We start from the raw sequence: 130,430 nt of genomic DNA on the forward strand, positions 1-130,430 counted from the left end.
CGGAGCCAATGGCGGCTCTGCATCCTGAGGATTGAGCACATTTCTTCAGAATAAGTCAATATTCACCACGTGATAGAGTTTATCTTCCTAAAATCCAGTAAATAGCCGGGGCCGCGGAGGCAGCCCGGCCTGTCGGTCCAGGCGGTCCAAAAGCGGAGGGAGGGTTTTCAAACCAGGCGGAGTCGGCGGTGAGTAGTTGATGTGCGGCAGCGCACGAGCTAATCTGGAAAAGCAATAAGACACACAACACTGGAGGAATCTCCCTCCGAGGCCGCAAGGGGGCCAAGAATTACAACGGCCCGCTGACAACCATGTTGATGGCCCGGTTCGTATTTCGACTGCAAACATTAATTTGAGAGTTCCTGCCTGACACGGTAATAGAAGCCCCGCTCCCCCCCCCCCCCCCCCCCCCTCTCTCTTTATGGGCCCAGTACTAGTAATTTCATTGCGTACTTTTTTGTGTAATCATCTATTTTGATCCATTGCCTCAACCTCACACTCGCCGGCGCGCCCGGTCAAGGAACGTTTTAAAGTACAATGTGTAGTTCATAGCACTTTCCATTTCAGAGGGGAAATGAATGAACTTTCCAAACCCCTTTATTTATTTTACAACCCTAAATTATTTATAGAGGATTTCACTGCGTTCAATGCAATTCCGACTTCATTCATCCATTCATTATACCGTTTATCTTTGCGGTCGGGGTCACAGAAGGGCCGGGTCCTTTACCAGCTATTGTTGGGGGGGTTAACCCGATCACGGGGCCTCATATAGAGACATACAACTATTCACACGTCTGGGCAATTTAAGGTCTCCAAAAAACCTGTGTTTTTGGGTGGAAACCAGGGGATTTGCAGGAAACCAGTGCAGACGCAGGTTAGAACATACGAAGCCCATCCCATCCCAATCAAACCGGGGACCTTTTTGAGAAGGCTAGCGTCCGTGCCACCCCACACTATTGTTTTACTAAACAATATTTCTCATTAATAAACCAAATTATTAGACTACATTAACACTATATATTTTACATCCCACCTGGGGGAGGGAGGGAACATCAAACCACTTCATGAATCTGTTATATTCTGAAAGTTGGAAAGCAAAAGATGTACAGTTGCAATTGTCGGGAAAGGGGGCCGTTTGGCGGCTGCTCAAATCAACGAAAAGAATAAAACAGTTCCCAAAAAGGAGAACGGGCCGCACGGAAACATTCTGGAAAAAAATGTAAACGGTCAGCAACCCTAATTTGAATTTAATAAACCACACAGTATGAAATCACAAAGCACAGTTCGGCGCCGGCGTGCTGCGTGTCAGACACCACCTCAGATGGTTGTGCACATGACGATTCGCTGCCGGGGACTTCAGGTGTTCGACAACACAGAACTCCTTCATGGCAATTTGAGAAACAGAAAAGAGGGGCAGCCACTTGGTGTAACTTTTTTCTTTTTTTTTTTTACTTCTCACACCCGACTTAAACAATTCTGTAAATTTCTCTGTTCCTGTATTGCATGTTTATATGACATTTGAATATACTTTACACGCCCACGCTGTCTTTCGCAAAGGTTAGGAGAACTTCGTCCGCTACTTCTTGAAATTACTCTGCGATCTCGCCACAAGAAATTCGTACCAAATTGTACAACTTTGTCTGTATTGCACCAACACGGACGCTTTTCTGTTCCTTGAGCCTGTTAAATCTTCAAAGTGTTGCTGAACTTCAGTAAAGGAGTTCTTCTACTCTATGAGTGACGTCTCATCTCATTATATGAATGTATATAACATTTCCAGTGTTAAGCGGAGACTCGGGTGCGTAGGATGGAAGTATTTCTGCAGGACTTTCAAGGAAAAATACCTGTCGCTCTGAAAGGCTGGTGATTTCCACCGAGATAAAGAAGAGGCCACAGAGGAGCGAGTACAGCGCAGGTAAGATGATACTTTACTTTAAATTGAAAAGAATTCTGCCATCCGATATGACATGATGAACTCGGAATAAGTATGACTGAGATGAAATAAAGATATTCTCCAGCTCGTGAGATATTATTACGGGTAAAAGGAACCTTCGAGAGGAGCGGGAAGGCGTCGGCCTCGGCCGACCTCAACTTGGATGACGAAGATCTGGACGGAGTCGCGGTCACCGGATCCGTTTGCATGAGCGGCGGTGGTAACCAGGCCCGTGGCCTCGAACCGCAACATTTGGGATCTGACACACACACACACACACACACACACACACGCAGAGGACCCCATCCATGCCTCATAAATCACTGTCTGAGCCGAAGCAGCAACTAAAGACGGCGTCCCGTCAGCATTCCACCGGTGGATTTCGCCGTGTTGCTGCCCGTGGGTTTTATTTATAGCTCGGTAACTCGGGACAAAAGAGGCGTCGGCGGGTGCGTGTTGGTCGTCGGGGCCGATTGCGTAACGCTGACGCTCACAACCTCCAGCTGCCGCAGGTACCAGATTTCCAACTCCGTCACGCCTGCCGCGTTTGCAATCTGCGACCAAAAGCTCAGCAGGGCCGCCATCAGCGCTGATGATAATTTCACAGGCCCCCGTGGTAAAAGTTCTAAACACTCGGCGTGATCTATATTTAAGGCCCGCGGCGCAATCACTTGCACATCAGCGGTCACTTCACACGGCCCGGCTGTGGAGCAAAATAGCCCATCCTTGACACACATAACAATGGAGCCATAAATCATAGAGGATGATCTCTGAGAGATAAGATGGAAAATAGAAACTAGTCAAAAGGAACCAGGCGAGGGCTTGGTCTGCCTTCCTTCTGGAAACTCAGATGTGCGGAGAGTCGCTCCCAAGAGGAGGAGGAGGAGGAGGAAGATCTGGTTCCGATAACAGCAGGTATCTTTTATCTCCTCCTCCTCTTCTTGTCGGCCGCTGGAGACGTGAGCCGGGGGGGATGGAGGGAAAATGACAGGAAGGGTTTAATGCGTCTCTTAATAGAGGCTGCTTTTTAAAACTCCAGAGATGGATGCAGATGAAAACAAAATGTAAAAAAAAATGTAAAAAGGAAAACCTGTTGGGGGGCAGAAAGAAAAAAAATGGTGAAGTAAAGAGAGGGATGAAGATAATAATTAATAATGAAGGGGATAATTTGTCGCTCCTGGTCTCCTCAGAGAGATTATATCCAGCAAGATGGAAATTCTCCCCTCAAAACAGGGTTGTGGCATCCAGACGGATGCAGTCGTGTGTGTGTGTGTGTGTGTGTGTTCAGACCGTTCGCATCGGGTGAAATAAATGTGCTTTAAAGAACGGCGGACACAGATTTGTCCAAACTGGCCGGATGTTCTCACACCTCCCGATGAGCTCTGAGAGCGGGATATGAACGTCCTGCGCCTGAAGGGCAAATAGAGAAAGATAGAAAAGGAAAGAACGCCCGCCATTACCGACGTCATCCCGCCATCGCCAGGGTGACCTCGCTTCAGTGTTTCCTCGCCGCTCATGAAAGAATGACGTGTTTCCGTCCATCAGGTCCAGAACTGAAAAGTGTTTCAACTGTGACAAGTGAGTTGCGATGTGAAAATGCAGGAATGTAATTGTCCTCCCGTCTTTTCTCTTCCCTCTAAAATCAGCCTCTGTTTTTACAAAAAGGAGGTGAACCTCGGTGCCTCCCTCCTCCCTCCCGCTCTGCAGAACCTCCGGGTTGAAGTTCACCTGCTCGCCTCACAGCTAAGACTCAAAGGCCACGGTGACATCACGCACGCTTCAGCCTCCCCATGCTGGTTTTCTGTTTATTTTGGGATTGATATTAATCTCCTGCTGATCAGCCTTAAGGCCCGTCAATGACTGGCATCTGGCATTTCAGACCTCATAATCCCTCACAGCCCCCCGCGTACCTTGAGATCCTCTTTCTGTTGAAATCTGTCTGCTTCACGATCCAGGGGACGGAAAGCGAGTGCCGTCTACTTTGGTGGCCTCTTTTAGCTAAGCATTTATTAACTGTTTATTAAAAGGACGTCTTGCTCATCTTCATTTTTTAGAATCAGTGATCATGTTAAGCTGGAAGCGTAGATGAAAAGTACTTAAAAATGGGGCCAGTTGAACTGCTGTCAGATTTTATCCATATGGTGCCAAATAACAGCACCGTTGTCACATGACACTTCCCACATAGAGCAGGACTGGACCACATGTTTTAAAATGATCAATAGAAACCCAGCATCCCCACACGGGCAAGCGCTTTTGACAGCGGCAGGGAAAAACAAGCATTTGCGGAGCGTGAACATTGAACGTGTCGCAAGTCAATACGCGTGGCATAAAATCATCTCTTACCCTAATTGCTTTAATTTAAAAGAAATAACTGTGGATGCCTGGTGAGATGCTGCAGCAGATCAAGCCATGCACCCCGGGAACCTGGGAAACGAGGGAACGCCAGGTCTCTGGAAAAGATATGAGGTTACTAGCGTGCACTGATGAAGGGACAGGATGCCGACGGGACAGGAAGAGCGGGATAAATAAGATAAATTCATAGGACAGAATAAACCTGCAGCAGCATAATAAGGCACTAGCCTAGCGCTTAACCATAAGCTTCTGCCCAGAAGCTTCTCCTCCTCCTCCTCCGCCTTTGTCAGCATCCAGGGTGTGAAGCCGGCCTAAAAGAAATAAATAAAAAGCATGACATTCCTTTGTGTTGATATCTTTATATTGAAATTTGTATACACAATGCATCCCTACACTATTACAATGTCCACACAATGATTTTTTTTTTTCTTTTTTTCTATTTTTCTCATCCTTGCATGGTAAAGCTACGTTTTGGCATTTAACCAACCAAACAGCAGTCTCGAGAAGCTCGGGGCAAAAAAAAAAACTGAAATTGAAAACAAAACCAAATAAAAACCAAAACATTGTGATGGATTAAACTGCAGCACGCCAGTAGGTGTGTCAGTACAAGTAGGCGACATTAGTTATAGTTACAGAGTAGAAAATCATAAACAAAATCTGAATATTTTTTTTATTTTGAACGTTTTCTATATACAACCCAGTGCCTTTAGAGAAACAGCTCTTTATTTCTCTCTCTGGTCTGACATCACGGGGTGAGGAGGGGGGATCCCGGCCAATCAGACGCCACGGTTGCCGCGGGGTCAGTTTACAGTAACAGTTTGCGGCTGTAAAAGAAATCTTTGTCTCTTCTCTGGGCCAACGTGACCGAGTACGAGGACTTTTGAATATTGCTGACACCCTCTTCTAGTCAGCGAAATATCTGAACACACGCACTCACTCATACACACACTCATACACACACACACATATATATACACACACACACACACACACACACACACACACACACACACCAGGGGACTGATTTAGAGCGCCTTTTTCGCTTTGACCTCTGGTGACCTCCTCAGACCGGCAGTGGAACCCCTGTGACACTGATCCGCACATCAAGTGCAGTCTTACACATCAGCTGGCTGACAAGTGTCTATAGTTTGTGACATTTTCACGTGTGTGTGTGTGTGTGTGTGTGACACACTTCCATGAGTGGATGTGAGTGTGTGTGGTTTGAAACGCGAGTATGCCTGCACTACAGGGTCGTGCATATTCTCCCCGATCCGGGTCAAAGGCCAAAGGTCATGGTTGCAGCTGGTGTCAGAGAGGGGAGGAGGGTCGGACCATGCAGCCATTATTATATTACGTGTGCGCGCCACTTTGGGCTGACTCTCAGCCCAGTGTGTGTATGTGTGTGTGTGTGTGTGTGTGAGCGTAACGTCACCTCAGGTTTGGGCGCACATGCAGATTGGGGGGGGGGGGGGGTTCAGAATTTCTTACATTTTTTTTTTTGTGCTGAGAATCCAAAACCCCAAGAGGCTCTGCAGGTTTTAAGGTCCTGATGTGAGAAAGGAAGAAAAAAAAAAAAAAAACGTGGCTTTCCCGCCTCCGCTTGTCTTCATCCAACTTCATCTTTAAGGTGTCGCAGGAAAACATCCATACACATGTTTGAACATTTAAGGACAATGTAACGTTCGGGAAAGGCTCGTCTTCCTCTCTCGTCCACTTAGTGCTTTCTCTCTCCCTCCGGCGGCAGACACTCGCACTCGCCGTGAACTCAGTCCATTTGTGACGCCGCAGCTTTTTATTTTTTTTTCAGTCTCGCTCGCACGTTAATGCTCCGTCCTCTCAACAGACACGAAAGACAACATCTGCAAACATACAGGCACACACACACACACACACACAGTCACTCACTCACACATATATTCTCTTTACATAAGCACATTCATCTGAAAAAGAAACATCTCGTTTTCAACGTAAATTAGAAAACAAAATCAGTTTTTTTTTTTGTTTTGTTTTTTTTGAAAAGCGTCTATTTTTTAGCTCTCGTACCGAAAACAGAGGGACCGGTAGGTTTTGTGCCAGTAGTTGATGATTTTGGGGGGGTGGGGGGGGGGGGTCGGCGACCGGCGAGGAAGGAGGGGCCCCCCCTTCCGTCTGGGGTCAGTTAAGAATCAGACGTCCCGCCTCCCGTCCGCAGGACTCTACAATCAGCAGTACAAAGACAGAAATCCACCAACTAATTCTTTTTGTGTGTGTGTGACCACGGAAGCACATTGTTTCTCGGGTGGGGGGTGGACGAGTCCCATCAGTGCGGTCGGCTCCGGTCTTCAGAGCCGGAGTGGGGGATTCATATTTTGCGGTACTTGGGGAGGAGATGGGGACACGAGGACATTTTTAGAGTGTCTATAAGTAATACGTCATTCTGGGATTGCACAGCATTTGAAATGATGGCGCACGGGGTTGGGGGGGGGGGGGACCCACAGACGAGCTGTAACGGGTGGGAGTGGTTGCGGGTGGGGGGGGATTAGGTGGTTTCCTTGCCCTGGGTCCCGGTGACAGTCTTGATGGAGCTGAGTGTACGGTTGAACCAGGTCTTCTTGGCAGCCTGCACCTCGTTCAGAGCCAAGCCCAGGTGGTGCTCCAGGTCCTGCATGGGGCGGTGGGGGTGGGGGGGCACAGACACACAGGGAAGGGTCCCGTCAAGCCTCGTATCGGGCATTAGTATCTTTAGCAAACATACCCATCCCACTCTGAACCCTCTGGGAAAGATGAGGAGGAGTCGAGTTTTTTTCACCTATAGAGACAATTTGGTGTTTTTGTTTTGTTTTTTTTTGTAACTATCACTGCTACAAGGCTTCTGACGAGTGATTTTCACATTTTGAACGATTTTAAAAGCCAAAAAGTAAAAAAAGGCTACGTTCATTTTGTTACCGATGGTTAAAAGAAAACAACACATTTTTAACATGTTTATATGCCGCACCGAAGGCTCTGCAGGGAAGCCCCATGATCACATTTTGGACAGAGAGGTGAGAAAATCACCTGGATTTTGCACTCGGCCTCCACCAGCTGCAGTTTGGTCTGGGCCAGCTCCAGCTCCATCTCCCTCAGCTGGTTCTTCAGACCTTCCTTCTCCTCGTCCGTCTCCTCGGCCCCGCCGGCGGGCGTCGCGCTCGCCGCCGCCCGCACGCGACCCTCCTTGTTGAACAGACTGCTGCACTTCTCGCAACCTTCCACTTTGGACTAGAGTCATGGCGAAGGGAGATGATAACCAAGTTAATTCATGGTGATAGCTGTGATTTATGGACGCATAACTGAGTTTAAAAGCCTTTTGTGAGGAAACTCGCTGCGTCTCCTCAACCTCCCCAAATCCAAGGTAAATCAGAGGTGTAGAAACACACTAAAAATAAGATAGCGGTTGGGATGATTGACTGTCGCAAAAAGGAGGCGGCCCTGCGGCTGAGAAAAATCTAGCCTTTCCGTCCAAAAACGGCAGTGAAACTTGGGTGACAGACTCAGGTCTCAGGCAGAGAAGGCCTCCTTTTTTTTTTTTTTTTTTTTTAATTTAGACTGACAAGTTCTTCAACAAGAGCTTGACTCAGGAGCAGGCTCACCAAATGACCCACCTCAGGCTATTTATACCTTTTTGGGAAACGGTGCTCCGTGTTTAGCTAGGACCATTTCCAGTCACTTCCAGCCCGCTGCCGTCACGCCCACCCCAGGTGGTGCTCTTTCATTAAGGACGTGTGCATTAAGGACGTGTGCTGAAGGTGTGAATATTATTTAAATATTTCTAACAGACTTCTCTAAACCCAATCCATATGAATCACATTCCTCTGTGAGATTTGAAGGTTTTCATTATCAAATAAAGAAAAAGAACAGTGATAGTGAATTTAAAGCCATGTGGGCCTGGTTCTTATCACTTCCTTGTCTTCAGGCTTACCCAGGAAAAAAGACAAAAAGAAAACACGAAAATAGATAAATCAACAAACATCATTGTCATTTCAAGCTCGGGAATGAGGAAAGGGGCAGATAAAGAAAGAATCTGTCCGATATCGAGATCGTGGCACCATTGGAGAATTCAAGTTCAATACAAGACGCCCTGATCAAATTTCACTTTTGTGCAATATTCAGAACTGTGCAATATTTCATTTCAAAACAGCTACACAACAATTTTTCCTTTTATCATACTATTGTGCACTCCTTACCTCACTTGTTACTAAGACACTTATAGTTTTATCACTTGTTTACTAAGACACTTTATAGTTTCACTGAGACACTTTATAGTTTATAGTTTATTTTTAATTTCTAATTCTCCCTTTTTCTTTTTATTATTTATTACTGTTATATTTTCTGTAACTCTGGCACAACAATTTCCTTCGGGATTAATAAAGTTGTTCTTATCTTATCTTATCTTATCTTATCTTATCTTATCTTATCTTATCTTATCTTTTACATGTCTCCTCCTCCTTGTGACCTTGAAGACATTGTCCAGGTCAGTGAAAAAAAAGGTTGTGTCTTTTCGTACGAGTTTTACTTTCTCATGTGAAAAATCTGGAGGGTTTTGTCAGTTTGGTAAATATAGATGAGTGGGATGTTACCCCTCATACTCAGGAGGAGGGGCTCACCCTCCACATTTCACCTCTCAATCACGGGGGCTGACATTTGGAGACGGCTATTACTGTCACATTCCCACCTGCGGCCTATTTCTGGAGTGTTTAATTAACATAACTGTTGGGTTTTTATCACCGGCCGTGGAAGGAAGGCGGCGCGCCCGAGGAGGAGGACTCACCCTGATTTTCTCCAGTTCCCCTCGGTTGACCGTCTGCTGTTTCTCCAGCCGCTCGCTGAGCTGGGAGCAGATCTACCAGACACAAGGGGGACAAGAGTACTCAGGCAAAGATCCGGTTCCGGGTGAAGTCCACGGCCGTGAAAGAGGTGTGTGTTCACCGGGGGTCAGGCTTAACTGCTGACCACACACCCTTTGTAGCACGGTGATGGTAAAAGGAAAATGACATGCTTCAAATAAATAACACCTTGAGGGGAGAAAACAACAATGTACAGTATTACAGATTAAGTTTTGATGGGAAATCTTACTCGAAAAAAAAAACTGGCATAAAATGTACAGTTGAGAAACACAATACCTGCATGTTGCTAGGTTACATAACAAAGAGAGTACAATTATCACAAACTGTGCCTGTGAAACATTCAAACAATATGTATACAGGAGGAGACAATATGTGTGATTTACAAAAGTTTTCTGGTGTTTTTTTTCATCTTGGAGCGAACATGATTAAATAACTGGGCAAAAACAAACAAGCTTCAAATAGTGCATAGTGTTTCTGATCAAGTGCGTCCACCTGCAGTGAAAAGCCTTCAGTATTTTGCCGTTCTTTTTGATTTTGCTTGACTGAATGACCTTCATGTCATTCCCCGGCCATGTTTGTCTGGTTGTTGCTGAATGTAGTCCACCGCGTTTCTCCTCCTCCCCGGCAGTACAGTGGGCGGGGGCACAGCTTCCAAACAAGCCCACATACATTCAAAGTCTTTCACTCAAAAAGGGAATGCAAATCTCTCAATTCAAAGATGTTTCTGATCCTGGTCAGCTGACGGCAACGGCCATGGAAACAGCGACGTTTCATAAGTATTAGCATCAAAACACGCTTAAATTCCGAAGTTGCTCCGTGCAAAGATGTCAACGAGAGACGATACAGAGACGCTCTTGAGTTTAACATGCAATACATAACTGAGCAACAATGTTGTCACCTATCTGGTTCCCTTCCCTGCCTTCTATCTAATCCACAGCCTCCGACATGACAACAGCCTGTACTTGTGTGTGAACCCTCCCTACACACACACACACTCCTTCTCCTCCTTGCTGGCAAACACAGCCATCAGGGTGACATGAGTCATCCTGCCGGGTACATCAGGTCATCTCCCTCCTCTGTAGACAGACCATCTATTTGCCCCGGCTCCGTGCACCCCAACCCCCACCCACACCCCATTCATCCCCTCTGGCATTTACAGTATATCTGCCTTCATCCTCCCTCTGGATGGATCAATCTATACATCCATCTGTATATCTTTAGCCACATAGATATCCATCTTCCTCCTCCTACGCGTCTCTAACCTGTCTCTGACGTCCTCTCTGGTGTTTCCTCTCAGCCGCCATCACTTCTCCGATCTCTCTTTCTGCCTCCTTCCTATCACGACACATCTGAAGCTCTGGATCTTGCAGCTGAACCCCCCCCCCCCCCCCCGCCATGTTTTGCCTTTTCCCTCAACTAACAAAGAACTTCCTTTCTTCTTTTGAGTAGCTTTCGCTCCTATAAATAAGTACAATGATCAGTGAAGAGTGCAGTTCAGAAAAATATTCAAACTCTTAATTTCTTCAAATCATTAACAAATCATTAATGCACAACTTTTTCTACTTTAAACCTTCAGCAACTTCCTATGGATGTTTTTGTTGGTAAAATCCTTTGAGTTCATCACTTTGAGTTGAATATGTTTGTGACAGGAATATTATAACCAAATAAAATCACATATAATGATAACCCTGGAAGCAGAAGAAGATAATTAGCTGGACTCGGAGGGTTTTTTGTGGTTCTCATCCAGTTTCATCTTTGTTCGGGTCCAAAGCCCTCTTGGAAAAAAAGTGAGAAAAAGAATGCGACGCCGCCGGCAGGGCCGTGGAGATAAGCACTGGCACATGCCGGCGAACCTGGCAACTTTCTGAGGCCCGGATCCTCACCGGCTTCACGTCAGACAACAATAACGCAGCGCACGCTTCACTGCTAGCAGACGCCACAGTGGCGGGGCGGCTGGCAGGCGTGCTTATTTTTTGGGGGGACTCTAATCGAGCAAAAAGAGACGGAGCACTCCGAGATGCTGACACCGAAAGAGTCTTTTGTAGATTATTTCTTGGTTGGAAAACAACGGGGGCTATTTTGGAGCATTCGCCAACGGTGCTTTTGTCCCCTCCACCCTCCCTCCACCCTTTCTGTCCATCTATCACCTCCTTGTTTTCAGTCACAAAGACAACTATATTTGACGGAGACCCGTTTTCACGCTCAGCTCCGCTCAGCACCGCTCTCAGCTGCACGCCAGCGATCTGGAGGCCGCTTTCAACCGCACGCACACGCACACACACATACACACAATCATTAAATCACTCCTGCAGCCATAATGTATCAGATCTATTGTCACATTGGGTTTGATGCCAATATTTTAGGACTCAGGTGAAGTCAAGGTCTGATTCTAAATAAGTTTTCAGGGCTATTTCTGTCCGCAGCCGCAACCCCGCCCCGTCTCAGTGGGGAGCGTTAGATGCTGGATTGTTGCATAATGTCTCTGTGCTGATGGTAATGGCACTTGATCTGGGGAAGGTTTATATTTAAGCATTAAGTGACAGGATGTGATGTGAAAGGATAGAGAAGAGAAAAAAATAGAAAAAAAAAACCCTTTGAGGGGGACTTTGCGAAAAAGCGGCTCGAGATACACGCTCGCAGTCATCAAAGGCTCCGGGTTGGGCTTGAGGACCGCTTGCTAAATTAGTGGCTTGGCTACACAAACGCAGTCCATGAATGAAAACTGTGGAAAAAAGGCGAGTCTATCGCGCTCATTAAAAGCATGTTATTTTTAGACATTAATGTCTCTTCTATCTTGACGGGAGCTTCAAGGTGGTAGAGAACTCGCTGCTTAAAAATACAATATTTAAAAAAATAAACAACATACAAGCAAGCAAATACAAAATAATCAGGATGCAGTCCTTGATGTGCAGGCAGGGCAAATAGACAAAATTAAGATTCTGTGTTCATGAAAAAGATAGAACCTGTTCATGTGATCCTCTCCACCAGGCCTAAAATCAAAATATAGAATTTATAAATGATTCATTCTGCGCAAGGTAAGACACTGAGGTTGTTTTCGCTCCGTGTTTGCATCCCCTAATGCACCTGTCAAAGGATGTGCAAAAGGCTTCTGGTGATTTGCCAAAGTGCTGGTGGTTAACCAAGCAACGGTAAAATCATTAGACACAAGTTTACGCATGAACGCACCGCAGCGGAATATTAATGTTCACTGGAATATTGTGCTTAAAGATACAATTATGAAAATAAACACAACCCCGGGGAAGCCTCTATGGAGAGATTTCCACCCGCAGTTAAAGAGGTGTGGTTTGGCTTATGCTAGGGAGTAGGATAAATTTTAAGTTATTATTGACTTTGTGGGGTAATTAGGGCGTCAATAGTTTTCGACTATCGGCTCATTTATCATCACCGTGAGCTTTTTGTTACGTCATACTCAGTCGCACTAAAAGTGGACTTTATTCTGTAATTCTGTAATCATTATTCTGTAAATGCAGTTGTTGGTTGATATCATTCTCCATTTAAAAACATTCTTTATCTTCTGTGAGTTTTACCTTTCTAATGTCTGCAGAACAGAAGACAATCACATCGAAACACCTGGCCGAATGTTTGAACCTGGCTGTTTCAATGTTTTTTTTTTTAATTCGGACTGAAGTGTACGAACACTCCGGCTTTTCTTTACATCTAACTTCCGAGTGAAAGAATTAAATAAATAAAGCAATACTAATAACCATTATAGCTCCTTAATGGTTATTACGGCCTTTCTTCTTCCTGGTACTCTTGCCTTAATTACAATATCACAACACTGAATTACGATGTTTCAGTGGTAATTGCAATTGTGACAATATGAATGAATTGATTTAATTACGTTGAGGCATGAAACAGCGTTGAAAAACCAGGGCTGGTTACTCCACATCCCCTTGAGGACTCCTCTGAACAGAGTGTGAGAATGATGAGGAAGTCACTTCATGAGGATGAAGGCACATCATGTATGTAAATCACCCAAGCTTCTTAATTAAAAATGTACTTTTCTTGTGAAGATTCCTTACCTGTTTGTACTCCCCGATAATGGATCCATTCTTCTTGATCTCCGATTCGGACTTATCGAGCTCTCGCCTGCACATCTCCTTCAACTATGGAGACACATACGCACATACGCAGGGTAATACTGACGGGGAGCAGAGAGCAAGGAAAAAGAGCCCCGAGGCTCATGTGATGGCCATGAAGCATAAAGATGAAGTGGGACGGTATTGGCAGATGTAAAGCTCAAGGTGAAATTGAGGGCCTTCTGCATCGCCTCCACACAGATCACTCACATCCACACCTACACAATGCGGAAGGCCGAGGACATTCGTGGGAGAGCTTCGAACGTTGCGTTCGCAGATCCCGATTCCCGCGGGGATTTTCCAACTTCAGAGTCATGCTGACATTCTTTGACATTCAAGGTCTGACGGCAGAGACGCCATGTGTCGCACCGCAAACAAAAGACAAGGACGCGATGGTCTGGAATAGGGTTTTCTTTAACGGTTGTCACACACATGCACACACGCATTCGCACACACGCGCACGCTTTTAAAAACAAAGGGAGGATATGACATAAACCGAGCAAAGGACAAGGTGGAGAGACAGATGAGGGGCTGAGATGTGAATACATGGACAAAAGACACATCATTTGTTTGCCATTCACTTGATGTCTGAAAAAAATCTAATAGCAACACTTGACTAGGGAAGATAGACGTACCTACAGCTGCTTTTTTTAGGCAAAAGACCAATCTGTCAATTCAGCCATAATACAATCAAAAAATGTCGCACAGTAGTACAGCACGCTAGTACAGTGAGTACTGTAGTTTTTCCATCCAATTATTATGAGATCTTCGCTTGAGTTTACATAATTGAGGATGAGCTTTGTCCCACCAGTCGTCCGAATATGTGTGACCCGTTGACCCAGCGCAGTAACGCAGTGATCACCATAAGGCAGTTTTGATTTACACAAATTCTGTTTTCCCCTACGGGCCCTTACCTGTGCAGACTCCTCCTCCAGTCGCCTTTTCTCGTCCTCGGAGTCCACAAGTTTCTGTTTGGTCAGCAGCAATTCTTTATTCAGGGCGTCTGCCTTCTCCTCGGCCTGACACACAAACACACGGGTGAAATAGTCCAACACAGCCAAGGTCACTGAATGTTAGACCAGTTCCTGCTCTCCCCTCCCACCTCTGTTTTCAAAGCTAGTCAAACAGTGACACACAAATCTGCGCTTCCTGCCCTCAAAATCGCTCTCGCCAGCAGTTTTAGGCAGTTTAAATGAAAACCTTGCTCGATGGGTGTGTGTGTGTTTCTGCAGTTCCTACCATTAAAATCTTCGCAGGAGCCCGCACGCTTTGCGTTGTTACCGCATCGATGAGTCACATTTCCTCAAGCGTGTCCACACACCCTAAGGTTTCAGGTAAATATGTTCTTTCTGTGTGACTTACATTGTCGAGGTCTTTGCGCAGCGCGATTTTGCTGCTGACGAGTTCGTGCGCCAGGTCATCGTTCTCCTGCTCTAAGCGCATGTTGGCCTCCTGCAGGCGACGGTTTTCCCTCTGGAGGAAGGGCGGGATAGAGAGACGGGAAGTCAAAGGGACAGGGGAAAGGGAGAGAGAGAGAGAGAGAGACTGTCAACAAAGTAAAATGACCGGTCAAAAAAATGAGGAAACGGCAATTATTGGGACGCAGCAACACGGAAAAGCAAAATGAAAGAAGAAGTGCGGCGACAGCTGATCAGATAGAGCTTTCAGATCGAATTGCAAATAAATCCATAGGTCTTTGATGAGAGTGTAAGTTCTAACTAGGATTAGATGGTAACAGTCGCAGGGTTTAGAATCAAGTGTAATGTTTAACAGTCACGTAACATGTTTGTATATCATTGACACATGATGGCTTTAAAAAAAAGCACATAACAGGGAAATGAGTGACAGTTAAGTCCTTATGTTCTACATTATAAATGATGGCAGAGTCTGTTAGTGCTGCCAGTGAACGCTTCCTCACTTCAGCCCAATGTTCTCATTCCATTTCCTTTCTGCTGACTGAGGTCTGACAAACACAAACATCAAGGCTGGGAGGGTCACTGCTGTTCTTTGACATGAATATAATGTAATCTTGTTCAGCCGCAGTCGTGGCTGAACTGTCTGCAAGGAATCCTTTAAGACGCAATGAAAAACATCTGAAGTGTTTCCTCAGATTTCCAAGTGGTCATGTTAGATTTTTGTTAAAGAATGATGACTTGCTCCATTTACGGACTGTTTGACAGCAGGTGTACATTTACTAGGATGCCAGTAGCCTGTGTCATAATTAGCCAACTATGACTATTTTGAATTAATTTGAATCAATTCACATGCAAACAAAGCACAGTACTGTTTCTTAACACTCCCAAAGCTTTTGTCTGTGCATCCTTGAATTAGGTTTCCTTCACAGAATAGACAAGATCGGCTGGTACACACTTTTCTGTTACTGGATATAAAAAAAATAAAAAAAAATCAGCAGAAAATCCAAGTGTTCTGCTGAGGGGTCAGGGCGGGCCCTGCCAGTTTGTTTTATCTTGAAATCTGAAAAACGGAAGTAGAAAAATTCCACCCTGCCTGTTTGCTTTTGATTATTATTAGACTGAAGAGGTGGTTTGTTATATTGCCTCAGCGCCAGAGGTTTCAATACGTGTTTTCGTCCCGTGAATGGTTTTGTTTTGGGTTTTTTTCCCAACAAACATTTATTCAAGTTTATTATTTTTGGTGAGGCCCTACAGGTCCCTTTCATCTAGTGTGTCTACTCTGCTGACAGCAGCACTGCAGGAGCAGTGGCGTGCTGCCCATAAGGCTGTTGAAAAAAAAACAATAGATGGCAGTTGAATATCGTGTATGATAAGTACACCACAGACATGAAACTTAAAAAGATTGAAATACTTTAATAATGAATAATCAACGGATCTTTCTTTGGTAAAAAGATATCACATTAAAGGACTGGAAAATACTACGCTTGGAAGAACCCAGTCAAAACTGCACATCACATTAGAAAGTAGATATAAATCAATGTCAGTTTATCTAGAGAAGGCTATTTGTTCGCATACAAATGTGGTGCTCTGGTGTTTACCTCGTATCTCTCAATGGGGGCCTCTTGCTGCTCCTGCTGCTCCCTGATGGTGTGGTACTCCTTCTCAAATTTCTTTAGCTTCTTTTGGCTGATCTGTGAACATTTGGACAAATAATTGTATTTAAACACACAGTGAGGGATTCAAATATACACTGGCCCACTGACCTCTGGCCAGGGTTTTCTTCAATCGCAACTTTTAAATGTGATGCAGCAACAGCGCAAAAGTATGCGGACGTCGGCAAATATTTACAGATTTTAAAAATACAGTTAACATTTACAAAAATATTTAATAAATGTAATGACATGTACTTTGCCCTTCGTGTTATTCAGTGAAATCAGAGATACAGTCAGAGGGCTCATTTAAACACACACATATTCATGCCTTCAGCTGTAGTTTGCGCCTCACACAGCTAGTACCCGTCAATGGGTCATTCACTGCTCTGCCGCTGCTCCGCGGTCTGTTTTAAAGCGAACCGGCTTGCCTACAATGAACACTGTATGCCGCGTTCAAAAGAGACACAGATATGCAGTCAGTCCATTCTGCGGGCCCTCAGCGGTGTGACACAGGCACGCGGCTGTGTCTGCAGCAGAGCCTCTACGAGTCTGCGGCAGTCTCAGGTTTCAGATCGCACTGCAGCGCAGCTGATGATCCCAGTGCTCCCAGGACTCATCACCTATGAGGTCGACAGAACTGGGACAACCCAGCTGGGCCGCACGCTGTCCTGATCTGTGTGTGTGTGTGTGTGTTAGTGCGCAGGGAAACCATATGCAAACGCACAAATTGTATATTAGTTATATGTACGTACTCTTTAAGATGGACAGAGAGCACTGTTTTTGCCAGAGTGTATGGAGAGCAGGAGTTGCCTCATCCATCTCTTTTGACAAAGCTGGCTGCACACAACTTACAGCTTAGAAAAGTAATCAGGAGACACACAGCGGCTCGCATTCCAACAACCATAATTTACCAGCATAAAATATCGCTTTGATGAATTATTGATTGGTAAATCACCTGCCAGGCCCCATCATTTCAGTTTTAAGGAGGTGCAATGGCAACTTCAGCTCATACACAGCAAACGCCCATCGCCGTCTCTAAATTCACTGATTATTCTCTGCATTTCTGAGATTGCCGTCTCGAGAAATGACAATTTTTTTTTGACAGGTACAGAAAAATATCGAGGATAAATCACAAACCAGAGCTGTTGTGGAAAAATGCTTAAATGGGCCAGGAAAAAAGGTGGATTACTGTAAAAGAGACATGGATACAAAGGAACAAGTAAGCACTTACTATGAGTCCTTTTTTTCCAGGGCAATTTACATATGCCATATTTGGAGGACATTTGGGGTCAACAGTTTTCAGAGAGAAAAAAAAAACTTAGCGAAACAATATAATGACCTAGATTTGATAGAGGACCATTTTTAATTAATTATGTGAATTAAAAAGAGCTTTAATTTTTTTTTTGTCACATTCACTAAAACAAAATGGAAATTATATTGACCTTTGACAACAACGACCCAGTTAATACTTTTCAAAACTGCTGGGAGTTCTCAGAACTGCTGTCCGACAACTATATTCAACTTACATCCATCCATCCATCCATCCATGCATCTTCCCTCACTTCTGGGTGAGCAGTGAGGCCCAGACCCCCCCCCCCCCCAATGGTCCAGCTCCTCTGGGGGGACCAGCCTGGAGACATAGTCTCTCCAGCGTGTCCTGGGTCTTCCCCGTGGCCTCCTCCCAGATGGATATACCCGGAATACCTCCCCTGAGAGGCGTCCAGGAGGCATCCTGACCAGATACCCAAGCCACCTCATCTGACCCCTGTCTATAAGGAGGAGCAGCGACTCTACTCCGAGCTCCCACCGGATGATCAAACTTCTCACCCTAAATCTAAGGGAGGGTCTGGCCACCCTGCGGAGAAAACTCATTTAGGCCGCTTGTATCCGCAATCTTGTTCTTTAGGTCACTCACTACCCACTGCTTATGACCATAGATGAGAGTGGGAACGTAGATTGACTGTTAAACTTCGCCTTCTGGCTCAGCTCCCTCTTCATTACGACAGACTGGTACAGAGTCTGCATCACAGCAGACACCACACCGATCCACTAATCGATCTCCTGCTCCATCCTCCCCTCACTCATGAACAAGACCCCGAGATACTTGAACTCCTACACTTGGGGCAGGACCTCTTCCCTGACCTGGAGTGGGCACGCCACCTGTTTCCAGTTGAGCGCCACGCTCTTGGATTTGGAGGTACTGATCCTCCCACCACTTCACACTTGGCTGCGACCTGCTCTAGTGAGAGCTGGAGATCATGGCCTGGTGAAGCCAACAGAACCACATCATCTGCCAGAAACACAGGCATGATCCTGCCGCCACCAAACCGGAAACCCCTGAACACCCCAACTGCACCTGGAAATTCTGTCCATAAAAGCTATGAACAGAATCTGTGGCAAAGGGCAGCCCTGCTTCAACAACTTCAGTCATGGAAATTGGTGTGTCCGCTCCCGAGTCCCCCAGCTCTGCTTCCTTACTGAAAGGCATTTCAACGGGGATGAGGAGATCTCGGAAGTATTTCTGCCACTGATCAACAACGTCTCGAAGTGAGGTCAGCAGTGCCATGCTCCCAATGCACACAATGTTGACGGAGCACTGCTTCCCCTTCTCGAGGCAGCAGATGGTGGATCAGTATCTCCTCGACGCTCACCAGAAGTCTTACTCCATGGTCTCTCCGAACTCCTCCCACAACTGAGTTTTTGCCTCGGCAACCACCAAAGCCACATGCCGCTTGGCCTGCTGGTACCTGTCAGCTGCCTCCAGAGCCCCACAGGCAAGGAAGGACTCCTTCCGTTTGATGGTATCCATCACCAATGGGATCCATCAGCAGGTTCGAGGGGTACTGCCCCGACAGGTGCCCACCGCCTTACGGCCGCAGCTCCAGATGCATAGTCCATTCGGACTCAATGTCCCCCACCTCCCCCAGGACGTGGTTGTGGCTCTGCCAGAGGTGGGAGTTGCTCACCACTAGGTAGTGATCATTTGACAGCTCCGCCCCTCTCTTCACCTGAGTTTCTAGGACATGCGGCCGCAAGTCCGACAACACGACCACAAGGTCAATCAAAGAACTGTGGCCTTAAGTGTTTTACATATGGACAACCTTTATGCCTGAACATGGTGTTTGTTTTGGACAATCCATGATGAGGACAAAGGTCCAATGACAAGGCACCACTAAGGTTCAGATCACGCCCTTCCAAGTCGCACTGTCATTGCCCACGTGAGAGCTGAAGTCTCCCACTAGGACAAGGGAGCCCCTGGTAGAAGCGCTCCCCAGCAGCACCTCTTGGCACCCTATGAAGGGTGGGTAAACTGAACAGTTGTTGGGTGCATAGCCACAAACAACAGTCAGAACCTATCCCCCCATCTGAAGGCGGAGGGAACCTACCCTCTCGTCCAGCGGGTTGAACCCAAACGTGCAGGCACAGAGTTGGGGGTCAATCAATATGCCCACACCTGCCTTCGCCTCTCATCAGAAGCAACTCCAGGGTGAAAAGATTTCCAGACCCCACGCTGTGCGTCAAGGTAAGTCCGAGTCTATCTAGTTAGAATCTCTCAGCCTTATGCACCAGCTCAGGCACCTTCCCTGCCAGAGAGGTGACATTCCATGTCCCAAGAGCAAAGCTTCTGCAGCTGAGGATCCAACTGCCAAGGTCCCCCACTCCGACCACTGCCCGGCTCACACTGCATCCCAGGGGAAGAGGGACCCATGTCAGTCCTTCAGGCTGTGCCCAGCCAAGCCCCATGGGTGAAGGCTCGGCCACCAGGTGCTCACCATCAACCCTGGTTATCTTACATTTTCTATGCAATGACATTGACAAACGTCTCTAACCTTAAAGCAGAATTATGATGTTCTTTTAAGGTCTTAATCGGTCATGTGAAGGAGGCACTTCAATGGTTTAATTAAGTTTAATTAAGTAAATGTTTTAAACCAAGGGCTAAAAAAAAATTTGCCTTACACAAAAAAATACACAAACCAGGGGAAGTCAAATAGTTTTATGAGGTAATATGCAGTCCATCTTTCTAGATCACCTGGTGACCTAGTAAAACCTTAGGTCGACCCAGAAAAAACCCTGGGTCCAATCAGATGGCACCATCAACATTCAATGAGGTTACAAGTAATCCGGGCCCATTAATCCCCCCATAGTCACATCCAGGTTTTAGATTAGCCTGCCTCTACTATTTTTAGCTCCAACTTTTAGTTCCCACTGCAGATCAGTACGGGCGATGAGTTCTCGGCATTTCTTTCTCTCTTTTTAAGATTAAAATCTGAAAATTGGTGTTGTGTGCTTTTATTTAACTACATGAGCATATTTTAATCCTGCGGTCGCATAAAATATCCCAAACTTGGCTATGGCTTAAAGCACACACAGAAGAATGAAGCAGAACAAATCTGTGCTCTTAAACAGTACACTGTACTATCTCCTGTCCACAGAACCTTAATAGGCCAGGCAGCTAAGTACAGGTGTGACAGGCTGTTGGGACGCTATGATCCAGCTGCACATGTCTGGAGGCCATATTCATAGACTAGTGTGGATGTGAATATGAGCTGGGCCACATTGCAGGACTACAGATGAAATGATGCTCTCTGTGAAGAATTGAATACTTGATATAAATATTTCAATAAGCCAATTAGGAACTATTTTCTGTCATTTGATTCTGTCAAATGATGTTTGTGAGCCCAGGCCTGTATACATTGTGTTGTTTCGATTTCTTTCCTTTGAATTTCTGGCTAACTGCGTAGGGCTGTGTTGCTGTATTTCAGCAGTGTGTTGCTCTGGGTCTTGTGAAATGTCAATACACCGCTCCCTATTTCTCTGGAATCAACTTAAACAAATAATGGTTGATTAGAATGTCATAATTTGAATAAATGGATTATTGCAACAATGTTTTTAATCGAAGACTGAAGCTTGGTAATAGGGCAATGCACTTATGAGTGTTGGTTATAAATTTACATACACTCTGTAAAAGTCAGAGCTCATACTATGGGTTTAAACGCAACATATTTTGGGACAATGCACACAGTTTGGTTTACTTGCATACTCAGATCCTAAGTATTTATCTTACCCCCCCTTGTTACGGGTATGAATCCGGCCTGGGATTTACTATACTTTGATGAAGAAGACTGTTGTGTATCTTTGTCTTAGTCAGACCCCAAAGCTGAAAAAAGTCACTGTGTGAAAAATAAATAAAGCTCATCCTGTTCCTTGGCAGTGTCGTCCCAATAAATCTCTGCCCAAAGTTACCTTCAAAGTCAGGCCATCTAACTGGGCCACATTGTTCAAAACGGGTCAGTGCAAAGTTTGAGCATGTGTGCATGTGTGTGTGTGTGTGTGAGTGTGTGTGTGTGTGTCTGTGTGTTTGTTTTGTGACTATGTGCCTGTATGTATTTCAAATGCAACGCAGAAAGAGGGCTGTGTGTGTGAAAATTCAACACTGTCCCCTACTGATAGATCTAAAGCACTACAACACGCACTGTTGCGTGTTGTGGATTTATCACGCAACAAACTTCCATATATATTTTCTCTTCGATCCAAAAGGTTATCACAAATAAATTCACCTTCATGCTGCAAGCCAGCTCCATCAGCTTCTTTGCATTTTCTTCCGAGCGATACCTTTTCGGTACAGGGACGCGAAAGAACTTGAGCGCGCCTTCGAAATCTGTTTGGATTAGATCATCTTTTGATGTCTGTGGGGTGAAAAAAAAGTCGGGAAAACAGAAGCAAGTTAAAAACACTTAAATGCATTTGCAGTGTTGAAACAAGGACACAGAGCACAGCAAGCAGGTATTTTGATTTTTGATGAAGATAAACTGATGTATTGACAATCTGGCCTAAATAAGCTAAGTCGCACGATCGAACAAACAACAAATATGTGAATTTGATAGACCTTAGCTTGAAAACTATCATCACCTTCAAGAGGTAAATATGGCTGACGCTTATCATTCTACTGTGATCCTCTAGTACCAAATTAGCTTCTTCATGTGCTACCATACCTTCAAAAGTGCCAAGGCTACATTGAAGATCACACTAATGCCCTGCAGGGAAACAAAAAGTGCAAAAGAGCAAATGTGAGAAATATGAAAAATTAACATATTAAATTTAAGTTAATAATACTTATATGCCTACATGAGGGCTGCATGCAGGGCTGCATGCAAGAAACTGTTCTTTTTTCTGTTAAATTTCTTTTTTTTCTTTTTTTTTTTTTTTCCAGAAACTTGATCTAAAACATTATGAAGATTTTTTTTTTTCCAAAAAACATTTAAGCTGATGTTTAACACCACCTTCATCATCTACAAAGAAATGAGAAAAAATGGCATCAGCGACTTCCCACACCACAAATTTCTTCCTACATGGGCTATAATTATTACAGTTATAGTTGATGCCTCTTGTTATAATCCAAAGGGAATCAGGTAACTATTTTAAAAATGTTCTAAAAGATGGTAGGATGGTAAAACAAATTCGACCAGGATTTTTTCCGAGTTCTGAAAGGTTGATTTTAATCATTTTAATACCAATTAAGGTTGCTTTTAGGATAAATTCATTTCAATCAGTTAAGGACTTGCAGGAGCCCTCTTTATTCAAACCTGCTTACACCATATACTTATAATAGTGCAATGAAAGAAAGAGAAAGACTGCTCTTTTGGAAATAACACTGACTGATCAGATTATTCATGCCTGGTGACAGTGGCGGCCAGAGCAGCATTCTGCGGAAGGGAACTGGCGTGAGAATTTCACCTTCATGAGTAATTTTCAAACATCTTTTGAGTGCCCTGAGAAAACACAGCTTTCGGACATACACACATTTGCCAAAACTGAATCACTTTGGTTACGTCCTGTTTCACACTTACACTGAGTGAATGGTTATGATAAGAGACTACAAAGTCTTTCGTATTTGGGCTTGTATCTATAAACTAACAGAAAAGTATAATTTAAAATCTGCATGAAACTGCAAAATACAATTCGAGCTTCTGCATTGTTGGGTGTAAAATGCCCTGTTTGTATGCTTGAGTGATTCTGTTTACTAACCTCGCACAGTAAAAGGTCAATGATATGGAAGACCATGTAAAGCGGGAACTTGGCGGTGAAGAGGGTGAGGAACCACTGGGAGGCGTACATATGAGCCTCCAGACCAACATTCAGGAAGTGGTTATACAAATCTGGAATATATTCCTGTTTCAAATAAAAAGAGTGGCGAGTTGTTGGACAGACAGGAGAGGAAATTGCAATAATGGTACTGAATTCTTGTCGGGCGTGCAGAAAAAGGTCATACACCTGCATGAGCCTCTCCAGTTGAAAGAACTTGCAATGCAAATCCTCGAAGTTCTGTTTGAAAAGGTCCCTGAGTCCATAATCAAACATGATCTTGACCAGCACGCTGAATGCCTGCTCTTCTGGCATCTAAAGGGAAAAGGCAGGCGCTCTGTAAGCAACATCCTCAGCTAATTCCTATCCTGATGCTATAGACCTTAAATCAGCTTCAAAATGAAAGTGTCCTGTGGAAATGTACTCAAGATCCTTTTACATAAAGGGGGAAAAGTATGTCATTCAAAGTGTTTACAAATATCAGCCCTCAACTGAAAATGTGCTCTCAGTATTGGCACAATGACAAAATGAACTGAAGTAATAAGTAGGACAAGTACCCATTGTGTGCTACAAAGTGATATCATCTCCTCTGTTTTCTCTAAATTGTTCTTTTGATGTGTGGAGCCAATTTTCAGATACAAAGCTCAAATAATATTGTATATTTTCTAGGTGTATATTATTTCACGTTTTCAATTTCATGTCAAATGAAACATCTCCAGATTATAAATCATACAATGAGTGTTGTACAAAATGAAATTTTTCCTTTATATTGAAATAAAGTAGTGACAAAAAGCTCTAATCAAGTACATGACAATTATCTGTCAATGTCACCTAACTACACTAGCGTATTTAGCGGACGGCTCCACTCCATTATAAGGCACAATATCAATGAACGGGTCTATTTTCATACACGAGGTGCACTGTGTTATAAAGTGCATGTTAAACATATGGTGTATAAAGCGAAACAAAACAGTCAGTTTAGTCAAACTTAATTCAACTCTTTCAAAAAAGTCTTGAGTTTGAATTCCACTTTGTAAGTATGTCTCTTAACAGGTACTATTTTTGGGGGTCCTCATACACACAATTGTTCAGTAATATTATGTTGAAGTAGAGTACATACCGGTATTCCAAAAAGTGCTGGAGGTAAGCGTATTACATACTGTTGCCTGATTGGCTATTGTCAGCGATAGCGGACACCTGAAGTTAGTGTGAGGTTGAAGCAAGGTTGTATTCCAGCACTGCATAATTAGTTATCTAACGTTGCAACACATATTGAACAAAGGACCAACTTTAATACAACGTCCCTATGTCAGGTGGGAATGGTTCAACAAACAATCAAGCGGAGCGACTTCGTCAGATTTCTACCTAAGTTGGGCTAAAACATTTTGATGGATTTTTGAGCACAATGTACCATATAAAATTGGTTTGAGGTCAGTTAGCACAACAAGAATTCATATATAAGGTGCATTGGATTATAAGGTGTACAGTCTATTTTTGAGAAAATGTAAGAATTTTAAGTGTGCCTTATCGTGGCGAAAAATATGTTACAGCTTTTCTATTTAAAAAATTAGCATCGATGTAAATAAGTAAAACTTGTTTGATATGGATCTAAGACATCTGCTCACATCAACAGTGAGCCAATTAGCATTTAATTATAATAACTCCTCCAATTCTTGCTGCATTTTCATCAATCACTTGTCAGCTGGGACTGGACACTGCGTTGACAGCCTTTCACCTCTAGATGGCAGTATACCCATGGAAGTAACCCCATATGAGGTGTCCAACGCACAAGATCACTGTATTTTTTATATTTGCGGATATATTTAAAGTGCGAATGGACCACATAACTGCAACTTGATTTGAAATCATTCCAATATTAGTGTTTGATAAGTGCATTATTACTATTGCGTCCTTGAGGAAATCCATAGAAATAAAGCTACACTTGAAGTTGTGCAGGATGTCTAAACAATTGCGAGGATTTTGGCTGAGAACTGACATATCATTGAATGAAATATTTTTTTTTATTTTTCCACAGCTTAAAAATTGTTGAGAGGCTGATCTGAACTTTTGCTTTATTTTTATAGAACTCTGCTGGATGGGGGGGGACACTCACATGCAATAGCAGCACAGCAGCCAGGAAAGACTGTCCCTGGCAGTAGCCGATCTCCTCATCATACACAGAGTACGCCTGAGGGGGGAGACAAAGACACACAGACGGGTGCAGCTAAGTTACTAAACACTAAGAAAAAAGTAGACAATAATGAGTAAAATAAATGAATGGAGAAAATAAACGCTTAATGAATAAGTAAAAAGACACTTATACTAATGTTTCAATCACATTGCAATATCCCAAAAATAAAGGTTTATGGTGTTATTAAACTCCTTTTACAATCATGAACATAATAGAAAATTAGTATGATAATGGATGCGCCGCGAAACAAATGAACAACCTGATGTGAACTGTGGAAAAAAAATGCCCTTCAATTGATGGTAAACCAGGCCAGTGTTATGATAAACGAATGACAAGAGACGAGGAAAACAAAGAAAACAATTTAAGAAAAATGCACACAAAGATTAAAACTGCACATGTCTTTCTCATCATCTTATCAGTCAGATGAATGTGTTTCAGTGTTTTGCTTTTTAATCTTCAGCAGACCCGGTAGGTTGCACAGCACTTAATATTATGTGATGCCAGCTGTTAATGGTGATGACTTGGTCATATTTTCCCTTTTATAGAAATATAGAAAGATTTAACACAACATGCTGCAAAATCAAAGAGGCGACTAAATTATGAATTGCGAATATCAAGAGGAGTGGAGACGGGAGGATCCGCCAGAGCGAGAGATGGAGAACATGCAAGATAAGAGGATGAACAGATGAGAAAACAAAAGGGCCGCACAGAAGGTGTGTGGTAAAAAAAACGAGAGGACAGAATGCAAAACGGAGTTGGAAAGCAGATACACTGGCCTACTGAGCTACAAACACAAATAATGAGCGGAGCCCAATAGACAAAGTGTGGATCAATTCACACACCGAGGAAAGGGAGGGGCCACTGAATTATTCAAACACACCTGAGGAGGTGCTTATCTGGCAACAGATGGATACCCCTCAATTGAGTTATACATAATAAATGATATTAACAAAAAGTCGCCATGCTGCAAAGTGCACTGAGCGTTATACATTCATGTGAACAGTGTGTGTGCATGTGAGTAACACTTGCACGGTCTTACGATGAACAGAATATCCCGGTATCTCAATCTGTGAGTTGTTTGTGTGTGAGTGGATTGGAGCGCTTCATTAGACAGGCAGGGGAGGGATATGAACTCGCTGAACCATCCGGAAAGGTGTGGAGCGGCTGTCCGGTTAATTAAGAACCCCACCACCGCCACTACCTAGTGCTCTGAAACCTCTTGGCACAGATCTATACAGATCATGTAAAGCAAGTCGTGAACAAAGTATTGAAACTGTACGCCCCCGAAACATGTGACTCCATTTCACATGGAAGTCTGTGATTTATCGCAAAAGGAAAGTCGGTTTAATTCCCTGCATTACCAAACAAAACTTTTCTAAATTCACTCTCACGATCTACATAAAGCATTTGAAATCCTAAGCAAAATGAAAGGCTGGAGCCTAGGCCTAAACATTTTGTCTGTTGTTCAGTACAAGAGGGATGTGTGTTCCTTTATTTCTATAGAAATTAATGGCAAAGTTGAATTATATGTATTTTTAAAAATTGTATCAAGTTGTCTGACGTATAAAATGTAAATCCATACTTGTGCATACAGCAGAGTAAAGAATACACGCTGTTGCGGTCTGTACGTCAAGTTGGAAGCCTCTCGTCATACAGTGAGCTCCAGGTGTGATATTTCAGATTGTGATGATCCTTTACTACAAACTCGCAACACTCTGACTGGCTGAGAAACACCCACTTGGACTTTGTGGCCAATTTGATTTGGCCTGCGTGTGTGTGGGCAAATGGGTGCGAGTGTAGGTGAGCTACCTTGCAGATCTTATAAAGGGAATCTTGTCCATCTCCTCCAGTATCTTTGAAGTAGTCATGAGCGGGAAACGTCCTGTTGATGTCCCTGGTGATGGCACTGTCCTGTGGGGACTCCTACAGAAGTAAGACAAGGGAGAGCAGGAACGCCCGAAAGGTCAAGGAGGGTACAAAGAAATGAAGGGAATTTTACAGATTTGGAGCGATTGACTGCAATGTTCTGTCGAGCTACTTAGAGACAGACTGATTGTAACCCTCAGCCACTGCTCAGTTCATCATCACCTAACACTGAAGAGTCACCAATAATTGAAATAAAGAGCACGTGGGGATGGCTAATTTGTCTTGATTACATATTGTGGAAACCACCTTGTCATGTTTCTAACCTTGTGACAAGATTTAAGAATATTTAAGTCTTGTTCAATGAGTGCGGAACAAAGTGCAAAAACAAACCTTATGGATTATGCGCATCTTAAAACCCACTGCAATAATGCAAGAAGTTATTTGGTAAAATTAAACGTAATTGTGCCTTGAATACAATGTCTGACTTTGGTGTCTTTATCCTTCTGGACAATTTTTCTTACCATTTGGCTTTTGTCATCACATCTGCTACAATAATTAAAGTGTGAAAAATCTAGCATTACAACTCCGAGGGAGGAAAACCCTTTCTTTTTTTTCCATAAAATTTCAATTTCATATGGGCTCAATCAAAACAGGGGAAAACCAGGATACATGTGAGGAACAAGCGACAGCAAAGAGTCAGAATTCTGATAGTGTGACTACGAGTGCGAGCATGAGAATACGAAAAAAAAAAAAACACAATGTGTGACCTAATGCCACCCTTACACATGCACAAGCCTTGGGCAACACATTTCTCTGTCTGTGTTGACAGCACACCACACACACACTGATCAGTAAACACTCTAGACTACAGTCTAAACTGGCCCTGGGTTTCAAAGATTAATCACCTCTCATTTCATTATTGATGATTGGTGTATTTGGAACAAACAACTTCTAAATAAGCAATGTTACAAAAAAAAAAAAAAGCTGCGATATTAAGGTATTTCTGAGGTGGCTCTGGAGTTGGGGCACTCGGTTGGCTTACAAAAACCAAAAATGCAGCATGGACTTTTAGCTATTCAAACCTACTTTTTCCTATTTGGATACCCATCCAGTCCTATCTACTCCTTAAATCTCATGCACAATTCAACAGAAGATCAGCAACAATAAACAAACAAAAAATGCAAGGGCCAACGGAAATCCAGGAAAAAAGGGTAACTAAAACAGACTGGGCTAAAAGGGATCACCAACAATCCATCTAACAGCATACACCACACCCTAAAAGTTGTAGTTACTCTAACGTTCCCTGTGTGTGTGTCCGTGTGTGTGTCCGTGTGTGTGTCCGTGTGTGTGTGTGTGTGTGTGTGTGTGTGTGTGTGTGTGTGTGTGTGTGTGTGTGTGTGTGTGTGTGTGTGTGTGTTTATGTGAAAGATTCTTGGGAGATTGGGAAGTGTGTTGATAGTAAGGATTGCCATTAGGGTTCAGTCCAGCAGCTGATATTTGACTCTCAATCTCACATCACCATTCAAGATCTGACAACTCTTATCCACTATCAGACATCGTCCATGTCTACTATGTTTTCAAAATGAGTTGAGTGCGTCTTTGACTTTCTACGACTATTGTTTGGAACAGAGTCACCATAGTCATTTAAAACTTTTTGGAGGAGTAACAAAAAAAGCCCTTGGTCCTGGCACATTTTACAAGGCAGAGGTGCAGTTGCCGTGCCCATCGTTGCGGGCCAATTACACTGGGCTGCAGCGTCAGTGAATGATAAGGATCCATGTTTGCACAAGCACCACTTAGCAATGCTTATCTCAAGTGCTGAGAGCATGTACAAAGACCTCTGACATAATGGCCAATTAGCTTACTCTCGGTCCGTTGGTGTTCGCTTAAAGGGAGGTTTGGAAATGAGCGTAGCGTGAGAGAGAAGGGAAAACATAGCCAGCGCCTTAGTGTGTGAATGAGGTGGAGTAATAAAGAGAATATAAATAGAAAGACCAAGAGCTATAGAAAGAGTTTGCTGAGGTCCTCCTTGGATTGAAATAACAATGGATACTAAATCTACCTGTAAATATATCCCTTCCATGTCCTTTTCTATTTTTAGTATATTAAAGTGCAACAGTTTTAAACATTCAAAAATAAAATGTGAATCTTAGAGTATAGTTTAGAATGAGCAGTACTTGGTACTAGCATTGATATATTGGTATTTGTAAGTGAAGACCACGTGTCAAGTCATTTCTGATGAGATCTGCATCTTTGTGTAAGATTCACCAACCTATTTCCTTTATTTATTTGAGCCACTTCTTGAAAAATGTACATCCAGGGCCTTACTGAGCCGACTCCTCTCTAAACTCGCTAACAGGGTCTTTTCCTCTGATTCTAGTCGTCCTTCGTTTTCTTTTAATCTCAGAACCGTGTTTGTTTCTCAGTGTTCCTTTAGCTCCATATTCCCACAACTTTATTGTTTACACCAACTAATTGATGAAGCTGGCTGGTTGGCCATTATGGCGACGACAGCAAAGGACATGCTTGCACAATTTATGAGGACACGCGGAGGAAACAAATGAGGCACCAAGCACCGTGGGAAGGGACCTGGGTCATTGCAACAGAGACAGTTGGAGATTTGAAAACTATTCAGCTATAAAACGAATAAAAAAAAAGCACTGTTATTTCTATTTCTCTGTCATCTAAGTAGGCTGATCAATACATTCATTCTTATCACAAAGTTATATCAACATTTAATTAGTTTGCCATTATTTTTGAAGTTTTTATTGCAATTTAATCATGACAAAAATTAGCTAGAGGCTGTAGAATTCACCTGCAAGGTTTGGATATATTGAATTTCTGACTTCCGAAAGCAACAATATACTTTGAAAGGGCAACTACCTGTTCCCCAATTTCAAGTCTTAATGCTTAGCTAGGCTAACTATCACCTACTGGGGGAAAAAAATCATGCTGTGGCTATTTGTAGACAGTCCGCAACCAGGCCAGTGACTTCTTATACTCAGCTGACCCACAAATTTGATGCAATCTGGCAATGTTTATTTCATTTTGTTCATTTTCTTTGCCAGCTTTCAGTAAGATTAGCTAATTGTACAAATCATAGAGCTATGTAGACAAGAATATAGATATGCGAGTGGTCTCAAACAAATGTTATTTTCAGCAAGACAGCAAAAAAAGGATAACTCCCAAAATGTTGATGTACAAAATGATGACTGAAACGTTCCCTTTTGACAAGTTCCAAGTTAATTTCAAAGGTTATTAAAGTAGTATTTTTGGAAGTAAGACAAAAAGGAGAATCAGGCCTGGCTATTTTTTTTCCTCTTCTCTCTAACGTGTAAAACAAAAGGATCTGAAAGTGGAACCACGACCTCGAAAAAGTAATACAAACCGAGCCAGGGGCTTTCTGAACCCTCATAAGCTGACTTCAAAGATGTGGTTGCTGAACTTTTATGAGGGCAGTCAGGAAACACAAAGGCAGTGACCAGCCGAGGCAATTTTATTGAGTCTCACGCCAAAATTCCTGCATACAGCAGCATAATCAATGTTGATCAATTCAATGATCATGTTTTGTGGGGTTTTCAGTGTTTGATTTCCAGAACAAGTTATGGCTAAAACTTGCAAATGAAATATAAACACAGAATATGCTGTATGTTTAAGATGAAGATGGTGTAATAATATGAATGTTTTTTTTTTTTTTTCACTTGTTGCTTCAGGTGCCAGTGATATCTGAGTGTAAAAGCACAAGCCGCCACACTCAGCTGTTGCTACATGTTCCCACTATTGTCATGGAAATTCCAAAGGCCGGTGTAATAGCCAAGGCACCGCTCGTGACAAATTCTCAGCGTTCTCACTGGTTTCAAAAATGCTGGTGGAGGCAGTGACAGACAATATAGCTCTATAGGACAATGAATGATGACTATAGACAAAGTCACTATGTACAAAAGAATCAGAAAGTCAAAAGACAATACATGTCCTTCTCCCAGACATACAAGAACTACCGACTGGGGCTAAGCCAAATATGTTACGGCTACAATGTGTGCATTTGTGAACAATGGTTAAAACTGGGAATAAAGTACTAGAGTTGGGCTTCCGTGGGAAGGCTAAGTAACTACCCCCTCTATTGTTTATGTCCCTGATTTTCACCGAGTAAAAACAATAGCGGACATGTAATTTTGTTATTCTTGCTCTGCTCCTAGAGGAACCTGCTGAGATGCCAAGGGAACATGAGGTGACTTTTTCTTTTAAATCTGATACCAATCTTGATACGTAGCACAAAACAACATAGAATGCAACACTGTGATTCATCTGCAATTAGAAAAAAACAAAACAGTATGTTGTGACCATTGCCTGGAGCTGGAATGGAGCATATTCTTAAAGATCTGATCAAGTTGTCTACTCAGTTTATTACACTTTCAACTATTTTCTAGTCAGAGGACTCAACACCCCCGTCCTGTTTCCTCATCTTAATCATACTCAGTATGTCCTAGTTTTGCCTCCTCAACTCGCTGCTCCACTGGCTTGGGCCAGGACCACCGAGCAGCAATGACGGGGACAGACAGACGCATATTGGTAGCAGAACAGACTGTCTTCATTGGAATCTGCATTTCTCATTTACACACACAGGGGCATCGTGTCACAGCAACAAGCAAAACTCATTGCATGTCACAAATGCGGTTCTGGTGCAACCCATTGTGATGGCAGGCAACACTGTGATGCATCTTTCAATCGAATCAAAGGTTCTTTTACCCAGCTTTTAGTGACATGACATCCCTAAAGGGTCTGTTTTCTAGTAAAATGCTGCCATAGAAGTTGTAGAAAGTAAAATACATTATTGTGTGTTATCACATTTTCCTATAAAGTCATGCCTCTCTGCAATGATAAGTGATTTTTAGACCCTTTCAGAGCTTCTTATACAGGGAAAAACTATATATTTCAATGAAAATGATGCTTACATCTGTAAAAGCTTGTCTCGGGAAAACATATTTGGCAGCTCACCATACCAAACAGGGTATGATTAACACAGCAATTGTTTATTGGAATACTTTTCTCACTTTGAACTAACATGACTGAATGATTACTCATGCAACAACAAAAAACAGAGCTATCGGCCAAAATATCTGGATCCTTCAGGATCTCCAGCAGGTTTCCCATAGCCGCTGGAGAATGAATAAGCCTTTAGTGTGCTGTGGCCCGCGTACACCCTAACACATATTAAGAAATGATCGAGCAGAGAGTAAGAGATGGATAAGAATGTCACACTGAGAGGCAGAGGTTGTACCTGTTCTGCGGGCTGTACATCTTATTCCCCAGAACACAAGAGCCAACAATTATTTCAGTGATTTTAAATAGACTGCTATTCATTACAACAAAAAAATGTGTGAGAGGCATAATAAATTACTAGCGACATATCAGGCCTCGCTGAAGCTGTTTGCTTCCTGTCAAGATAACTACAATGTTTGAAAAAAAAAAAAAAAAAATTAAATAAAAAAAAAATCTTATCCTATATTTCCAAATAATAAAGATTAACAGAGATTCTAAGGCTACATACAATATAAAAAAATATGTGTGTCTGATAATGCATACTGGCTTCTAAGCCTCGGTATTAGACTCAGAAGCCATTGCCAGAAGCTCTCAGTATCAGAGTAATCTTAATTCCCATTTTCATCCGCAAACCTATTGTCGTTTTTGTTTGCTTATACACTCAATTTTACCTGTTTCTGGCCATATACCCAAATTTTTCACTGGAAAAAGTTTTGCTCGTATGAGATCGGGTAAAATTTTAGACATCAATAATTATTTTGTTCTGTGGATGTTAAAAGCAGTTTATCTACAAATACTTTGCGAAGCTATTCTGGAGACCATGGTTCCTTTTCAGTCTCTCATCCAACAGTGCATGCCACTGTACCTCCATGGCAACCAAAAGGGTGTGATTTCCTTGAGAACAGGAGAGACAATTGTTTTCCCGTAAGAAACATGTGATGGTTAACATCTTGTGTTCATAACGGTGTGAACGTGTCTTGCTTTAAAAATGTCCAAAACACTTCGCATTGGTTTTATATATTGCTAGAGCTACATAAGAGACTTCGAATGATTAAGACGCAGTATCCCATCTTGAACACAGAACTAGCCAGCTTACCGGCTTGGAAAAGGGTTTACGGGGGGGGCACACGTTTACAAAAAGACATGTTTTCAACACATTTATCTCTTCACAAATGAATAGACAGAAACGGAGAAACTACAAAAAAATCATTTATGTACTTTAACATCGAGACATTCAATACTGCGTTTCTTTACACAGACAATTGTTCAAAGTTGAACAATAGAAGGTACTTATAGGAAAATTATAATATTTGGCACTGCTTCAGGAGAGCTGAAATATTTACACGGGGGGCGACTATTCTCTACCACGGTAGATCTTACTCATACTCAAAAGACAATGCATATTCTAGGGAGGTGATTTCACAATAATAAAGCTATCAATGTTGATAAAATTTGTAGCAACCTTGCTAGAACATTTTAAACAATATCATTCAACCGATGGTCCTGTTCTAACAAATGTGTGCACACCGGTGAGCAGACTCGGGCTGCACTTATAGACCGATGCCTGCCTGCTTTATTGTTGTTATTCATGTCCTTTAAGTGAGTTTTGTTATGAAAACTGTTTTTTCAGCCCTTCATCACACACGCATCACACTCCTGACCTTTACCATTCACATTAGCCAACAAAAAGGACCGGTTCAGGCCAATGCACCCAATATACCATTGAAATGTCAGTGCATCCAGAGGAAAAAAAAGCACATTTTAAAATACACACGGACGAACAAACACATGCAAAAATCCAACAGTGCTGAGTCACGAGTACTGACTACAAACTACAAACTACCAAACAGTAGCTGAATTAACAGTCATTAATTTGATTATGTTAAATACACCACAGGGGGGCTATTTTGCACTGAAAGGGAAAGCTGGTTTTCAAGGCTTGCTCAAGTACATTTTCATCACCTCACCCATAAACTGCAAACAGTCTTTGTCATTTAACGTTCTTAAAAACAGTCATATGTCTATTGACTTAGCCCTCTCTAAAAATAACTGGAAAAGACTTTCCCATTTAAACCTGCATATCAAGGCAAAGGAAAAAAAAAACACTGAAGTGTTTCCAAACATAATAAACATGTACATGAGGCACCACCGAGCCAACAAAGTGCAGAGAACCATCCTGCTTCGGGCAAAACCCAATATATTACAAAATCTTCATATATTAGTTATTAAAAACAAATAATTCTATAATGTTTTTGGAATGTTCTTTGGAAAATTAAATAGGATGCTGCATAAAGCTGGAGTATTTGTACGTACATGAGGTGAGCGCGATTTATCTAAATACTGGAGATCATTTGTCAGCAAAACCTCTCAGTTTAGAACATAGTCTGCATCTGGGATGTGATTGGGTGATTATTGATTTAGTTTAGTTTGTACTGAATTTCAAGTCTGGATGGAAAAGATCACATAAAACTACAGATGTTGAAGGGATGATGCAAACAGACTGCAACGTGTGCATGCACGTGGATACACGCATGCGAATAGGCAACTCCCGGCTGCCTGAGTGGGCCGTCCATCTGTTCTGTTTATATGTGCATCCTCTGAAGCAGGTGTATTTTTTGTGCCTGCAAGGTAATGCATGCCCTGGATGCTGAATGCAAGCACATAAATGCAAGCATGATATCGCGTACACCTCTGTACTGTTAGCTACGAGATAGTTGTTCATCTAGGAAAATTTAAAACGGAACACTTGCTTATATTTCAAAATTTACTGTCAATACCAACTGTGAGTTGAAAGGTTCACACATCAAGCGTTAATCCTCCCATTTGAAATTCAAATCAATCAAATTACGTAACATCCAATGTCATACATGTGATGTCAAATAAATACCCTCTCTTTATTTTGGAATGTTATGAAGTAAATCAAATTAATTATTTGAGAAACCCAAATAATGTAGAAATTACCGTAGCCTTATTTTTCGTCATATAAGCAGTCGTACACCAAAACATCCGAAGCATATCAGAGAAAAAAACAGAAAACCCACACATTTATCTCAAACACCAACTGGATCTCTAAATAATCGAAGTTCCTTGATGAATTTTCCGTTCAAACAAACCAAATAAAAATGCTACATTTCAACCTACATGATTTTGCTATCACTCACTGAATTCAAAAAATCAGTTGAATAAGTCGAATAAAATGAAACGTTGCAACATATAAAAATATCTGGATACTTTTGTATCATCTTTACATACAGTTGTATACGCCTGATCTATTGTATACTTCTGTTCGTATGTAAATGCTGATGGTGTGGCAAGGTAATTGTTTTATTTGATGATTCACCGGAGCAGTCCATTACAACTATTCCACTCATATTCATTTATCTTTATATTAAAATCATATTATGGAAGGACACACATTATTTCACATGCACATCAACAGTTTCTAAATGACAATTTGTTGTCATTCTGATTTGTTACTATGACAAAATAAGTTAAAGGGGAAACATGGTCAAATGTTCAGAAGCTCCTTCAAAAATATTTTCTCTCTGTTAAAACCCTGTCCATCCTTTGCCAGCGTCCAGTATACTGACTTTTTATTTACTTGTAAAGACACCTTGCAGAGCTTTTTGGGCATCTCCATGCTTCATGGGCTTGCTCTCGACTCTGTCTCCTTGTCTTTGCCAGCTGTGCGGTGTGCAGAGAGGGCGCCTGTGTCACCTCCAAATGTGACGGAAGCAGCAGAGGCAGACCAATACCTCTTCAAATCTCTTAATTGCACACCTTTTCGCTCCGAGGCAACATTTTACTGCAATCATATCAGGCTTCTTTGAGCAAATTCATAAGCCATACCTGTACAGGGGTGCGCATGTATGCGTTCACTACACATGACAAGTTGTGCCAATCCCTATTTCCCTGTGTCCGTATCCATACCCCGGTCCTGCACAACCCTTTTGTACGGAACCTACAAAAGCCTTTTTGGTGTTCCTAATCGCAAAGCCGGAGCTGCTGCATTGTAAACAGAAGGAGCAGAGACGTTTTAGGCCCTTCCTGAATGCAGAGTTAGAGAGGCTGTAGATGAGGCAATTACAGAAGCTGTTACTGATGGCCAGCCACGTTGTGAGGAACGATGCTGCGGGATGGTAGTAGATCCCTCCGCTCTCCAAGAGAAAGTAGAGGATGTACGGCAACCATAGGATGTAAAAAACACTGGTGATGCGGAACAGTACCATTGCATATCGCTTGTCTGGGTATGATGATGTGGGCTGTTGATACGGTCTGTGATGGTGTTGGGAGTTTTGAGACTGGGATAAGTGGGGCAAGTGCCCTTGCTCTAACCCACTGTTGTCCTTGACCATAGATCCCACAAGTGTTCCTGGGCCTTGCTGCAGTTGCGGTCTGTAACGTGCATGCCGTTCACTGATCACTCGGGTGTGCTGTCTGCAAATCTTGAAGATGTTGGCATAGGTGAAGCAAACAGTCAATGTGGCCGGGGCATAGAGCAGCGCAACAATTAAGGTTGTGAAAGCCGGACGAGTCCTCCACTTAACAGCGCACCACTCCACCACGTCCCCATGATAACCAGGTTTCCCCCATCCAAGAAACGACGGCAGAAAAACCAGAGCGGAGTACAACCATATTAGAGCAATGCAGCAGCGCACACGGCAGGGTGTTACTAGCGAGGCGTATGTCAGAGGACGCGTGATTGCGATGTAGCGGTCAACGCTAACACACGCTAAAGATGCCATCGACACTGACTTTAAAACAGACACCATATAGCCAAAAACCTGACAGGTGAACCTGGGGTCGAGGCCCTGGAGGTGATGGAGGAGGGACAGGGAAGGGAAAAGGCAACTGACCCCCACAAGGAGATCAGCATATGCCATAGTCTGAATGAAAGCACTGGTGGTGTGTTGGCTGAGCAGAGGGGCACAGTGAAACACAAATATCACCACTAAGTTACCCGAAATAATGAGTACGGTGAGGAGAAGTATGATGGTCACTTCAAGGAGGCAGGTGGACAAAATCTGAGAATAGCCTATCTCGAGCAGGCAAAAAGGAGCAGAGACATTTGAATGGTCAGCAAAGCTCTGATTCAGTGGATCCTGGGAGGAATTCATCATCTCAGGCAGAAATTTTGTGTCGGAGGGGCCCTTCAAGGGTAAAGAGAACCCAAGGACTTTTTCCTACGGTAGCTGTCTGGTGGTGAAATGAGCTGTGTAATCTCAATCCAAATCAAAAACTCCATGTTGCCGTTGTATGGCAAGACTGCTGTGATGTGCCATTTCAGATGCAAGGAGGAAGATGAGGGGGAAAAAGTCCTCTTCTTCCTTAGTGAACTGCTTGTTTTGCACAAATATATTTACATATATATGCATAAAACCAACACAGTAACAAAGTCCTTCAGAAGGATCAACACACACAAAAAAGGTGTCTAATCATTTCCCACGCCATTCTTCTTGTGAGGCAGATGTCCCAGCAGAGTGAAGAAAAGAAGGGGAGGTGGAGCGCGGTGACTTATTGTATGGAATTCCAGACCGATCTGTGCTCGATATGCCTCCTTTCCATAGAAAGTCTGAGATGGTTTCGAGATCTGCTGCAGCTGCAGGAAGGTGAGGCAGAATCGAGAGCTCCGTCTTGTCTGTCTATAGTCCAGTCAGAAACACAGCTTCCAGGGAAAATAGACTAATTGGGAATGGCGCTGCATACGTAAACGCCACATGTCCCGCGCTTCATTCACGTCCGTCCTCTTTTCGCCTCTTCTCGATTCTCCTTGCTCTGTTTTCAAATTTATGATTTGTCCAGCTGGTCTTCTTTCAGCTTCTATCTGGTCCTTCGCAGCAGGATCACAGCAGTCTGTTGTGAGCTGAGTGGATGAGGGCAGTGCATTGGATGGCCGATGTTGAAAACACCCCCGCACATGCAAACGCACCTCAAACGCTAGTAGTTTTATCCAAAAGAGCAGCACCTACGTCTGGAGTGGAAATGAGGTAGACAGGCATACCGATGCAGGAGAAATCCCCCCTACCTCCCTGTATTCATTTATCCTCCTTTACTGTCTTTCTCTTTGAGTCTCTCCCTCTGCCTTTCAAGCTAAAAGCCAGGGCACTGAGGCTCCTCCCATTCCCTGTGTTTCCAACCAATGATCAACTGCAAGGGCACAAGGCTGCCTCCTTTTCTACAATCTCATCCCATCCCATTTTCTCTGTGCCTGTGTTTCTCACACACATATCGGTATCTAAAAATACTCTTAAAATAAATAATACTCAGGCTGATGTGAAATGTTTCTTTGGCTGCTAACTGCCATTTTCAAAACAATAGTACCTTCTGGATTCAGAACTTCACCTCTTCACAGTGCAAAAGCTACAGAACTTTTTATTCTTTGACTGAATGTATGAGTGCAGTATGCAGGAAACATTCCCATTGTTAGTATGTACATAAATAAAGGACACACAGTTTCGAGGAACTAGTGCATTAAATAATTCCTCAAATCATACCGTATGTTCTGCTTCCTGAATCAGGTTTTAAAGTCGCAGTTTAAAATGTAAACACCCTGGTGTTCAATAGGAAATCTTTAATTTATAATTAAACTGGGTTTCAAATGCTCCATTTTCTAAATTTATATCTAAACCACATTTTTATGGTCCCGTCTTTACTCTAATTGTTATTTTTCCTGCCGGTGCTTTACTGTACACTAAATAAAATCTAACGTGATTAAGCTATTTTTTCCAGTTCAGTTATTTTTAGAAATCTTAATGACGAATAAACCTGAAAAAACAGATTTATATACTTGAAAGCACAGAACAAGTAATTTAATTTGCCTCCTCAGCCAGTGTGTAATTAAACTCTGATACGCTAATACAGCAAGGACTATCTTCTGTCAGCTAACTCTCTCTATTTATATTTATATCCACACATATTTTTGACACTATAACTGTTACACTGCTGTGACAAAAGAATTTCCCCCATTGGGATCAATAAAGTTCATCTTATCTTATCTTAAGTAAAATGCAAATAGAAACTGGATCTGCAATTGGAGGCCTTCAAAGGAGCAAGTCAGCAGTAAAAATTTAGTAATTGAAAATAAACACAAAATATTCTGAGATGCGTAGCTGAGTAAAACTGCATCAACACTATTTTTATGAAGGTCTATGTAGAAATAAATAAGACACATGTTAGTGGCAGACTCCTAGAAAAGTTGAAAAAGATATATATCTTTATATATTCGAATAATCCTTTCTGATAATCTTAGCAAGATTTAACCATGTCTTATTGATTATAAGCTTATGTAAGCTAACGGTTCCTTAGATAGTGGCAACTTGATAGCAACTTGTTAGTGCTCAGTACAATCAGCCAATATATCTTTTTCTAAAACCTAGTTGATCATGTTTGAATATTTGTCAGCATATACAATCTGAATGTGTTAGCCTCTCTTAACACCGGCTACAGTCTCTTAACCGTGCAATCACATCTACTAACAACAATTAGCCATGTATTGTCACATAGTTATGTAATTGCCTCTATTTATAGTAAAAACGTGTCAGCAGAGGGTCAGCATCGCTACTTTAACATACCCAAACATAATCAGTGTCTGTTTTAGGGCTTCATTCATATATTTGATTTTTGAGCATGCAGATGCAATGCTAAGCCGCTGCTAGCCTTATTCATATTTCCCTGAGAAATACAAATATGCAGATGTGCATGTCTATACAGGTGATGATAATAATAATAATAATGATAAACTTTTTTATTAAGCACTTTTCATTGAAGCACTGTACAAAAACTATAAGTATTTTTTCCAAATATTACAGTATTTCCTGTGTTAATGTAGAAATCAACAAGTGGAAATTAAAATGAAATTAAAAAATTTACAATTAGCATTTTTTAAACAATCATTATTATGCTGATTGCATTATATAATAGCTATAGATGAATGATCCAGTCTACTATGAGACGGAATTCTTATTAGTCTAACTTTCACTATTCAGTTCAGAATACTGTTTGTTGAATGCTCCGGACCAGAAATGCCAATAGCTATAGACAGCAGCCAGAAAACAAATAAGAAGCTACAACGAAACAAAGAGGTGTTTCAGACACAAATAGCCGAATGTTTGTTTTTGAAACAAACAGCTGGCTGCTAGTATACATTATGGTAGGTTGGTAAACAGGTCAGACTGGGCCTGGAAAGTGAAATGCCATTCCTAGGAAATTTGTAAATGGATGCAGATATTGAAACCCTATCCTTTAAGATAACTCATATGTCCCTTTTTGCCCAGGTGCAAATTCAACATCTTGATTATTCTTCTTTGTCTTTTTAGTACAAGTTATTTGTTGCATCAGAATGTCAGTTTAAAACCTGTTATTGTAGATGAATCCCATTGTGACTCAGAAAGCCTTTACCAGGACAAATAAAAGAATACATGTCTCAAGTTAAAAAACAGACAGGAGTGATCTTTAAATATTAAAATGTTATTTATAGAAGTCTTTCGGTCTATCAAGTTAATAGTGCAGCTACTTTTGCACGAACCCACAAATGCTGCACCTGCATTTTAAAGAGGGCCGCTTCAACACAGTGAGCCATTCTCAGGTAATGTGACCTGACCTCGCAGTATTTCCTCCCAAGCAGACACCTTTGTGATTGCAAGCTCTGAAAAAAACAGTTGGGTTTTGACTAAGATGTTTTCAGCCTATCTCCTCAAACCAGCTATTAACCCCAGCAACTTTGAAATTCAAAAGAGAGCAAATTAAGCTATTTTTGCCTACATGACATGATAAGACCATTAGATTGCGCCGCATCCTTTTCTAAAATTAGAAGCATCACGGACAAGCAATCACTGTCCGATTTAGACGACGTCGTCGAGCTAATGACTTTCTGCAGACTGCAGTTTGCCTCATGCACGGCAATTGGCCGTAACATGTGAGAGACCCCATTCACATACCCCCAAACGCACCAGCGGTGTACTCCCCCCCGCAAACCAGACACACTCTCATGCTTTCACGCATACCCTCTGCCCACTACACGAGGAGCTAAAAATAAATGACAGAACAGAAACAAGGACTGGAAGAAGGGGAAGAGGAGAAAAGATTGAGAGAGGGAGTGAGAGTGCGAAACGAACGGAGCTCAACAAAGATGGGAGGCGGAAAGACTGCCATATACCAGGAAGAAAATAGCAGGAAGAGAGCTTTTAAAATAATGAGGCAGAAAGAATGCAATGTCCTGTCACCTGCTCAACATGCTGAACTCAATCCTTTCAGCCGTCTAACTACCTCTACCTCAGAGCTTGGCGACTTGAAAAAGGGAAAAGGAATCCTACAGCTAACACATACCTGGCAGGAGGCTATTATTCTCTATTTTGATATACAAGTCGTGTTTACCCAAGAGGCGCTTGTTTTTTTTCTCCCTTAATTTGGTTTTCACACCAGCACATAGCGATTACAGCATCATATGACTGACAAGTCCAATTTCTAATTTTGTTTATTTGAGCTGAGTAAAAAGACATACTGACCGAAAATGACAGTTGGTTCTGATGCTGTGATAACTTCCATATGTGCTCTGCTCTTCATCCATGTGTGTGCAGTGCACACTTTGTGTCTTATTCTTTGAGAAAAATGGTAACTTGGATAGCATGGAAAATAAGGTTCAACTGACTTAAAACCTTTTTAATGAACCAAAGAGGGGGAAAAAAACAGGGCTCCAACATCATTTTTAAGATCAAGTAACACCAAGCTCTTAGAAAACAATCTATACAACCTAGTATCTAACATACATGGGTGTCAGACACAGAGAAACACAAAATACAGCTCAATCACTCATTGCGAGCACGACTGCAACAACTCCTGACAGCAATGATCTTCAAAATGTGCAGAGCACACTGTGTCATCCAAAACCAGATGGCAACGGCACACCACATGGACCGAAACAAACACACTCACAGTTTGAGCACCAGTCGCTTGCTCAATTTCACTTCAGGGGACGCATATATGCAACCAGCTACACTGCATTATATCACTCAGCTAACATGCAACTTGGGTACTCATGGCAAAGCTTTTGCAGCTACTCAGTTGCTTCATTGAAACAAACTTTTAGAAGTGTTGAGTAAGCTCAGGACAGCATGATGGTGCAGTAGTTAGAACTCTGGATTCACAGCAAGTAGTTTTCCGGTGGCCGAGTGGGGGCTGTGTTTGGGGAGTTTGCATTTTCTCCTGTGCGAGTTTTCCTCCAGGTTGCCCATTTTCACCCCGCAGACCAATGACATGCGGTGGATTAATCGAAAAGTTAAACATATCCGTAGGTGTGAGAGGATGAATTGTTGGGTAGCTCTATATGTGAATCTGTTATCGAGCGGTTGCCTGCCAAGTTTTAGCCTTGCATCTCAATGACTGATGGACTCTACATCTGACTGACTTAAATAATGCGGCTCAAACTTGTGATCCATTTACAGCTTTAGGTTTCAGTGCAAGGTCAGCATTACTTCTGTTGTTGGTCCAAAGCACCAACCCCCCACCCATCACCACAACCACCGGCCTGGTCACTCTACCACTAAGATAAGGATATGCTGGCCAGCAGTATACAGGCTGTTCTACAGTATATTTCCGTTAAATGAGCCCTAGCTTTAACCGAGAACCTGCAAAAATTCCATGTTTCATCATGTAGCAACAATCTTTCCATAGACCTTCAAGATTTCTACCTGTACATTAATCCTATATTTGTTGTTTCTCTTTTGCAAGACTTTAAAACCACAGCTTCTATTTGTAAATGAGTATCCACTTCAAGTGTCATAGTCATTATATTCATCTTTCTCTTTTGTCTAGATTGGAGTGCAGCAGCTCCTGCCCTTAAGAAAGTGCTGCATCGACTGAAGTGTGAGTTGAGCCATGAAGCATTTCTGAAAGAAATGGATCAGTAACTTTGTAGATATGGATCACTGGTGTCCCACAGATAGAAGGCAGGGCAGACACCCACACTAGTAGATGTTACTGCAGCACGGAGCGGGGCTTTGATAAATGCTCACTGTTCCAATCAAAAAATGCTGGTAGTTCTGAATTTTTCTCACAAAGAACTGGACAGCAATTCCCTATCACTGAAACTTTAATTTAAAAAAACAGGCAGTGGATAGTAAAAGCTATGGCATGGTCATGGACAGATAAAGTACTTCACCGTGAGAAGATGGTACACACCAACCCACAACAGAAATGGCGATGTGACATGAAAACTGCTATGCAAATTCAGAAATACAAAAAAGGGGTACAAATCAAGGACAAGCGAAAAAAATTGAGTTAACCGATTTTGCAATTAATAATAATTAAAAGGTCAAAAAGTGAGGGTAAAGCCAGATTTAATCTTACCTAATGTTACAAAAACAGACATGCAGTCCATCATAGTGTTTATTATTATTAAAATGTTACATATTACTATTACGGAAAATATAGTCCCACCCTTGCCAAATTAGGATTCTGAATTTATGTGTGGGTTTGAGTTTACTGGAATGGAGGGGGAGAAGGAGCATAGGAAGGGCCTCCTGCTTGTGACATCACAAAGGATCTAAAATCTGACAAGGTTTTGAGACAACTGAGTTAGAGCTGACCAGCCCCCATTGAATAACAAATCCAAACGTATATTGTCCAGAGAAGGTTTGTTTAGCATTGATTTAAACATTTTAAAATCTAGAGCCTAGTTAATAAATGAGGCATATAAATCAAAACGTCAATTTTTTTCAGGAGTCGGGCCCCCAACCCTCTTTCTTTAGTATAATTTCAGAATTGAGAAGCCCCTCCTCTAAGTTAAGTCAGCCCTGCCTGACCAAAGGAATTCACAACATATAACATGGGAAAATATCATAGTATTTTTTAGTATTTTCATTAATTATATGTACCATTTGGTGGAATATGAGGAGATTGCAGTCAGATATCACAGCTGTACTGTTGGATACAGCATTCTGTGACTGAAATCAATAGAATTATACGGCCGCACTCTCATTAGAAGATTCTCAAATTCCATATACATACATATATATATAGAAACTAGAACCACTACATTTGGGTAAATGGCATCAAGGAGGACTCCGTCACATGAATACAAAAGGGGACTGGATAACAAGATCCAATCTTCAGGTTTTAAAAAACTTGTCTTTTTAGCATTTTGGGGACACGGGATATGCTTCATTATAAATGACAACTTGCTCAAAAAGACCTTTTTGGAACGTATGTGGTTTTTTGCATTCTCGACTTATCTTGGTGCAGTTACGGTAAAGTAATAGAAAGACTTGTGGGCTAATTACTCTATTCGCTGTAATTACTTTATCCGCTGTCTCAGACAGCCTAACAATAGGGTACAATAAAACCTATACTTCTTTTGATATTTAAATATTCAGTTTCATTAACAACTATTGTGATATTCAAAACACTGATATCACTGTCTGAGCTCTCACCTATGCACATACACTCGGCTCAAGGATAAAGCCCTGATTACTGCAGAGATACTAGGGATTTATTTCGGGTGCGTCCGTAAGGCAAACCTTCCAAATCACCGCCAAGGTTGTACTGTTCATCTTTTCTCACTGACATACAGGAGATATATTTATTGTCACCATACAGCTGTATAGAAGCCATTATTTTTCAGTGTCTCCTACGCTCTCACACCCCCACCCACCCACCCACACACACACACACACACACACACACACACACACACACAGCGTTAAGAACAACCAAAATACTGTCAAAAAAGGTATACTTTCATTCTTTCATCTAACTTGCTTCAGGAATCCAACAGTAAAGTACCTTCACTTTATACAATAAATAAAAGAAGGTTTCCAACCCCAAGCTGTATCATTAACAATAATTAACAACTACTTCTGCACAACTCATATATAATTCAATAGGTATGTTGGGGAGAAATCACAAACTGTGTAAGACTTAAGAAGAGATCTATTTAATATAATATATACTAATTTTGATTCTAATTAAACCGGTAATCTTTTTTTTTTATTTATTTTAATGATGAGACTTTCCTGATGAATACATGGTATTCTGTAAGCTTACATACTGTATGTCCTTTTGTGAAAAGAAAACCAAGAAGTAGTTTTCAGCAAAAAGCTTGGTGATATTAAATACATAAAATACCTTGACTGTTAAATATGTGTGCAGTGTGACTGCTATAACTCTCACACAAAAGAATTGCCTTTCAACCAATTAAACCAGGCCTTCAAATATTCCTGGCTGTCTTTCATCGCAATGGAATCATTAATATAAACTGGCACTGGAACAATGCAAAACCCATACATAGTAACTGTCAGCCACTTTAGTTTGTGTAGTTCCAGTAAAATATGCGCTGTGGCTGCTTGGTCCAATGAGCCAGTTACAGACTTTTAATTACTCAGCATTCAAAGTTAGATTGGAACTTCCAGTACTCTGCAGCCAGAGATTCATCAGTCAACAATAGGTTGAATTTACAGTGCAACAACTCTGTTCCGCTTCCATCAATGCCCCATATTCAGATTTGGGGTTGAGCGCCATGTTCATGGAGGGGGTGAAAGCAGGCAATAAGCTAGGACATCGTGTGCATGCAGCGCAAAGAAGTTGACACAAACTAGCACACAAAAACTAATTGGTAGTTGGCACCTGAGTCTGGTATGCCCAGATTCTTAAAACAAACTCAAAAATGAAAGAATGATTGGTTCATGAGAAGATAAGCATTAATTAGTGCCGGTGACAAATGGAAAGGAAATATGAATGAAAATTCTTCCCTAATTAGCAAATAGCATGTAGAATACCATTGTGCAATGTCTTGTAGAATTGTTTATAAAGACGAATAATATGACATTTAAAAAAAAGGAAAATAATAATTCAACCTTACTTATGCACTCTATGTTCTCTAAATATTCTTTGCTAACTTGCCAATTTGACCTCATGGGAGACTGAAAAAATCCTCTGCAGGAGTTAGATAAAGCCGCACGTGTTTTCCACACTTCTCCGTGTGTTTTTTGGCTGACGTACAAACCTGTAATGCTTAGTAAACCTGCAATAAATTCCTTTCTAAATTTCTGTCCAATGGTTACCATTACAATGACACTGCGATCTGTTGTTATTGTTGGGTGAGTATGTTGGGTAAGGTTCCATTTGTACCATTAATGGTGACAGAAAATCAGCATGGCCCCTGAAGTTATTGGAAAAGGAAGAGGGAAGGCAGAGCAAATTTAGCGGAAAAACAAAAAAGAAAATGCAGGGGAGTGATTGGGGAGGGTAGAGGAGGTAAGGAGAGCAGCAGGGGGAGAGGGCAGGACCAAAATCCTTGCACCACCAGGGGCCCACGCGTGCTTACAGAGGACATTGCCTTTACATAAGAACAGCGGACAGATCCGCAGGCCAGGGAACGACACACTATGCTCAGAACATAGGGGTCAATCACAGGATAAGACAAAAATGGTCCGGTTGAAATAATTGAGATGAATAAAACATTCTTGCATTTTAAGTCAGCCAGAGCACTGGCACAAGCTATGGCAGATCGCAAAAGACAATGTGCTTCTGAACCCCTTCGACCGCCTTGCTATGACATACGCTCGCCTCTTGCTTGACTCTAGTCCTATTCACTCGTAAGAGATAACATTTTGGCTCTGACTTACCTTTGTGATAAGAGTGCGGTACTCCTCTACCTGGTGGTCATTGTTGTGGCAGCCGGCCAGGAGCTGCCACACCTCCCCACGGAGGGCCTCAGGAATGCCGCTGCGCACCAAAGCTGGCAACTGCCTGGGACGCACTGATAGGTTCATGTGCCTGGAGAGGGAACAGGAAAAGGTGAGTCGGTGACTTACTTATTGGAGTTTATTATCTTTCATTCCTTGTCTCATCCGCTTTAAGAGCGTGGTACTGTGACAAATTATAAATCCACAATGTACTGTTCTTTCTGTTCGGAAGCCCCATTTTTGCAATAAATACACGCAATACTTAGTTCCTGATGATGTTTCTTCAAAGTATTTTGTGTAGTTTTTAATGTCACTGGCATTCTGAAATTATTTTTTCTTTATCTGACCTGTTAGAGGATTTAAAAAAACGAACCCAATCGAGGACAATACATGACTAACCCAGAAGTAAATTCTAACAATTGCAGACAGCAAGTGATTTTAAGACATTTCTTGAGTTCTCAATGGCGGCAAAAACTCCTCAAAGCGGGGACTTAAAAGGTGAACCCAGGGTTGTTTGACATGAGCGACTATCTTCACACTGTTCAACAAAAAAATCTCATTTCGAAGGGTAGCCACACTGGTGCGACATCAAAAAAAGAGCTCTAAAGCCTGGTCCAATGTTCTGTCTCCTGGCAACAAAACTGAAAACGGATCGAGTGAGGCAATACCGAGGCATTTTGTGTCCAGGGGGTAAATTCACAAAAAAGTGGAGAGTCTGTGGCAATATGAGTCTTTTAATGTGGAAATTAAATTGCAATTAAAAAACTGTTTATTCAATGGTTTGAGTGTTTATTTTGAAAAAGCTATAATATAAGTGTGGATGAGAGCTTTAAATGTTTGCACTATAGAAGAGACTTTTTCTCAGACACACTCTAAAAGCTGCTCGGACTGGACAGCTAGAGGACCTCAGCTCCTGAGTGTCAGGAGTGAATACAAAGAGATAGAAAGTGGACTTAGAGGGGCATCCATCTCACTTCGCCCCCCCCATCTAATTCCACCCTTTCTCCTTTTCTGAGTTTATTTGTTCTTAGCGTCACGTTATGTAATATATGGCATTTTCTGCTACGACTGAGAGGGGAAACAAGTTAACAGCGTGTGTGAGTGTGGATGGATGCATGTGTGTGTGTGCATGTGATGAAAGCAATGCCAGGCCTGTTCCTCAGGGGCAAAAGATTGAAAAAGGGCTTTCTGTGAGCTTTCCTCTTGAGCTTGACATCCCACAATGCTTGGACAAATACTCTCTCGCGCACAAACAGTCAAAACCACCGATCACTTAAACAGAGCTTTGTATTATGAGACCCCAGTCTTATGATATGTCCTAACTTGAAATTTCGATTTGAAAAAAAAAAGTATTTGAATAGTCATATGAAAAATTTTCTTCATGCATTACGACATTAAGTAAGCTGGCTGAGGTTTTTATTGAGGACAAAGTATGACCGTGTTTGTTAGTTTAAACAATTAATTATTGTTTTGTACAGCTCAAACGATTAACATGTTGTGGGTTACACTGCAAAAAATTAGAAACATGGGGATGACTGCATAACATTAAAGTGCGCCTTTTTGAAGCTGAAACAACAGCTTTTCATCAAAAGCAAAGGCTGGAAATAGGAAACAGGCCATTTTAATAAGTCACTTAATGGGATCCCCAGCCGTATTCTTAATGGAGTTCATCTGCTTAAGTCCACCGTTGGCCGAAAATGCCTTCTGTGTGTGAGAAAGGCAAGTGTGTGTTTTTGTATAGCTTGTTTGCAACATAGATAAAATGGAAGGACAACGCAAGCAGAGCCCTTACCATTTCGACAGCAAATCTCCCCAAGTTTCCAGGATCTTCTCAGCGCACTCCTTGGAAACATCCCCCGACCCACTTAGTAACGGTTCATCATTATCTGGACACATAAGCACGAGACGATTTCACACATATCATTAATAAATCTGCATGTGACATTGTAATTATGCAACTTCTGTTGTGGAAATTTCAAAAATAAGAGCTATATAATGTAAAAAACACATTCAATTTTTATAAAGTCAGCACCAAGATTTACATTTGCATTCCTTATTTAAGCTCCATCATCAATCTCTGATATTCAAGACTTTAATCTCATTGTAACGCATTGTCTACAAATCTGTTCCTTATTTGCAAGCAATGACCGTGATAGCAGTCATGAACAGCTTTCTAAACTTGTGATCGCATCATTTGACAATCCATATGAGCGCAGAAATTATCATTCTTATTGTATTACCCAAAGCAACTTGGCTGAAATGTCTAATTTTGATGTTATTTGTGCTGTGGTAACCTAATACTCTCAGGGTTTATTAACTGCGGAAGACCACAAGCACATTAACAGGTTCAGCAAGTGCCTCGATTATGATTTCTCATTTTCCTTCTCATTGCCAAAGCTCACATTCATACAAAAAAAAAAAAAACACACACACAGACAGACACACCTGCCGGCTAAGTACACTTTACAGTACAAACTGTTCTGCAGCACAATGTCTGATCTCCCGTGATACGCCTCCTGTCAACCACAATGTCTATATCTGGTACAGCCTCAGAGGAGGGACTTTTTATTCTTGAGATAAAACATTAGTGATCGAGTCACAAGGCTATAAACTATGTACCCTTACTGCGACGTGAAGGTCTGTGCTTGCAATGATTTATACTGGCTGTGAACAACACAGCAGTTCAACTCCAAAATAAAAGCATTCCTTAAGACATGTCACCTCGCCGATCATGCGCCTGCTTTCAGGCTAGCTGTGGTTCGGACAAAACCACATGAAGTAGAAGCTAGGTAAGAGCCAATCACCTTCCTCTTCATCATCCTCTGGTGGCGAGGGAACCATGGTGCCGGGCCCGCCACTCAGAATGCCTGGGCTGGCAGTCGTCTTCCGCTTGTCCCTCTCAGTCTCACTTTCCAAACTCACTACCTCATAAAGTGTGTCGGAGGCAGGACTCTTGCGCTCCTTGCACTCCATCTGAAGATGGAGGACATTAAACAAAAACAAAACAGCAAATGAAGTTGAATTCATTTTTTTTTTTTTTAAATAGTCCTTAGCATTGCTGTGAGTCACAGCCGCAGTCTGGAGCAATTTAAAAAGGCTATCACTCAACTTATTGAATAATTGAATTGCTTGAATAATCTAATCGCAAAGGGGGGGAATGGCGCCACGGCTAAACAAACCTGTCGTAGTTTAAGGTAGAAGGTTTCAGTGTGGCTTCGCTTGCTGAAGGGCCAGAACAGCCTGTCGTTTGGGGAACACACTCGGACCCTTGTCTCAAGCAGGAAACGCACAGGCTCCTCAACTTCTGTGATGACCAGGTCCACTGCTGTCGTCATGTACATGAATTTATCTTTAAAAAAAAAACAAAAGACAGTGAAAAAAAAAACACTTTTCAAGTCACAGCAGGCTCGGTTTATGTGCCTGTTTGCTTTGGAAGCTGATTTTCATTCGAGCACAGTTTTACTCCGAATTTAATCCGAGGGCATCCCCGTCCAAAAGAAAAAAGTCAAATATTAATTTGAGTGCGTAAATAACTAATATCTAATCAAATATGAAGCAAGGTGGTATGAGCCGCTGAAGTTCATTCAATTTTATTTGAAAATTTGACAGTTTTTTGGCAGGTACCTTTGGGCGTTTCCTCATTCACGGCGAGGAACTGAGGCGTGTTGGGGTTCCAACTTCCTGTGATGATGTAAGACTTCCCGTCAGAGCTCTTTCCCATTGACTCCTTTGGGCAAAGGGGGGGTATAAGGAAGTTAGCAACTGCTGGCATATAAATACACACAAACATGAATAGAATGTTACCCACCAGGTCTAGTAGGTGCATGTCGCTGTTTTTGACATTCCTCCCAGGGCTGAGCAGGAGACCAAAACACCTGAAGAAAGCACACACACAAGCACATATGAGAGACAGAAAATAAAATTATTAGGATTACATAAGCCTAGGCAAGGGGGGGGGCAGTGGAAACCAGACACAGTGCAATAATAAAACATAACATATGTTGCCACAAAAAGATTCCTGTACTGACCCTCTGACACATAGCAGAGCACAGAGAAAATTAAACACAGAGCTGAGATCTTTGTCTTCTCCGTGTGCATGGTGCAATAACAAATCATAACGAAAAAAAAAAAAAACACGAAAAAAGGCGGGGGAATGTTTAAATTTGAAGGATTTATTCAACAGTGGAAAATGAGAGCCTCAGAAGAGATTCTCATTAATAACTGTCATATAATAAGCCCAGAGAGAGGTGACATACAGAAAGAGGGTTATTCTGTGGTTTGTGCTTAAGGAGTTTCTTATGAAAGTTGGGAAATGTTTTATATCACATATAAAACATAATGTAGTACATTTAGACTGTAATGGATGTGTGCACAATAAAAAAAAATCCCGCCATGACAACTTACATCACATTTTACTATGATCTATTGAATTGGTCTGGACTGAATTCCAGAGCGGTGCAGTTTTTCTAATAAAACTCCTGTTAATGATGGGACGGCAAAACAGCACTGCCCATTGGAGCTGGAAGTATCTAACCATTCCATGTTTGTCAGATTATTTCACTTTTCTCAGTTCGCTGCCAAAGACCCATCCCTTTATCTGACCTGACCAAGAATTTAAAACTGCAATGCTCAGTGATCCCGTGGCATGGTGCAGCAAAGCGAGGCCTCTGGGTGATGCTGATATGAAGGTACTCTTCAGATCTTGCTGGTGTGTTAGCTTGTGGATGCGTCAACACGTAAGAGAATATACGTACGCGCATGACTTTGTGCGGGTGTCTCAGGGTAAATTAATTTACCGTTCAATGGCCAACTCCTTATTCGAGGTCTGCTGAACATAAATGACGATCTTCTTGTCCATCCCAGCACGTAGTTTGAAGCTTTGCTTGTCCTTGTCTTTCGCCACGGCGCTGGCAAAAAAACGAATCACCATGAACATTCACATTCTCCGCAGAATATTAACAGCTAATGAAATCTCAGGTAAGACTTTATGAGTAGTTGAAATAACAGCTGAAAATTATTCTACAATTTGGACATTTTACACAGTGTTTGCAGACAGCTTGATGGGAGACTCCGGTGTTTTCCATTCTTTTGGAAAAAAACAAATAATCGCAGCACTATTTTTATATTCTTTAATAAACTCTAAAGCGAATACACAAATGGACTCGGTGTCAACGCCAGAAGAATTTGTTACGCAAAAGTACGTGGAAATGAACTGACCAAAATAAAGAACGTGGAACATGAAGCGGCCTGGATGTCTCCCCTGTTCACAAACTGGGCTGCGGACAGGAACTGTAATAACCAATTGACTCTCCCAACTCAAACTGACACAAATCCCTGAAGACACCTTGTAGCTTCTCATTTGTTGAAAAATCTTTTGATCAGGACGAAGCACTGAACACGTCCAAGTCTATTTCAAACAGCTGAAAGCTGCCGTGGTTCCAGGTGGTTCTTCAATGAAACAAAGTCATTCAAGTGAGAACAAAAATCCAGTGTCATGTCTTCTTTGTGAGCACACAGCGGTAAATCACTCATTATGCACCTCTTTATTTGATCTGCAGGGATATGTTCACGTTTCTGATCTTAATTCTTACAACTAACTCATCTATTTTGAGTTCAGTAACACCAAATGAGAACATGGGGGGAAAGTGGGGGCTATTTCTGTGGCTGTAAATACAGTAACATACTGTCCATTTACAATTAGATTACATTAGTGCAGGCTTCTCTCATGGGCACATTCCGCCGAGCCGGGAAGTTAACGCGTCATTGTAAAAAAGTGACCCTCAGTTTGTTTTTAGCCTTTTAATTTAATAAAAGGTGTGGGGCCCACACGTGGAACGGTTCAGTGTGAGGATAGAGAGCATCCTGGGTCCACCTGTAGCCATTTTTCATTTGACGGTCTTGGACTCGCCTAATGATGATGATGGTATTAAATGTTTCTGCAGTTTTTTTCCAAGAAAAACAATATTAGTATTAACCCTGAAGCTGGATGGCAGCTAATCTGATTCTCTGAATCACCTCACAGTAAAGGCTTATTCCATCAACACCTTAATGACCCACAGCACAATAGCTGCCAAAAAACAGGATTACTCAGGACACTGGGCCAACTTCATCGGCAAGTATATTTAATAAGTTATCTTAGTTTATTTTTATTGTCTTCATCACTTAAAACAATAAAAATAAAGTTCCAGCACATTTGTGCCGAGTGGTAAATCACTAAAATCATCCAGCAGGCAACACTTTCTCACTTTTTTTATAACTTTTTTTTCTCCATTCCAGGAAAAATATCATCTTTTATTCCCTGATGATCATTGGTATGTATTATTAACAACGATCCAAGCTCTACCACTCAAAATGCACCATGTGACGCACCTGTAGGTGCCCTTGCCGTCATCCTCCTTGATTTCCAAGCTGACGGTAAATGTGAACAAGTCGCTGTCAGGGGTGTGCGGGGCAGCTTGCTGAGACGACAGGACCGCCTTCTTAGCTGACCGCCGAAACGCTGTGGCGAAGCTGTACAGTATCCTGCTGACCTGCGGAGACCAGGCGGAAACACACAAGCGATTGGTTGACAAACACAGACACCTGTGGCATGTGGAAAGTGCACTACTCAAAATACATCTGGATGAGCTTGTTGAAACACACACTGGTGATCGGACCATGCTAAGTATCAATAACCTTCCATTTGTCGAACCAATAAATCACATGTGCTTGTAAAACTGGAATAACAAGCTGGGGCCGAGAGGCTCGTGATTGCCAAGTGTGGAAAATGTCATGGCACTGACTGAGATACATTCACTAAATAAACTTCAAGATCTTTATAATGGTGGGCTTCTCATTAGGCCAGAATATCTTTGTTAGTATGAAGCAGTGTTATGTTGATAATTAACGGTGTCCCTCCTGAAATAAAAGGCCCGAAGCGCAGCGGTTTTTGGATCAGGTCTCCCTCTGGTCAGCGGCAGAGCAACAGGGCGGGAGGCCGAACGATGGTGTGGGGGGGAAACTGCTGTTATCAATAAATACCAAAGTTCTTTTGCTTGTCTTAAGGCCAGGATATAAAGCAGCTTCCAACCTTTCCCACACAATGCCTTTTGTTCTCTGTGCTGGTGAAGGATGGCAAGTCATCGCAGGGGGCTTGTCTATTAATAAACAATCGGGGAATGGGTGCAATAAATGAGGATGAGTACTTGTCGGGGAGGCCCCCCCGCTGTGATTTGTAACACTGTTGAACAAAAGGGTTGTTGTTCCGTGCTGGTCCTATCAACGCTCCGATCAAAACTGATCCCTTTTTAATGTCTCCAATATGCTTTTTTTTAGTTGTTTTTTTTTTTTGTGAAGAACATGGACTCTGGATGAGGACAGTCGTATTGCTAAATAATTGTGGACCAAATCCTTGTTCAGTTTCTCCTTCAAATATCTCATGCAAATTACCGCTTAAAGGAAAACCCCTGATGTAAATTTAAATTAAATTGAGAGTGTTTTGGCCCGAATATTGCCTTTATTTATGAAGCTGGGGTGCCTTGAGGCAAAACTGGGCCGGGTGTTTTGCTTTAAGCAAGGGTTTCAACAAATTTACCTTGCGAGAAATAGAGCTGGGATTTTAAGATGTCTACGCACTCCATGTGCCTGGTTCTTGCACAATGCAATGTGAGAAGAGCTGACAAAAACCCTGGCTAATGTATCTGTTACACGAGATTAAGAGACATCCTGACAGAGGCAAAAAAACAGAAGAGGGTGTTTGTGGGGGGCGCTCAGGAGAATAGCATGTGGAAAGTGTAGGCCTTATTCACTACCTGTCACTCGATCTGTGGCGCATGACTAAAAGTTCAGATCAATGTTCATAATAACACGATTAAGAGTAACCATGAAAGATTTCACATTGGCGGAAAAAAGTGTCCTGCTCACCCCTGTTTAACCAAGTTTCTGTGCCTCTCTCTCATCAAAATTAGTTGCAGTTCATATAATGTTAAGATATAATGGCATTACTACATTTGAAGACCTCAGAGAAGATAAAACAAAAATTCAAATTTGAAATGAGTGTGAAACAGATGCATTTGAAAGAATTGCAAATATAGCTTGGGCACATTCTGAGGCAACACAATAACACATTTTCATGACGGAATTTCATTTATATGCAGAATTAGATCAGTGAGGTCCTCTTCCCCAAATCTTAACTTGGGTTTTAGTTTTTTGTTGTTTTTTTTTGACTGTGTAGTGGGATGATCTGGTGTGAATATGAGCAGTGAAGTTTAGCCTGCAGTGCATGACATAACCTCTTGGCAAACACTGTGGTAGCTCCCCCGCTGACGCTGACCCTGTGAGACAGGCAACCGGGAGATCAACGTTTCAGGACAAGGTCAAGCCGAATGCTGCGAGCAGGACGAGTGCCTGCATGTGCATGCCATACAACGTGGGCGGAACTGAGTGGAGGGTGAAAAACTTCAGTGGAAAGTTCAGGGTGTTTATCAGAGGTGTTTTGCTCTACCCTTTTTCCGGATACCTGCAAGTGTCCTTGTGCCTCTGATTGAAAATAATATGAATACTTGTCATTATATTCTGTGGTACTCATCAATGAATCACTGAATCCTCACCGCCTCTTGAATTTGGCAGCGAAACACATGGATCCTGAAGATCTCAGCGTTGTAGTGGCTCTCAGTGAAGGCAAAGCAGTCGCTCTCTGGCGTGCCATCATGGCCTCGCACACAGAACAAAATCTTGTAGATGGGGTAGTTGGAAATCTCGGTAGTGCTGTGGGGATCCAATAACCTGTAAAGACATAAGGGAGGAATGTTGCAAACATGCTTCAGAATTGGACCACATGCTCATTTTATTGAACCTCCTACCTGACAGTGCCTTCGGACACCCCTGGCACAGAAAGTGTGACGTCCAAGGGGACTTGGCACTGCCCTCTGAGGATACTCATCATACGCAGGGCTTCTGCTTCACTTCGGGGGGCGTTGACCGAGGCGCAGCCCAGATACGTCAGCTGGCTGAAGACGACGCTGTCCTCATCTGGGATGGGACTGCAGGGACTGCCTTCAGATGAGGATTCATCTGCTGTAATGTGGTGACAGTTTAATTATTGTGTGGAGCACTATTTTACTAGTTTAGCATTTATCATCAAAATGGCCCAGTGGTACAATATTGTTTTTGGTTTTTTTTTCCAGGAAGACACAAGGGGGAAATTTTAAAGTTGGAGGGAGGTATCGCTGCAGTAATATGTTAGATTTAAGGTGAAATGACTGTAAGGAGGGAAAAAAATCAATATTTAAAAATGTGGCAATTTAAAATCAAAATGGGAGAACAAAAAAGGACACTGGTGCCTTGTACCTTCATAAAATGAGTAGCTGTGTGAGTTTTCAAACCCACCTCGATATGACCTCTCATTCAGTTCGCTCTCCTGAGCCGTCTGAACTGGAAGAATCATCTCCACCTTTGGTGGGGGCGCACTTAGAGGATCGGAGCCCGGTGGTACGGATGACGCTACACTGGAAAGCAGCTCATGGTTGCCCCCGCAAAGGCTGTTAGTTCCAGGGTCTGCTCCAAGACCGGTGCCGGCTACGGATGGATCCATGAGTACGTCCTCTAACTCCCTCTGGAGTTGCTGCTCACTGCCATTCCCCACAATCTGACACACACAAGACACACGAGGGGAGTAGAAACACACATATCGAAGTAGTCATGCACGCAGCCCATGAAGCGCGGGGCAGAGGGGAGAAGCATAGAAAGCAAAATATTTAGACCTAAAATGGACATTCAGTACTACAACACACATTCAGACTTGACAGAAACCACCACAGTAATCACATATCAAAACTATTTCTTAGATCTTATTGAAATAGATATATTTTTCTTTAAGATTTCTGCATCCAGTAAGTCTTTCTTTTGAAGCATTCTTATATTTGATTTCAAGTGATTAAAGCATGTTTTCAGGAAAAAATGCCACACTTAGATACGGGGAATCAGAGATGTGTCTTTATTATATTTCATTGTTAGTCATGAGGTCAGTCAATGTAAGATGTGTTATAGACGAGACAAGAGCTAGACCTACCTATATGAGCCTGTTTCAGAAAAGACTTGCCATAAAAGGAAGTGAAACCCACCCCCACCCCTTCCTCCCATCCCCCCCGCCTGCAGTGGCAGCAGCTTCATGTTAGGTAAGACGGGGGGGGGGAGAGCAGACTCGAACTGCAGGTGGCATTGCCGGACAGCGCAGCAAGCCATCGGAATATTTCCTATCCAGAGAAAAAGCCTTTTCCACAATTCATGGTTCACATCAAAAAATTTGACACTGATTTATTCGGGTTCAATTTTTGCAGATGGGTAGCACAATGGAGCACCATCAATAATAACTGAGCCGCCTTTATGCTGTGATGTGTTCGAAACTGTTGAGACTCGGGCAATTTTCCAGAGCAGGACGGACACATCTTAAACATCTCTATCATCAGTCCTACTGCTACATGATACCATTCTTCTTTTATTTTCATGTCGCTTTAGAGCTGCTTTCTGAAATACCTGAGTCACTAAGAAATTAAAGGTCACTGAAAAAAGCCAGGAGGAAAACCTTCACAGACAACTACACATGTGAATGTCTATCACTGCCATTACTACTGCCAGTACTATGGTACTGAGGGGACTATGGTCGTCACTCAACAGCCAGCAAAAATACACGGGGCAGAAATCACAGACAATCACGTTACAGAGAGTGAGAGATGGTGTGGAGATTTTGCGAGAGAAGAGACTGACCTTAAAGCAGACCCCTTCCTCAGAAATCACCTGCATAACAAACAACAAGTTTAGACACACCTCTCTGACTGGATGGGCTGAGTGGGAGGGGGATGTGCACAAAGAATGTGTTGCCAATACTTAAAAAAAAAGACAAGGGACAACGCATGATGTCTGAATAAGAAGGTGTCAATGAATGGAGGGATTTCACCGCTGCAGCTTGTGAATAGTAGATGTGAATCTGATATTGCCATCCATCCGTCTGACTCAGTCCAGTGGCCGCAGCAGATCCTCGGAAACCTCTGTCTCCACTTTAAACAACCGGATGTGCGTGATCTCTTGAGCACGGCATGACCAGTCACAACGGGTGCGCAAAATTAGGAGCATGGTACAAGGAGGTCATCCACCTCATTGCTTATCATGTGTCACTAATTTAACATGAACATTCAAACGCTGCAGAAAAGACAGATGATTTTTCTTTTTTCTGTGGGGAAAAAAATCTTCTTTCTGTCTTGCCTGTCAAAAATATATTTCAGAAATCAAGAAGAGTGCTCTTCCTTCTTTGGTGGTGCATTTTGTATTTATAATCACAGTAACATGACGGCATTCGTGATAAAATTGTAAAATGTAAAAAGGAACCTTCCTCGTCTTGAAGTTAATCCTCAAAAAAAGGATAGAATCAGATCCCAATCAGATCCCATCACCACATGGAAAGCATATTTCCTTTATTTCACTATCAGAAGATAAACGCAGCTTCCTTCCACAATTCCATAAATAATGCCATGCTCAGCTGGCGCCATCTTCTGGATACTATCACACATCAAGATAATACAGTATTTTCTTCCTTTGGAAAACAATGGGTTCATTGATATGTATGAGACAATGGCCACAGTTTGAAAGAAAGGAAGAATCTTGAATCAATTCAATAAAATATACATATATATATATATATATATATATATATATATATGTAAAGGTTGTTGAGCTGCGAGACACCTGTCGATGCAGGGGCAGATGAGAAGAGGTAACCCAAAACTGTTAACAGCACAGACAGGGTGTTTCTCTTTTTTATTGTTTTTTGTTTTGTTGTTGTTTTTTTTTGGGGGGGGGGGGGGGAGAGTGGCTTCATTTCAGCCCTCAGAAAGTCCTCAGTCTTTCACCCAGGTCACAAAACACCATTATTTCCCATGAGAATGAGTTCCAAGCACTTACAGCTGCATTGCCACACTGCCGCTGTAAGCTAATACAGCCAAGTGAGAGCTAAATGAAGCCCGGGATTGAATGGCGGAGGCCGCACTACAGGTCCGACCTCTAGCTGAAGAAGCTCTTGATTTAACCGCAGATGGCTGATGATTTGCCAATGAAAGACGTTTTCAACAAACTGATGAGATGTAAGCATCCTTGTCTTAAACATTCAATGAGTGATCTGTTTGTCCCCTATGAGGACAAAAGGAAAAGAAAAACATTGAAAAGGCCAGAGGTGTATGGACCATATTAATCCTTTGGCAAACAGGCAGCATCATTACGCAGTTAGTTTAGTTTATGTTATAAGGCTTTCTTTGCCTGGATCAAAGAAGAGACACACAGCTAATCATGAAAAAGAGATACAGTGAGAATATGGAAGATGAAATGGTTAGTTTGGATGTTAAAATGTCTGTGTGGTTAAAAAAACGTCAAAGAGCTTTTGATGGCTGAGTGATGAACATAATCCATTACAACAGGAATCTGGATGAAGTATGACAACTGAAATGTACTTTTAACATTCTGAAGGAATCAACACATTAAAATTACCTTGGTAAAATGACAAACAACCAAGAGCTCACTCTGGCTTATTCTGTGCATGGTATTTTGACAATAATTATTATTTTGGCATTAAATAAGATCATCCTAAATGCTTATCCTTCTTAAATAATCAATATGATGAAAAATCTAAGTTTGAGAAATATATGCCCATGAAAAATGTACAGAATACTACATTTAGCATCCTGTTTTATTTGAGCCCAGCTCCAAAATCTCCCTTCTCTACCTTCGAAGCCCATCCATATATACACCCAACCATCCTTACCTTCAGTCCTGTCTTTTCGTCATCACTACCATTATTAGTGGAGGAGGGTGTGTCATCCCCCAGGCGGGACACCAGGACAAAGTCCTCACTGTTGAGAGTGGACACCGAGTCCGAAGACACGCTAATCTTCCCCACCGAGCCCTTGTCATCCATGGCTGCTCGCTCTTAAAGTCAGCCACGTTGCTCATGAATGGAACACAGGAGGAGGAGGTGGTGGGGGGTGATGAGCAAAATCACCTAGAAAAAGAAAAAAAAAAAAAGGAAATGAAGAAAAGAAGCAGGAAAACAGTCATGATGGGATGAAATTCATGAGAAGCATATCTTTATGATAACTTAGGATTTGGCAGCTTGGTAACTGACCCTCAAGAAACTATATGGAAATGTACAGTCCAGTCGTAAAGATTCTGAGAAAAAAGTTGAAGGCCAGCAAGACCAAGAAAGAGTGATATAAGGTGAGTGTGCAAAGTGTGCAAAATAAAAATATTGAGCAAAAAACCTTGTCCGGTGAAAATTATAGCGGAGCAGTAGGCTGAAAGGTAGCAAGGATGCAGGATGTGCCAGTCATTTGGAAGTTTTCCTTTTTTTTATTCCATCTCAGCAAAAGACATGACAAGTATTTATATATAGTTTGATGCGATGCAAAGCCTGAGTGATGAGAGCGAAATTCTGAAAGGGAAACATGCATGTAAATGCGAGGGACTAACAGACAAGTAAGCCTGCCACAATAACAGTCTATTCTGTGTCAGTGTTGCCCTACACTGAGATTTCATTTCCAGCCCCTGCTGAGGTTTAACAGCACCAAAAGCATTGAGTCGACATACAGCAAAATAGTGATCCAAATGTGCTAATTGCATTGTGTTTCTCTCTCTGCGTGTGTGTGCTATCTTGGCCCGCCATCGAAACCGCTGGCGGGAAACCCTGCACATCAACATCTGCTCCCCCTCCAGCTCCCACCTATCATCCATAGCATAACAGTTTTCCCGATAAATCTGAAATTTTTTGAGTTTGTCAGATGGACAGGGTTCTCTTCACTTGCTCTCTGTTGATGATGCTTTGCTAATGTAAACCCAAAGAAAGAAAGGGGTCAAATCGTTGAGGCGTCGCACCGAAAATGAGTCCAAACTTTTATGAGAAGGGGAGACGAATTCTCAAAAAGGTTGCGGCATCTAACAAAGGCAGAAACGTCCAATAAAAGGCTCTGACAAGGTGCAACAAAAGACCATAACCATCTATATCTCTTTCCTGCTTCACCCTCTTTTACTACTCTTTATCCTGTCATTCCACCTCCAACCTTGCATTTTTCTCTGCACTGATTGCTACTCACCCAGTCACTCTTCTTCCATCCTCTGACAGTGTCCTCGCACTTTTTTTCCTAAAGCTTTCAGTCACTGTTTTGCCTGCATGCCCCCCTCTTATCTGGCTCAAGTCCCCGCTGTACCTTTTTTTATGAAAGCAGTGCCAACAATGAAAAAGAAATAGGATTGAAGGTCAACAATATAAAGATCGAGGCTTTTAATAAGGGGCATGGCTGATAACACTGTTATTTTGACCTACAATGAGCCTAAAAGGCTTTCGAGCATGAGCTTTTACATCGTTCTTGCTCATACTAATGTTGATATTGCGCTTCCTAGCACATTTTGACTTGAAACTAGGAACATAAATAGCCGGTTCTTTGTAATGTCCTCCTGATTTTTGTTTTTTCATTTGTACTGCAAAAAAGGAAAAAGAACAGCATGAAAATGATTTGCTATGACCTTTCCAGACCTAAGTCTACTGTAGCGTTATACCCAAGCAGGAAAGTCCAAGGTCAAGACCATTTGTGTACTTAGAATCATGTGACGAGTAATTGGGTAACTCACCTACTGACCCATTTTAATAGCTTTCATTTTGCATTATCTGCACCAGGACTTCCTTTAGCTTATCTGCACTTTCAAAAGCTAAAACCAAAGAGCAGTTCCGCTAGTCAAGAGTAGGAACTCTTGAAAGATAACAACACAGCACATTTACAGTTAAGTTACAGTTTCAAAAGAAACTAATAGAACACAAGCGCGAGCCAAGAGCTCTGGCTCGCACCTACTTCAATTTTTCTGTATAAAAAAATAAATAGAATCACATTCTTAAATGCAGTGACACCTGCTTGCAAGGAACTTTTGTTGAGCACAAAGATCCCATTAATCATTTTTAAACACAACTGCAAAGTGTCTTTCCAGAATTCACAGCCATGTTGTTCTAGGTCATCCTGTGTCCTTGTCTTTATCAGCTTGATGAGGATTTATTTTCAAACTGCGAACACGGCAAATGATTGTGAGTAACCAGGCTGGTTGGTGCGTTTCAGACTGGCAGTGTGTCAATTCTTTTTATTATCACTGAAGTAAAACTCCACTTGCAGTTGGGCTTAAAAAAGAAATGTGCAACACAGTATAAAAGAAATGGCACAGCCACAAAAACTGTATTTCCCTCAGTGTCTGATAATTACATAAAATATTAAAAAAAGCAATGCAATGATTGCTAAAATTAAGCTGCTAAATAAAATTGATTGAGTGAATGGGAGGAAATACAGGTAAGGAAAATGGTGTTTCCTTAAAGGTTTTAAAACCTATGCATCTTTTAGGTCTTTTTTTTTCCTCTTCCTTTGATAATAATAATAATAACGATAATAATGATATGAAGAAGAAGAATAAGAAGAAGAAGAATAAGAAGAAGAAGAATTCATCCTTTATTAATCCCTCATGAGGAAATTGGTTCTCTGCAATGAAGCCATAATGGATGGCAGTATGCTGGCGTCCACCAGCACAAGGGGAGCAGTTAGGGGTTCAGCATCTTGCTCAACAACACTTCAACACACTAGGAGCCGGGAATCGAAGCAGGAATGTTTGGCTCCAAACACAATTGCTCTACCTCCTATGCAACGCCACCCCCAAAAAAGTTAAAGTCTCTCTTTCAAGTTTCCACCCAAATGACTGTTGCTAGTCACACACTTTCTAACATTTTAGTTAATTTATTTCAAGGCTTTGCTTTGAAAAATTAAGAATCAGAAATTAGTGTATTCTGGGGAGAAATTTCAAGAACATAAATAAAAAAAAAGGCATGTAGCCATTTTCTTTAATCAGAACATAAAGAGTTGTATTCTGGGCTCAGTTCTACTGGCCATAATAGAATGAAGACTCTTATTGCTAGTTCTGACCTGGCGCTGTGGCCATTTTTCCATCACACGCCATGTTGCAGAGTAAGCAAACCCACCTGGGCCTCTCTGTGTGCCACCAGGCATGTTGGTCTGAAAATGAAAATTCCTCGGGCAGCACTATCTCAAGAGCAGCACATTTTAGACAAAACTCTGTGTACTTCACACGAGGTCAGGGCTGGTCTTAGATGAAAAGTCAGTTAAGCACATATGAAAGATATTTTCATAGAAAATATCACACCACAACACACCAAGACAAACACCCTTCAGTTATCTTAAGCTTCACCACTTAGGCTTTGCAACAACTTTTCTTCCCATTTACATCGCATCAACATAAGAATCCAGCCACATAAATTATGAATGACAATACCACATATGAAAAAAATCCTGATTGAAAATATTAATATAATCTTCTTTGGTTATACACTGACGCTACTTCCATTTGTTTATCAATCTCTGAGAATCCACATACAATTGTAAGATAACCTCAACGGTGAAGTAAGCAATATTGTATTTTGATTAATGCTGTTAAGCGTAAACAACAAAGTGTGTATACGTCTGTGCTTAAGATAAGATAAGATAAGATAAGATAAGATAAGATAAGATAAGATAAGATAAGATAAACCTTATTGATCCCCATTGGGGAAATTCCTTTGTTACAGCAGCATAACAGTTTTAATGTCAAGATTAAATATGAATATAAATATTAATAGACAGACAGTTAGAGAACAGAAGATAGCAAGACATCCACGAATAAATAGACAGCCGGGAGAACAACAACAGCAACAACATCAAGGATAAGAATGGACACCTTAATGGAACAGTAAGGGTGAAATACAGACAACCAGAGCTAAATGACAATATAGTGACAAGAGCAATGACAAGAATAAAATAAACAAAAATATGCAGGATGCACGCAGCCAGGGACCAACAAGGATAAGAAAGACGGCAGGGTTAGAGTATGTCATGTGAATGGGGTGCGGTAGTGAGGCTGGAAGCAGCACAGATTCACCTCAGGCCAGTCAGAGACTGCTGTTATACAGTCTGATGGCTGTGGGCACAAAAGAGCGCCTGAAGCGTTTAGTTCTGCACCGGGGTGGGATGAACCGTTGGCTGAGTTGCCCATCAGCCACATCAGCTACAGCTTGTCGTGAAGGGGGTGGAAAGGATAGTCCAGGATAACTCCTAGTCCCCTCCCCACTGCCACTGACTGAAGACGGTCCAGGCTCAGTCCCACCAACAAGCAGGGTTTCCTCACTATCTTGTTGAGTCTGTTGACGTCACCGGTCCTGGCACCGCCCCACCAGCACACTTTACCGAAGAGGAGTGCGCTGGCTATCATAGACTGGTAGAAGGTGTAGTGGGTCCCGCTAAGGACACCAAATGACTTCAGTCTCCTCAGGTAGTGGCCAGTCCTATTTAATTTTAATGTTAATATTAATTATTAATGTTCAGCTATGGATATGTAACTAGAGTTTTTCATTTGTACACTACTTTAATTTGTATTTTTTTCAATTTTGCTTGTTATAATTGAATCCATGAAGGAAGACGTATGTAGAGTGGGATACTTCATTGCTTCATGTAGTAATAATTCACTCTTCAAACACCAGAAGAAAAGCACAGATCACCTGCTTGGAAACAGTTAGTGGACAAGTGTGTCAGATTCTAACCGTCTTCTTAAAGGGTGCGAGAGATGACCTGCAGACCGGTTTAACACCTGAGGCACACTCGTGACACAAAGAAGGGAGTTTTGAATACCTTTTGAACCATACATCAGGCATAATAGTGATATATTATATCTTCAATATAAGAAAATGTTAACCAGCCACACCTTTAACAAATGAAAATTCACTGTGGTGTTCACTTTGCATATGCTTTATGACAGACAAATAAAGCCCGGGCTCTTACAGTTGCACCCTAAAAGCCCTCCATTAGCTCTTTTCGTGTGATTAGACACCACCTTTCAATTCTTTGATGCCAACAAGACCATTAATGAGTAACTTGTGACGTCAGTAGAAAAATGCAACAAAAGCACCAAGTACTGAAACATCTATCAGCCCCAGGGGTGGAGCATCGACACACACATGCCCACTCCTCCTTGTGCTCTGTAACACATCCTTCCACACAGGCAGCTGTATCGTGATGCCAAATACGCACTAGCCTACAGGCACACATTCTTATAAACACACATCTCTCACACTCCATTAACTGCAGCTCCAGAAGGGTTATAATGGCTGCCTTGTCACCCTGCTTTCCTCCCAAGCCTCAGCAAGAGGCCTCTCCCAAGCTTCACTGGCCCTTATCAACCTTTTCATGCTTTTAATAGCTCTAGCAGGATCCACAACCAGGCAACGGATCCATGCATTGTGAGGATGCCTGACAGGTCTCAAAATGTCCAGTTTGAAAATAATATCTACTTTTAGACATTAAGATCCTTGAATTTAACCTTGAGTTTTCTCTAGGCGCATTCTTTTTTTCTAATAGCTCAACCCACCAGTCTAATTTGATTATGTCTGGGAAAAAAAGAATAATAAAAGAGTCAAAGTATAATATTTGTACTTCCCAGTACCCAAATTCACACCAGTATTATTGTCTGTATTTTCAATGAGAAGTGGCATAAAGTTTTCAACAAACATGATCTCCAAGCAATCCGGCACTGAACAATTAGTAATCACGTGAAGCTAAAAAAATCAATGAACCGATTAATTCAGCACTATTCCATGAGGTAATATACCAAGCCATTGTAGTGACATGACAGCATTATGTCTGGGTTTGTCTACATTAGAATTTAAAATGAAAGGCGTCCAGTCTTATTGGTATTCTGGCTCGTTGTCTAGACAGTGCTGTTCATTTAAATCATTTCAAGCAGGTGTTTTTGTGTGTTTCCTCAACGGTACAAGCAGGCCTATATTTGAAAACAAGGTACTGAAGTAATAAAGCTGAGTTTTCCAATTTCAACGGCAAACAAAATGATGACAACGTGAAAAGATCATGCACATATCAGCTATGGATCCAAATGACTGAGATCTCTCTCTGCCAGTATATCTAAACTAGACACAAAACTACTGCAAGTGAAACTACAATAAGCAGATAAAATGTCGATCCATGCACACAAATGCCGTAGCCTCAGTTGTCTTATTTAATTTTCCCCCCACCCCTCTCTGGCTGAACGAGCTGTTCTGGGCTACCAGCTGGGGCCTGTGAGCACCTCACAAGGGAAAAGAAGACACAGACAGAGAGCATTCAGGCTTGCAACACAGTTCCTTTTCAACTGGCCTCAGAGCAGTGATTTCAGTCAGCCAGATAGAATTGAAACAAGGCAGGGGCCTACACAACAGGGAAGGAGACCGAAAGCAACGGAATATGCTGGACTAAGACAAGGTGAATTACTAGGTGCAATTCGCAGCCAACCAAAACTAAAATAGAATGTATAAACAACAAGCATCAAATTGGTAGGCAATCAATTGTAGAAATCAGACAAGAGACACACTGCCTCACACATTCGAGCCCTCATTTAATTTTCGTTGGAACAGGGGGAGCATCCAGCGCTTATCTCAATGCAGATCCAAGGAATGAGACCTCTGAGTGTCTCACACAACAACAAAACCCTCTCACATGACTGAAAAAAACAGTTCTCCCATGGTGCAGGTCTTCCTTTGACATCTGAAGAGCTGGTTGAGTTGGACAACAGTGTGGTTTACCAATATCCTCAGACGTACAAAAAAACATAACATGTCATTGATGAGACTTCGCGTGTGTGTGCGTGTGTATGCTTTGTGCAAAATTAATGATTACTTATCAGGACCATGTTGTTGATTTTCCTCCAGATAAAGAATGCAAGTATGTGTCTAGAGACAGAATGGCTTAGGGCTTGATCATAAACATAGAGTGTGAGACAAGATTAAATTGTTTCACATTCAAACTTAAACAACCACAGTGGCCCAGATTCTGAGATTCTGCATGACAGTGCAATATTATCAATGCTTTCTTTTTCCCCTTTTTATATTTGTATTTGTATCTTTTTTTGAAGTACATTCATGACAGTCTTGCTGACGTAGTTGAACAGGGGGCACATTTCGGAGCAGAACATTACCAGAGTACCAAATCATATATGATGGAATAGGTTACAATAGCAAGGATTCGTCACACAAATTCAACATCTCTGTACCTGAAAGATTCTAGTTTTCTGAACACATATCAGCGACATCTCATCACCACACTGCTGGATGTTCGCATTGGCATGGTTAACTTAAGAGATTGAAATCTCTGGGCACCTTGCAAATTGATTCTGATAAGTGTTGCATCCTTAGGCATCTTTTTATTTACAATAATTGAATGAACCTCATTTTATTTATGTGAACACGTGTTAATTAAAGCAGCATATGAAAAATGTTCCATCCATACAATTATGTGCCTTGTCTTGATGTAAGCATTACATTTGCCTCAGAACACCTCTTTGGTTTAAGGTGTGTGTTTAATAAATGGTAGGGTTAGTGAAGTCTGAGTTAATGTTACAGGGTTTTAAAAAAGTCTAATTAATTTCTTGTCAAATTGTCACGATTTAAACATGCAATAGATTACGTCCTCATTACATCGATTTCTGTTGTCATTAGTAAAGTGGCTGTTCAACCATTTACACTGTTGTGCAGACTTGCCCCAAGACACAACATTCATTTCTGGCTGACAGGTGCTGTGGAAAACAGAGGACTTTAAATCAGGGTCAAAGAGTTCATTCAAATCTTTCACTGGTCATCACTGAACAGTAAAAAAAGTCTGACAATAACTCTGTAGCACAGTGATCAGACTGTCGGGGATTTTATGAAAACAATCCTCGATCGCTCCTTCCTTATCATGTGACAATAACAGAATCCTCTAACAAAAACTGAAGCACTAAAATGTTGATTGTGTGTGACAGTATACTAAACTTCCATCTTTATTCCACAGGTAAACATTTGTTGTATACCTAACAAAAATCAATGGTAAACTACCAACGACAGTTTTGTGGACTGTATGGCTGGGCATAGTTAGCCAGGCCATATTACTATCATACTGACAGCCTCACCTTTCTTGGTTACATCTCAATAACATGAACATTCTATCTTGTCTGATGACATAATCCATTTGCATGCATATCTTAATGGACACAAACCCTGTTCAAGGATATGTGAAAGAAATGTCCAAAGTGTTGGGTTGTTTGATACTGTGCAATCACAAATTTGTTGCTCAGAGAAAAGAAGCTGACATGAAGTCGAGCTGTGACTTCATGCTAAATTGCTAACTAGTTCTGGAAGAAAGGAAGATATCAAAAACTTGTTGATGATTTGTTCTCTTTATTCACTAATCTGATAGCTACTTTACAAGCTAACCCAGTAGAGCAATAGGAGTGTAATTAGTGACTTTATTTTATGGGTTAATTTCAAACTCCTTAATTCAGGGGTTTACAGTAGATGTACTGAGTTTTCCCTGACCCTTAAAAAGCACAGTTCTTCTTTGTTCATCTCTTGATACATCACAATGGAACCTAAGGGGACATGTGGGTTACTGCTAAAGATGACATGTTTTATATTTGTCGTTTCTTTTGTTTCTTTTGTTTTTTTTTGCTTTTTCCGAACCAGAGCTTTGGCACCAATCTGATAGTTTGATGGACAGAGTCCCATAAGACGATCCATCTGTAAACTTCTTCTTACTGATTTTTATACAAACATATATTCGATCATTATCACCATAATCTGACAAAACTAGAATATCGGTCAAGAACAGCTAAGGGGAAAAATTTATACTATAACATAAAAGCTAACAGTAACAAATATACGATCAGCTGATAGTGATGTCAGTATAGGTGAGAATAGACATATATTACTGTTACTACGTCATACACAGTCTGCACACACGCTGCATAACGACAGTAAACAGCACACAAGCACGCAATATCCACCTGGTGTGTCCGCCCAGAATGTGTTATCAGTGACAAGGGAAAAGGGCCACACAGCATGCACAAGTGTTGGTTAAATAATACACCCCTGTCCGGAACGATGGGTTTCTGTCATGATTGATGCTGGTATCACAAACACCAGTTTGCTAATCTGGATACAAGGCTGCCTGGCTACATATCAGCCCTGCCCCTTGTGGGAACTGGATATATCGTCAAAGCCACAGCTGTTGCAGGAAATAAAAGAACCAAATCGGGATAATAACGCGATATTACTGGGCGAGACAAGCTTTAATGTTTAGTTGTGGTACCAGTTAACGTTGGCCCTATCTGTTAGCTAAGACAGCTAGTCAACACTGTTCGTGTCAAAGACCGATATTTACGTTGAAGATCGTGATGAACAAGTCACAGAATTGCTCCGAGTACGCGACAAAATCGATGTGAAGTGCCAAGACAGGGTGTTCTTGGTGTATCGGTGAAGACATTTCCTGAATAGCCCTCGCTGGTGAGCCTAGATACAGGCCATTACTGTAATATAGCTGGCTGGCTAGCAAACGTCTGCTAGCCTTCTTCCAAGGAAATAAATGTCTACACAAATGTAGGTTTCTTTGCAACTGAAAATACACATACAATTAAGAATACAACTTTGCGCGCAAACTACCTTACCTCTATTCCCACTGTTCTTTTTATTCCGCTGGTAATTGGTAGTACATTGTACTTTCCCTAATAACATCAGAAGCCAACAGCATCCACCCGAGCTGTAAACACAAGCTCAACCAACCCGCTGACACCGCCACTGCGCATGCGCCTATCCGTGCCCCTCTAGCCTCATCACCAAATGACATGATGATCAAGTCTTGTCTAACCTGCGGGTCGTCCGTCTTTGATACCTGTACCCTCGGGTGGCGATTTTAATTGGAAAAAATCCAAACTGACGTTAAATAAGGGCTAAGTCGTACCCGCTGTTTCCTCAATTTTATTCAACGCTGTGGCGGGTCAAAATGTCATATTCCTCATACAGCTCTCAACCCTAGATCCCAATTCAGACTTAAGTGAAAGTAGAACTCCATCCAGTGGTGCCTGATATATGTTTCTCTTCTATCACCTTATAAACTGCTGGCCCAGTTTTTTGCAAGCATCCAACACCATCTCATTTATTTCTGCATCCCTAACCTTCGTGTCATGATACCATTTCACATTTCTTCACATTCTACCTAAACAGCTGATCCATTCATAGGAAGATCTGTGGAAAATCACATTCATCTGTCCAGAACCCTGTGGGGCAGTGCTGTGGCCTGGATGCCCTTCATTGTTTGAATAAATAAGTGGGAGAAACCCATAGTAGTTAGAAATTCAAATTCATTCATAATTTCACCAAAATAAAAATAACAAGACCCCGCAGTCAAGAACTTGACTTTTAAACATTGCTGTATGCCAGTTGAGTTTCCCATCTAGAAAAAAAAAATCTTGTGAGATGAAAGCTAAAGAATTTCTGGACTCTTGTGTGATCAACGGAACAGGGAATGATGCCACTTATATATTTTCATATAACCACAGTAGTTGTTTCAGATCTGAAAGCAAATCTCCCTTAAGAAGCCAAATAAGTCCAGGTCTCAAAAGATGAGAACCTTGTCCTTCGCAGACTTCAGACTTCCTCAAGTTGATTTGCTTGGTATTTCTAAGTTCATGACTGTGAAAGATATATTACACCTCAAGAAGTGCAATGATATATCTTGCAAAATAAGAATAAATCAGTTATATTGGGACTTCTCTTTCCGGCTCAAAATGCACAAACTGAAAGCACCATCTCTGAATGTCCTCTAGAACTGGTGAAAGCCTGCATTTGGTTTTAATGTATTTATTCTTGATTTCTAGATACTCTTGAATCTTTTTACTTCAGTAAGTCATTTACTTCAATTTGGGGGGGGTAATTCCTGATTTTAAGGTTGCCTCTGAGGGGAAAAGCACACAAAACATACAGTATACCAATGTGACCGATTGTATTAAATTTGGCTTCATAATCTCAAATAAGCATCAATTTCTGGCACATTGTGGTATTGAATGGATCAGATAATGGGAGAAAACAACAATGGCATCATAATTATGATCGAGATTCGCACACCTCGTCCTGACCAATTGTATTTTGTTGGAAGATTAATGTGTATCTGAATTGTATTTCGCACCAATATGCTCCCTAAACTCAGTGATATGTGATAACCGAATGTAATCTGTAAAGAAATGCAGGGGAAAAGAAACCATCAAGTTGCGGTGTATGTTGTTGATTTATTGTAGCATGCAGTTTCATGTGCTGAAATCATCCTTTTCACAACTTCCAAATCCCAGTGCAACACAGAAGCCATTTGCTGCACAACTAAACTGTCTGTAATTTGGTAACACAGGTGAACAAGGTAGAACATGCAAGGAAGAAGTAATCATTCGCACAATTCACATTTCATCAATCATTAATAGCACATAATTCCGCATCATCACAATTTAGACTTACTGCTATACCGTACAGTTAAGTAAAAGGGAAACCTTTCACAATGTGATATTTCCAAGGAAATAAATGGAATACATAACAGTATTATTCATTCTGGGGACATTTTAAATATGCTGTCTCCAAAGGATTTTATTTTCCTCATTCTGAAACATTAAAAAAACTGCCCCGACAATTTTGAACATTTAAATATATATCTGGTTTTCACAGGTTGTAGAAATGAGCATCTTTACTAAATCCATCGAATGATGGCGCCAGACTGTATACAATGACAGATGTGTACCATCTCTTAGTTCATTTACATTCCAATCGAACAATAGATTTGCAAATAAAATGTCTAATACAGACATGATAAATCAGAAAACATTAGCTCATCATATAATTCACAATCAACAAATGTGTATTTTCCCATGTAATATATAATTACCAGACGTCTCTTGCCCAAAAAAAAGAATAAAAAAGAACATTTTAAGCAAGTTACTCAGACCCCAAACAAATAGGCGGACTTAGAATATATCAAGAAGGAAAAATACCACTACAACAACCAAACATGGTAAGAATAATAATCTGTATATTAACCAGCAATGTATTTAAACTAGCAAACGGGTCAAATTTCAGCACTTGACGTGGCCACACAGTGGGCATGTGCAGAATTCTTACAGCGCTGGGTGTGTTGTATCACAACTACAGAATCAATCGTATTCCTCTGCCATCACAAGAGGGACTATATTGCATGCATGACAAAGAATGCAGGCAGGGAGGAAGGTGTGTGCGTGTGTGTGTGTGTGTGTGTGTGTGTGTGTGTGTGTATGTGTGTGTGTATGTGTGTGTGTGTGTGTATGTGTGTGTGTGTGTGTGTGTGTTGAGGCGGGGCACCAATGGTCAAAATGCACCTGCTGGCGTTGATGGGGTGGGGAATAGTCCAGTGCAATGACTTCTACAGCAGTTTACTTTAAAGGAAACATAAAGTATCACTGTGACATTAGCTTGATATTAACAATACTGCTTTTTTTTCCTTACAGCAGTGTCCAGCTTTTTCCATGACAACAGAAAAAAGAAAAGCCAATATCAATACTCTCAATACTGTCACAAAAATAAGCCAGCAGAGGCAAAAAAAAAAAAAAATCAGATTTATGCTTCTGAATATTTTAACCGATTAAATAAGAAACTGCCTGTGAAGCCGAGCGTTCTTCCCTGAGCAATTCAAACACGCAAGGATTTAGCCTCCTCTACTGGAGGCAGGCATTACTACAAGTATCTCTCGCCCGAGTCTTCCCTTCCTCCAGATGTCCTTCAGTTGAGGACCATGGAGTGATACGGTGCCGTTGCAGCAGGCGTGACGTTTTGCACCGCACACAGCATGACACTTCACGTTGCACAACCTGCGAAGTTGTAAACAAACGCAAAGCGACGGTAGGCGCCGGAGCCATATCTAAAAACACAAAAACGGTGGGCTCTCACCAAAAGCTCTTGCATTTACCTCTAAGAAGCAGGTCACCTTAACATAATGCTGTCACGTCAGGTCAGAGTGAATTCTGCGGCTCACAGCTGCATGTATATTCGTCTGTACTTGTCCTTTATTGGCTCCTTATCATCGGAGAGTACGCTGGAAGGTGTAAGATTCCAAGCGTGCTTTTCATTATTATTTCTGATCAATATAGAATTATCTTACAATACCCTTAAACTGCCATTTTCACTCGTAGGAGCAAGAGAAAAGATATGGTATGATGTCCCTTGTTTCTTCAGGGTCATTTAAATCAAGCCCCGCATCTATAAAAAGGGAGAGGATGGAGGTTGGGCTGTAAGATCCGCCCGATATGCCCAAAAATGACAGTGAACTCAGTGTAGGCTAACGGCCTACAGACGACAACATGTCTGATCACCGGACGACAAAAGAGCATTTGACACAAGCAGCATAGAGTAAAAGGCTTGAAACAAGAGGAACAAAGATCCCGATACAAAATAACCGAACAAACAACTTCACGGAAGTTAGCAAACGCACAAAATAAAACCAAAGAAATACTCTCGAAAAAAGATTCAGCTGATTACGGGTGGAGCGCGAAAAAAAACGCAGCTCCCCCTCCCTCACCTTGGAGCAATATTGTTTTCATACCACAAAATGCGTTTGAACTCGAAAAGCACAGAAAAAGCCACGGGCTTTGAGTGGGACTGATGTTAAGTGTTCGGTTACTAACGTTGCGATGACGTTGCCATGGAAAACGGCAGCGAAGCTTCACATTTGTTGTGTGTTGCGAGGTGAGAAAGGCCACTGGGTCGTATGACTGAGGAGTCCTGGAGTTACTTCAGTGTCACCGATTGTGCCGTTGAACAGCATCAGCTTCACGATCCAGCCCTGCCTGGTTAACCGGCGAGCCGAACGATTACATTTCCAAAGAGAATTTTTGATTCAGATGTAAACCATTTTTATCCCAAGAAAATTTACCCGATGCTTTAAGACTATTTTTGAGTCTTTCTGGTGTTACATTGAAGTCCATGCGACTCCTTATACTTTAACTGCTGCAGTCACGTGGTCAATGTTGGTGATGGAGTGTGTGCGGTGTGTATTCAGCAAGTTTAAATGCTTTGAAATGTGCTATATGTATCTATACCATATATTTATATGAATATAAGACAAGGTTCTTATGAAACCAAATCAGCTATATCTGCTGCTCGTAAAAACAACGACATTTCAAGAACGATCCTGATTTTTTTTTTTTTTTCGGTGATGCAGCATGAGTCCAAGAAGGAAAAATGAAGATAAATTGTAAACAAAGAGTACAAATATCCAGATTTTTTGTGGGATCGGACACCCACTCGGGAACAAACGATCATTGACCAATTCAGCATTAGACTGTGTCCTTGTTTTCTGAGACCTCATGACACAAGCAGGGGGCGAGTCCACTTTTACAGCATCATATGACCCCCTCAAGACACAGAGGCTTTCTTTGAGTATTAGCATGATTGAGACCTCTGTTTCCGGCAGTATGTTTTCTTCGAGAGCTGGATTCCTTCTCTATTTCTACTTTTTCAATCTTTTGTTTTGTTGTATCAGAAAGTTATATATACTATATCTATTCATTTATATGAACGACGCCTCTGTTGCATGAGCTTAATAGAGAAGCGTATGCTAAACAGAGTAGCAGAGTTGCAGAGTAAGAAAGGCAGAAAGGGAGTCTCAAAAACTTTCGAGGTACGATAAATAACACTGCGGTTTTCATTGGACGTGATCTACGAGGGGCATCAGCAGAGAGGAATCCTGCCTTGGAGGAATCGTCACTTTTTCAAGGCACAAGCTGTTAAAGAAATCCACTCGACGGGGCGTATATTATGCGTCTAGGTGTAACATAAAGTAATGATTTTCTGCAGCTGATGAGAGGAGATGTTCCCGACTTTGTAAACCCTCTCCGCTTTTTAGAGAAATTAAAATTAAGTCAGGTTAAGATGGTATATGGCATGACTCAGGAAAAACTCTTTTTGCATGTCGAACATAAGTACGCTGTGTTAAACCACAGCACACTAGATAAGCCGTGTAATAGTTTGTAACTGTTTGGCGGTGATGCTTTCAGGCTGTCCTGGCCATGGAGGGGAAATTCAATCATTATTATTTCAGTCCAGGGAAACTTGTCACTGACTGTAAGCAGCAAAATGAGTCATTTCCCTTGTGAAGCAACATATGTTCGGTGAGAACCACTGACTCAATAGCAGGAAGTTGTTTACCGTGCCTCACCCAATGCCGGAACCCTCACCCTAGTCAGTTACATTTATTCAGGCATACAATTGTCCGTCCTTGAACCAGGCGGTGGACAAGAAGCCCGGCTTTGGTACTGAGCAGACAGGAAGAGTCGGGGCTTCCTGTTTCTTTAGGTTCCGTTGAGCAGCATCTCCGTCCCTGGCGTTTCGGAGCAACGCCGGGGAGAGGCGTCCCCAACAACGCGGGGAGGTCCGGCCCCGAGCACCCCTTTGCCCACTCCCAGACCGCCTGACACCAGCCGCCCAGGAGACAGGGACTTTCTGGAAAACAGGAAAGCGGGAGCGGGAGAAAGCTAGAACCACTTCATCAACTTGATCCCTGTCGGAATATCGTCGCCTTCTTAAAATAATCGCCGAAGTCAAGTTTTTCGATAAACAAAAAAAAAACTAAAACTAATCCATATGTTGAGTAAGGGGTTGATTTAGCGAAAAAAGTCATTTTTGTCTAAATGACCACTTTAAGAAGATGATGATATGAAAATCAAATAACAGATAACATACAATAAGATTACCAGAAAAACACGAGTCTTACTTACTCGACCATTTTTTATCCCCAATTCAATTTAAATGTTAAAATCGGAAGAATTTGGTCAAATGTTCTGTTACAGATTCGGCGCTACGCTTCTGGTACAACACCTGAAAGCCAGCTTCTTCAGGAGGTGGGTGTCCATCTTCTCGGCCAGAGGACCGTCTGATTTGCGACACTCGATGGGGGAGGAGCGGGCCGGCGGGAGGAGGTGTGTGGCGTCCTGAGAATGTGGAGTGGCCAAGTCTAAAGACTCCTGTGAGATAAAGAAGAAAAATCATTATTTACATTAGAATTATCTCACACAGTGCATTTCATATTAACTTCCATTTTAAATCTCTCAATTATCACACACCTGAGACTTGTTCTTCTGGGCGTCCGAGTCCTCCAAGTCCAGAGCGCAGAGCTCCAGCTCGATGTCTCGGCCCGGGTCCGGCTCGCTGTCGACCCGCTCGCCGTCCTGGCCGTAGGCGACCGGGTGGTTTTGCAAATCAGACGCGATGTTGTCTGCACCGCTCAGAGACGTCCGGTGGCCGTGCAGCTGTGAGGCACAGACATGTTCACTATATCCACACACACCAAAAAAAGACACAGAGACACAGAATTACTAGATGTGCAAAAAATACCATAATCGATGACAGAGGAGTAAAACCATGTAACCGATATGTCATGACTGCTCTTTAAATTAAAACGCAGCCTGCAGTTCTGTTTTAAGTCAGTACACAGAAAGCGGACGACCGTGGCACATCCTGACGAGTGAAAGGGAGAATCGGAGCGAATGTGTGGAGGGCGATCAGGAATTCATTTCGCCGAGCGCCGTTGTCGAGGTCGGCGGTTTTTAAAATCCCTCGAACCTTGCGCCACCACAGAAGGTTAAGAACGGAAGCTGGCAGACGAGAACGTCTCCTACCTTTCCAGGAAACTGGAGTGACTGGAAGAGTCTGATCCTCTGGAGCTCCACCTGTAGTCACTGCGATCCAAGTGCGAGTTGTAATCTTCAAAAAAAAAAACACATCTGTATTTAAACCCACGGTGCAGTTTTAATCAGTGTTGTTGTTTATGTCGGTGGCAGAGAAGCTGTGAAGACGTTCATGTTGAGTTCTTATTTATCCTGACGCCAGCCTTCATCCACCCTCACCTTTAAAGTTGACGGGTGTGGTGCTGGCACCGCCCTGGCAGGCGGTGGCTTGAACGGGGTCGGTGGTGTGGTACCCCGTGCGCGACGCCCTGGATATGGCGCCCCACTTGGAAATGATGGGTTCCTCGCTGAAGGGAACGATGGGGTCGTCATCTTTCAGCCGCCGGTAGTGATCCAGTGAATGCAACCATCGCTTTTCCGCACCACCGCTACCGCCGATTTTGGTATCCAACTCCTGCGAGGGCAAAATCCTATGAGTGTGAGATTGTAAGAGAGAAATACCCACGCGACGGATCTTACCCCGTGATCTGCGCAGGAGTGAGGAGCGGTGTGCGAGAGCATCTCCGGCTCGAAGGGGCTGAGGCAGGGTCCGATGGTGCCGCACGACCACGGCGAGTAATGAGCTAAACTCTCCTCGCCTCTGTACCTGCAGCCCATACACTGGCCTCCACCGCTCTCCACGTGCTGGAAAACAGACAGATATTTAAAGATGGCAGTGCTTTATTACAGCTTATCGTCACCTTCTTCAAATAATTGCCTTTTTTTTTTTTTTTTGACAATTAAGCTTATGCAAAAATGCATGTTCTGCATATGGCTCATTTTTTTGTTTTTTCTGAAAAAGTGGAAAAAATAAGGCAATTGTTTTAAGAAGGCGAGGACATTACATAGCCCACTGTCTATCCGCTTGCTTTGGCCTTTTTTCGTTTTAGAGAGAGTGTGGGGGTATAACCAAACCAATGACAATGCGCCGTGCAATGACAAGTGTGTTATGGCCTGTGTTTGGCTGCTTTGGTGGCCACGGCAGACCAGAGAGGCTTTATTTAGAAAAAAAAACACAGAATCTGTGTCAAAGATGGCGTATAAAACAGGGACGGGAGGGGTGAGACAGGACGTAGCCATGGCAACAGAAAAGTATATCAAGTGGAGAAAAAAAAAGCGAAGCCTTTTGTTTGTATTTTCCAGTCAGAATGATGGAAGTACAGCTTTCCTGTTCCTCCTTCTATGAGGCTTTTTTTAAATTCGCCTCAGCCCTTTCATCATCTAGGCATACAGTGTATTCCATTTAAAAGATGAGTTATCCCAGGCTTCTTTTAATACAGACGAAGTTTTAACCACACTCTGACATAAATTTCAGATGAAAATAAAGTTTGTATTTCCATTTTAAGGCTCAGATAATGAGACCAGTAGGAGACTTTAGCTTTCACATTAAAGGGTTCTTGCTTGTTTAATAGTTTTTCTCTTACTAAAAGTTCTAAGTATAAAATACACACTGTTATCACGGTTATCTTTTCACCAGGTGTACGTTTGAGTCAACCTGATCAATAGATAAAGAGACACCAGCCTCCTCTGGTGTCAAAAATAGATAAATGCCAGTGTATTTACGAATGCTCATGTTTTTTATGTGGCTGCTGGACATTTTTCTGTAAAATATATTTACATATACACATCAGACATCCTGTTAAACAAAGAGTTACTCAGCCCAAAGCCTGAGTCACTGCTTGTTAAATTCTCTCCTCCTGCTTTTACTCTCTGTCTGTCTCTCTCTCTCTTTCTCTCTAACACACACACACACACACACACACACACACTCCCACGCCCACATACACAGGCCACAATTGTGCTATGATATCTTCGCCCACAGTTGCTAAGCAACTATCTCCTACTTAAATAACATTAGACACAGCCTAAGCGCAAGCTTTTTGGAATAAGAATTAAATGCTTTAAATGTATTTTCAAAACACACAATGCACGTGGAACGGGATCGTTCTGACTACGTGCGACAGCAGTGATTGTTTACAGGACGTCAAATATTCTGATTGGTGCGTGCACATACACGCGCACGCACAAACACACACACACACACACACACACGCTCCTGTTTGGGCGGTTGTGTGCACAAGCAGTGAGATGTCTGGTATTTGCTTTCTACCTCGCTTCCAAAGTCGATGGTGAAGATGGAGGAGGCTTGGGAGGGCCTGCTGGCGCTGTGATGATGGTGATGATGATGAGCCCACTGCTCCTGCTTCCTACTGAACAGATCCTCGTAGCCCAGAGGAACACGGCTGTAGTCCTGACAAGACAGCGTTGGAACATCTCAATCTATGTTCTGTTGGCAATATGGATTACTTTAAATATAAGTGCTGTTTGTATGATGTTATATCACAATAGCATTGGCTAGAAGGAAACTACGAGTTGATTAATTGTTTGGATTCCTAAAAAAAAGAAATATATTCACAGGTATGACTAACATCTAAAAGCTGGAACTTAATTCAATTTGGCCAAGCATGGATCGGTGAGGTGTAGCATGGGGCTCACGTGAAATGCGGGAGATGATTATTGACCACGTCGTCAATCATAACTAACTCATAATTGGCTTCTCTCAGACGGAAGAGAAGTCTAGAGAACGTGGTGTCCAAACCCCTGTCATGATAATCGCACCCACGTGATTTATTTTATACGCTGGGACGGAGAATGGCAGCGATTGGAACTGAAGGGATTAGCATCGTGTTTATTTCGAGTGCGGCCAAAATCAGGGTATAAAATGCAGGAGGTCTCATCACATTGCTTCGTCTTCTAAATGAGAGCCTGTCATGAGGCTGTATGCTATTTTTTGGGAATGACAGTTGCCTGGCAATAGGAGGATGGATTTGCCATACAGGGTTTTTTTATTCCTTTGCACTTGGGGGGGCAATGTGATCTTGATGTAAAAAAAAAAAAAAAGGAATCAGTGAGAATTATGCTATATTAAATTTACAATTTTTACAATTGACTGTGAACAAAATTACTTTAGGGTCTAATTAATGTTATACTATTACGGTGGAGCCAAAGGGTCTCAGAGTTTAAATCTGATGGAAGAATTAAATGGAATCTGTCACAGCGCAAGAGAAATTTGTTATCATTTCTGAATACGGCTGAAAACATTATATAAAGTTGTTTTCCCGGAAATAAAAATGCAGCGAATGAGCTTCACTTCAATGAAAATCCAAATGCATCCACTCTGATTCCTGGCATTACAAGGTAATAACCATTTCTGTGATCTGTGACAAAAAATACAACACAGCATCACAATAACATTAGAAAATATTTGTGAATTTTTCAAGTAGGGTTTTTTTTTTTTTTTTTAATTCAAAAAGCAGTGCCTGATCGTAGAAATGTGGAGAATAACACGTGGCACAACATAGCACTGCTGATAAACCATAAAAGCCGTTCTGGGCGTCATGTTAGTGCCGTGAGAGGATGTGAGAGAGGAGGAAGTGAGTGGGGGGAGGCAGAAACATATTTATGTGAGAAGTGGGAGGACTACAGAGGAGGCTGAAGCGACGTGCTACAGCTTTGTGGCTGGCAAGGAAGGTAGAGGTGAGTTGGTACGTGGGTGTGAAAAAGAAACTGAAGGAAGGGAAGCGGTGGTAAATGATGTAAAGTGTTCTGTTTGGCATGAGAAGAACTCACGTCAATTAGTGCAAATGGGTTTATGTGTTTACTCAGGAGGCATTCATTGTTGCACGGATCAATGCGTTAATTGTTGCACGGATTATAGCTTGCATCATTCTTTTTTTTAAATGTCTCGTTTTGGCTCATTAAATTGGATTATTTTCTCAGAATGCAAAAAATAAATATTGTACACATTCATACATACATACACACACACACACACACACACACAAAAGACAAAATAATAGAACACAGAAATTCATCCATCCATCTGTAATCTACAGGGCTTATCCTCCATTCAGGGTCACGGGGGGGAGGGGGGGAGACCCCAGCTGTCATCGGGCAGGAGGCGGGGGTCACCCTGGATTTGGTCGCCAGCCGATCGCAACCATTCGCTCTCTTCTTCACAGATCATCTGGACATACAAACTTTCACTCCCTCATTTACACATCACATAGAGACTCCCACTTTCACACGTTCAGTGTGTCCTTTGAGTCTAATGCATATTTTAGACTGTTGAAGGAAACCGGTGACCTCGGAGGAAACCCGCACAGGCACAGGAAGAGCATGCAAACTCCACGCAGAAAAGCCACCAATCGGAATCGAACCGGGGATCTTTATAATCTGAGCCAGAGGCCCTAACCACCGCACCACCCTGTTGATATTCAGCCTTAAAAAGCTGTACCAGCAGGAGAAATATACTCATATTCAAGAGATCTGGACTGAGAGGAAAGCCAGATGATAATGGCAAAGTGGGGAAAAGATAAAAACTAACACATACTTTTAAGCATTGCTCTGGTCTGGACAGGAGCCTGTGAAGGTAAACTAAATGAGAAGGACTGACTTTTCCCAGCACATAATCCACAAGGAAATTAAAATGTCACTCTGTGGACATCGATGTTATTTCAGCCGTTCTGTTTTGAAAAGCAGACGATATGGATGAAGGCGTAATCCCAGATCTGTGCTACGCCATGCCCGCTCCATCTCATATCCCTTTCTGTGAGCCGATCCTCATACCTGCTGCATTTCAGCAGGTCCCATCGGCACACCGGGGACGGCTTGCGGTATTCACTTTTCTTCGGGAAACTATGATCTGGCCAATATTTACTCCTGGGAGAAAGGCTCAGTTCACCAAACAAAGCCCAGGTTTATCGCCATGAGGCAATAACCGATGCAAGCTAAAAGCAAGGCGTGTAATTCCCTCACAGCTCACAGTGCTGTACGAACAGGTACCCATTAATGTGGAAATTATATGACAACATAGAAATAAAATGTCCATAAAACAACTGGGGAAAGCTGTATCCTGATAGCAGCCTGTAGCGAAGGAACTTAGTGTCAAGAGCTTTATTTTTATTCATTCGTTCATTCATTCTCTATCCTGCGGTCCCGGTTGCGGGGGGCAGCTGTCATTGGACGGGTTTACCCCCGGACAGGTCGCCAATCGATCACACGGCCACATGTAGAGACATACAACCATTCACCCTCTCATTGGCATGTGATGGAGACGTACCACTATTCACTCTCTCATTCATGTGCATTTAGAGACCACCATCTTGGTCATTTAGAGTCTCCAACAAACCAGCATACGTTTGGCCCGTGGTAGGAGACCGGAGAACCCGGAGGAAACCCACGAAGACACAGGTGGAACATGCAAACTGTACATGGAAAGGCCCACTGTTGGAACTGAACCACAGAACTTCTGGCTATGAGGCAACAACTGCGCCACCGCTTTGTTTTTATTTATCTAAAATTACCACTGGGGATTTTACTTTCATAAAGTCAATATATGACCACAGTGTAGAAGTTGAAGGCATGATAAATCGACATTGTACAAGTTGCGTTGTCTGAAAAAAAGCTTTTTTCCTTTTGTTCATTTGTTAATTTGTGAATGTGTTTCGGGTTGCGTTCTGATAAAAAACACCAAAAAAGCCAATCCGAGCCTCAGCTCTGGTTGCCTCAGAAGAGGGGTGCGCTGGGTAATTTGACAGCCCGGTTACCAGGAGAAATACACCGACATGTCAGGGGATCTAAGACTCTCCCTCTTTTTTTTTTTTTTTTGTTTTGAAGAGTGAGCGGTAAACAAAATGAAAAGGAGAGGACAAAACCACAGAGTGTTTTCTCCCGCGTGTCCCCCCTCCACACTTCATACCAATTAAAACCCGGAATGAAGCAGAGAGAAAAAAAAATAGCAGAAATACACAGGGGAAACTACATTAAACCCCGCTTATCCACACATGCACACACATAAACACATACAAATATGGAAAGTCTATTTTACCTTTGATGGTCACAGGCTCGCAATTATATCCATGGATTACATTTTTATGACATACAAACAGCATCAAATGAAAAACACTAAACCTCCACCTCCGACCACATCTCCATCTCCACCTGCTGACTGATCCATCCTTGTTCATCACCAATATTGCGTTTGTGCGGCAGAGTCGAAGGGTCGGCGTATGCTAGACCCCCTCACCTACCCTGTGCAGCCCGGCTCGGTGCTCAACTCCAGAGCAGTAGTTGCTGTCTAGCGAGTTGAATCTCTCCCTGAGTGGGGGCTGGTAAACGGAGGAATGAAGCACCTCTGGGGGCAGCGAGTTACTCCTCGCGTCCTCCCTGTGGTACAGCTAGAATGATAATAATACGCATAATCAACGGCAGGAAAGATTTCTCCAAAAATCCAGCACCGGGAGGTTCTACGAAAAGCTCACCTGAGGCCTCCACACTCTCCTGCTGTCATAAAGGGGCGCGTAAACCCCGTGGGCCGGGGCCAGCGGTCCATACTGAGGCTGTCCCGAGTGGGGGTGGAAGGGATGGGGTCCCAGCCGATCTCTAGGCGGGTGAGGCGGGTATCCCGAGGAAGAGGAAGATGGCGGCTGCGGCATTTGAGGGTCATTGGAATAGGAGGCCGAAGGAGGGCCGATGGAAGGCGGCAGCGTCGATTCTTGGACGTTGGAAGATCTGAGGAACCGTGCCATGCAGGGTTTGTGATGGGGGTGTAGAGAGGATGGGTAATAGGAACCTGCTGCGGAGGAAGAGGAGGAGGAGAGAGAGAGAAAATGACATGGTAAACATTGCAATAAAAAAAGATGGCTGATGCTGTTGCAAAAAAAAAAAAAAAAAAGCACTCACAGGTCGGTGGGTAATGGCCACTGTCGTACAAGGAGCGGGGCTCCTGATAGTAAAGGTCCGACGCCTGAGATGGATGCGGGGCTCGCAGCATTAACTGAGCATGTTTGGAAGTGGGACTGCCGCCGCTGGGCCGTCCAAGCGGGGTCAAAGTGGAAGCTGTGGAAGAGTGACTGACGGGAGTCCTTGGCGGGGAGCCGGGCTTCCTGCAGGACACGAGAACAGACTCGGTAGGAAGCTCATCTGAAACGATAGCGCTGCAAGCACGGTAACTCCGGTATATTTTCAGACCTTGACGTAACCTTCTATGTCAGGGGTGGGCAAACTTTTGGGCTCAGGGGGCACATTGGTCGGGTCACCACGAGATAAGATACATTAAAAAAAAAAAACAAAACGCATTTGTTAACAATGTTTATCGGACTCGGCTGACATTTGCTGGTTTTCAAAACCTTCAAATGTCCTAAGAGCTGTGATGTTTGCTTGCATTTCATGCACGGACCACTTTTTCCCTTGTAGCTTCACATCCAGCTCATTCATGTGTGTCAGTATGTCCACGGTAAAGGCTAAATCACAAAGCTAATCTGTCTCAATCAACTCAGGAAAATTATCAAGTAGCTCCAAAAATGAAATAATCTCCTGTTTGAGCTCCCACATTCATTGATCCAATCATTCAGTCATTCACATCAAGTATGAATTCTCTACCAATCTTTGGCGGGCCGGATTAAAAAGACCAACGGGCCGGATGTGGCCCGCAGGCCGTAGTTTGCCCAACCCTGTTCTATGTAAATGTACGTACGCGTTGATTTCTGCGGGTCTTGATGTGTTCGACATAAATGATCTTACTGTTCTGGTGGCCCTGACATGGTTCTATTTGCGGCAGAGAGCCCGTTGGGTAGACTGGATCCATTTGGCACTGTTCTTTTCATTTCATCCATCACATCCAGGCCTCTGGAGATCAGCTGCTGGTGAGTCAGACCAGGAACCCCCTCCACCCGAGCCGCCGCGTTGTCTCCTGTAGCTTTGGTTGCCTGCCCAGCCCCCGCAGACCCGTCCGCATGAACGCTTCCTTCCACAGTGAAGGTTTTTCCCATAACTAAAGGAAATGCGCGGCTAACACTGCTGCTCTTCTTGTTCCTTAGTCTGAATCTGTGAAAACAATGTAGAACAGAGGAGGGAAAACACAAAGGATAAGCTCTGTATTCATGTGTTTTTAGAATGATACAGTATGTCTGTATCCATGCACATGGTGGTGGATAGTTAATACATCTTTCGTGTGGGGAATTTAAAATACCCCACAGTTTAACAGCAAACATTTATCAATTCTGGTTTTATTTTTTTACAAAAAGATCTAGAATACTGCAAAAATGTGAGCTCTCACTCACTTCTCCAGCTCGTCCTGCGTATGCGCAAACGTGCAGTTGGTTCCTCGTGGGCAGCCCCCCTGCTGACGAAGATCCCGGCACATGCTGGTTTTGTACTTTGTGTTAGCCTGAGGCTGCAAAAATGCACACAGACACAGTGTCCATTAACAATCTGTTTCCTTCTGCTGCGTACAGTCTATATATTGTTAAAATATAAGAATCACTTTGCATTTAGTGAGTGTAAATGCAATACAACATGAAAGTTAATGTTTTACACTGATTTTTTATGACCTAAAGACCTTATTCACCGTGTCTTTTCTGCATTTGCAGATTATATCCTAGCTCGTGACACTTAATATTAAACTAATATCAAACACAGACGGCAGTAAAGCACTCATTTCCAAGGCAACATAGTATTACTGCACTAAACACTAGACTGTTAGTGGCGTTACTGAGGCTGACCTTTTAAAATGGTCACCCCTGGTCATGGTTACCCGAGACAGGCCAACTGAAGGTCAGCTGGAGTTGGCCGGATTATAGTCTAACCTCCCGAAAAGAAGCGCCTCTGTCAGACTTACTCAGTTGTGACATCCAGCACTTTGTGAGAATACGTCACGGTAAAAGAGCCCACCGAGAGGGACTGTAACGGAAGAAGAGCTCTCGCTCTGAGTGGTTTGAGTTGAAGCATTTCAAGTTTGCAGCGACAATATGATCTTCCATTTCGGAAATGCTTTCACGCGTAAACTCCAGGGAACGAGGGGGAAAGCAGCAGGATGTTATTCACATAGATGCAAAAAATGTCTCCATTCATACCCTACACCTCATATATATGTATATATATATATATATACTGCTCAAAAAAATAAAGGGAACACTTGAACAACACAATGTAACTCCAAGTCAATCACAACTTCTGTGAAATCATAGGAAGCAACAGGAAGCAACACAGATTCATTTTGACTTGTTTTAAGGACATTACATCAAAGTTGGATCAGCCTGGAGTTTGTTTTTACACTTTAATTTTGAGTGTGATTCCTAATCCAGACCTCCATGGGTTGATACAGTTGATTTCCATTGATCATTTTTGTGTGATTTTGTTGTCAGCACATTCAACTGTGTAAAGAGCAAAGTATTTCATAAGAATATTTCATTCATTTAGATCTAGTATGTGTTTTTTAAGTGTTCCCTTTATTTTTTTGAGCAGTGTATATATATATATGAAAATTATTGATCCTCTCAGCTTGTTTCATTTCATGCATTGTACAACCGAACCTGTGGGCTGTCGTGGCTCTTTTTGCTGAAGTTTTGTATGAATTCCACAAGTCCGTGAACCACCAGCTTCACGGCCAGCATCACACCTTCCAGTTCCTCCCATGAGGGAGCCAGGTCATCTGCAAACAGATCACACGGAGAAAAAAAAGGCTTTGCGACGACGCGAAAAGGAAGCGAGCAAAATGTCAACGAAAGAAATCCAGGCGAACGCCTCTAATAACTCCAGGAGAATAGTTTGGGGGGTTGTGGTATGCAAACCTCCACCAATTAAGTTGTTGTGAACCAGCTTGTCTTGTCATAATCCTTCAGAAAAACGCATGTTTGGAGAGCATGAATATCTGCAGATATATTTTGAGTTTGCTCAAATTGGACGTATCACACCGATGGATCCCTGCTGTTTTCGTTACTAAGGCTACATACTGACATCAGTGGTCTAATATTTTCACCGAGGGAATGGTAAATGGTGATGTTGAGTAGCGTGTGTGTTATCCTGATATCCCCCTGTTAAACTGACTTCCCAGAGAAGTCCCGTTGAGACTCACGGATGTCGCCCTGTGAAATCAAGTCGCGTACCTGGGTTGTGGTCGATGTTGGCAAGAAGCTCCAGCTGAGGTCTAAGGCTCGTCAGGTTAGCGGGATCTCCTGTCCGCTGCAGAACGATTGTCAGCTCCTGGACGCTCTTCGCAAAAGACTCTGGCGACTGCAGCTGCAGCGGAAAAAAATAGGACTTTAAACGTAAACAAATGCAGATGCACGTGTGGAAGGAGGGGGTGACATTCGTCTTGAGCATTTAGTACAGTGGCACCTTGTCGATGATCGACTGCATATGTGATTTGTGGAGCAGGTCTCCGTACAGAAGAGAGGACCACTGCTCGGGCGAAATCCGCAAGCCGGCTTCCATGGCAATGTGGACGATTTGGGCGTCGTGTTCTCTCCTCAGAGCCTCATACAAACGAAACTCCTCTTTCAGCTGCATCAACGAGGAGTCTTCATCACGCTTGGTCACCTGGGAGGACAGCGGGGCAGAGGATGGGAAATAAGACGGGGAAATTGTGAGATAGAGGAGGAGGAAGAGGAATGAAAAGATGTGTTTATAGGATGCGGATCTCTATGGTCTCTGGACGCACGGCTAAGTGCGTGCAGTCCCGGGAGGCCGTTAAAGCAGAAAAAGGCCCGAACATTCGTCCAAGGTAAAAGGCAAATTTTTCTTCACCATTGCCACCAAGTGCTTGCCCCGAATGTTAGGTTTCTGTAAATCATTTTAAATCTGGCGCCACATAAATAAAATCTGACTTGCATTGCCGATGTATGTGGGCGTCGTCAGACCGACACTCAACTCGCAGTCAATTCAAATAAAGGGATTCTTCCACTTCCCAGATTCTCTCCGATGAGTAATCATAAGACACCAACACACACCCACACACCACCGCTGGGGTCAGAGACAAATCCCAAATCCAAACAGATTGAAACCTCTTGAACTCTTGAGGTTAGTTCTACGATCCAGTTGTAAAAAGCTTTCAGAAGCTTTGACCTTTCCCTATTGCTCCATATCCATCATGCAAGATGCACAAATATAGAAAGATAGATGACATTTCTGCCCTGCTGGCGACGTCTGTCATCAGATAACAGACAAATAAATGCACATCGATGGACACACACACACACACATTCATCCACTGGAACATATCTTCTTAATTCTCGTGAAGCTTTTACGCCACATCCATTGTGAAACAAAAATTCACATTTGAAAAGGGAGATTTTCCAAGGTTCCCCGTGACTAATTCAGATAAAGAGTGGCTTTGTCCATCTTGGTTTGGTAGTTTAGCTCACGGCACGTTGAGAGGTAGTTATGAAAGTGCCAGAGGAAAATAAGACACAAAGAAGAAGTGGAGAGATGTGCATTTGCAGGCAAGGTTGTCCATTGATATCTATTTTTTTAGCTCCCAGGATAAGTTCATAAACATTCACAATACTTATCCAGGGGAATACAATTGTATACCTTGCATACTTTAAGTTAGACGTGTGTCTTCTCTACCTTGAAGCAGGAGGCCCGGTAGAGGAGCTGCACCACATGGCCTATGCTGGTTTTGGACGCCTGTGGGAACCGAGCCTCCAGTTTCTGGACCACGAACAGGACGAGCACCTTCCTGGATAAAGCGGAGCCGTCCTCCAAGGCCAGGAGAACTAGCTTCAGCGCATCTTCCTGCATCGCTGATGAGGACGGACAGATGGGAGACATTCGGCATCGTCGGATGTACGCAGATATGGCTCCGACGGGAGGGGATTGGTATTTAAACAACTTAGTTGATATGTAATAAAACCCCTTTGAATCAGGTGTCCTCAGACTTTCAACAAACTCATTTTGATATCATGATGGGGACAGTGAAGTTCCCAGTCAGAATCTGCCCTATGAGTGATCATCACTGGACACCAGGGTTCATGAAGTTGTTTACATTTAAAGATTCATTATACAAAAACGAAGATCTGACACAATAAATAACCTGATACTCAGAGGTCACTTTTAATATCAATATGTAATTACACAAATCTGACAAAAAAAAAAAAAGCAGTGATTATTTTTAAATGATTGGTGTTATGGTCACAGAAATATTGGTTATGGGGTCTAATTTTATATTATGCATATAATCCCTTTGAGGTATCACAAAATGGCAAATTGATACAGTGAAAGAGAGCGGGAGCAAAGCAATGCTGGGTCTCTATGTATCCAGTAAACTTTACTGGAGGAAGTAAACAATGCCTTTACTGAGTAAAAGCATTGTTACCTCCTCCTCTCCAGTGTGTATGTTGTTTAAGCGCAAAAACATGACAATGTTAGTGGTTTTTCTTGGGATTTCCTTGCTGATTTAGCAACCTTTAGCTTATTTTTAAAGATGTATAAAGTCATACTCACCAGGCCCCAGGAACTGGCAGCCCCGCGCTCGTACCGCAGCCCAGAGGTTGGCAGAAAGCTGCTGGGGGTTCTGGTGCTGCAGGAGAAGCTCGGTAACGGTCCTCTCTCCCAGCGACCGTCCCGCCCGTACCGCCCGCACGCGGCCCTCCTCTTCCACCAGCTGGCAGTTGACCAGGGTCACCAGCTTCCTCTGCATGGGCCGGCTGAGCAGGCTGGGACTCAGGTTCACCACGCCTGGAGGAACGGGAATATTAACCGATTTTTCCCGCGCGGAGCTGCACAGTGTCTCGAGAGCCGGCAAAGCGACATGATATAAAACCTAAAAGCACATCAGGTATTAACTTAAAAACACCAAATCCTGTCTTTTCTCGATTCAGATATGAATATAATGAAAAGATTTGGAAAAAAAAAAATCCCCCGGTTAAGGAGATCTCACTGATTTCAGTTAGCTTGATCTTTCCTGTGGGAGCACCATAAAAGCACAGAAGCTTCTCAGAGGTGTGAGAATTATGTACGCCAAGTCACACAGGCGGGCGATTTCCAGCCCCCGCACATTTGTTGCGAAAAGCGTCTTCTTTTTTGTTGATAAATGTCCGCAGATGTAAAACTAATTTGCCATCAAAAATGTCCAAAAGTCCACCCACACACACACACACACACACACGTACCTTTCGCCCCACTGATGGGTTTAAGGTAGAGAGCCAGCTCCTCCACACACACCCTGCAGGCCTCATAGCTCTCAATCTCTGCCTCAGTGCTTAAACTCACCGGCTGCACATCCGGGAGCTGAGAGAACACAAGAGAGAGTTTGTTTAGTTACTGAAACTAGCGGGTTACCACAGGGGCGAACGCGCTCTGCATGACTCACCTCGGCTCCGACCAGCTGCAGCAGGGCGCAGTTTACCGGCAGCTGGTCGATGTCCGTGCCGATCGGCGTCTGATCAAAGGGGCAGGCTTTGCGGTGCAGTTTATGCAGACAGGTCTTACACACCGTGTGGGAGCAGCCGAGGCTGATGGGATGGTGGCCGCTGCTGTCGAACTCGTTGTAGCAGATGGGACAGGACAGGAACTCTGTCCACTGGGCTGCCTGGACTGGCATTGTGGCGCCGCGCCGGCGGGGGAGGCGACCCCGAGTTCAGAGGCGACGCATGTTGACGGGCCCCGACGAAAGACCCCGATGGCCAGTGTTGACGTAGACTGGGATGGAAAATACATGTCATGGTAGGTAAAATAACATGTATAGATGCTCCAAAGATAGCACAACCCAAAATACACATTTAAGCCTCAGCGGCATGGAATACGTATCACAGTACTCTAGGGTGCTTTCCTTAATTCCATGGAAATTTACAGGATTTTAGCATGAAATTTCCAAAAATTTGGGAGGGAAATTACGGAAAAATAAACCGAAGTTGACTTATGCCTTACATGAAACTGTCAGTCACGAGGAACTCATGAGTAAATCGGAAGAGTCGTACTGGAGTCTTAACGAAGTCACAGCACGCTCCCGTCATCTCAAGAGCGTGCTGCTCCTGAGATGTGCAAGCTGGTAGTATTAAGTCTTATCAAACATGTTTTATATTATCGCAAGTCTTTCATCAGCGTTACGTCAACGTAAAGACTGAATCACCAACCAACAGATTAGCTCCAAGAAAACCGGAAAAAGAAAACCTAGTAGACCAACAATCACGAGAGCGGTACTGGAGCCACAGATCGTATTTCTTTGCAATGTGGATGAACATAAACGTCCAAGGATGTCCTGATCAGTATAGAGCTTCCTGAAAGAGGAACGGATGGTGGAGCTGTGAGCAGATCAGCCCGGTATGTATCATGTCAACTTCGACGTATCACGACCGAGTGGAGAAAGAAAAACAATAGACTGAAATATCAGAGGCTCTGCAAATACCCGGCGAAAACATTGGATGGTGGAAAAAATGCTGAAAGAATGCAGCTGTAGTTTTACACGAATCTTTTCAAAATCTTTGCAAAGTCTTAAGATGTGAGGCTCACAGTCTTTGTAAAATCTAGGGTAGCTACTTATAAGAGTGGAAGTAGGAGCACACAGGTAGACTACATCTAATATAGACAATGAAATCTTAAGGAGATCGCTGACTGTAAAGTAGTTGTAGGTGAGAGAATAGGCAGACAGCATAGGGTGGTGGTTTGCAGGATGAATCTGGTGACAAGGAAGATCAAGAAGACTAAGGCAGAGCAGAGGACAAAGTGGTGGAAGCTAAAAAGGGAGGAGTGTTGTATGGATTTCAGGGAGGAGTTGAGAAAAGTTCTGGGTGATCAAGGAGAGCTTCCAGATAACTGGACAACTGCAGCTAATGTGATGAGGGAGACAGGTGGGAGAGTACTTGTATCGTCTGGAAGGAAAGCAGATAAGGAGACTTGGTGGTGGAATGAGGAAGTGCAGGAGTATATACAGAGAGAAAGTGGTTAGCAAAGAAGTGGGACGCTGAGGGGACTGAAGAGAACAGACAGGAGTACAGGGAGATACAACATAAGGTAAAGAAAAAGGTAGCAAAGCCAAGACAAAGGGTGTACGATGACTCGTATGCTCAGTTAGACAGTAAGGAGAGAGAGAAAGATTTATACAGGTTGGCAAAACAGAGAGATAGAGGATCAGTAGAGGATGTACAGCAGGTCCGGGTGATTAAGGATAGAGAGGGAAATGTATTGACAGATGCTAGAAGAGGGATGGGAAGATCGAAAGAGTACATTGAAGAGCTGAGAAATGTGGAAAATGAAAGGGAGGCAAAGGATGGCGGTGTAACAATTGTACATCTCAAAGTATCAGAGATAAAGTAAATTAATAGTGAAGCGAGGAAGGCAATGAAGAGGATGAAGAGTGGAAAGACAGCTAGCCCTGATGATACATGTGGAGGTGTGGAAGTGTCTAGGAGAGGCAGCAATAGAGTGTCTGGCTAGATTATTCAACAGGATCTTAGAGAGTGAGAAGATGCCTGGGTAATAAAGAAGTGTCCATTTTTAAAAATAAGGGGGATGTGCAGAATTGAGGCTACTATAAAGGGATACAGTTGATGAGCCATACAATAGGGTTATGTAAAAGAGTACTACAGATGCAGTATTTGCTTTGAGAATGCAGAGAAGTACAGAGAAGGTCAGAAGGAGCTTCATTGCTCTTTTGTAGACCTAGAAAAAGCATGACAGGGTGCCAAGAGAGGAACTCTGGTATTGTATGAGAAAATCTGGAGTGAAAGAGATGTATGTTACAGTGGTGTAGGATATGTATGCTAGCAGTGAGACAGTGGTACGGTGTTCTGTAGGAGTCACAGAGAAGTTTAAGGTGGAGGTGGGACTCCATCGGGGATCAGCTCTGAGCGAGCCCCTTCTTGTGTACAGTCCTGATGGACAGGCTGAGAGATGAGGTTAGACAGGAATCTCCATGGACCATGATGTTTGCAAATGTCATTGTGATCTGTGGTAAGAGCAGGGAACAGGTTAAGGAATATCTTGAGAGGTGGAGGTATGCGCTGGAATGGAGCAGATCGAAGGTTAGTCGCAGCAAGAGAATATATGTGTGGGAATGAGAGGAACCCAGATAGAACAGTGGGGCTACAGGGAGTGGAGATCAAGAAGTTGTAGGATTTCAAGAGCTTTGGGTCAACAGTCCAGAGCAATGGAGAGTGGGGAAAAGAGGTGAAGAGACGGGTTCAAGCAGGTCGGAATGGGTGGAGAAAAGTGTCAGGGGTACGATGTGATAGAAGACGATCAGCAAGAATGAAAGGAAAGGTATACAAGACAGTGGTGAGACCAGCCATGGAACTAGTGACAATGACAAAAAGACAGGAAGCAGAGCTAGAGGTCGCAAAGATGAAGATGCTGAGGTTCTCTTTGGGAGTGACCAGGATGGATAGGATCAGGAATGAGTCCATCAGAGGGACAGCACATGTTAGATGTTTTGAAGAGAAGGTCAGAGAAGCCAGACTGAGATGGTTCGGTCATGTACAGATGAGGGAGAGTGAATATACTGGTAGACGGATGCTGGAATTGGAGCTGCCAGGCAGGAGGTCTCAAGGAAGACCAAGATTTCTGGACATAGTGAGAGAGGATATGAAGGTAGTTGGTGTGAGAGAGGAGGATACAGAGAATAGGGTTAGATGGAGAAAGTCGACTCGCTGTGGTGACCCCTGAAGGGAAAAGCCAAAAGGAGAAGAAGAAGACGGTTGCGTTTTCATATGAAATAGCTTCCAAGTTTCTAAGCCTGAAATTGAAAATATGCTTCCGTACTATTCTCTTAAATCATCAGAAATGTTCAGGCGCATTTTAGATGCTCTCTGTTTGGAAGCCGGGCCTCACAGTTTGTTCTTTAAACGCCAAAGCCTGAAGCATCTGTCTGAACAGCTCACTTTGAAAAAAAAAAGGAATCCCCTCGCTGCCTTACTTCATCCCACTCCTTTCCTAAAAGCCTGCTAATTATATACTGGATATAAATTCTGAATTTACTGCTTTCTCTTGGCACAAGGTAACATTTCACCTCATGCATGGTCTACCCCTGGAGCAGGAGGCTAGTGGCCACCTGTTGCCTTGGCGTAGCCACCCACCTGTCCCTGCTTCTCAACACAGTAACAGCTGCTGCACTGCACAGAGCCATAAAAGAGCTCAAAAATAATCTCGGGGTTTAGACAGTAAGAGGGGGGAAAAAGACACACACACACACACACACACACACACACACACACACACACACACACACACACTGATTAGAGAGGACAATGAATCTCAGTTTAACCGACTCTACCAGTTGTGAGTGTGACATAACGGCATGTGTTCATCCAAATATGGACAGATTGTGCACAAAAGAGCAGTGCCTCTTTTCATATCAAGGCTGGTTTACCTATATTAATGTCTTGAGTCACAAGGGGAAAAGAAAAAAAAACAGAAAAGAAAACATACAAAAAACAATTTCACTTTCATTTTGAATTTTCAATTCGCCACCTATTCCTGCAGCATTTAGGGATAATTATAGCAACATTTTGAATGATCGCAAAAATTAGATTAAATGAAATATAGGTCGATTCCGGTAGTTTTACGCACCTTCCAAAGCGCACGATGCGCCTCGGCTTCCGCAGTCCCACGGACTTGTGCCACGGACTGCGCGGCATATCGGTGTCCGCCCCCAACAACCACACACACACACACACCGCCGAGGAGCGTGGACGAGAACAACGACCGTGGACGCCGTTTCGGTCACGACGAGTGGGTCAGCTCGATACGGTAGTTGGAAAGGTGGGGAGGGATGGAACCCGCGCTCGGATTAGGGTGTGTGTGTGTGTGTGTGTGTGTGTGTGTGTTTGTGTGTGTGTGTTTGTGTGTTGGAGGGGTCACGTTGGCACCTGTTCCTGCTCTGAGCCTCTTTTTCAAACTTCCTGGAGGAAGCTGTGTGTGTGTGTGTGTGTGTGTGTGTGTGTGTGTGTGTTTCTTGCACAAAGAACTTTGGCAGGAGACTACTGGGCATGCATGCAGCACGGTGGGGCGACATGGACAAAAGCACACACACATTAGGTGTCTCAGACAGAACTTCCATGGTGTTGAGACACCCAGAACTTCATTCATGTCGTCAGCTGCAGAGGGTTTTAACAGAAGAGCAGCTTGTTCATTTTCATTTCATTTATGTATTTATTATGTCCTTCTTTAAAAAAAAAAAACTTGTTTTTTGTGAGCAAATCACAATACAGGCGACTTATGAGTTGAAATATGACATGATGTCTTCTCAAGACAAATTGTGTCTTACCAGCCAGCAGTTGGCAATACCAACGGTTCTGTCTTAACCACCCACCCCCCAACACACACACACACACACACACACACACACACACACACACACACACACATTGCTAGAGTGGGTGTCTGGTTTCCTCTTTTGATTGTTTTTGAAAACTCCTCAAGCACACTGAGAAGAATCACCATGAAATATGAACAAACCCTGTGGATTATATCCACAGAAAGGACAAAGTCATCCAGAAACTACCTGAAAACCGATAAACAGACCCCATCAGACTGACGTGCTCCACCTGGAGCTGTCTTTTCGGCATGACGCAAGGTTTTCCAAATCTTGCCACCTTCAATTCCCGTGCCTAGGACTTACATGTTTCCAAACCGGCGTTTCACGTTTCAATGTTCGAGTCATTTTCAGTGTTTCAGGGGAAAACTTAGCATCTTTATGATAGTAATAATGCGCAAGTAACCGTACGACTACTGTGTCATTAAGCCGCTAATTGAGTGGCGAAACATGATGAATTAATTCAAACATTCAACTTGATTAACAAGAAGTTAGTTGCCAGCCAATAATAAGTGCAACCACTTGGGAGTTGTTTGATTCCATGAGTTTGGCAGGCAGGAGTGATGGATGACTGTGGTTTGGCCGATATGACCGTCCCTGATCTAACGTGTGTGTGTGTGTGTGTGTGTGTGTGTGTGTGTCGCTCTCTCAGTGTGTCCTCGCAGGCAGTCATTTGCGATTATGGCGGGCTGTGACATTTTAAGTGTCACTTTGCAGCTCAAGCACAAGTATTTCTGTCGGCCCGGTTGGGTGACTTGGCCTAGTTGTACCTGTAATGTAACACGGTAACTACAGGAGGAGGTGTTAGTGTGCATGTAAGTCAGATGATTATTACCATCACTGCTACTTTTAAACTAACAAGATTATTTTTAACTTTAGTTTTTCCCAAAATAGTGCTTGGAAAGTGTTTTTAGAAAGCATCAATTGGCTTTGAGTCTAACAGAGCCGGAAAATCATTTAAAAATAATGCTTTTAAAGTGATTATTCTTTATCTTGATGATAAACAAAAAAATAATGCAAAGAAGTGGATTTACCAAGTTTCGATAACCCGTATAACTCACGATAACAAAAAATGGTTATGGTGCACCTTTGCATGGTGAGACAAGAACTGAATCTAAGTAATCACCCATCACTTGCCTGCCACAGTTGTGCACGCAAACACACACACATGCAAACACGTGATCACAGACAAAACACACCACCTCGAACTTCATCCTTGAAGCGAGTAATACAAGAATGACTCCCTGCACCTTCTCACTGTCACCGTGACCCTGGAATTCCAACATTCTGTGTATGTGTGTGTGTGTGTGTGTGTGTGAGAGAGTGCATGTGTGTGTGTGTTGACAAAAAAAAAAAGGAACAAGAAACTTATAGTCAAAAAGTCTTTTTGTCGTAATTCTCAATCAACCGTACTTTTTCTATCAACATCTTCTGTTTCTCTAAACCGGCTTCATAGCAATGAAAAAGAAATAAATATTACGACTTATTTGATTTTGATTTTAATTTCGCACCAGGTTCTCCTTATATATACCGTAGGGGAACAATGCAGTGGGTAAAACACAGTGAATAAACACGACGCTGACAAAAGCTTCAAACTTCATTCCTACAAAACGTAAACAAGTCAGACTAAGTTTGTTAAATCAGCTAAGTGGCACTGCGACCCCCGCGAGGAGTCGGGCTGCAAGCATGACGAATCCTCCGAAAGGCTCCGCAGCAAGACGCCGGCGAAAATCACAACAAAACCCACTCGGAAAAACAAAAAACACGCTGGTGTGAAATCGTTGGAGGCCATTTTGGAAGTCGTTTTCTTAAATAAAAAAAAAAAAAAAACTGATCAAGGTCCAAGAGCGACGAGTTAAGACTTGAAACCCGTCGCCCGTTCTCCAGATACTACGGCTGCTCCGACCCTGACTGCTCGCTAGTTTGAGAGCGTGGGTACTCTTTGGATTATTTATTCATTATGCCTGTCATCGCAGTGCTGTGAGTGGGGGGGGGGGGGAGCGGGGGAGGGGCGCAGCTTCACAGCTCACAAGCCGCTACACAGATAACAACACGGGGCCCCGCGCTAATTCACTGACCGGAGCGAAGCAAGGGGTGTTATGCAATCTTATTCAGCCAACGTGTTGCTTAAGACTGGGATTAAAAATTGTTTGGAGTTTTGTGTTTCTTCCTGCAGGAGCAGGTCAAATATTAACCTCAAAAGCGGACGCACACGGAGACGCGCCGGGAGGGGAGATTGACTGGAGCCCGACGCTACGTGAAACGCAAAGCCTCCCCCGCGTGAGCTGCCCTTTCGGCCCGGACTAGGTAGAAGCAGTCGAGGTCTTGTATTTTGAAAACAAAATTTAAAAAACACTGTCAAATTCACATTGAATGCTTATGATCGGGGTCGGCGAGGCGGCTCGTGCTTCGGCCTCGCGGCAAGAAGGTCGCTGGTTCGATTCCCGATGGGGGTCTTTCTGTCTGGGTTTCCCCCCACGGTCCAAAAATATGCATCAGGTTATCTGGAGACCCTAAAATGAGCAAGCGAACGGTTGCAAGGCTCTACATGACGTGTAAATGAGCGACGGAACATCTTTATATGACATATGACCGAGAGAGTGAATGGTTGCACATCTCTATTCGTGGTCCTGTGATCGCCCGACGGACGGTCCGCGGGGAACGCCGCCTCGGGCCCGATGACAGCCGGGATAGACTCTAGCACCCTGAGCGCAGGATAAGCCGTAAAAAGAATTAAAAAAAAACAATTGAAATGCTTGTAAACACACTGAGCCACAGCTCCACCTCTATGAAAACTATACAATGTCAGCAAGGCCATCAGGTCAGACCTAAGAATCCACGGATTACCCCCCCACTCCCACTCCCACGCCAACCCCGAAACCAAGGCACCAGTTGCGGGCGCCACTGGGAGTCCGGTACTTTCTATTCATCTCCCGCAGGCGGGCGCTGTACGCGTGCACGTTTGCAAGAAGGAGAGCAAGTAAACAGCTCCTATTTATAGAGCGAATGTCAAAAAGGCTTCAGTCGGAGAAGCAGGTGTGTGTCTGTCTGTGTGTGTGTGTGTGTGTGTGTGAGTGCGCGTTCGCGTAAAAGGGTATGGGTGGAGAAAAAGTAGCGCGCACTTGAGGTGTAGGTCACTTACCTTCACGCACGGCGCCGCGGCGCGAGGTTCTACATGTTGGGGTCACGCACGGGAGCGCGTCCACCGCGGTGGCGGGAGAAGGTCCTCCTCGGCTGGGCACCACCTGCGGCGCTCCGTCCGATCATGGCGCGGGGGCAGCGGGGGGCATCTCGGGGCAAACGCAATATAAAAATACCCCGGGGGCGACGAGGGGGGTTTACTTTTCATCGCATGATGGACTCGTCCGCGCAGGTACACAGACACACACACACGCACACACACACACCCTCTCCGGTCGTATCGCTCCGCCGTGTGATGGAGCCTCAACTCACTACCGGGCTGCGCAGGCGGAGCGCCGCCGCACGGTTACGCATCTTGCGCGGTTTTTTAACCCCGTTTCCCCCTCCTCCTCCGCCGGGGGTGTGGTGCACAAAAAAAAAAAAGGAAAATAAATAAAAAGAAAAAATAAAAGCCGTTTTATCGGTTTAACAATCCGAGTGATGGAAGGATGAAAATCAGATGAAGAAATGAGGAGGGGAGGGGGGGCAAGCCAGAGCAAGTCGCTCTCCGAGGCGTGGGCTGTCTGCCTTTTAAAGGAACAGACCGTGGACAAACACACACGCACACGCACACTAAGAGCGCGCCTGTCGGTAAACTTCACCGTTCCCGCCTGCCTGATCGGTGCGTGGCGTTTGCAGAAGTGAAAAAAAAGGGAAAGCGCGGCTCAACCGCTCATTTTCTTTGCCAGCCATTTTTCACACATTTATAAACATGTCATTTGGGATATTCAACTTTACTTAATGCGTGGATGTTCCACTTCCATCTCTAAACTAAATTGTGAAAACTGATGATGTCATCTGTTTTGCCTGCTCCTGGTGTTTACAACTGTGTCATAACATTGTAGTAACTCAGGTCAATTTTTATGAATTTGTTTATAAATCTAAAGTGTAAAATAAGCGGCGATGCATCATCAGACAAAGCAGTGTCCTGCATCACAATTTGAAATATTTCACACCAGAGCAATGGAAGTGATTGCTCTATTCTTTCTTGTGTACTCTGCTGCATGCCAAATATCTCTAAGTTGGCAGCTCGGGGAGCTCGGCACGGAGGACCTCTCACTAAACTTAGCCATAAACCTATCAACCCAGTCCTTAGTAGTCTCTCTTCAAATTATTTGAAGGGAGAATACACAGGTCATGCATGCATATGCATACACATACATTGCTGCATAAGGGCCCTTTTCCTCTCACTCCTTTATCTATAATAGTTAGTATTTCCTTTCTTTGTTAGTTTTTAGTACTTGCTTAAATTCCGCTTCTTTCCTTTTCTTTCTGCTTTTCCATTCAAGGGTCGCCACAGCGAATCAACCTTTTCCATCGTCCCCTATTCTCTATATCCTCCTCTCTCACTACATCCATAAATCCTCTCTTTGGTCTTCCTCTTGACCTCCTGTCTGACAGTTCAAACCCCAGCATCCGTCTACCTAAATATTCATTATCCCTCCCTAAAACCATGTCAGATTGACTGTATCTCCAAAACATCCAACATGTGCTGTCTCTCTGATAGACTCATTCCTGATCCTATCCATCCTCATCACTCCCAAAGAGAACCTCAGACTCGTCTGACATTTGTTTTGAAATTAAAACCAGCTTGGTTTTGAAGGTTCTGACGTTTGCTTGCATTTCATGCAAAAAAATCAGTTTTTCCCATGTAGCTTCATGTGCAGCTCATTCATGTGTGTCAGTGTGTCCACAGTAAAGGCTAAATTACAAAGCTAATTTGTGTCATTCAGCACAGGAAAATTCTCATGTGTTCACAGGTAGCTCCAAAAATAAAATAATCTCCTGTTTGAGCTCCCACATTCATTGATCCAATCATTTAATCATTCACATCAAGTATGAATTCTGTACCAATCTTTTGCAGCCCGCATTAAAAAGACCAACGGGCAGGATGTGGCCCGCGGGGCGTAGTTTGTCCACCCCTGGTCTAATCTCGTCTATCACCATTGCAAGCAAGAAGGAGCTCAGAGCTGATCCCTGATGGAGTTCCACCTCCACCTTGAACTTTTCTGTTACCCCTACAGCACACCTCACCACTGTCTTACAGCTAGCATACATGTCCCGCACCAGTCAAACATACTTCTCTGCCACTCCAGACTTCCTCTCTCGGCACCCTTTCATATGTTTTTTCTAGGTCTACATCAGCACAATGCAGTTCCCTATGACCTTCTCTGTACTTCTCCACGAGCATTCTCAAACTAAATACTGTATCTGTAGTACTCTTTCTGGGCATAAAGCTCACAAATGTAGACTTCTCCTTCCAGCTTAGTTTCATTCATTGTATGGCTCATCAACTGTATTCCTCAATAGTTGCCACAATTCTGAATATATCCCTTATTCTTGAAAATGGCCACCATCACACTTCTTCTCCATTCCTCAGGCATCTTCTCACTTTCTAAGGTCCTGTTGAATAATGTAACTAGAAACTCCACTGCCTCTCCTAGATACTTCCATTCTTCCACAGGTATATCATCAGGACCAACTGCCTTTCCACTCTTCATCCTCACCAATGCCTTCCTCACTTCATCTTTACTAATCTCTGCTACTTCGGGGTCTACAATAGTCACCTCTTTTGCCCACTCCTCATTCAAGAGAGTGTACAAAGTAAGAATTTCATTGCATTGTCTCATCATATTCTCACAATGTATATGACAATAAAATCTTGAATCTTAAATATCACCATCTGATGGTGACCTTTAAGTTAATCTGCATTCCCAGTATATTTGTTTTATATTGTGGAGTACATAAGACAACTTTATACAATAAATGTTAGTGTGTTCTTGAAAGGAAATGCATACAAGACAGTGGTGAGGCTAGTGATGCTGTATGGTTTAGAGACAACAGCACTGAGGAAAATATAGGAAGCAGAGTTGGAGGCAGCAGACATGAAGATGTTGAGGTTCTCTTTGGGACTGACGAAGATGGATGGGATCAGGAATGAGTCCATCAGAGGAACGGCACATGTTAGATGTTTTGGAGAGAAAGTCAGACTGAGATGATTGGTCATGTACAGAGGAGAAGTAGTGAATATATGAAGTTAATTGGTGTGAGAGAAGAGAAGACAAAGAATAGAGTTAAGTGAGGGAGGTTGATTGAAAACTAAAAGAAGATTATACATAAATTATACATAGTATGTTCACAACTAAGTTATTGTGTCTATACCTAAATGCAAATCGCCCCAAAGGAAGAGGGGTTACGGAGGTGACACAACTAGACAAAAGGGTGACTGGACAAAAGCCGCAGAACCCAAACACATGACTTGGGTCTGGTGTAAATTTTAACAGGATTTAATAAAAAGCAAAGGAAATCCTCTAAATTGGTTAAGGGCCATAATACATGGAAATCAAAATCCAGAACGCAACAGACCTGATACAGACATGAAAACGGAAACAGCACGCCCAAGTATCCGGTGCTAAGAACCAGGTCGAAGTGACGCTCACCAAGGGATTTACACAACTTATATCGACTTAACTGGAAAAGGTGGAGACAATGGACATCCATGACAGGGGGGATCAAAATAGCTATTAAAGTATTCACAAAAATGAAAAAAAAACATTTGTTTTCAGCAATCTCTTTCAACTTCAGTTGGGTCCGGGGTTCATGGACTGCGCTCTCGTTTATATCGACGATGTGCAGAATTAGGGTATCTTTGCAGTCGACTGTTACAGGCACACCCTGCTCACGGACCACAACATTGTTAGCAATCCAACATCGGATTTTGCCGATGACTGGCCTTATTTTTGTAAATGTTTTGTTGGACTAAAAATGTAGGGGGCATCAAATATGACAAGCGCAGTGATCTCCAACAGGGAGGCAGAGAAACGCACCTCTAGCGGCATCAAGTTCTCTCAGGGTAAGGCAAATGATTCATCCAAGAACAATCGTGGCAGAGATCGTCAACCAATCGGCCGTCAGCTTGCATATCAATACCCACCTTTTGCCAGTTTGCTCACTCCCTCACCAGTTTCTATGCAAGTCCACTCGCCCATGTTGTTTGCCAGCTCTGAGTTTCTCTTCTGTCCTAAATATCACTTGTCATTTTCCTCATCCTTTTACTCTGCCGCCTGCTATTTGAGTCCTCTGAGCCGTGACAGCTTCATCCCTTTCAGGACAGAGCCTACTTGACATTTCGGTGAGCCAAGTCTGAAAATTGAGAGGTTCTTTGGGGAATAAACACAGCAGAATTGAGTCCAAATGTTAATGGACTGTTGTACAAAAACCTCAGCATTCACTTAATATTGATGGAACAGAGCAGTGTAACAAGGAGTACAGGGAGGCAAGGTCTATCTCAACCTGAACAGGAGGAAAAATGTAACAGTCCTCTGAAATCTGCAGCCTCAAACTAATTAACTTAACATGACTAACTTTTTAAAATATTATTAACTCATTCATTATCAGCACTGCTTATCCTGCACTCAGGGACACGCATGGGTGGGATTCTAGAGTCTATCCCAGCTGTCGTTGGGCGAGAAGCAGGGTTCACCCTGGACCGGTTGATCACGGGGCCACACATAGAGACATACAACCAGTCACTCTCTCATTCAGAATTCATACAGAGAGAACTATCTGGTCAAGACGGCTCTCCGAAGCACCTACTGCATGTTTTGGACTGTCGGACGAAACCGAAGAACTCAGAGGAAACCCACGTAGACACGGGGAAAACACTCAAACTCCACTCAGAAAGGCAGAAGCACTAACCGCTGCGCCCCCCCCAGTTCATAATATATGCACTGTATATATCCAATACATACTATTAAGTTTGCCAAAAAACAATGTTTACCTGCACACAGATCCCGAGGGCCATGTTAATGGTCACAAAAGGTGGCATGGCCTGAAGTGTTCAATGGCTGATGCTTCGCTTTATTGAGAAGTTATCTCAAGCACTAAACAAATAAATAAAAATATTATTAATAATTTATTATAACAATAACAACAACAATAATAATAATAATTATTATTATTATTATTATTATCATTATTGTTATTATTGTTGTTGTTGTTGTTGTTGTTGTTATATTTATATTTTATTATTATAGTTGCATTTTGTAAATTTATGATTTATAAAATTTTGTAAATTTGTATTATTATATATATATATATATATAATATATATTTATTAAGATTATCATACATTCCACTGTTTTATTATGTAATAATACTAATAATTTAAATTCTCGTAAATCTTGTTCAAGTGAATGTATCAGTTGAGGTAAAACATTCTTCCAACCTCCTGCCATAGTTTTAGCAAATCTGAATTTAATGGGAATACCAGATCCCACAATCTCGGCTCAAGGGAGTCCGTTTTGTTTTGTTTTGTTTTTTAAGCCCAATCATAGCATCCCCAATCAATTGAAAAGGCATCTGGTGCTGTCAAATGAAGGGATGGCCTGAGGCAATTCACATGATGTTTACCCCTTTTCATACAATGGTATAAATAGGAGGTCACATAGGAGCGGGGCTTATGCATATCGTATAGTAAATGGAGTTTTGTCAAAGATTGTGTTGGATGTCATTATGGGAAAACCAGACAAAGCAGTGTCCTGTTAAAATCCACCCAAGAATCAGTGCATGAAAATCTAAATCCCCCTCAAGATATAAGGAAAGCTATAAGGACATAGACGTTCACCAAAGAAGGCATTGGTTTTGGTTTACATGTAACTGGATTAACCCTCATATTATGTTAAGGGTCAATTTGACCCATTTCACCCATTGACCCAATGGGTCAAATTGACCCTTAACATAATATGAGGGTTAAGGAACCTTTTCACTTTCTACTTGTCTAAAATCTAAATGATTGCCAACCTTAAACTTTGCTTCAGGGGTTAAACATGGACGGATCTCCCTGGTGAAGACGAAAGATTAACTCGAGCTGTGCGGGCCAAGCGGTGTGAATAATGTATTCAAAATTAATGTTCTTTCAGCTGAACAACAAACCGGCATTTATTTAGCGTGATTTACGGCTTGAATAATATAATTGCTATGTATTGAGGATTAAATGCCCGTGCATCTGTGTCAGGCGCCGTGGGAGGTTTGCATCTTGCTGATCAAGATCTTTGGCCAAAACTGAACTTACCCACTTGGTGCGCGTGGTTAATTAAGACATAAACAAACCTCTGGTCTCCATTTAAACTGGTTTTAAACGTCAACGCGGACAATAAAAACACCTCTCGGTAACAACCGGAAATCCCTCAGCAGTCACTAATGTTTACTGGAACACTAACAATCTGACTTAGTGAATATTATAGAACATAGGTGTCAAACTCTGGCCCGCACTGTAATTATATTTGGCTCGCAAATCATTACCAAATGACTATTAGAGCGGCCCGCCGGTAGAGTCTACAGTGCATGTACTGCTAATCCTACAAATCCTAGAATTTTTTGTTGGTGTTTTGCCACAAAAATCCCAACAGGAACCATAAATGCCCTCTCCTGTGTTGACAGTCGTCATAGCGACCTTATGCTAATACTGGCACCCTGCTACTAAGGCAGAAAACAGGATTTTGCATGTGTGCAATATTAAGTTATATATTGTATAGTATTAAGCTGTGCTTGCTCCTTATTTCGTTTTTAAGAAAAACTTTGTTTGGTTCATTGTGAAATCTGGAGGAAGATTTTTTACCTCCCAGGAGGGCGGCGCGTTGGAAGTCATTTGCATTTCTGCCTAATGGCAGAAAGTTTCCGGTTAGATTCCGATGATGTTTTTGCAACAGCATCCTTTTGAGTTTCTCCTTGAGACTCACTCCTCCTCAGCTCCTCAGGCAGTCGTTCAACCCTGGTGCGCCGGTGTTTTCTCACACACGTCTCCGGCAGCCACTCGAAACTCACAGATTTTTTTTATGCCGTGAGTGTGACTTGCGCACTGCGAGGCAGCAGGCAAGCAGATTTCCACCTGCAATGTGTGTTCACACATCCACCACCACCACCGCCCTTGGGATCGGCTGTGCGCCTGCAACAATGAACTCACCAAAACAAGCCGATGCGTCCAACGTCAGTTGCCTCATCCCAATAAAGCACTTCCGTCCCCATGCCTGAGGAAGAGAGGTGATTCTCAGAGCGGAGGAGGGCCAGGAGTTTAGTTGCTTCATAGTTGTGAGGAAAACAGCACAACATTTTGAGCAGTGTTTGTGTACTTATCTGTTTATTACAGGGAAGTTCTCCGGCAGGACCCCAAAAGTTAAACTGGAGATTTACGTTAAAGCCCCTGAAAGGTTTTAAAGTTTTAATATTTCAAATTTGCCTAAATTAAGGATTTCACATTCACGCTCTGCCTTCGCACCACCAAGCCGTCTTCATTGGAGTTATCGTGAAAATGCATTTCAGTACAAGAAGATCATTTATCAAGAATGTGCAGGAAACGGCCCGAAACACAGAAACCAGCGGCAGACTGGGGTTGGAACACGTTCTGTGTGTTGAACATTCTGATGTGCCACTGAGAGGAAGCCTCAGAGGACATCAGCTGTCTCACACAGGAGCTTTATTTGATGTGAAGCATCAAGGGGACCTGGTGAAGGGCAAAGAAACACACTAAAAGTTTAATATTACCAGTTGTCACTCCCACACTTTCATCTACTACTCCTCTTCTTCTCCTTTTGCCTCTTTGTTTTCTTTTTTCTTCTTCATTGTTGAAGGCTTTACAGTGCTTGCATGATTCTAGAAGCAATACCATCGCCTATATAATGTCCGGTAAAATGTTATTCATTCATGATTTGGTATATTGTAGCATAATATGCTATGCTAAATCACAGTATAATACAATAATACATAATAATAAATCATATCATATCATATCATACCATATCATATAAAATCAATGGAGGGCGGATATATTATATTATATTATATTATATTATATTATATTATATTATATTATATTATATTATATTATATTATATTATATTATATTATATTATATTATATAGCACTTCAACCTCACAGTGAATATGGAAAATATTCTCATTTTGGTTTCAGGTATTATTTTCAATTAATCCCTGACATAACCCAACTTTGGAAGGATCTTGAAAAGAGCTAAACCCCATTCATAATCACTTTGCTGATATCTGTCTCCTCTTGTTCTGCTTTTGTTTTTTCAACGGCAGCAGTGCCAGCACACAGAAAACCTAATCTCCATAGTTTTCTTCCACCAGTTTTCAAGTTTTTGCCATTTCTCCGTTGCACCCGAAAAACCCGCTCACGGTGTTAAGACGGCTTTAACATTCTCGGCCGCTGAGATAAGGAGTCGGAAGATATTTGACGGCACTTTGAGCGCTCTTTATTTGACAGGAAGCGTTGGGGAGACGGAGCGGTGGATCAAGAAGACCTCACCGCCACATCTGTCACAAAGCCTGCATCCAACAGTGGTGACGCCTGAACAATAATCTGCTTGCATCGTCGTGTCACGATGCGCTCATGGACACAAAGATGAACACACTGCCTGCGTAAACCACCCTGTGTTGTGTCTCCCGGGACACCTGGTCTTGTCGGTCATTGCCGTGGGTCTTCTGCGGACCTTTTCGAATGCAGAGTGCAAAGCGACGGGCCTCCGACCCGGCCCTTAAATATAAAGAAACCTGGGGATTAATGGACATCGCCTCTGTTTTCCCCTCACCAATATCTCCATCTCATTTTTTTTTTCCGCCGTCCTATTTTCTCCCTCCTAGGTTTTCCTCCAGGTCTCGCCGCTCCCCCGTGCCTCCCGCTCTCTCATTCATAATGGAGTTGCCCTGAATGAAAAATGTGCAGTTTGTCTCTGTGTGACTCACGTGCACATTTGTGTTATGACCTACATCAGGGAGATGCTGAACTCTGAATGACGCTTTGAGGGTAAAAAAGAAAGACCCTTCAGGGGATCCGACAGCACATTCGAGTGATAACGCCTGCGTGCGCCTTAGATTTCTTAAAATACGTTTCTGAGAAACCGGAAGAAATCTGCAGATGCGACGGGGATCCAGCGAGGAGGTTAAAACGTCCCACGCTCACGGTTCTGACTGGATCTCCGTTCTAAACGCGAGCAGACCGACTCGTTCTTAATCCCGTCGAGGGCGCCCTTCGCTGAAATGAGCGACAATGACATTTCTGGGCTGAAAGGACAAAAGGAGGAGAAAAAGGCAGACGAGAAGGGGAAGGAGTGGAGAGCATGAAAGGCCTCTCAGCCATGCGAGAGGAGCCGCTCATTTATAAACAAATGCTCAGTGAGCTGCGTGCAATTTCACTCGGGTCAAAAAGTGAAGCAGCGGTTTGTCGGCGACCCGAAGCAGAAATGGGACGGCAAAAAAAACAGATCAGAATCCATGTCATCCGATTAAAAGATATGTACAATCATAAATGCTCATATCTAACACTTTTCTGATTGTACAATTTTTCAAAAATATAAATCGGATGTTTTGCATCTCAGAAAAAGCCTTGTGACTCAACGGGTCGAGGAGAGGGAGAGAGAAGGACAGAAATAACCTCCGACTAATGATAACAGTAGTGCTGACAGTTACATGGTAATAGATGAAATGATACAATAATAGTTTTAATATCCAAAAAGACAAGCAGGACGGCTGCAGTGGATCAGGCCAGGCCCCTAGGGAACATACCAATGATACAGAGCCCGGGGATTCAGGAGAATATATGAGGTTACTATACATAGTAGTATATAGGAGTATATATAAATAAGAGTAAATGAATTACAAAAATCCACATGACCGGAGCTGGACTAGGTCTGTTTGCCGCTTATTTTATCTCACACATTTACAAAGAAACTGCTTTTTGTTCTTCTTTTTTTCCCAAACGTGTCTTTTTTTTTTTTTCCTGTTGCTGATGATTTCATCTTGAGTAGAAATGAAGAGAGAACGCAGTGGCTGCTCGTGAAGCTCCTCGGATGAGTGTTATATCACACACACTGCGCTCTTCTCGTTTGGCTGAACATGGAGTGGCCAGAGGTGGAGAAAAAAAAGAAGAAAAAAACGCAGGATTTGACGGCGGCTTGACATGACGTTCTGTCTCTCATGCCTTTTCTTTTTAACGCTGCAGCATTTCAAACTCTACTGGAGCGAGAGCTGAGATCAGCGGAAAATAGGTATTACCATCCTGTGGTTTTGAATCCGACCATTTTTAAAAAGAATATCATACATATCATGTTTCCTATGTAAAGTTAGGCCCAGAAGTATTTGGACACAATCTTCATGATTTGGGTTTTGCTTGCTAAAACTCTGGATTCGAAATGCAACAACTACAGTTGAACTCAAGTGTAGACTTTAAGATTTAATTCAAGGGGTTGAACAAAACATGATTAAACATGTAGGAATTGTAGCATTTTTTTTAAAAACGCTCCTCGTTTCTGGAGCTCAAAAGTAACTGGACAAATAAACATAAGCCTAAGTAAAATACTTTTCAATATTTTGTTTAGGAACCAATGGGCATCACCAAACACTGGGTTTCCTCCTTTATAATGCTTTGCCAGATCACTACTGCAGCTGTCTTCAGTTGTTGCTTGTTTGTGGGTCTTTCTGCCTTAAGTTTTGTCTTGAGCAAATGAAACGCATGCTCAATCGGGTTTGGATCCGGCGATTGACTCGGCCATTGCGAATTATCCCAGTTCTTTGCTTTAAAAAACTCCCATTTTGCTTTTGCAGTGCGTTTTGGATCATTGTCCGTCTGTGCTGTGAAGCGCCGTCCAATCCACCTTGCTGCATTTGGCTGAATCTGAGCAGAAAGTATATCCCTAAACACTTCAGAATGCATCCGGCCGCTTCTGTCTTTTGTCACATCATCAATAAACACAAGTGACCCGGTGCCACTGGAAGCCATGCATCCCCATGCCATCACACTGCCTCCACCATGTTTTACAGACGATGTGGTGCACTTTGGATCACGAGCTGTTCAAATTCTTCTCCGAACTTTCTTCTTCCCATCATTCTGGTACAGGTTGATCTTAGTCTCGTCTGTCTTAAGAACGTAGTTCCAGAACTAGTCTTGCTTCTTCAAGTGTTTTTTGGCAAAGTCAATTCTGGCCTTTCTATTTTTGAGGCCGATAATTGGTTCGCACCTCGTGGTGAATCCCTTTGTATTTGTATTTATCATGACGTCTTGTCTTTATGGTACTTTATGGTGGATACTGATACACCTACTTCCTGGAGAGTGTTCATCACTTGAGCGGATGTTGAAGGGGTTTTTCTTCACCATGGAAAGGATTCCGCTATCATCCACCACTGCTGTCTTCTGTGGCTTCTGTGGACGTCCAGGCCTTTTTTGAGTTCCCAAGCTCACCAGTGCCCTCTTTTTTTTCTCAGAATGTACCAAACTGTTGATTTGGCCACTCTAAATATTTCTGCTATCCCTCTGATGGATTCCTTTTTTTTTCTGCCTCAGGATGGTCTATTTCACCTCCATTGAGAGCTCCTTTGACCGCATGTTGTGTGTTCACAGCAACAGCTTCCAAATGCAAACGCCACATCTGGAATCAACTCTAGACCTTTTAACTGCTTAATTGATGACAGGTTACCAAGGGAGGAGCCCATGCAGCCTTGTTATTTTTTTTTTTGCAGCTTTCTGAGTCAATTGTCCAATAACTTTTGGTCCCTTGAGAAAGAGGTGGTTACTCATTAAAGAGCTGTAATTCCTAAACCCTTGCTCCAATTTGGATATGAATACTCTCAAATTACACCTGAGAGTTTGCACATTAAGCCCATATTGAATATAAAATTGTGTCATGAATATGTTTTCTTAAACAGCTAAAATAACAAAACTTGTGTAACTGTCCAAATATTTCTGGGCCTAACTGTATAGTTAGTATATACCATGGATGGATGGATGGATTATACCCACCTATAGAAATGCATGTGTGGATACATGGAAACATATATATTAATGACAGATAGATTGGATTGGATTTGGATAGATAGATAGATAGATAGATAGATAGATAGATAGATAGATAGATAGATAGATAGATAGATAGATAGATAGATAGATAGACGTTGACATTTGCCGGAAGAAGACATAATGTGAAATACAGTTCTAAATCTGGCCGCCAGAGGTCACTAGATGACCACTGAAAGGAGGTGGCTGCACGCTGGATGCTTTCTAAACCCGGTGCAATGAGTCTTTGTGCCAAATGGTTGATGAATAGACTTTACAGAGATCTGTAATATTACCCTGAAAGGTTTAATCCTCAGATATGAAACTGAAATGGAAATTATCAAGTCCACACTACTAAAATGTGTGGACTTCAGCATAGGGTTGGAGGGTTTTCCCAGCTGTTCTACAGAAGAGAGGTTGTACTCAGAATCTCAAATTTTGTTAAGCCCGCGCTGGTCAAAGTGGATTTCATCTGATAATTGCATATATTCTGGCTCAATGTCTTTTTCTGCTATGCGATCCATCGTCACAAGGTCAGAATCCAACCTTGCGAAAAACAAGAGCAATCCCTTATCAATGATGAGAATCACACAATTGTTTATTTCTTAGTTGATTAGTTTCGTTTCTCTGCTTATTTCTTAATTGATCAAAATTTAAGCATCGCAAATTAGACATCACGCCCTCCGTTACACATTTGCCCATTTATGGATCTATGTTCAGTTCATTGAGACAGTTTACTGCTGAGGCCCAGCTGATGTTTACAGTGGAAGAGGCGAACTGTCGCCATGAAGACCTTTGACATCATGGTAACGGTGAATTTGAAAGAACTCAAGAGGACAATACTAATACTGATGAAAAATCAGGCTCCTGGTGGGAAGCTTAGAAGCTGACGACATGGGTTGTTTCATTTTTAGTCCATCCTCTTTTGCAACTTACAAAGTACCTGCTTCGCAAGAGGCTGGGTGTTGTATTGGAAACCAGAGAGGCAACTGATCCCATAGACCTCCACTCATTATGCTAAGCTATCTGAACAAACAGACGGCAGGTGTCTGAGCGCACACAGAACAGAAGTACGTGTGTCTTCACATCTTCATGTAAGTTGGTTCAAGTTGCCACACAGATGCATTTGTGTGCGTTTCAAGAAAAAGAAGAGCCTCCTAATATGCTTTACTATTTTGTGATCCTTTTCTATTATGCCTCTCAGCCAATGGGAGCTGCTGTTACTGACCTCCTTCACATGGAGGGATGTGTTACCATCCATTTGAAAATTAAGAATTAAAAAATGGAAATATTTCAAAATAAAACGACCCATATCCAAAAGGTGTCACGTGATTTAATTCCACAATAATACCTGTTGTTACTGATGGGGAGAGGAAAAGATTCCCATTTTCTATTATCACTTATTTTCACCTATTTTTAAAAGTGAGGGTCTTTTTTTTTTTTTTTTTGGTCCAGAATTTTGATACCCACTAAAAAATAGTCTGGTTTATTCTCTGTTGTATTTATAATACCTGAATGCAGGGCAAGCAAATGGCACCCAGTTAATATTGGTTTAAAGGTTGAATTTTATTATTTTAATCTATTATGCTGTCGGTCTTGCATTGTCTCTATATGCTTATAAAAAGCAGGCTGGTCTGCTTTATCTGGCCATGCAAACCCTACAAAGTTTAACTTGAAATATATATTTTTTGTTTTTATATATTTGCAGTGTTTTGGTTCAGAAGAGGTGAGCCCTACAGTCACTGCTGCTCTTGTCACTTCAGAGGAAATAAATCCATACAACCCAACTTTTCCACGAAGTGAGTAAAGTCCGTGGGGGAAGGAGAGGGGCGATATTTGTCCAGTTCCTTCTGAATCATGTCACTGTCACCGTCAAATACAAAAGACACTGGGAATGAACGGCTGACCAGAAGACATTTGTCATTCCTGGGATCTCAGCTGTTCCGTTTCCCGCTCTGACTCTCCTTCCTGCTTGCGTTTGTTTTCCAGCAAAATGAGAAAAACATCGGACAATTAAATGTGCATATAAATGTATGTGTGGGTGTGTGTAGGTGTATGTATCGCGCTTGTGACTTTTGTGCAAGTGAGAGCCACTAAATAACGAATCCAAATGAAAAAAAAAATCAAAGGATGAGACAAACTATGACTTTCTTCTAGATAAACAAAGAACAGAATAATAAGCTCTTCAATATGAAAATCAATTGAAAGGGAAATTCAACCTCTCTCTCTTTCTGGGTCTCCGTCTCTCTCTCTCTGAAAGGAGCCAGGCTTCCTGCTCTTAGTTCCCAGAGTTCCCGGCTGCTGGCAGCAGAATGCTGGGAATATCCGGAGAGGAAGGGGAAGTGACATCACAGCGGTGACCTTCCGTGCCAGGCCATATCACCTGGTCCTGGTGGAGGAGCTACCAAACAAGGCAAAGAAAACACGCTTGAACACTTACTTGCAAAAGCAAACTGAATGATAACCCGGCTCACATATTTTTTTTCTCAGCGCACACACACACACACACACTCGGGTTTGTGTTCGCTTTCGTTTAAACACTCCGGTTTGCACTCCGGGAGAAGACGGAGCGAGAGAAACGTGAACTTACGGATAGCGGCGAAGAAGAGAGGGGAGCCGCCTGTCGCTGCGGGAGTAAAAAATCCGATGGTGGTCCACTGACATGATGTAAAGCAGAGACCTGGGAGCAAGTGGACAAAACAGGAAGTGCAAGTATCATTCCTCGTTTCCACCGAAACACACAAAGCACCTGTGTGCTGCTGGGCGATACATGTTGTGACTCACGGAAGCACACGTATTCATGCCTGAATACTCGGAGTTCTTTTTAAGTTGTATTTTTGTTTACTCTTTAAAGAGACTCGCCGCTGTTCGGCTCATTGGAAACACTGGTGCCGGTTCAATTCTGCCCCGAAACAAAACTCGCTCGTCCGGGGAAGGAAACCATAAATGGATTCCCGTGACCTTCGGTCCTTAAAGGGCACCGTGTTAAAACCGCGTTTATTCAACGTGGGCCGATCCACTCTGGTACAACTGAAGGCACAAACTGTATTTCGACCGCCGTCTTTGGCCAAATGTGTTGGACTGACAAAAAAAATGGGAGATATTCCAAAGGTCTGATGAGCCAAAATTTAAATTCCTATCCCATGTCGTGGACACAGTGTCCACTATGCTGATGGGAAGAAGAAGAGTCTGTTTCCAACTGAAAAATTAACGCCCATCACCTATGATGGCAAGGGGTTTGTGTTAGTGTTTGGCTCAGTTCCGGCTCCCATCTGGGTGATGTGATGTTCAGGTACATCCCTGTAGACAGGATGCGAGAGAATGGGATGGGGTAGGATGAGATGAGGGGAGAGAGGAGAAGAGAGGAGAGGAGAGGAGAGGAGAGGAAAGGAAAGGAAAGGAAAGGAAAGGAAAGGAAAGGAAAGGAAAGGAAAGGAAAGGAAAGGAAAGGAAAGGAAAGGAAAGGAAAGGAAAAGAAAGGAAAGGAAAGGAAAGGAAAGGAAAGGAAAGGAAAGGAAAGGAGGAGACAGGGTGTGTGGTGGAGATTTAATTATACAGGATGACAAAAGAAGAGGCGATTCTCTGGTCAGCTGCTGTTGCTTCTGCCACTGTCTATTGTCCTCCCAACAGAAGACCCCCCATCCAGACACACACTCTCTCTCTCTCTCTCTCTCTCTTTCACCACACACACATACACACATGCACATGCGCGTGCACACTTCTCTCATTGCTTTGTTAGACATCACTTTCTTTATCTCTCCAAGTTCAATTCTGATTCCACGACCAACCAACTGGCCCATGTTTAAAGACCCTCTCCTCCCCCTCGCCCTCCCCTCATCCTCAGCTGTGTCGGCCTGATATCCAACAGATGTTTACTCCAAAATGGCCAGAATCCAGAAGATTTGAGAAACGGACATAGCAGAGGCAGAACGAAACTTAAAAAATTGGATTTATTTGACTTAAATATTGCTGGCGATGCAAGATTAGCGCTAATTCTTTCAAAAAAACAAGGAAACCCTGCAATAAAAACTGTGCGTCTAAAGTATACAATTGTGATTAAAACAGTTTGACGGAGGGGAAAGTTGATTTTAATAAATAAATAACATGTGAAATAAAACATACAGGTGGAACACGAATTGGATTTGTTGGATATCAGAAGATGGTTTTAAGGAAACACCAGAACATGAATACCAGGAATAACAGGATTGAGAATATACTCGAATCAAGCACTTTACACATTATCTCATAAATTGGGGTTAAATTAGGTTTAAACTTCAAACATTGATCAAATGAATACCAACACAAATTAGATTAACTTCCCCCATGACAAAAGCATCATTCTATTCTTTTTATGAATCCCAAATCATCAAGTACACATAAAATTGGGTGATGATATATAGATATGGTATGAAGGAAACATAGCAGTTATGTGACGTGAATAATAAACCCCATATAGGAGATAAAAACTTGAAGAAAAAATTAGCTACCAAAATAATAATAACAATAATAATAATGATGATGATAATAATAATAATAATAATAATAATAATAATGATAATAATGATATAATGATAATAATAATAATAATAATAATAATAATAATAATAATAATAATAATAATAATAATAATAATAATAATTTGTCCCTTATTAATCCCTTGCAGGGAAATTCGTTCTCAGCAATGAACCCATCATGGAAGAAATATGCGCAGTAGGCTGCCGTCCACCGGCACCAGGGGAGCAGTTTGGGGTTCAGTATTTTGCTCAACAACACTTTGACACATTGGGAGGATCCGTGAAAGGAAGCAGGTATCTTCGGTCCCAAAGACGATTGCTTTACCTCCTGCACCACGTCAACCCCAAACCCTTGATATGGTATTGGGATGCTCAACTGAACATTGTAGATAGGAAGATTACACAAGTTGCAACTGTGTGTGGTCCGTCTGTGTGTGTGTGTGTCTGATTTTTCTGGAAACACCACAGCGGCACGTACACTTGTGCGTGAATGTTTAACCCTTTTGTCGTCTCCACGCGTCCTCACTCGTGTGTTTCTATCGGCGCAAGTCAAATGACCGACTGACCCTCCCGTCTCTTTCTGCCAATACGTGACGCTCACGCCCATTCGACTTTGAGTGACCTCTCTTTGAGTCACACACTCACACACACGCACGTTGAGTAACACTAGCAGACAGAAACACAATAGAAAAGCCAGCACATTCCTTTCCCCAGGTGGCTTAAAAGACACAGCCAGATCAATGGGCTCCAGACCAATGGCTGACCATCATTAACCCCCGAGGAGGGTGACTTAGTCATCCCCCTCGCCAGACCATTGTGCGTCGGCCGGCTTCGGCACACAAGTTATTGTGTGAAGGCTTTCTCTGTCGCGTGGAGCTGGTTAACTCCTGGACAAGGGGGACTATCTCGGACGGTGGACAATTTCACAACGCCTCGCAAATTCAGGGTCACTTAGGTTTTCTCGCAACCTTAAACACAACTTTTGAAAGGCACACACAGACACAGACGCGCACACTATGACGTCGGTACTGTTTTGATAATGTCCATTGGTTGAACCCAACGTAGGTGTTCGATTTATAGCCACAATTAAGAAGTATCTATTGATTTTAAGTGGCTAGAAGTAATGCATCATTTTTTTCATAAGACTAAATGACAAACTTACAATATGAGTTTTACATTGTGAAGAGAATTGCATCACATTGAGATTACATCGTGTTTGGAAGTTGCAGAGAAACGCATACATAAACATATTGATTTATATCCCCCTCGGCCGTCGTCAGTTCATAAATCTTGGTTCAAATTCGTAACAAAACCTACATTTAACCCTGTTTCGACGTCTTCACACTTCGGCGGCTATCTGGGTGTCTGCTGAGATAATGTCAGTGTCACAATTATTACATTTATCCAAGGGTCAGACACTTCCAGTTATAAAAGTTCCTTTAGTGCTCCCTTCAACACGCACACAGCTCTTCTTTCTCCTCCAGGCCTGCGCTCCCAACTTCAACACCAGAGACCCTGCAGCCGTGTGTGTGTGTTTGTGTGTGTGTGTGTGTGTGTGTGTGTGTGTGTGAGGGGCTGGTGGTGGGAGGACAATGTGAGGACTGCTTGAATAGGACCATTGAGTCTGCTCAGCCAAACAGAAAAGCATCTCCCATCTCACTTCAAAACCCACAGTTTCTCTCTGTACAACCAGGCCTTTATTCTCCATAATTACTCCCTGACACATATGCATGCACGCACGCGCACGCACACACACACACACACACACACACACACACACAAACAAACACACACAAACACAACCATACAGTATACATCTATAAGCATGTATAAAGTAATAAACAAAAAACTATATCTGACTAATTCCAACTCAAATTATGTCACATGTAAAAGTATTGGCTGAGAGCGGAAGCATTCGCTCGGCCGGAATAACCATCAACTTTGTCAATTCGCGGGGAACATCACGTCTTAGACATCGTGCCTCCTCGCAACACGTGCACGCTGCCTGTTGTAACTCCGACCCTTTCCACGACGCGCGGACGATCCGGCAGCGGCACGGAAAAGCATCTCTGATAAACAACGCCCCTTTACCAAAAATGCTTATCGATTATTTTCCATTCACCGAGACGCGGCCCGATGGATCCCCACTGATCTTAAAAGGCCCCGAGAATCCACTTCACTCCACTTCAGCTCTTCTCAGGTGACTTGCGTCTAGATTTGACTTGGCCTTGATTTTCGGTGGGAGAGGGGGGGAGGGTCCCTTCCACGTCGCTGATGCGTTCACACATGACGGTCGAGGCTGCTTTGCGAGGAGCCGACCGGCTCACTGCGGGGCGTTCAGGGGCCGGGTGTCTCCGGGGAGTCCATGGATCAAACCACTAATCACTACACGGTCTCCTTCCTGTTATTTGAAGTACATGCATGCGCCAGTGAACGTCACTCATCCTTTGACGCGCGTTTTCGGGCCTGTTAGAACAAACGAATGAATGAATATCTCGTCCGGAATGGGAGCTGGAACGCGGCGGAGTGACTTTGTTTTCCTCTCAAACTTAAAGCAGATGGGCCTTAACGCAGGATGAGATTCGCCGCTAATGATCCATCTGTAGCTCTGCAGAAAATGATTCAGCCCGCAAATATGAGGATTTGCAAACAATGCCATCTGAGCCTGGTTTTCTTTTGCCGTAATAGCATCAGCTGTGAAACAATATGTAATAACAACCTAATTCACTGTAAGCCCTTCAAGAGGAGGTATTATCATAAACAGCTGGCCAGACAAAGGCGCCCAGGGCCCCGACCAGAAAGCGCTGTGTCGGGGCGCAGCAGGTCCCACAGGTTTGCCGGCGTTACACTGGGCCATTTAAACTCCACCGAGCTTGTTAGCCTCATTGTGCGCCGTGCACACTGAATCATTGTGTCAGAGGATAATCCATACGTGGTAAATGGTACATCCTATCCGGGAATTTATGAAGAGAGCAAGATTTAAGTAATTGCGGGTGGATGGAGGGGGGATCCATCTGTACTGATGTCGAATGTAGACGGATACAGGAAAAAAAGGAACCGGAATCCTCAAATTTCCTTATTTTCCTTTGCTTTCACAATTGATCCCACGCAAATGTGAACACACGCACCGGCGCAGACACACACACACACACAGTGAGGGAGTCCAGCTGGGCCAGGTCACGACACAGCAGCCGCAGACGAGCCGTAAGCATGTGTGTGTGTTTTCATGAGGCAATGAGTAAAGCATTAGGTCATCGCCGGATTGTGTTTGGAACCAGGAACCGCGCCGGTGTCCCACAGCAGACTTGTATCAATCCACCTTTCCCTCCTTCACTCCATCTTTCCACACACACAAACACAGATATCAGTGCTGGTCCTGGTTTGCAGCCAGTTTGTGTGCTGGAATGGAATGACATCCCTCGAAAACAAAGGAGCAGGCGCGCTTGTGTGTGTGCATATGTGTGTGTATGTGTGTGTGAGGGATGGGGGAAGGTTGGTGGTGGTGGTGGGGGGGGGGGGGTGCGCAGAAGCTCCATATGGGCACCCCACCCTTTGCATACACCCGTAACCCCCCCACCCCCCCCTACAAACAGGCAGATGTCAAATGGGACGTGCCTCTCCAGCAGGGCACAGGGTCACACTGCACAGGGGTAAATAACAGAACAGAACAGGAGAGAGAGAGAGAGAGATGCCTTCCTGCCAACAAAACCCCAACCCCCTCTCTAAAACCCCAAACAGAGAGGTACACACATGTTACCACGGAAGAAAGCTGCTGACACAGCAGCGCCGCTCCGCAAGTATCGAAGAAATAGTCGGTTTTCGTTCAGGTTATGACATAATATGGTAATAACACTGACGGGAACAGAATCTAAAAAAAAAAAGAAAGATCGATTTCACTGTTCCTAAGTGTCGATGACTACAAACTGAACGTCACTGTGTTCGTCTTCAGCCTCCGGTCAGTTCCAATCACTCTGTTACAGAGGACAGAGCCAAGGTTGAGCATATAATGATCACTTCTTCTATTTAATATATCTATGGCCTGCAAGTTCCTTTTTCATCACATACCAACACATTAGAACCCCCTTTTCATCATTTTGCAACAAACCTGAAGCGTCATATCTACATCAACATCTATATCTATTTCTAAACCAAACCCAAATAAAAGCAGAGTGCATTTTCCACATATATTTGTCATAAATGAAAAACCGCGTCGCTTTACCGACGCTGTACCCGAAAGCACGCTCTTCTCCAGCTGTGTCGAAAAATGTCGACAAAGGGCCTTCCGGTGCGTCTGTATGTGATCTAAGGGAACTTTCACATTCGTCAGGCAGTTGACACAATTAAAGTGAGGATGTGTTTGTTTCTAAGTAAATATACAAATCTCTCTGTCTGATATTTATGATATATACATATATATTTGGTCTTTTTGGAGGAAAAATGTATGCAATGCTTTGATATCACAATTTTAAACAAATAATCTATTACTCCTAATAACATTCAATGCAAGTCAATAGCGTCACAATCCAAAAGCTCTAAATTGTGGATAAAGTCTGGGGAACAATTCCAACGAGCCTCGTATCTTTCAGAGAGGGAGATGGAAGTACATCCAAGGACAGGTGTCAGTGTGTGTGGAGGTATGGGCTGCAGCCCTAGACAAAGCAAGGGAATGGAGACACACACACACACACACACACACACACACACACACACACAAGCTGTTCTCTGTGTATTGAGCCCTGAATGGTTACGCCTGCAGGGCAGGAGTAAGGTTACTTTACATACTGCTCTTACAGCTCCCTTTACCACTGGAGTATAAAATGGATTTGAATGAGAAAGAAGGGAACAGAGGGGGTGGAAGGAGGTGGTGGTTGTGGGGGGCGGTTGGGAGAAAGAGGAGGGCCAGGGGACTCCCTTTGTGTAACAGGAGGTCTGCTGCTGCTCTGGCATGGCTATGGAGATGGAGGAGCAGGGTCACTCTCCTTGCTCTCCCTCCCTCTGTCCTTTTACTATAGGCCGGCTACTCTGTCTCTCCTCCTCGTCCTCCCTCCCTCCATCCATCCCATTAGCATAGCAGCTGCCTGATAGAGGGCGTAGGGTGGGGACTGGCCAGGTTGCTGTGTGCATATATGTGAGGGTGTTTTGTGGAGGGAGGGATGTTGGGGGGTTGCAGGGGGGGTCCAGTCAATGGCAGTCCGTCTGGCTGGTGAATAGCAGCTAAAACAGGCCCCCATGAGCTAGACAATGGAGCCGCGAGGGAGGGGACGGGGTCGGGGTGTGCGAGGGAGAGGAGGGGAGGAGGGAGAAGTGGAAGAATGAGGCGGTGAATGGAGTGCCTTGTCACTGGCGCTATGGGGAGAAGCACAGAATGAACTGGTAGGATGAAAGAAGAGTTCAAAAAGGAGCGGAGGGCGAGGAAAAGACTGTCCCGACCACCTGTCTCTCTCTCTCCGTCTTTCGTTCCCCGTTCTGACTCTCGGGCAGGCTCTGACAGATATGCTTTTTGGTTTTTGTTTTTCGTGAATCTCAAATCTGAGCGGGTAAATCTCAAATTTCAGACTTCGGCGGGCGAAAAGCTGTCGTTGCGTCTTTCGGTATTTACCCCGAAACCCGTCCGTACAAGTTGGCTTCAAGGAACGAATGACGGCCCAATGAGTGCCCATTCCAGCGACTCAAAAACACGATCATTAATGTGTTATAACTTGTTTTCACCGTTGTCACGAAACAAACATGAGGAAATAAGGAGACGGCAGGATTTCAAAAGCTAATTGGCAGCCGCGACCGCTTCATTTTCAAAATGGCCCTGAGATCAATCCAGAGATAAACACAATGATGTGATGAGCGGCTAAATGCAGACACATGACAGCACTCTGCTTTGGTAAACTGCATTTGGTGACTTTGCACACAGATAAGCTACATTGGAAAGCAAACTAAGCAGTTTTCACGACATCCCCACGGAGAATTGCATGCCATTCGTGGTCTTGTCCTACGATACGGGAGGAATCATAGCAATTGGACCAATTTTGTCTGTTTATAATGCAAAATTTGCTTAAAATTGGTTTTACCTTTGCAAACTGCGGTGCAGCGAGCAGTACAAAAGGAACATAAAGTAAAGGTTACACTTTATTTTTGGCTGTCAACACGATGCTTCAACACAGCTTCCTCAAAAGCAGTGTCCTTGCCATTACTATAAACCACAAATTTAAAATCCGGCAATGATCGTTTCTTTAGCAAGAGCGGTAACTCCCTTGGTCGAGGCTCCCGGTGGCATGATTCACAGATGTTGCGGTATAACTGGAGATACGGGGCGGTTGCAACACCGATGCGCACTTTCACACGTAGCTCCACGTGCACTGGAAGCGACACGAGCGGATTGCCCGCGAGGCCGTGACTGATTTTTCGATAGATTGACGACAATGTCCCGGGATGCACTTGACCGCCACCGCGGAGACACCGATATGCCCGTGATGATTGACTGGGCTTATTTGAGAAAATCCGGAACTGCTGTTACCCCCCCCCCGCAACTTCTCTCCTCAAACCCGAGTGTTTTTTTGATCTGATTTTCTGTCATTGTCCTCTCCGCTAAATCCTCCCCGAATGCCTCGGGTTGTCTGGCTGCTTCACGCTCAAGCCAGACCGCGACCAGTGAGGAAAGCCAAGGCACATGAAGAACCTATTAGGGGGCCTAGCAGCCAGCAGCAACCCTGGGAGGCCAGCCAACTCACTGTGTGAACAATGGGAACCCAGCTCAACAAAAACATCCTGCAGAAGTGAGAGACGGGGAGGGAGGGAGGGAGGAAGGGGAGAAGCAAGCAGTAAGCCAGATAGCCCGTTCGGCCTGCCACGATATCACAACACAGAGTAGCCGGCCGTTCGGAGAATTAAACCCGCCCGGCGTTGGATTCCGACCAATTCGGGAGGGACGTGTCAGATTCGGGCGGGTAACGGACAGCGTGTTGCGCTTCCATCCCAGATGGAAAGCTTACATTTCGACCCCCGCACTTCAATTCGGGGGGGGGGGGTCTCAAAAACCGAGTCGGCCTCGAAGCCGAAAAACCGGACGCATCTTTGCCTTTGACTTAAACGTCGGCGGTTAAACGTCTGTTGACAACCGGAGTGTCGCAACACCAACAGGTCTGATGTGTGGAAAGGCAGTTTCCCACGACCCTCCCACAGCCACCGCGCAATATCAGTTGCATCTCGATGTTTCCACACGGCGGGGAGAGCGAGACTCGAAAGGTTTCGTTTCGACATACGCAGATGCTCCCGGCCCGCCTCGTCTCATCTCATCTCATGTCACCTTATCTCCCCTGTTATCAAATCGGTAGCAACAGAGGCAAACAGAATTTCCCAATGATTCCCCTTGAGATGAGACTGAGAGCAAAACTTTGCTTAAAGTGTGTATTGACAGGATTCCATAGCGGGAGAAATACGCAGACTAAGAAAAAAAAAAAACACCAGATTGTTACAAAGGTTTACCACGAGGAAGAGTGCATTGGAAAATGTTCTGAGTGTGTGTGTGTGTGTGTGTGTGCGGGGTGGGGTGTGTGGGGGGTAATATAAAACCAGCTCTCCCACAATGCACACAGGGGAGGGGACTCTTCTTTAAACTGAGCCTACCCACAATGCAGTGGGCTCTTTTATCCAGGCAGTGAAAGGATGAGGCGAGATGAATGACAAAGGCAGAGAATGGGGATCTAGGTTGGGCTCGGCCTGGAAGACAAGGAGGGAGAGGAGGGTGGGGGGTGTTTCCCAAACTGAACTTTGCTATGCAAGTTGCAGGCGCTATGTGTGTGTGGGTGGGGAAGGTGGGGGGGTCGGAAAACAGAAAAAGCAACCTTGGCCTGAGAGGCGACAAGAAAATTAATATACAAACACTACCTGTTTTTTTTTTTTTTTTTTTTTTTTTTTGAGTTTAATGATTTCTTTACTGGCTTGTACACAAACGTACAAAAATAATACAGCACTCATCTCCACATGACGTCACGTCATCATCACAGTGTTACAAACATTCAGAAACGAAGGAATACAAACAGACACAAAAAGGGAAAAAAAAAAATAATCAAAACACGATGAAACATCTGCATCGTTTGTATAAAAAAAAAAAAAAAATGTTTAAAAATCTGCCGTTCCCCCTCCCGCTTGAAATGAAGCGAGACCGGAAACGCCACTTGGTCCAAAGTTCAGCACTTTCTCTTGAAAAAAAAAGAAAAAAAAGAAAAATAACAACAGAAATCATCTCACTCGTGTACACCAATCCGGCGGCCGGCTCACTACGTCATAAATGTTATGACACTGGTGAGCCGCACAGCCGCGCAACCGTGCAATTTATAATCATGTTACAATGATCTTACCATCAAATGTATTATTCCCCTTTAATTAAAACAGGAAGACAGCACTTCAGAAAAGAAAGTGCCCCAAGATATCATCGTCGTCGTCGTCATCGTCGTCGTCATCATCATCAGCGATATATATATCCATATGTATATATACATACACCCAATCACAGATATACACGCATCTTTGTCAGAAAACACAAACACATTGTGTTTTCCCCACAAAGTAACACAAACATTAGGACATTATCACCTGGAGCATATATTTATACAATAGTATTTTGTTGTGTTTGATTTTTTTTCTATTGAGAAAAAGAATTTTAAAATGTTGACACATAACAGCCAACTTTTCAACAACAGACATCAGTGCAATATTCAAAAAAAAAAAAGGAAATTAAAAAGAAAAACAACCAAAAAAAAAACATCAAGTTTAAGACATGCGATGCATATTTCATGTGTTGCCTGATCTGTGATCAATCGCTTCGGTCACTTGCGGTCTTGTTCCAGGTTTATAATGGCGAGTTCTCAGTCTGCGTGACTGTTATAACACAGCGACATTGGGCCTCACGAGGAGCACACTCATCCACCCACGCACACACTTCACTTAAAAAAACACACGCACGTACGTACGTACACGCGCGTATGCACTCGACAGGCTCCCGTGAAATGAACCTGCTCTGCCGTGAAGCTTCTATACAACTGTTGACCATGTGAGCAGTAGGCTTTGAACAAAAACGTTAACATTAATTAAAAAAAAAATAAAATAAAAATAAAAGAAACATACAAGCAGCATTGATATAAATGTTAGGGTGCCATGACTTTCCAAATGCAGCAGATATTTTTTCTTTTTTTTTTTCCTTTTCCGTGACATCCTGCAATAGTCATGTGTTGTGTTTTAAAAGTCTTCATCTTCCAACAGTTAAAGAGGGTCCTGCTCAGTAGTAGTAACTATTCCAAAGCCTTGGCTCCTGCAGTTACCCCGTACAAACACTGGGGGCACACAAGGCTCCTCATATTTGTGCAATAAAACTCCCTGCATTTATAAGTCATGCTATAAGATTCCATATTTCCACTTTATATGACTGTAAAATAGGAAATGGCAAAAAAAAGGCTAATGGAAACAAGAGAGGGCAAAGTTGAGGTTTGAAGGGGGGGGAGGGGCGTGCAACCGTGGCAGCGGATGAAACGGACAAATAAAAAAGGGCAAAGTGATGCGTCGAGAACTGGTTTGGTTGGAGTATAAAAATAAACTATCCCGACCTAAAGGATGCAGGGAATGGGATGGGTGGCGGTGTCGGAAGGGGAGAGGGCATTGCATCTTCTGAACGATGTCCATCACATCTGCAGGGCAACACTGCAAAAGCACACCGGCGTGCAGATGGGCTGTGAAAATGTGCATGGCCCGGGGGAACAACGAGGCGGCGGATTGGTGCAGAGCTGAGCAACTTGAGAATACTTAACAGTCGAGGTAGCTGGCAAAAGGCAACCAAACAAAAGTTTTGGGAGAAGGAGAACAGTTCCCTTTTTAGGGGGGTCGGGGGGGTCAACAGGCAGTCGGGGAGGGGGGGTCGGAATGGGTCTACCTCCGCACGGGACAGTTTATACTACTGACGTCTGAAGCAGCTTGAGTCACCCTAGATATTCTTACACTTTAAAAAAAGTTTTTGCTTAAGAAGAACCACAAAATATTCCAAAAAAAAAAAAAGAAAAAAAAGGAAACTTCTTCCAATGTACCTTCATAAATACAAAAAAAAAAAAATCAAAATATAAGAAAAACCCAGGCTGCTTTCACAGTGACGACTAGGATGTTCATAAAATACTGAAAGGAGTTTTTGGAAAGTGAATTCCGAATGTGACTTTTTTTCTTTTTTTTTTTATTTCGACACAAAGCAAAAAGCAGCTGTTTAAAAAAAAAAATTGAAATAAATCAGTGACCGAGGGCTGAGCTGTTGCACTGGCCAGAAGAGCTGGACGCCTGTGTGGCGAGATCCGCAGAACCCATTCAGCTACTGCCTGTGTTCGGACAAAACAAACCCCCCCCCAAAAAAGTCGGAGATAAAAAATAAAGCTATCGTATACAGTACTTCACAAAGACGATGAAGTCAGTTGGTGTTACATAATGATTACACATCTGGAAAGCGTGTTGGATAGCCATAATGCCGCTCTTTAAGTTAAAAAAAAAATAAAAATAAGATTTTTTTTTTTTGAAACAGTCCTCTGGTTGCCAACAGAGGGCAACCCTTCTCCTGTCCATGTGTCTTCCCTTTCAAATATTCCAGCATGCAGCCATGTAGCATCAAGTGCCATGTTTCATATAAAATAACTTAAAGGGTTTTTCTCCTTTTTCAAATTCATTTTTTTTAATTTTATCTTTTTTATTTTTTTTTCAACTATGTTTTTTTTTATTGATTTTTTTTTTTTTTTTTTACAAGAGAACGATGATGAGCGACAGGTCAAAATCTGCGCCCCCACAAAGAAACTAGTCGACTCTACTGAGGATGGGAAGTCATGGATACAATAAAAAAAAAAAAATTAAAATAAAATTGAAAAAAAAAAAAAAAAACTGGGCCATCTGCACTCCAGAGTCCAAACACTCACGGATCGACTTTTTTTTTTTTTTTTTGACAGCGGACGACACGACCTCAGAACACACAGAACACATTCAAGAGAAAAGCTTTTAGTACCAGCAAAAACTCACCGAGGTGGCTTTTTCTTTTTTTTTTCTTTCTTTCTGTTACAAGATTCTTTCTTTCCTTTTTTTTTTTCTTGCTGATGAAGACTGCGGTGCTTCATCCTGGGTGCAGAGAGGGCCCTGTTTGGTTTACAGTGAGGGAGGATTATTGTGCAGGGCCTATTTAAAAAAAAAAAAAAAAAAAAAAACAACGTATAATTTGGCACAACTATAAAGACAATGGCAGGTTTCTGCTTTTTTTTTTTTTACGAGATCTTTCCGTGTCGCAGGTTCTCTCTCCTCCTCTTCCCGTGTGTCCATGTGTTTGTTTTCTCCCCCCTCACCTGACAGCGGATCACCGTGCGCCGGAGGAGTACTTGGCCTTGGTGATGAGGTATAGCACGATGTCCTGGTGGCCCCCGAAGGCGGCGATGTGTAAAGCGCTCCACCCTTCCCTGTTGGCCAGCCTGATGTCCGCGCCGAACTTCACCAGCAGCTTCACCAGCTCCAGGTTCCCGTCGATGACGGACTGGTGCAGCGCCGTTTGGCCCTCCGGCCCGAAGGAATTGACGTTGAACTCGCAGTTGGTCATATTCTGGAGCAGCGAGTGGAGCTCCTTGGTGTTCCCCTTCTTCACCGCCTCCTGGAACACCCTCTGCGGGGCCGAGCATGTCGACACATCCGCCTGGCTCATGGTTGCGTGTGGTGTTTTCTCTCTTTTTTTTTTTTTTGAGGAGGGGAGGGAGTGAAGAAGGGAGGGGGGGTTGGGGGTTGTAATCCCGTCTGGGTTCTAAAGCTGATAATGATCGCCTTCTCCCCGCTGAGCGTCTCTGGTTTGCCACAATCCTGCAGCTACACCGGATTACAACCAGCGATTAAGGCACTTTTTTTTTATTAAGAGTTCTGCAGGATCGCTGCGTAAAATCCGAGGAGATGCGCACACTCGGTGTGCAAAAGTTAATAACTGAGAGATCCTGCGAGGAGGGGGCGACCCCTCAAGCGATCCGGGGGTCTCTGGGTGTAGTCCACCCCCTCCCCTCTCGTATAGCAGCAGCAGGTCACCACGGACGAAGGGATGGAGAGGAGAGACGGGCTCCCACTTCACGCGTGTCCGGAGCGCAGCCTCTTCCTCTCCTCCTCCTCCTCCAGACTTCCCTTGAATGCCAAAACACACACACACACACACACACACACACCGGCTACACGTCCCGGCTTACGTGTCGCCGTTCGTGCGGGTCCCGATTGCGTCAATGAGCCCCCGCATTCCGCCGCATCCGTGCGTAAAAGAGAGAGAGAGGGGAAGACACGCGCGGAGTGGATCTCTCTCTCCTCCTCCTCCTGCGGGTCCTTACCTATGTCGGCTGGACTGACGGATAAAGACGGGGTCGCGAAAAAAAGGCGACGAGACGACGCTCCAAAAAAAAAAAATCCGCCGGGGTTGTGTGTGTGTGCGCCCTCCGTGCGTGTGAGCCTCTGCCTGGCCGCGCTGTGAGAGGGGGAGAGACTTTTTACGCGTCCTGTATTTGCATGACAATAACCCTCCCGCACAATCCGAATGTGAAGGAATGGGCGGGAATCCGGTGCGGTTATAGGCTGCCGGCTCGCCGGAGGGGGCGGTGCCCGTGGACGTGCACGGGTGGTGGTGGTGTGGGGGGGGCGTGGGGGAGGCGTGGCCTCGTCCCCGAAGCGGGAGGCGAAATGTTGGGGATGTTAAAGCGCCCCGGCTTGGCGGTTATACCAGGATGAGCTCCGTATCCGATCCCCCGATAGACCCCAGGAAGTGGGTTGGAGGGGAGGGGGCTGTAAAACCACTGAGGGTGGGGTGTTGAGTGTATGTGTGTGTGCGTGTGTGTGTGTCCGTGGATTATCATCTGCAGGAACACCCAAAGTCAAATGTCGTTCACTTTGAACGAGAGCGCGCAATACATCCGTGCGTAATTCATCCAAAGTGGTATGATTTGCGGTTCTCACCCGCTCCTCCTCATCCACGATCCAAATATGTTTTAGAAATAACCTTTTTTTGTTTGTTTATAAACACAAAGTCCAGCTAAAAGCGTCCACGGTCGTCACCGGTGGAGGAGGGAAGGGGAGGGGTGGGGTGGTCTTTCTCTCTGGAGAGTCAACCAAAAGGTGTGTGTGTGTGTGTGTGCGTGGGAGGGTCGAGAGGGAGGTGACGGCGACACTTCCACGCAGGATATTACCCGGGGAATCGTAAAATGGATTATATTCCACTTGTTCCGAAGAAAAAAAAAAGACCTGAAATGACAAAAGGACCCCCGGACCACTTCCTCTTTGCAAGTGAAAAGAAGTGACGCCGTGCGCAGATTGACACGCCGCTCAACCGCCTGCGCTGCCACCGTGGGAACTGGGCGCCTGTGTGCGCGCTTGCGCGTGCGTGAACCCAAAGCGTGGTTTAGATGGGACGTGTGTGAAAGTGCTCGAGAGGACGAGGCGGAAACCGCGCTCGGTTTCCCCCACCCCACCTTCCGCAGTTAACCCCCCCTTTATTTGCGTCTCATCCACGTATCATTATAAAACCCAGGCCTCGCGGTTTTTACAGTCTTGCAAGACACACACACACACACACTTTTTCTCCCACACCTACTTTATACATTTGGTGCACGTCTCCCTGCGCCTGTGGCGGGACAGGAGGATAGCTCACAAGATGATAATAAATAAATAGCATTTAAAAAAAAAAAAAAAAAAACAGACAAACAAACCCTAATAAAAAACACATGCATGAACAGAATATGCAGAATCAGAATAAACTGTTTATCCCTGAGGGGCAATAGGGGGCACATGGGGTAGGAGCATCAAATTGTGGTGGTCAAAATAAAAAGTATAATAAATGATGATACGGAATTGAGCAAATTGTGCCGTTGGTAAGAGACTGTGAGAAAAGCTGCGCTCTGCATACATATAATAAATATATCATGATATAACTCTCGCTAGGGGACGACCGGTAAGGCGATGAGGAGTTTGCAGGGTTTAAAATGTGGGACTGACCTGCAAAGATTGTTTTGGGTTTTTTAAAAATTGGGCAGTCATGGAAGCAGGAAAGAGGTCTGAGGTATCGGTCAATTATTTTGGAGCAGACCACGGTGGTGCGTTCCAAGCGATTCCGGTCATGTAGGGAGATGGAATAGAACCAGCGGGTGAAGGAAAAGGTCATTACGTTCTCAATGAAGGCGAAATAAAACTTGGTTAGAATGGTGGATTATTACATTGTTATTACCATTCACTGCAACATGTTAATAGATGACACGCCATGTATTCCAAGCACCCACGCCTTTCGAGCCACTTCGCGACACTGTATCGCTCTCCGCCAACGACCCCATCGATGCATATTTACATGTATGTATATTGTAGCGAGTCACGGATGTTGGGGTTTATGTTGATGCTTGTTGTCTGTGTGGTTTTGAGGTCGCTGGAAATTTTGTGGGTGTGGTTTCCGGTGCAAAGACTTTAATTTTTTTTACCTGGAATTGGGCGGTAACAGTTAGTTGTATTGCAGGCTAGTGCTCATTAAACAGACGTTTTAACGATTCCAGAATAGAAGCTACAGGCTGTCGACCTGTGGGGGTGGAGTGGGAAGAATTAGTAAATGTAGAGTTTGTGATGTACGGTTGTATCAAGAGAAATATTTGGGAATAAAGCACCGACATTTGGAGTGAAACCTCCGTTTCAGACGTCTTCATACAATATACAGGACTGTCTCAGAAAATTAGAGTATAGTGATAAAGTTCTTTATCTTCTGTACTGCAATTAAAAAAACAAAAATGACTAATATTTTGAGATAGGATTTTTGAGTTTTCTTTAAGATGTAAGCCATAATCAGCAATATTAAAGTAATATTGCAATATTTCAGTTGATTTGCAATGAATCCAGAATGTATGACATTTTTGTTTTAGTAATTGCATCACAGAAGATAAGGAACTTTATCACAATATTCAAATTTTCTGAGACAGTCCTGTATATATGAATCTCTACAGGTGGCATCACATCACATTCCAGTCATCCGGCAGACGCTTTTAACCAAAGCGGCTTACGAGAAGTGCAATTCGGCCACCGAAAATCCAAAGTACCGGTAATCAGAAGTGCTCACTCGACCAAATAGCCATCTCAGATCCATGGCAAGAGACATTTATTCAATCCATCCATCGGCTCACAAATACGAGTGTGGTTGTGGCTCAGTTGGTTGAGCAGCCGTTCCTCCGATCAGAAGGTCGGCGCTCAGGATCCCGGCTTCTCCTATCTGGGTGCACACGTGCCCTTGAGCAAGGCACCAACCTCCCCAATTCGCTCCCTATATCTGTTTTTTTTTTGTTCGGACATGCAGTTTCTCGGGTCGAAGGTCGAAAAGGTCGGGTTTCAAAACCTTTCGAAAGTGTGAGAAAAGGAGATTTAGAGAAAGTAAAGAGGCGTCTTGGTGCAGCTGCAGACCTGCAGACCTTGGGCCTCTGCAGACTCCTACCGGTGCAAAGTAACCTTTCTAAGGTCGACGTCAGAAACAGCTGTATGTGTGTGTGTGTGTGTGTGTGTGTGTGTGTGCATGGATAGGGTGGGCGTCCGCCGCGCATGGGTTCGCTGTTGTCTCCAGGGTATTGCGGGAAGGGCGCAGAACGCATTGCGGGGAAAATGAAGAACATGTGTCCGACCATCTGAACTCTGGCTGCGGCGCGTGTGCACGCCAAAGTTTCTGCAGCTCCACCCCTCTGAGAACCCCTCACGCACTCCTCACGCACTCTGAGGAGCAACCACATCGATCGCGAGATTTGGGTAGCGTGTGTGCGTGATTTGCCGTCTCACATCATGTATGCATACAAAAAAAATCAATTCGACTCTTCCGACAAGCGCACACACACACACACACACACACACACACACACACACAAAGGAAAACGAAACAAGTGAAACTGTCAGATCAGCTCTGGACCCGACAGGAGGATCCTCGGGATTCCGAAAGGAGGCGAGGGAGAGTAAAAGAGGAGGATGAGGAGGAG

The 130,430-nt window shown here is 43.1% G+C and overlaps 4 protein-coding genes across 9 annotated transcripts; all 4 read right to left on the reverse strand.

Moving 5' to 3' along the window:
- Window positions 1-4,624: 4,624 nt before the first annotated feature.
- On the reverse strand, window positions 4,625-69,844 carry rabgap1 (RAB GTPase activating protein 1). 4 transcript variants are annotated; one of them, XM_086152443.1, is made up of 27 exons: window positions 69,733-69,844; window positions 59,957-60,193; window positions 57,913-57,942; window positions 56,536-56,794; window positions 56,010-56,220; window positions 55,758-55,932; window positions 53,539-53,699; window positions 51,966-52,076; window positions 50,978-51,044; window positions 50,794-50,896; window positions 50,349-50,518; window positions 49,974-50,142; window positions 48,962-49,055; window positions 47,110-47,260; window positions 27,395-27,508; window positions 25,508-25,582; window positions 23,584-23,709; window positions 23,338-23,481; window positions 22,305-22,346; window positions 21,870-21,998; window positions 16,258-16,350; window positions 14,607-14,717; window positions 14,159-14,263; window positions 13,188-13,271; window positions 9,069-9,140; window positions 7,319-7,519; window positions 4,625-6,926 (listed from the first exon to the last, which is right to left on the reverse strand). In XM_086152443.1, the coding sequence occupies exons 2-27, from the start codon at window positions 60,107-60,109 to the stop codon at window positions 6,804-6,806; spliced, it is 3,273 nt and encodes a 1,090-aa protein (XP_086008569.1). In that variant the 5' UTR covers window positions 60,110-60,193; window positions 69,733-69,844; the 3' UTR covers window positions 4,625-6,803. The 4 variants fall into 4 exon arrangements, with proteins under 4 accessions (XP_086008569.1, XP_086008568.1, XP_086008570.1 ...); XM_086152442.1 differs by having other exon boundaries at window positions 56,010-56,223; XM_086152444.1 differs by lacking the exon at window positions 57,913-57,942 and having other exon boundaries at window positions 56,010-56,223.
- On the reverse strand, window positions 33,711-38,543 carry LOC147231196 (putative G protein-coupled receptor 21). Its single transcript, XM_086153087.1, has one exon. The coding sequence runs from the start codon at window positions 37,609-37,611 to the stop codon at window positions 36,370-36,372; it is 1,242 nt and encodes a 413-aa protein (XP_086009213.1). The 5' UTR covers window positions 37,612-38,543; the 3' UTR covers window positions 33,711-36,369.
- A 5,303-nt stretch (window positions 69,845-75,147) lies between the features above and the next one.
- Window positions 75,148-98,537, reverse strand: rc3h2 (ring finger and CCCH-type domains 2). 3 transcript variants are annotated; one of them, XM_086152441.1, is made up of 20 exons: window positions 98,031-98,537; window positions 89,951-90,279; window positions 89,751-89,868; window positions 89,083-89,316; window positions 88,207-88,382; window positions 86,977-87,177; window positions 86,745-86,877; window positions 86,172-86,290; window positions 84,921-85,033; window positions 84,382-84,684; window positions 83,542-83,744; window positions 83,121-83,431; window positions 82,890-83,036; window positions 78,908-79,048; window positions 77,278-77,442; window positions 76,978-77,212; window positions 76,750-76,834; window positions 76,195-76,402; window positions 75,950-76,095; window positions 75,148-75,574 (listed from the first exon to the last, which is right to left on the reverse strand). In XM_086152441.1, the coding sequence occupies exons 2-20, from the start codon at window positions 90,179-90,181 to the stop codon at window positions 75,424-75,426; spliced, it is 3,420 nt and encodes a 1,139-aa protein (XP_086008567.1). In that variant the 5' UTR covers window positions 90,182-90,279; window positions 98,031-98,537; the 3' UTR covers window positions 75,148-75,423. The 3 variants fall into 3 exon arrangements, with proteins under 3 accessions (XP_086008567.1, XP_086008564.1, XP_086008566.1); XM_086152438.1 differs by having other exon boundaries at window positions 83,121-83,434; XM_086152440.1 differs by lacking the exon at window positions 98,031-98,537 and adding an exon at window positions 94,144-94,288 and having other exon boundaries at window positions 83,121-83,434.
- Window positions 98,538-122,304: 23,767 nt separating this feature from the next.
- nrarpa (NOTCH regulated ankyrin repeat protein a) lies at window positions 122,305-127,699 on the reverse strand. The gene is made up of 2 exons (XM_086152446.1): window positions 125,772-127,699; window positions 122,305-125,607 (listed from the first exon to the last, which is right to left on the reverse strand). Exon 1 carries the CDS (start codon window positions 126,119-126,121, stop codon window positions 125,783-125,785), a length of 339 nt encoding a protein of 112 aa, XP_086008572.1. The 5' UTR covers window positions 126,122-127,699; the 3' UTR covers window positions 122,305-125,607; window positions 125,772-125,782.
- Between the last annotated feature and the right edge of the window lie 2,731 nt (window positions 127,700-130,430).

The sequence above is a fragment of the Fistularia commersonii genome, chromosome 9 (assembly GCF_037954325.1).
Source record: "Fistularia commersonii isolate RoL2024-O1a breed Wild chromosome 9, RoL_Fcom_v1.0, whole genome shotgun sequence".
Taxonomy (NCBI): domain Eukaryota; kingdom Metazoa; phylum Chordata; class Actinopteri; order Syngnathiformes; family Fistulariidae; genus Fistularia; species Fistularia commersonii.

Coding starts and splice junctions, on each gene's coding strand:
- LOC147231196 (XM_086153087.1), bottom strand. CDS start 37,611: ATGATGAATTCCTCCCAGGATCCACTGAATCAGAGCTTTGCTGACCAT.
- rabgap1 (XM_086152442.1), bottom strand. CDS start 60,109: ATGGATGACAAGGGCTCGGTGGGGAAGATTAGCGTGTCTTCGGACTCG. Junction 53,700..55,757: donor GCTGCCAAATTCAAGAGGCG/GTGAGGATTCAG, acceptor TGGTCTCCGCAG/GTCAGCAGGATACTGTACAG. Junction 25,583..27,394: donor CCCTTTATAAGATCTGCAAG/GTAGCTCACCTA, acceptor CTCCCCCCTCAG/GCGTACTCTGTGTATGATGA.
- rc3h2 (XM_086152438.1), bottom strand. CDS start 90,181: ATGCCAGTCCAGGCAGCCCAGTGGACAGAGTTCCTGTCCTGTCCCATC. Junction 84,685..84,920: donor ACGCAGGACGAGCTGGAGAA/GTGAGTGAGAGC, acceptor TTGTTTTCACAG/ATTCAGACTAAGGAACAAGA. Junction 76,403..76,749: donor CACTCCAGTTTCCTGGAAAG/GTAGGAGACGTT, acceptor GTGTGGATATAG/TGAACATGTCTGTGCCTCAC.
- nrarpa (XM_086152446.1), bottom strand. CDS start 126,121: ATGAGCCAGGCGGATGTGTCGACATGCTCGGCCCCGCAGAGGGTGTTC.